At 54.8% G+C, this 110606-nt stretch overlaps 1 protein-coding gene and 1 long non-coding RNA gene across 9 annotated transcripts; both read left to right on the top strand.

The window, feature by feature from the left end:
- Positions 1–48801: 48801 nt before the first annotated feature.
- Positions 48802–109533, top strand: EPB41L1 (erythrocyte membrane protein band 4.1 like 1). Of its 8 annotated transcripts, none has more exons than XM_069871712.1 (25): positions 48802–48851; positions 77926–78124; positions 78392–78556; positions 79928–80032; positions 80110–80152; positions 81008–81083; positions 81349–81567; positions 81673–81760; positions 82032–82184; positions 83159–83256; positions 83405–83580; positions 83926–84059; positions 84562–84597; positions 86604–86795; positions 87988–88086; positions 92768–95398; positions 95955–96062; positions 97257–97655; positions 99314–99424; positions 99836–99907; positions 100075–100137; positions 100986–101081; positions 102025–102105; positions 104050–104166; positions 106400–109533. In XM_069871712.1, the coding sequence occupies exons 2-25, from the start codon at positions 77954–77956 to the stop codon at positions 106406–106408; spliced, it is 5442 nt and encodes a 1813-aa protein (XP_069727813.1). In that variant the 5' UTR covers positions 48802–48851; positions 77926–77953; the 3' UTR covers positions 106409–109533. The 8 variants fall into 8 exon arrangements, with proteins under 8 accessions (XP_069727813.1, XP_069727810.1, XP_069727814.1 ...); XM_069871709.1 differs by having other exon boundaries at positions 83911–84059; XM_069871710.1 differs by lacking the exon at positions 48802–48851 and adding an exon at positions 73631–73734 and having other exon boundaries at positions 83911–84059.
- Positions 77772–109533, top strand: LOC138728438 (uncharacterized). Its single transcript, XR_011338704.1, has 2 exons — positions 77772–77805; positions 108366–109533. It is a non-coding gene; the product is annotated as an uncharacterized lncRNA (long non-coding RNA).
- Positions 109534–110606: the final 1073 nt, after the last annotated feature.

Genomic DNA, 110606 nt, shown 5'->3' with positions numbered 1-110606 from the left:
GGAAGGGAAGGGAAGGGAAGGGAAGGGAAGGGAAGGGAAGGGAAGGGAAGGGAAGGGAAGGAAAGGAAAGGAAAGAAAGGAAAGGAAAGGAAAGGAAAGGAAAGGAAAGGAAAGGAAAGGAAAGGAAAGGAAAGGAAAGGAAAGGAAAGGAAAGGAAAGGAAAGGAAAGGAAAGGAAAGGAAAGGAAAGGAAAGAAAGGAAAGGAAGGAAGGAAAGGAAAGGAAAGGAAAGGAAAGGAAAGGAAAGAAAGGAAAGGAAAGGAAAGGAAAGGAAGGAAAGGAAAGGAAAGGAAAGGAAAGGAAAGGAAAGGAAAGGAAAGGAAAGGAAAGGAAAGGAAAGGAAAGGAAAGGAAAGGATAGCCTGAACCTCATGCAGCAGTGTGCGTGAGGCTGACTTTGCTTCTGGCAGCCTTCAGCTCCAAGGGCGGTCAGAGACAGCCCAAAAGGGGCTCAGAGGCTCTGAACACTTAGACTAACACTTAATTTCCAGGAAGTTGTTCAGAACGCTCCACAGCTGAGAGCAAGGATCATTGGCCTTGCTTTGGTATTGGCAGTATCCCCCAACCGAGGCATCGTCGGTGCTGTGCAGCTGAAGAAGGGAAGGGGTGGAGCGGGACAGACATGCAGAGCTAACATCCATCTCTGCCTCCTGTCCCTAAGACCCCTCCAGCTCTGTCTCTGCTCACGGTTCCCTGTGTCCCCCTCCCTCCCGCCTGCCTTTGCGCAGCCGCATCGGCTCATTCCCTTCCCAGCCGCCCGTCCTGGCCCTGGCGAGCTGGCAGAGCTCAGTGCTGCGCTGGCAGCGATGCTCCTGCTGTTCAAAGCAGCAGCTGGAAGATGAAGAAACAGAACCTTTGGCCCCCGATGCTGACCAAATTAACTTCAATTAAATAGTCCCAGCAGTTCTCTGTTGCCCTGTGCATGAAGACATCACAGCCAGAGGCATTTGACCTCCTGCTTTGGTGCCGTTGTGCTGAGGCAGCCTCACCAGTCTGGCTTGAAAGTCAGCAGCAGCAGAGCTGGGCTGAGGAGGGGGCTCCCCTGTCTGCTCTGGTGCACCTGGGGCTCGCACAAGCACCAGTCTCACCATCTTTCCAGGGCTGATCATCCCCATCGGGGTGAAGGCCCCAGCTGTGCCCAGCGTTTTGCCCACTGTGGTAAGTGGCTCTGGTCCAAAGGTTGATTGTGGTTCCATCTTGCACCGACTCCTGCAGCCCCGCAGTGCTCGTGGTCTCTCCAGGAGCTCCGTATCCCTCAGGCTCGTGAAGAGCTCGACTTCCACACCAAAGCAAAACATTTCTATCTGCTCCCCTCTCGTGAGACCTCACCGGGCGTCCCTGACATAAGAGGGATTTGGAACTGTTGGAATGGTTCCAGAGGAGGCCATGAAGATGATCAGAGAGCTGGAGCACCTCTGCTATGAGGACAGGCTGAGAGAGTTGGGGCTGTTCAGCCTGGAGAAAAGAAGGCTGTGTGAAGACCTTAGAGCAGCTTCCAGTCCTGAAAGGGACTCCAGGAAAGCTGGGAGGGACTTTTTACAAGGGCACGGAGTGATAGGACAAGGGGGAATGGTTTTAAATTGGAACAGGGAAGATTTGGATTAGACATTAGGAAAAAATTCTTCATGATGAGAGTGGTGAGGCCCTGGCCCAGGTTGCCCAGAGCAGTGGTGGCTGCCCCATCCCTGGAGGTGTTCCAGGCCAGGTTGGATGGGGCTTGGAGCAGGGAGGGAGGTGTCCCTGCCCATAGCAGGGGGTGGAACTGGATGGACGTTGAAGTCCCTTCCAACCCGAACCATTCTGGGTTCCTATGATTTGCCCCGTTGTATGGCAGAGCCAGGCTAATGAGAGCCCGGAGATGCTGGGGTGGTATCTGTCAGAAAAGAGGCTTTCATTAGCTGAGAAGAAAATGTGCATATTCTGACAGCCCAAACGGCATCTTCTCAGCACTCGTGGTTGATTTTGCTCCATCTCCACTTCTGCACCTCCAGGAGAGGCACTGATGCCCTGAGCCATCCTGTCCTGCGGGTGTTCAGCCGCGGCACGTTGCAAACTGGGGTGCTGGGCTCTTCTCCATGCTTGTTGAAAGCCTGGCAGACTTTGAAGAGCTTTGTCTAGCTATCAGCCTGCTGGCAGCGCTCCCAGGTAAGATGGGGACACAGTTGCCAGGGCCTGGCAGTGCTGCTGATGGGAAGCCGTTCTTCATGCAAGAAAAGTTCCCAGAGCAGCTTCCTCTCTACCCCTCTTTTTGTTGGAGGGTGCTGCAGAGATGCCCGTGCTTGCAGAAATCGTCTTGGCTGGGAGTTAACTTGAGGCCACGCTGAGCAAAGCCGCTGACAGTGCCTTGGCAGCTCTGTAATCTGGCTGCTGCTAATTACTCCAGATTGGGAGGGGAGGAAGATCGAGCAAACCTCACAACTTCATAGAATCCTAGAATGCTTTGGCTTGGAAGGGACCCCGAAGCCCATCCAGTTCCGACCTCATGACTTGGGCAGGGACACCTCCCACTGGATCCAGTTGCTCCAAGCCCCATCCAACCTGGCCTGGAACCCCTCCAGGGATGGGGCAGCCACCACTGCTCTGGGCAACCTGGGCTAGAGACTCCCCACCCTCACAGCAAAATATTTCTTGCCAGGATCACATCTCTATCTCTTTCAGCTTAAAACCATTCTTAATGACCAGGATTTGCTTATTTTCTTCTTTCCAGGACTCCCACTGTTTTCTTTCCCCCTCACCTCTGAGCAAAGGGAGCTCTAAGGCGCTGGAGCGGGCAGCGCTGCACTTGCCTGGGCTGCCTGCTCTGCTGCAGCGTGAGGAGGGCTGATGCTTTGGCATCATGATTCAAGGGAACTGCACCAGAAAAGAGATAAGAAATTAAGTGGTCTCAGTGCCCATCGAGGTCCCTGGCGGTGGGCAGCGCCGTGGCTGCGGAGCTGTGCTGGGATAATGGGAGGTGAGACAGGAGCAGAGAGCAAACCCTGCACCTCGGGACTCCTCGCACCCCTCCTGGGCAGGAGACCAGGCTGGGGGATGCCCGTTGTTTTTCCCAAGGCAATTTTTCCTGAGTGGTGCCGGCGAGGCTGTGCGGTGCTAGCGGCTCTGTGCCTGTTAATGCATCTGTGGTGCAAATTGCCTGCCAGACGCCCAGGCGGGGGGTGCAGAAATGGACGGGAGAGCAGCCTGGGGACATGAAAATGGAACGCTGATTCAACCCTACTGCCTTTTGCAGACAACCCCTTTCAACTAAGAGTGCCAGCTTCTCTGTGCTGGAGCCCATCAATCGCAGCCCTCACCAGGGAGGTGAAGGGTGCTGGCACCAGTAACAGCCCAGAAACACAATACTGATACTGGCCATCATCGGGTGCTGCAGAGGATGCTGTGGGCACCTCAGATTAGCTGATGGGGAAAATCTGCAACCAGCCTTAGTTCTCCTCTTGATCTATGACCATCACAACAGTCGGTTCCTAGAGGACAAGCACGAACACAACTGCAAATGGCAACCCCGCCACCAGGGAAAGCAGAGAAAGCAAGAACAACACTCTGCTTTTAAGAGCAATTAATCATTGAGCCATAGAATAGAATCCTAGAAGGGTTTGGGCAGGAAGGGACCTTAAAGGTCATCCAGTTCCACCCCTGCCACGGGCAGGGACACCTCCCACTGCATCCAGTTGCTCCAAGCCCCATCCAACCTGGCCTGGAACCCCTCCAGAGATGGGGCAGCCACCACTGCTCTGGGCAACCTGGGCCAGGGCCTCCCCACCCTCACAGCAAAACATTTCTTGCTAAGATATCACTTAAATCTCCCCTTTTTCAACTGCAAACTGTTCCCCTAATCCTATCCCTCCACTCCCTAATCCAGAGCCTCTCCCCAGCTTTCCTGGAGCCCCTTTCGGTACTTGAAGGTGCTATAAGAGCCTTCTCTTCTCCAGGCTGAGCAACTCCAACTCTCTCAGCCTGTCCTTGGATGGAAGGTGCTCCAGTCTTGGAATCATCTCCATGGCCTCCTCTGGACTCGCTCCAACAGCTCCATGTCCTTTCTGTGCTCAGGACTCCAGAACTGGACTCAGGGCTCCGGGTGGGGTCTCACCAGAGCAGAGCAGAGGGGCAGAATCCCCTCCCTGGCCCTGCTGGTCCCACCGCTTCGGATGCAGCCCAGGACATGGTTGGTTTCTGGGCTGCGAGCACATGTTGCTAGATCACGTGGAGCTTCTTATCCCCCAGTACCCCAAGCCCTTCTCCACAGAGCTGCTCCCAATCCATTCTCCCCCCGGGCTGGGTTTGTGCTGGGATTGCCCTGACCCAGGCGCAGGACCTTGCCCTTGGCCTTGTTGAACCCCATGAAGTTGGCTCAGCCGCACTTCCCCACCCTGCCCAGGTCCCTCTGGATCCATCCTTTCTCTCCAGCATGTTAACTGCACCACACAGCTTGATGCCATCGGCAAATTTGCTGAGGGTACGCTCAGTTAATAATTTTCAAAGACTTCAATGAACCTCTCCTCATTAATCCAGCTCTTTCAATGAGCAGTTACATTCACTGTGATTTTGCACACAGCGTTCAAATGCCAAATTTACCCCATTTCACTGTAAAACGAACATCTCAATCTTCTAGTATTTTACTCCATCTCTGATTTAGGATAGAATTTAATCAAAAAACGGCAAACTGAATCTGATTCTTCCTTCCTCTTCAACATCCTCCTCAGGGCAGATGGTGTTGGCAGCACTCAACACTGAGCACATCTGTCAAAACAGAGCTGAAATGTCCCTTGGCTGAGCATCGCCACTCTGTGCCCACAGGGTCCCTGCCCTCTGTGTGGCACTGCCAGCCTCACCCTGCAGCAGGATAAAAGCATCCCTGCACATGGATTATCACTCTTAGCACACCTTGAATTGGCCAGCTCTTGGAGAGAGATGTGGAGGGAGATACCTGTATCCTCCTGAGCTTGAGAGCACCAAAGACGCAAAACCTTTCAATTCCAGACTATCAGTTGTCGACTTCGATATTGGAGCTGTTTCTGTGCACAACACACACTCCTCTTCCACATCAAAACCCACACTGGACTGGCTGAGTGATTCACAATGTTCCATAATGGAGGCAATTAGCAAGCAAACTGTGATCTGTTATTTAGATTGATAGGATACTGTCAAAAGGAGTTAGTCTTCCAACCTGACCTTCTTGACTGCTTTGAGGAGCTCTCCTCTCTCCATGCAGCTGTGCAGGGCTCTCAGTGGCACCAGCTCTGCTCCTGGTGGCCTTGCACAGGAGGAGTGGTTTATCACCACACCACCTCTCCGAAAAAATTCTTCACAGAAAGGGTCATTGGGCACTGGAACAGGCTGCTCAGGGAGGGGGTTAAGTCACCTTCCCTGGAGGTGTTTAAGGCACGGGTGGACGAGGTGCTAAGGGACATGGGTTAGTGTTTGATAGGAATGGTTGGACTCGATGATCCGGTGGGTCTCTTTCAACCTGGTGATTCTATGATTCTATGATTCAAACACCCAGACAAGCGAGAGGCAAGAGCCATGTTTCCAGCTGATGATGTTGGTTGTTTCTGGCCAGGACGGTGTTGCCGGAATGGAGAACTTCAACTTGGGGGCTTTTCCTTAGAAAAAGCTGCTCCGGTGCTTGTGGGCTTGAACTTTCAAGGCGATTGAAAATTGAAGGCTTGGAAATGAGAAGAGGAATGAAAAAGTTTCCCAACTTCTCAGTAAGTGATCTGCTTCTACTGAACCCCCGAGCACTACAACATCACAGGCAGGCGTGTTCACAGGAGATGGAGTGACCCATGTTTGTACCAGCTCCACTGCAAAGCGTGCACAACCTTCTGCTGTGCCTCAGTTTCCCCGTGTATAAAACAGGTTGCTGTGTCACTGCTCTGTTGTTCAAATGCGGGTAAACAGATCTCATTTACACGTAAGGATTAAAACTCCTGTATTAGCAGAAGGGAGGGCAAAACAGGCCAAAGTTCTGTGGTTTTCTCATCAGTATTCCCGTTAATGACTGCAGTTAACCCCCTTTGCCCTCACTTAAGAAGGATCTGGTTTTTTGGATGTTCTTTTATAGGCCTTAATTACCTATACATTTCCTCTTCTCCCAGCTGGGAGGTCTGGCACATCTGAGCAGGCTTGGCTCTCTTTTGTTTTCCTTCACTTTCATCCACGCTGCCTGTGCAGCATCAACCCAAACCCCAGAGCTGCTCTCTGAGCCTCTCCCTGTGGTGCAGAGCTGTTCCCTGGGGCTGAGCTCTGCTTTGGCCTGGCACTCATGGAACCACAGAATCATTACGCTTGGAAAAGACCTCTAAGCTCCTCCAGTCCAACCGTCAGTCCAACTCCACCGTGCCTGCTAAGCCCTGGCCCCAAGTACCACGGCCACAAGGTTTTTGAACTCTCTGAGGGACGGGGACTCCACCACCTCCCTGGGCAGTCGGTTCCAGTGCTTGGCAATCCTTTCCATGAAGAAATTATTCCCAATATCCAATCTAAACCTCCCCCAGCACAAATGGAGGCTATTTCTTTCCATCCTATCCCTTGTTCCTTGGGAGCAGAGCCCAGCACCCACCTCCCCACAACCTCCTTTCCAGGAGCTGCAGAGAGCGATGAGGTCTCCCCTCAGCCTCCTCTTCTCCAGGCTGAACAGCCCCAGGGCCCTCAGCCGCTCCCACAACCCCTGTTCTCCAGACCCTCCCCCAGCCCTGTTCCCCTTCTCTGGATGCTCTCTAGCCCCTCAAAGTCTTTCCTGAAGCAAAGGGGTCACAACTGACCCCATATAATTCCAACCAGCTCATTATCCATCACAGGGCAGCGCTCCATGTGTTCCTACTGCTCCCTCACCCAAAGGGCAACCCTCTCTCCTTGGTTTCTTCTAGGTGAGAAGACATCAGAGGAGTCTACCGCATCTGTGGAATGAGGCAGAGATTTATGGAAAAAGTTAACGAGTATCACTAAAAAACATGGCAAAGTGCCAAGGAACAAAAAGGCCAGAGCTAACCTTCAGCCTGGCATGTCCCATGTCCGGTGTCTCCATTTGGGTGTGAATTGTGTTTCACATTGCAAAGGAATCAACTCTGGCAGCTGACGTCTGCCTTTCAGTTTCTTTTGCATCTCCCTCTGTTTTCTTTCTTTCTCTGGACTCTCATTCATGGCTGATATTTGACTCTTCCCTTGTTTTCTGACAGTTTTGATAGCTGCTCAAACAGGGCCGGATTCCAAACGCCACGTCTGCTTGAGCAATGCCTGGATTCTCCTGCCAGATTTTGCCTTCTCCAAGTGGGATGCAGCTCCATGCAGAGGAGGCTTCCAGCACCACCGCTGGGGATGTGACACTGCCCAGGGTGGCCTCCCTGGGGCACACACACCTCCTGCTTTGGGTAATTGCCCCAGGAAGAGAAAGTTCCCCTATGTTTTCCCCCCTCAGGCTACAGCCTTTGAATGCGCAATGTTTACACAGCTCAGACAAAGTGTTTTCCATTGGTATTTTAAAAGGAAGGCAGAGTTCTATCTCCTGTTAAGTTTTAGTGGTGGAGAGATGAATGTATGGATTGGGGGAGCGAATTGGCCGAACCATCACCCCATCAGGGGCTTCCAGCCCCAAGCAGACCCAATTATAACCTCATGGCATCTTGGCTTGGATCAGAAACGGCATGGCCAGCAGGTCCAGGGAGGTTCTTCTCCCTCTGGACTCAGCACTGGTGAGACCGCTCCTCGAATCCTGTGTTCAGTTCTGGGCCCCTCACCACAAGAAGGATGTTGAGGCTCTGGAGTGAGTCCAGAGAAGAGCAACAAAGCTGGTGAAGGGGCTGGAGAACAGGCCTTATGAGGAACGGCTGAGAGAGCTGGGGGTGTTTAGCCTGGAGAAGAGGAGGCTGAGGGGAGACCTCATTGCTCTCTCCAACTACCTGAAAGGAGGTTGTGGAGAGGAGGGAGCTGGGTTCTTCTCCCAAGTGACAGGGGACAGGAGGAGAGGGAATGGCCTCAAGCTCCGCCAGGGGAGGTTCAGGCTGGACATCAGAAAAAATACTTCACGGAAAGGGTCATTGGTCCCTGGCAGAGGCTGCCCAGGGAGGGGTTGAGTCACCTTCCCTGGAGGGGTTTAAGGGACAGGTGGACGAGGTGTTGAGGGACATGGTTGATTGATGGGAATGGTTGGACTCAATGATCTGGTGGGTCTTTTCCAACCTGGTGATTCTATGATTCTATGATTTTTATGATCAGTAGATGCTACAGCATGAAGACTCTTGGTTGTAACACAAGATCTTTGATCTAAGAACAAATGTAATAAAGGTGATCTGGGGACACAGACCATTCTCCTCTTATCCACGCAGACACAACTGGTGGCAGGGACCTGCACCTCCCACTCCGCCCCACTCTCCCAAGGGTTCTGCTTCCTATCAGCCTTCCAGGGCCAGATTGTGTATTTTGCTGTTTTCCTCGTGCCATCTGCGCTGCTCTCGCTTCCCTCGCTCTGCTTGCGGCACATGCTGTGGGGAATGAGGGGTGGCTGAGCAGGCTCCAGGCAAGCTCCTGGATTTTCAAAACAGGAGGGAGAGACACGGGTCCCTGCTCTGTGGGCAGAAATCCAGTCATAGAATCATAGAATTGATAGGTTGGAAAAGACCTTTGAGATCATCAAGTCAAATCATACCTGTCCACTAATAAGCTAGATCCTTGAGCACCTCATCTACCTGTTTTTTAAATACCTCCAGGGATGGGGACTCCACCACCTCTCTGAGCAGCTGCTCCAGTGCCTGAGAACCCTCTCAGTGGATTTTTTTCCTGATGTCCAATCGGAACCTGCCTGGGTGCATCTTGAGGATGTTTCCTCTCGCACCTGTCACTTGGGAGAAGAGACCAACAACCCACCTCACCACAAACTCCTTTCCAGGGCTGCAGAGAGCGATGAGGTCTCCTCTCAGCCTCCTCTTCTCCAGGCTAAACAGCCCCAGGCCCCTCAGCCACTTCCACAGCCCCTGTTCTCCAGATCCTTCCCCAGCTCTGTTCCCTTCTCTGGACGTGCTCCAGCCCCTCAAGGTCTTTCCTGGAGTGAGGGGCCCAAAACCGAACTCAGGATTCAAGGTGTGGCTTCACCAGCACTGAGCTCAGGGGGTTGATCCCTTCCCTGCTCCTGCTGGCCACCCCATGGCTGATCCAAGCCAGGAAACCAGAAAGAATTTGAGATACCTCAGGCTGCATAGTGGAGTCTGGAAAGGAGCCCAGCAGGTACCCCATGGCATCTGGGGCCCAGGGGCTGCCAAACCCTGCTCACATGCTGTTAGGACGGGGGCTCTGGGGAATGCACATATATTTGCTTGCCAAGGACACTGGGCATTTATAAACTTACCAGCACCAGCAAGGCAGGGAGTAATGGCCACACCTGTTGCTCCAAGTGGCTGTATGAGCTGGAGCTCTCATCTGGGCTTTGGGAAGGGTTGGAAGGTAGCAACCAAGTCCCTACAATTTGGAATGTGATACAGCAGCTATTTAAAGGTCTACATCACACCCTTGAAATGCTCTGCAGGGCAGTAGGCATATGGAGGACATGAGGCACAGTCCACATCCTTAGTCTAGAGCTCAGGAGCCAGGATCTGTCCCTTCCTGTGTTGCTGATGTGTGGGGTGATCTTGGGTGATCCTGTTCAGGATCCTTCTGGCAGATCCCGGTTGTGATGTCCAGCTTGTGATGCCATGACCATGCGCTGCTCATACTTTAGGATCTGCTGAGCTACGTATAAGAAATAACAATTAGAGCTGTGAGTTATGCCAAGCTCTCATTCTGCTGCTGGCATGAGGGGCAGACGAAGAGAGCAGAGTGGTCGGTGGGCTGGTGGCTCCTCTCCAACCTTGCCAGGGGCGCCTACAGCTTCTTGCAGTCAACTGACCATGTAGGGTGAGAAATCAGCCCTGGAGATGTGACCAGAATCACCTTCTGCCAGGGGCTGTGAAGGCAAAAACTGTAACCAGACGCTGGGTTGGGAGAGGGTGAGCTGAGGCTCCTGGACTGCCAGGAGCTGTATGTTGGGGCTGTCCTTCATGGCAAAGGTCACCAGCTGACAAACTGAGGGACTATGGCCACCTTGTCCCTATAAACGAGCACCCTCCAGGGACAAGAACAGGTTCAAATGACTCCTCTCCCAGGGCTGGGCTGCTGCGCACGCCAGGGACCACAGAGCAGAGCCTTCCAGCAATGCCACCCACGCTGCAGGCTGGGCAGCCCGACAGCCTGTGTGCTGCTGGCTCTCCCCTGCCTCTCTCCCTGCCCACTGGGAATATTTCCCCAGCTCACAGGAGATGGACGCAGCTTAATGAGTGCTAATGAGGTGTTCGGAGTGCCTGGCTGGCACTGCTCTGCGTGTGAGGCTGGTGACGCAGCCTGGGCACCACGGAAGCACTGTTGGAATGGGGGGTGCCCACAGCCTGCAGCTCCCATCGTGAAGGGACCACTGGACACTGTTTGGGGCTTCAGATGGCCCTTTTCAGTCCTCCTTCCTAGTGAGATGCAATAGATCATTATGCTCTCTGGGGTTTCTGCTTGAGCTTTGGTTTTCCTTAGCCCCACAGAGTTGTTCCACAGCCTTAGTCAGTGTCTTTCTCCTATCTCAGCTGAGGTTGGAGGGTCCATCCAAGGCACAGCAGAGTGAGGTCCAACCCAAAAGGAGAAAGAACTGTATGTCCCATGAAATCCGTAGGGCGATGTCAAGATGAGCTGGTTTTGGGTGTTCCTCATCTGTTGCCATCCTGATACCTTTCTTGCTTTTTCTTACTGGTCAGGGTACCTCAAACAAGTCCTTGAGCGTGCCAGAGACTTGCAGAACCTCTGTGGCTCTGGTAGGTATTAACCCAGCTTTTGCTGGACTTCACAAATGGCTCCTGCACATTTCTACCCTCACATACCTTGACATGTGCGACTCGGGGAAGCTTTAATTTCCTAAAAGCAGGCCCCACCTGTGGCTGTAGGGACCAAGGCAAGAAGAGAAGGTACAAGTAAAAAGGAGAAGTTCCTCCTTCTACAGGAGGAACTGTGGAAAGCTCCTGCACCTGGGTCTGGAAAGGGACTTAGGGGAAGGAATGGGACATGGAGAGAGCGAGGCAGATGGCCTTCAGGATGCTGGTATTTCTGGATACCTGCAGTTCCCAGTTGCTGTGGTCCAGAAAGAGCTCCTGGCTGCAGGTCCTCAGTGTCACAGTGCCCATGGGTGCTTTGCCCCTGGAGCTGAATTCCCAGCGCTGGAGTGGGGCTGGTGTTTCTGGCTGCAGCGGTGGGAGTGGGGGGACCTCGATGGCTGTGGCTTTGGAAGGACACCAGGAACCAGCATTTCCAGGGGGCATTGTGTGAGGGGGAAGGAACCAGGTTTATAAGGAAATCGCCTTTGCTTGTTCCCAGAGTTTTAGAAACACGTTCTTGGATTCAAGAACAAGGCCAGTATTTGCCTTTTTTTCCTCTGCCCTCAGCTTTTGGATCAGACCAAAACTGGTGATAGGAAAACTGAGCAACCTGATCCAGTGGGAGGTGTCTCTGCCCATGGCAGGGGGGGTGGAACTGGATGGGCTTTGAGGTCTCTTCTAATCCAAACTATTCTGTGATTCTAAAACCAGGAAACCAAGGAGGAAAGGGATGAGCAGAGGCTTGAGGCAGGAACAAGTGAACAGGCAGTGAGGAGAGAGATGCTGAACATTAAGAGGAAATTTTTCACAGAAAGGGTCACTGGGCACTGGCAGAGGCTGCCCAGGGAGGGGGTTGAGTCCCCTTCCCTGGAGGGGTTTAAGGGACAAGTGGATGAGGTGCTGAGGGACATGGGTTAGTGATTGATGGGAATGGTTGGACTTGATGATCTAGTGGGTCTCTTCCAACCTGGTTATTCTATGATTCTGTGATTCTATGGAGGATGGGAAAGCAGGAAAGCAGAATAGGAACTGAGCATGGAGGCCTCTAGCCAAGACACCCAGCGCTCCTCTCAGCCTGTCTTTCACGTATCGTAGTGTTTGGGTTTCACTAAACCTAGGAAATTCCCACGTAAAGAATGTTTTATTTTATCACCAAGACTGTGAAGTGCAACCCAAATGAAGAGACACTACATAAGAACAAATGCTTCAACATTAAACCCACAGAAATCCCAAGCAAATGCTCCATTTGTTATTTCTATACCAACCCCAGGGACTCTAGTGATGACTGGAGGTAGCAGTGGGAGAGGAACCAGCAGAAATCAAGAAGAACCTGGTATACTTGGGAGGAAGCCAGGGAGGAGCACACTGTGTGGGTACAGGACTCAGGAGAAAAGCAGAGTCAGGTTCCCATGGGCAGCATCCTACACTGCCAGAGAAACATGGTCTTGCCAGCAGTCATATAACTTGAATTCTGATTCTGCATCCCATTTACAGATCCCATTTCTATCTCGGAACAGCTTTCTCTTTTTTTCTAGCCTTAAAAGTTCAGGGTTGTTTTATCACTCATTGAGTGCTAAGTGGAACCCGCAGTACTTACTGCTTTACTCCACCATGAGCCCTGCGTTTCCTCATGAACTGCATTTAGATACATGCAATGTTGAGTTTGTACCATGGATTTCTTTTGCCAAGTGGGGAAGCATTGCTATTTGAAAGATGTCTGGGCAACTCTCATCCTGAAGGTTGGAAACCAATCTGACAGGTGCAGGCAGCTCCTGGGCTGGGCTTTGCAGGAGCTGTAAAAGCTGCCTGCCCCTTTGCAGTGTCAGCCTGGTGGGAGCAATGCAGCCTGGAAAATCTGGTCTCTCCTACACCTTGGCCATGACCTTTAAAAAAGTTTGACTCAAGGTGTCTCACCCTGAGCATTTGAACTTTGCAGCAGATAACCTTTTGGCCAGAATCTGCTGTCTTTACTCATTTTCATAGAATCATAGAATCACCAGATTGGAAAAGACCTCTTGGATCATCCAGTCCAACCATTCCTATCTGCCAGTAAACCATATCCCTGAGCACCTAGTCTACCCATATTTTAAATACCTCCAGGGCAGGTGACTCAAACACCTCCCTGCGCAGCCTGTTCCAGTGCCCGATGACCCTTTCTGTGAAAAACAACTCTTCTCTGCCCAGCAGCTGGCACAGCTCCCTGGCAAGACTCTGCTGTGCAATATCTCCCATTCCAGAGCCTACTGAGCCAGATGCGATGTGCAGCAGATGATGGATCACCAGCCGAGCCAGGCAGTCACATCTACCCGTGGGAGGGGGCTGCAGCGTCAGGGTGGGGACATGGGAGCTGGCAGCAAAGTGGGGAGGTGAAGGATGAGGGGTGACAGCAAATGGGTGAGCTGGGGCAGACTGACTGTCTCCTAGTATTTGTCACCCTGGCCATACCTGCATTGCCACCTCCTTCTGAATGTCTCAGCTGCACCAATGCCTCTCCCTGCTCGCTGTGCCCTGGATGGCACAGCTGCCCGTGGTGGATCTGGAGGGGATCCTGCACAAGGAATGACTCATCAGCCAGCCAACCGCAGAGTTAATTGCTTCCTCTCCTGACTCACACGGTGGCCGGGAAGCAGGCTGGTGCTGCACAGCTCAGGTGCACACTCAGCCTCCAGCGTCCTAAAAACTCAAGAGTTTTTAGGGATGTGCAGCCCAGGCTGGACCAGTGAGCTCTTTCCTGGCATCACTAGCCTGGTGCAGCCTTCCCGAGCACCTGATGGGGTCAGTGCCCTTTCCTGCTTCCCAGGTGAGATCTTCCCTCTCCCCCTCTTTCAGCGGCTCCACAGCTATCAGCCATCCAGCATACATCGCCAAGCTCAGCCCTCCAGGGAGCAATGAGGGATGGAACCCGCATTTTGCAGCCTGCAGGAGCCCAGCCGATGAGTGGTTCACTGGGAATGGGTTTGCTACTGCCTCATATACCCCCATCCATTTATGGGGAGCAGAAATTACATCCCACAACATTTAGGCAGCATTCCCTGCTGTGCCCAGGTGCCAGAAGGTTTGGCCATGGGAGGTCAGTGCTCAGTGCTGCATTGTTGGGCTGGTGCCATGAGCAGAGCAGCCTTTGCTTGCCTGCCTTATGAACAGCAAAGCTGCCCTGGGGCCTCACAGCCGCCTTCTCCCCCAGTTGCTGGACATTATGTGCATCGTGGTGCATCATGGAATGGTTTAGGTTGGAAGGAACCTTAAAGCCCATCCAGTTCCACCCCTGCCATGGGCAGGGACACCTCCCACTGGATCCAGTTGCTCCAAGCCCCATCCAACCTGGCCTGGAACACCTCCAGGGATGGGGCAGCCACCACTGCTCTGGGCAACCTGGGCCAGGGCCTCCCTGCCCTCACAGGGAAACATTTCTTCCTGAGATCTCACCTCAATCTCCCCTCTCTCAGCTGAAAACTGTCTCCCTTTGTCCTGTCCCTGCTCTCCCTGATCCAGAGCCCCTCCCCAGCTTTCCTGGAGCCTCTTTCAGCACTGGAAGCTGCTCTAAGATCTCCCTGGAGCCTTCTTTTCTCCAGGCTGAACAACCCCAACCCTCAGCCTGTCCCTGTACAGGAGGTGCTCCGGCCCTTTACCATCTCCATGGCCTCCTCTGGACTCACTCCAACAGCTCCATGTCCTTCCTCCAGAACTGGATGCAGGGCTCCAGGTGACTGAGGTGTCTCAACAGAACGGGCAAGCTCTGGGTATCCTGAGGGCAAGTTTGGCACCACTGGGAAGCTCCTTTGTGCTGTGTTATTCCAGGCAGGCACATGGACCATGACCTGAAGATGTCTCAGCAGGCAGATGTGGCAGCACAGCACCAGGACCAGGGCTGGCCAAGACTGCCAGGGAGCAACAAGAGGAGGAGAGAAGGACCAGGAGCTGAAAGAGCTGGAGTAACAACATAGTTGTTCCTTTGGGTGTTGAGGACAAAAGGACCTATAGAAACCTCTGCTGTGCCCTTGTGCTGGGAGCACAGAGACCTCATAGCCCAGCACAGGCTGTCATTGCGGGGTTGGGGCTGGCAGGCAGAGCGCAGTGCTTCCAGGGATTCCTCCCTAGCATTCTGCTTATCTCTGCACAGCCTAAACCCATCTGTGGTGAGGGGGTGGAGAGCCTTAAGCACAAGCAGGAAGCACTGTCAAAAAAAAGGCCTCTTCAGTGTTGTTATGCCGGTGCAATCATGTCAAAAAAACCAAAAAGGCATCGCCACCTGCAAAAGAGCAGGCGCTAACTCTGACAGCCTTGGAAATCCCACCCACATCACCAGCCCTCTGAGAGACAAGCTTGTTCCTTGGGTCCCTGCTCTCTGTGTGATCCAGTCTCAAGCCCTGTGGCTGGGTGGACCCTCCTCAGCAGACAGAGCAGCTCAGGTTCTCCACTCACCTGCCCCACAGCACTGCACGAGCTCTCCAGGACCACCAGTAGCCCAGAGCCATCAATCCATGGCCCCAGCATGAACCCATTCCTTGCACTGCCAGAGACACAGCCAGGGAGAAGAGGTGCCTCCTGCTCCATTGGCTGAGCCATGATGGGACCAAGACTCAGGCTCCAGTCCTTTCCTGTGAGACCTCCTTATAACTTCAAACCAGGCAGAGATCTGTAGCCCACAAGCAGAGTTTCTGGATGTGCCAGCTGCATCTGAAGAACATCATCACTTGATGCCACCAGCTCTCTGCCTTCCCTCCCTGTTTATCTGTACGAGCGCCTGCTGGTGCCTTGGGGAACTGAAGGGTGGTCTGGAGGAACACAATCTTGCTCCCTAACATCAGCCTGGGGGTTCTGGGGCATCCAGGGAGTACAGCGGGATACGTCCCCTCCTCTCTGCCAGACAGGTTTCAAAGCTTGTGTACAACATCACTTTGAACCTGTCTGACAGCAGCAGGAGCGATATGTGCTCCATGCACAAATCCAAAGGGATAACATTCCCTGAGGGAGAGCAAAACCCTGATGACAGCTGGCGTGGCCTGCAGGAGTGATTCCTGCCAAGCTGCTCATGTCCCCGGAGAGGATTTTCACCAGTGTTTTCTGGCAGCCCTGGCCTCGGTGTTACCTACCACAAGCTGGTGAGCTGCCTACAGATCCTGTGCTCTCGTCATTCCACTCTCCCACAGGAGTCGCCACCACATTCCTGATGGTCACAGCTAAGCTCTCTGCCTGACATTCCTGTTATATGCCTTCTGTGTCACCCACTGGACCCAGGTGATGCGGTCCAGAAGATGACTTCAGGAGTGAGGTGAGCATCCCTGGCTTCTGAACCAGGGAGGCAGCGCAGTCCCAGAGAGAAACAGAAGTGTCCATTGAACTGACCCAGATTACCTGTTTTGGCTCTGCTTACCAAACTACAACAGTGCTTTCCATGCTGATAATACTTAGAATCACAGAATTGTTTAGGTGGGAAAAGACCTTTATGAACATGAAGTCCAGCCACTCAACACTGCCAACACCACCACTAAACCATCCTCTGAGGTCAAGGCACATCCCTGCTGGGGTAGAGCCATCACTTTGGGCAAGTGGTGCAGAAAGGAGGGCTTGGTTCCCTTCACAGCAGGGATGGCCAGAGGTGGACCCTGCTTGGTGAAGAACAACAGAGCATCCAAGAACCCTGATGGACCTGTACAGTGAAGAGAGATTTATTTTATGTTTGAAAGAACTAGTAAAAAAAACAAGGGGAAGAGACAAGGAAGCTGGAGGAAAGTCTGCAGGAAGATTGGGAAGGTGTGGTGGAGCCTGAGGAGGGCTGATGGAGGGGGCACAGAGCAGACTCCTGCGATCTGCACAGGGCAGACACAATCACCAGCAGAAGGGGGACAGAATGGAAAAACTGGGGACATTCCCTGGGATCTGAACATCACAGGGATTTGGTGGGACAACAGAGGCTGGGTGTGTCAGCAGAGAAGGCAGAACGTGGGCAAAGGGAGTAGCGCCACATTGCTGTACATCAGGGGTGTATAAAGGTGGATGTAGAGGAAAACACGAATATAGAGAGACAAAATCAAGCAGACAAAGGCAGAAAATGAGTTCTGCCAAGATGTATGAGCCTAGGAAAAAAACCTGTATGTCCAGAGATGTGGTGGCTGCCCCATCCCTGGAGGTGTTCCAGGCCAGGCTGGATGGGGCTTGGAGCAACCAGATCCAGTGGGAGGTGTCCATGCCCATGGCAGGGGATTGGAACTGGGTGGGCTTAAAGTCCCTTCTGACCCAAATCATTCTGTGATTCTATGACTCAATGTCTAGAAAAGTCTAGATTAACAAGACTGGGCAGATAAGGAAATACCAGATGATATGTGAGGTGGCTGAGCTGTTTGATATCTTTTATGCTTTAAATATTTACAGAAGGGTTAACTGTGACCAGATCACTACAAGCAACAAGAGGCTAGGAACAAGAACAGAATAAAAAGGTTAAAAAATATAGCATGGGAATATTCAAATAGTTATGGTCTGATAAAATTTTAATGGAGGACATAAGGAACGAGCCACAGTAATCTCTGACCCCATCAGCAATTATCTCAGAAACCATATGGAGCACGGGTGAGGTCCTTGTGGGCTGGAGCAGGACAAAACACAGTGCGTAGCATTAGAAAGGGAGGAAGGGAAATACACTCATCAGAGCAGCTTTGATGCCTGAAAAGATACAGAGCAAAATTATTACACAATTACACAGACACTGAGGGGCTGGAGCACGTCCGGAGAAGGGAACGGAGCTGGGAAGGAAGCAACTGGATCCAGTGGGAGGTGTCCCTGCCCATGGCAGCAGGGGTGAAAAATGATGGGTTTGAGGTCCCTTCCAACTCAAATCATTCTAGGATACTATGATCAGGATTTAAAATAAAACTCATTCACTTAGAAATTAATTGATACAATGCAGTTTAATAAAGACAAATGCAAAGCAGGCAACCTGCAGTGCACAAACCTCATGTGGAAACTCTTGGGCTGGTGAGCAGTACTGGATGCCTGCTGGTGAGGCTTGTCTGCTGCTGGGAGCAAGGGAAGCTCCTGCTGGGCATTGCCACCACCAGCCAGGTGGCCCTAGTCAGGCAGGGACAGTCACAAAGCTGCTCTTCTTGGACTGGGGGGAATTTCAGCTAGAGATTTGGGCTACTTATCATAAGGAGGAGGTAGCAAACAGGAGAAGGTCCGGAGGAGATGCTTACAGGTTTGGTTAGAAGATGGAAAAACATGAGCTGCTAGAAGAGGCAGAGCAAACCAAATCTGTCTAGGTCTGGCAGGGCAAAGCCTGCACGGGGATTTGCGAAAAGCCTTCTAAAACGCTAAAAATCACTAGAAAGAGATTAGTGATCATTTATTCTCAGGTCTACCATGGATATTTTGTGCAGTAATTGGCTTAATTTGTATCTGGAGAGATTTGGGGTAGCTATTAGGATTGCAAGGAGATTTTCCTTGGGCTGTATCATGATATAGCGAAGGTTGGCTGGCATCCAACTCCATCAAGAGAACATGCAGAAGAGCAGCTCCTCGCAGTCCTGCCTGCCTTTTGGGGCTGCAAGGCACCCTGGAGGCCCCCCCACCCCGTGCCAGGAAGCCTTCTCTGGTAAATCAGGGCTGGGCAGAGCCATCTTTGAGCACCCACCACTGAGGTGAGGATGCAGGGGAGAGGGGAGGCAGTGGGGGCTCAGGAAGCTGCCTTCCTCCTTGCCATGGGAGAAGGAGGTCTTTGCCTTCTTCCACCCTTTGCAGAGGGTGGAAACTGTTTTGGTGAGCTGTGCTACTGAACAGGCAAACCAGCTTCATAACGATATCTCCAGTTCTCCCCTTTTTGAGCTGTACTTTGCCATGCCATTCTTTCCTCTCCCATCTTTCTGTGCCTCTGGTTTGCATCCCCTCCATCTTCTATTCTGCTGTACCCCTCCTGCTCTCTGTCTTTCCTATCCCTCCAGCTGCGCTCCTCCTGCTTTCTACTCTCTCCCTCTTCATTCTCATTCCTTCTCACACCAGCATTTTTCATTCAGCAGCGCGACATTTCCATTTGAATTGCTTTCCTGACTCTGTCCAGGACAGGAGCCGAGCCAGGGTGCTGCATCCTGTCCTACCCCACATTCATCAGCTTCACGAGGACGGTGCTGGCTGTCCCCAGCAGAGCCACTCTGTATGCGTGGCAGCGTGCTCCCACGCCCTCCTCTCTGCCCGCGAGCTGAGCTAAGCCTGGTTCGTAGAATCATAGAATCAGTAGGTTGGAAAAGACCTTAGAGATCATCTAGTCCAACCGTACCTATCTACGATTAAATCATGTCCCCAAGCACCTCATCTACCTGCTTTTTAAACACCCCCAGGGATGGGGACTCAACCACTTCCCTGGGCAGCAGGATTACCCTGTTTGCTGGGCTCCAGTCTGTGTGCGGAGAGGGAGGGACAGAGAGGATCACCTGGAGACAGAGTGAGTGCTCCCCACCGGCATCCTCAGAGGAGGAACAGGGCATTCTGCAGCCACCCATTTCCAGGGGATCCACTGGGTCTGCAGGTTGCTTTGCTGAGAGGGCAAGGCACACAGGACTGTGCTGTCTCTGCCCTGCACTGCAAAATTCTCTCTGATGGGCTTTGCTGCTCCCCTTTTGGGCAGCGAACCAGATGTATTTACCCCATGGGTACCAATCTCTAGGGAGACTCTCACAGATGACCATATTCTGACTTGTGGCAAACCCTGTGTTTAAGCTTGTACACATAATCCTGTAGACAAAAACCCCTGAGCAACTCTGGGACTGGAGATTGATCCAGCCGCAACTAGATGTCCTCTCTGTGGGGCATTTAGAAAGCAAGAGAGGGGTCTTTCTTGAACTGTATGACTCAACAGGGGGGTTTCTTTAGCCAACTGTAAGGAGTCCTTGTGCCTGCCTCGCTGCCTCACTGTGCATGGACCAGGCATGGAGGCCTGTCAGTCTGACCTCAGTGCCAGGGAAAGTCATGGAGCAGGTGATCTTGAGTGCGATCATGAAGCACATGCAAGAGAACTGGGTGATCAGGCCCAGTCAACATGGGTCCACAAAAGGCAGGTCTTGCCAAGCTAACCTGATCGCCTTCTTTGACAAGGTGACCCTCTTACTAGATGAGGGAAAGGCTGTGGATGGATCTTCCTGGACTTCAGTAAAGCCTTTGACACAGTTTCTCCCAGCATTCTGCTTCGGAAACTGTCACCTCTGGCCTGGACAGGAGCACACTCTCCTGGGTGGAAAACTGGTTGGCTGGAGGGCCCAGAGAGTGGTGGGAAATGGAGTTAACTCCAGCTGGAGGCCAGTGACAAGTGGTGTCCCCAGGGCTGATTCTAGTCCTGTTCAATGTCTTTATCAATGACCTGGATGAAGGCATCGAGTGCACCCTTAGCAAGTTTGCGGACGACACTAAGCTGGGTGGAAGTGTGGATCTGCTGGAGGGCAGGGAGGCTCCAAAAGGATCTGAACAGGCTGGATCCATGGGCTGAGACCAATGGGATGAGTTTTAACAAGGCCAAGTGCCGGGTCCTGCGCTAGGGGCACAACAACCCTGAGCAGCTCCAGACTAGGAGAAGTCTGGCTGGAAAGTGCTGGAGGAGAGGGACCTGGGGGTGTTGGTTGACAGCGACTGAACATGAGCCAGCAGTGGCCCAGGTGGCCAAGAAGGCCAATGGCATCTTGGCTTGGATCAGAAACGGCGTGACCAGCAGGTCCAGGGAGGTTCTTCTCCCTCTGGACTCAGCACTGGGGAGACCGCTCCTCGAATCCTGTGTTCAGTTCTGGGCCCCTCACCACAAGAAGGATGTTGAGGCTCTGGAGCGAGTCCAGAGAAGAGCAACGAAGCTGGTGAAGGGGCTGGAGAACAGGCCTTATGAGGAACGGCTGAGAGAGCTGGGGGTGTTTAGCCTGGAGAAGAGGAGGCTGAGGGGAGACCTCATTGCTCTCTATAACTGCCTGAAAGGAGGTTGTGGAGAGCAGGGAGCTGGGCTCTTCTCCCAAGTGACAGGGGACAGGACAAGAGGGAATGGCCTCAAGCTCCACCAGGGGAGGTTCAGGCTGGACATTAGGAAAAAATTCTTCACAGAAAGGGTCATTGGGCACTGGCAGAGGCTGCCCAGGGAGGTGGTTGAATCCCTGGAGGTGTTCAAGGCACGGGTGGATGAGGTGCTGAGGGACATGGTTTAGTGTTTGATAGGGATGGTTGGACTCTATGATCCGGTGGGTCTTTTCCAACCTAGTGATTCTGTGATTCTGTGATTCAGGTGCTTGCTGTGGGGCTGGGTGTGGGTGCTGGGCTCAACCCAGCATCTCTGAAGCAACCTCAGTGCAGGGACCTCCCCAGCTCTACACAGACCCTCAGATTAGCCATGGGGTCTGGCAAAGTCCATTCCTTCCCAAGAACCATCTCCATGTGTTCCTGTTCATTAAGCTGAAAGTGGGGAAACTGAGATGAGACCTTAGGACGAAATGTTTTCCTGCTGGGTGGGAGGCCCTGGCCCAGGCTGCCCAGAGCAGTGGTGGCTGCCCCATCCCTGGAGGTGTTCCAGGCCAGGCTGGATGGGGCTTGGGGCAACCAGATCCAGTCGGAAGTGTCCCTGCCCGTGGCAGAGGGTTGGAACTTCATGGGTTTCCAACCCAAACCATGGTAGGATTCTAGGTTCCATCTGCATGCTGAGGACAGTGTTTTGGGGCAAAACGGCTTTTATTTCTGCATTTCTCAAGGCCCTGTGAGCACTGTGCTGTGGTCTGTGCAAAATGTCTAAACTCCTTGTGTTTTTTCACAGCCGTTGCCTTGTCCAGGCTGAAGCAGGTGTGTTTGTTCCCCAAGGAGCATGTCACTGAGCCCCATGCTCCCAGAGCCACCCGCTGCCCTTCAGTCACCCATCGCAGCAGCTCTTTCCCTACCAGAGGCAGCAGGACAGCACAAGGGCTTTGGTGGAGCCATCCCTGCTGAAACACCTGATTGACCCTCCAGCACGCACAGGATGTGAGAGCCGCACAGGCTGGGGTTGCTCTGCTTTGCTCAGCTGTGTGCTCAGCCTCACTGGGACCCTGCAGAAGCAGAGGCAAACTGTGCCTTGTCTCTCCCAGCCTTCCCAGATCCAGGCGCTTAGGCTGAGACGTGTCCTCCTGGTTCTCAGCTGGGTGTGTGCACGTACCCCCAAATCATAGAACCATAGAATCATTGAAGTTGGAAAAGACCTCTTAGCTCCTCCAGTCCAACTGTCAGCCCAACCGCACTGTGTCTGTTAAACCATGTCCCTAAGTGCCATGGCCACATGGTTTTTGAACCCTCCAGGGATGGAGACTCCACCTGGGCAGCCAGTTCCAGTGCTTCACCTCTTCGTCCATAAAGAAATGTTCCCTAATATCCAATCCAAACCTCCCCTGGCACAACTATCTCACACACACCTGTATTCACTTCTACAGTAACACACATGAACATCCATCAGGAACCAGCCCACATCGTGCAGGAGCCATTGAACTGGGCTTGGGACCCACTGTGGCAGCTCCTCAGCCTCCCCTGCCCTCCTGGAGCCGCTGACTGAGGTCCCCTGGCTCCTTCACCTGCTGGACAGAAAGCCAGAGAATCCCTTCCTGTGGGCCACCTCTCCATGGATGTGAAAGGCCCCAAGACACAATTCTCTCCCCAGGTGCCTGTCTCCTTAGGTCCCTTGGTCTGGAAGGCAGGGTTGGGTGGGGGTCTGCAGGCTGCCCACCTCCCCCCAACTTCTCTCTTCTCTTGAGGCTTATTCGGGTGCTCAGGCTTGCAGAGCTCTGCCTCTCTCCCTTGCAATCTTGCAGTCTGCCCAGGCTGAATAAGATTTATTATCTCCCCAGAACCAGGTGGACACACCAGCAAATAGCTTCCAGCCTCACAGGCTGTTTCTTTCCTTCTCTATCAGGTGCCGGTTAATGGTTAACTTCCAGGAGTTTTCCTCCTGGCAAACAGGGAGCCCTTCAACATTTTCTTTATCCTCTTGGTTAAAGAAAAACCAAGAGCCAGCTGGTATCTGGTGAACTTCTCTCCATGCCAGGTAGAACCGGTGCCCACTTTGGAGATGCCTCTGTGCAAGTGCAAGAGCAAAAAGGCAGGACAACGTTTCTTGGCCAACATGAGCTGCGGAGCCAGCGGCGCGATACGGGAGAGGGTCCAGGGAGGGCTCCATTTGACTCAGAAGTTGTAGAAGCTTGGGCTGATGGAGGGCTAGAGATACAGCTGAGGATGTGGTGGGCTTGCAGTGACCTGGCTATTTGCCATCAGGAAAAGGGCTATGGTCCCCATTGGGGTGTAAGTAAAAATTCCGCCTGTTCTTTCTCCACAGACAGAGCGGGTGGGAGCAGGGTTGGTGCTCTGATATCCTCATGGGAGCCTCAGGCCCTTCACCAGCCAAAGCACAAAGCGCCCTCGGCATGCGGGCAGGTGGTGCTAAGGCGTGAGGCACTGGGGACTTCTCATCATGGAAGAGAAACAGAATCATAGAATCATAGGTTGGAAAAGACCTTTGAGATCATCGAGCCCAACTGTACCTGTCCACTACTAAACCAGGTCTCTGAACACCTCATCTACCCGTCTTTTAAACCCCTCCAGGGACGGGGACTCCACTACCACCCTGCGCAGCCTGTGCCAGGGTCCAAGAATCCTTTCAGTGAAGAAACTTTTCCCGATGTCCAATCTGAACTTGCCCTGGGGCAACTTGAGGCCATTCCCCCTTGTCCTATCACCTCTCACCTGGGAGAAGAGACCAACACACCAAATAAGCGCTCAGGTTTCCTCTTGCTGTCTCTAAAAGCTGAGCTGTCACCCAGAAGTTTGTATGTTTGAAAGAGGGCCAGATGCTGCCAGTAACTGTGCGGAATCAAGTATTTTGCTGCTGTGCTTGCGTTCCCCTGATGGCCGTTCACCAGCCTCCGACACGGGGTGACCTTCGCACCATACGAGCAGAGCGGCTAGGGGGGCAGCGCGGCACAACCCCTCTGCCCTTCAGTTTTGGCCGCTGTGTTAAAACAGCACTTGATTTCTGTTCTCGCTGCCATGGTGGAGAAAAACAAAGAGGCAAAGAGGTTTTGCGCTTGGGTTGTTAAATGTTCATGGCAATTTAGCAGGGCTGGTTGAGAGTTATTTTCCAGTTAATTTCAGTTCCTTCGTGTCATTCCTGGGCTGCAGGGCCCGGGCTGCAAATGTGACAGCAGGGAGCTGCTTGCTTGCCGCTCAGAGTCTTGTCATGGAAAAAAGCTGACCTGGGAAACGTTATCAGCTTTTGATAAGAGATGATAATGTTAATTTTGGTCCTAAAATCTTTCCTTAAAGAAATGATCAGCTCATTTATCCCAGCAATTACAGCTGCAAAGAACTCACACAGTTAGAGGATTTGCACCTGCAGCTGGGGGAGAGGAGAGGTTTACATGGATCATGGGAGCTAAGGCTAATGTGGCTTTTTGAAGGAAATTCTCCCTTTGGAGGATAAATCAGCATCTGGCTGTTAGAAATCAGGTCCTGTTTTCATAGAATCACAGAATGGTTTGGGTAGGAAGGAATCTTAAAGCCCATCCAGCTCCAACTCCTGCCATGGGCAGGGAACCTCCCACTGGTGCTCCAAGCTCCATCCAACCTGGCCTGGAACATCTCTGGGGATGGAGCAGCCACCACGGCTCTGGGCAGCCTGGGCCAGGGCCCCTGCACGCAGGTGTCTCACCAGTCCTTTTTATGCATCTGGCTTTTGCAGGAACCTGGAAGCAGGACCTGGCTCTGCTCCAGTGCCCAGCGAGGGCTTGTGCTCGAGGTCTGGCAATCTGAGTGGTATTTTTGAGGATGCCTGCAAGATGCTTTGGCCAGGAAGCATCCCCAGGTCTAGGTGGGCACATGGATCTCAGCCTACGCTTGATCCTTGAATCCTTCTGAAGTGCAGCTATGTGCAGCGTGACCTGCTGAGGCGGCATCATCATCATCCATGTACCAGGTCGTGATTGTTGCTTACAGTTATTGGCTGCCCACATTTCACATCTCGCATGTGTGGCCTGGAGGCTCAGCAGGACGCGAGGCAGAGCACGTACGGCTCCACAGTGGGGATGCTGGAGCTGCTGCCAGGGAGCTTGTGTGTCAGGGGCACAGGCAGAGCTGCAGAGCCTTTCCAGGGCATATTCTTACATTTTGCAGCAACGCGGAGAGAGTTTTCCAGCCACCTCCAGCCCTTGCAGCACTGCAAAGCACAGTCCTTGACTCAACACAGATCATCGAGTGCTTTCCATAGCACCAGTCATTAACCTTGCTCCTCAGCCCAAATAAATCCATGTCTGCAGGGCCTTTGGAGCTGCTGAGTGATGCCAGTGCTGGTGTGTAGACTGGGAAAGCGAGAAGCCAGGTGATGCTGAGGAGGAGAGCGTCAGCCTGGTTCATCTGAGTCTCACCCAGTTGCTGGACAGTGGGACAGAGTGCACCTTCAGCAAGTCTGCTGATGACACCAAGCTGTGTGGTGTGGTCAACATGCCAAAGGGAAGGGTGATCCAGAGGAACCTGGGCAGGCTGGAGAGGTGCGGCTGTGCCAACCTCATGGAGTTCAACAAGGCCAAGGGCAAGGTCCTGCGACTGGGTCAGGGCAATCCCAGCACAAACCCAGCCCAGGCGGAGAATGGATTGGGAGCCACCCTGAGGAGAAGGGCTTGGGGAGCTGGGGGATGAGAAGCTCCACGTGAGCCGACAATGTGCGCTCACAGCCCAGAAACCAACTGTGTCCTGGGCTGCATCCACAGCAATGGGACCAGCAGGGAAGGAGGGGATTCTGCCCCTCTGCTAGGGGATAGATCACATAAGTCTGGACCCTGCTTGTCTGAGAGACTTGCAGGATATGTCCCAAAGGAGGAGGGGACCTGCTGTTTTCCTTATGTGGCTGACTCTCCTCGAATGCTGGCCTTGAAGAGGGGATGTGCAAGGGGTGGAGGAGGTGCCCCTAAACTCAGCTGAGTGCTGGCACTGGGGGTGGCAGCCCTTCTTGTTGGGAAAGACAAGAACGTGTCCCAAAAGCACTCAGGTGGCAGCATTGGCTGGTGGTTCCCGTGACACCTGGGTGCAGCAGGAACTCTGCCGCCCAGCTGGGCTCCTCATCAGGGTCCAGCATCTCAGACCAGCGATCAGTGAGGGCCTGATCCCAGTAAGTACCAAATACCCATGTCTGTCCCTCACACTCGCTCACTGGAGACTTGCCACTGAGCCCAGCGCCTCTGCAGCCACCGCCAGCCCCTCATCCAGAGCCTTTAGGGCAGGACCAGGGATCAGGAGAGGTTCCACCTGCGCTCCTCACCTTGCCCAGCATACTCTGCACCACGGCCACGTGGTCCCTTTGCTCCTGCCAGCAGGATGCTTTGGAGGGGGACCAGCTGGTGGTGTGAAGCCTCCATGCCTCTGATCCTTCCCTGACAGCCCCCCTGCTTTCCTCCCTGAGCCTGGGCTTGGCCTCCATCCCATGGGGCTGAGGGAGCCTCGGGCAAGTCCTGCTCCATCTGTGAAGGGTCAAACAGGTCCACAGCAGCCCCGGCCAGGGAATGGAGCTGGCAGTGGGGCAAGGTGACCCACAGGGCCCTTCCGTCCTCCTCAGCTCTGGTCCCATGAATCAGCATCAGCAGAAGCTGCCAGAGAGGTCTCAGCCACACAAATAAATAGCCTGGAAAGAGGACCCCACTTTGAGGCTGAGCCTGTGCTGCTGGGAGAGGCTCCAGCCAGGTGCTGGCCACCCCTGGCAGGGGCTGGCTGCGCACAGAGCTTAATTTTCCAAATATTATTTGTTAGCCTGTATGTGATGAGCAATAATAAGGCTGGGACCTCACTGTGTGCTGCTGCCAGGGTCCCTGGGACAGGGTAATCGGCTGTGGAAGGGTTTGAAGAGCTCTCGCAGCTCTCGTGGGGGGCTGAGGCCGCAGGGAGCCTGCTCGCTGTGCCCTTGGCCATGGGGTCGGGTGCAGCTCGTGCCAGAAGCTCAGTGGAGGTTGCTCAGAGTCCAGGGAGGCAGGAATCTGCGACAAAACAGAGTTTGTTTCCCCAGCCGTGACTTCTCGCATCAACTCAGCTGCAGGCTTGTGTTCCCATGTCTCAGTGGGGTGGTGTCCTAGGAGGATGCTCCTCTTCTCCCATGGCATGTATGGGATGGAAGCCAAAGGTCCTGTGTCCTCAGTGGACCCTCAGGGTTTTCTTATTAACCTCTCCCAGGCTGCCAGATGCTTCTGGCCAGCACATCCATTGGTGAGGGCTTGCCCTCTCCACACCTTCCTGGGCATTTGGAGTGGGGTTCAGTCACTGATAACCCTCTTCTTGTGCAGCTTGTGGGACTGGGCCCCATGGGGAGAGCTCCAGGGCTGCAAAGCAGGAGAGCTCAGCAAGACCCTGGAGCATTGATCACATCCTGCAAGGGGCTGGAGTGGACAGAAACAGGGAGATGGTGAGTCGGTGCCTTTCTGGGACCAACAGCCCTAGAGGACAGGCTCAGGGGTGCCCAGAGTGGGTACAGCAGTGGGGAGGTGGTAGTGCAGGCTGTACCTGCCCCACACGTTCGGGACCCCGTGGCTCAGGGGATGCAGGAGGGTGCAGAGCTCCCTGCATGATCCTGCCCCTGGGACATCTGCAGGCAATTCGATGGTCCTGGCTGGGGGCTGGTGGACTGAGAAGGGAGCACAGTGCAGTCTCACTTGGGAAGGAGACCAGAGGTGCTCCCCAGGTTTTGGAAGCGCTGGGGCCGGGCTTGCGCTGCCCTCCTGCCCATGGGCACAGGCAGCACTGGTGGCACAGCCACAAGCCTATCACTGGGGATTTGGTCACTAATCCTCTCTGGAAGAGATAGTTGTAATCTAGCAATATTGGCTCAAGCTTTTCTTATTAACTTCTCCCACGCTGCCAGATGCTTCTGGCCAGCATATCAGACAGTGAGGGCTTGCCCTCTCCACACCTTCATGGACATTTGGAGTGGGGAAGTGGGTGTGATTCAACGAACTGCACAGCCCAGAGTAGGTGTCAGGTCAGTGAGATGATGCTGGAGTTCAATTCGCAGAAGGCTGGGCTGTTTGGGAGCAAGCCTTGTGCTCCGGAGCAGGACAGGTGAGACAGAGCCACTTAGAGAGGGCAGCGAGGAGGCAAGTACTCCCCTGGTTTGGGCGGCTGGAGAAGGCCACGGCTTCTGACTTTAAAACAGCAACACCAACCCAGCTTTTGCCCTGAATCTCTGTGGAAATTTGCTGGTGGGAGTCCCTGATGCCTGGGCAGGACACTCGTCATGCTGCGATGGGCCAGGGCTGTCGGGCTGCCCACGGGCACCACAGCAGCAGGGACAGGCAGGAGGGCACGGGGAGTGCTGCCAGGGCCAGGTGGGGCTGTGAGAACAGGAGCCTGCCCTCAACTTTTGGAGAACCATCCATGTGGGTTGAGCCAGACATCAGCAGCCACTCTGCCCACTCCTGCGGGTGTGTGGGGATGGAGGGAACAGGCAGAGCTCCTGCTTCCAACACCAGCAATTTCCCACCTGACAGTGCCAGGAAAACCTGTGTTCCAACCAGGATTGCATCCGGCTGCTTGCAGGCTCCCTTGTGTCTCTGACTCTCCTGCTGGTTGGTTATCACAGAGATGTTCTTCAGCCCCAGAAGCTGCAGAGCCCCAGCTTCCATCAGATATGGACCAAAGGCTGATATTCCTTTGGGCTGGGACAAAGCAGTAGGAACTCAGCATCTCAGTGACTGCCTGGGATCCAGTGGGGATTGAGTTGGGTGCCTGTCAAGGAGAGGTGCCTGCCCTGCCTGCCACCACCCACCTGCCCCCATAAGCCCCGGCTCATATGCACAAGACTGGGCAAAGTCAGTCTCGATCCAAATTCTTGCCTGCAGAGCGAACTAAGCCCTTTTCGTGCCTTCAACAGACCCCCTGTCAGAACAGTAAATGGCACAGGCTGGGAGTCAACAAGTGAAGGTGGCTCCAGCTGCAGCAGCCACCATCCCTCCAGCCCAAGTGGATGAGAGAGTAGGGCTTACTGCTCATCAGAATCACCTCTCCTCTCTGGTGGCAACTGCCCCAGCCACTCATTTTGGAAACACCGCTGCCTAGGGCTAGGCAGTTGCTCCCTACCTGTGAGACAGGCTGTGGACCACTAGCCCTGCTCTCCTGGACTTGGTCCACAGGGGTGGTCACACAGGGTCTTTCCTCATGAAGACTGAGAGATGCTGACTCTTCCCTGTCCCCCTAGCACATCTGTTCCTGCCCAGCTTCCCTCTGGCTATGGCCAGGACCTGTCAGCACCACCCTGCCCACCCTGTAGAATCACAGAATAATTTAGATTGGAAAAGACCTTTAAGATCATTGAGACCAATTGTAAACCTAAGACTGCCTAGTCCACCACTAAACTGTGTCCCTAAGCAGTCCAGGTTCAGGACAAGAAATTTTGTAAGAGCTGTTGGAGTGGTTAAGATAGGGGTAGGTCTATTGGAAATAAATCCCCTCCTCTTCCAAAAGAAACTTGGGCTCTAGCTGACCTCATCCCACCTCAGTAATCTTGCCATGCTGTGCCAGCCTCTGCAGCACAGGGGCTGCAAGCAGTTCAGTGCCTCTCCTGGAAAAGAAGATGAGTCTCAGCACTTCTTCATAGGGGTCAAGCAAGGCGAAAGGCCAAGAGCCCCAGTAGAATGATTGCTGGTGAGGGGCATCCTGTGCCAACAGGCTTCTGGCTGCTTTCCTAGAGCTCCTTTCAGCACTGGAAGCTGCTCTAAGGTCTCCCTGCAGCCTTTTCTTCTCCAGGCTGAACAATCCCAACTCTCTCAGCCTGTCCTTGTATGAGAAGTGCTCCAGCCCTCAGATCATCTCCATGGCCTCCTCTGGACTCGCTCCAACAGCTCCATGGCCTTCCTGTGCTCAGGACTCCAGAACTGGATGCAGAGCTCCAGGTGGGTCTCACCAGAGCAGAGCAGAGGGGCAGAATCCCCTCCCTGGCCCTGGTGGTGCCACTGAGCTGGATGCAGCCCAGGATAAGGTTGTCTATCTGGGCATGTTGCCGGCTCATGTGGAGCTTCTCATCCCCCAGCACCCCAAGTCCTTCTCCTCAGGCCTGTTCTCAATTCATTCTCTGCCCAGCCTGATTTGTGCTGGGGTCGCCCTGACCCAGGTGCAGGACATCATTGCATTTGGCCTTGTGGAGCTTCATGAGGTTCATGAACTTCGTGCTCCTTGTGGCCCACTTCCCCACAACAACTTCCCCACCTCTCTGCATCAGCTGGGAAGGGGGTCGTGCTCACCTCCTCACTAACTTCAGCCCATGTATGGAGCTCAAACTCTTGGGGCCCCTTGGTAAACCAAGTGTCATTCTTCCATCACCCATCCCAAACCCTTTCTATGCAAAACTGGGTCTTAAATGTGTCTTAAACCCACAAATATTCACTGGCATCATGCATGAAGATGGAAGAGATCCAAAGAGGGCTGAAAACACAGCCAGGGTCAGAAGAGCCTACTGGCAGCAGTAGACCAAAAAACTTCAGCTCCTTGGGTTTCTCCAGGAGAACGCCCAGAGGTGTGCGTGAGCGTAGACATCACTTTGGGGTGAGGTTTGTGCATACCAGGACACTCTGTAAACAGATTTGTGCAACAGGACCTAGTGGCCAGTAATTGGACATAATTAAATCATGACTAAGATGCTGCTTGGACAGTGGGGGTCACTAACCTCCTGTTGTCCCTCCCATGGACATATGCCTGCTCAGCCACTGGTCCTGGGACTCGTGGGGGGCTGTGGGGTGAGTTCTCCAGGCTGGATGTTTGCAAGGCACCAAGTGAGATGACTGCGGTAGTCCCACGTGGCTTGGTGCCTTTTCCACCTAAACAGATCCTTAGATCATTCTTGACTCTCTCTTGATTTGTTTTCTGCCTTTAGGTTTCACATTTTCCTGTCTTTGCCGTTCCCAGAAGGGTTAGAAGCTGAGATTTTCACTTAGCCACCTGGCTTCCCAGGCTGGGACACTGGGGGTTGTAACTGGTGATCTGAAATCCAGAACAGATGGGATTTTTTTTTCAGTCATTCCTTGTGATTCTTAATGGAAAAATCCATACAGTTGTAGAATGTTTACACTGAGAAGTAATAGCTTGGGCAGCACGAGAGCTTCTGCAGCACAAATTCAGGCTCTTGGGCAGAAATACCATTTGCTGCTGGTGCCATCCCCCAGCTCATCACTCCTGCTGCAACCCTGTAATTAACACTGCACTCTCCCCGGTGGCTCCCCAAAGCAGAGCAATCCAGGACAGACAGTGTTAAGGTTCATCCTTCCAATAAGAGCAGCAGAAGTCATGGGAGAGGATGAGATGCTTCTTTGGGGGGATGCCGTGACATCAACCTGATCTTTCCTGCTGCAGAATGGTTAGCAGAATGGGTTAAAGGAGCAAAACATCGACTGCTCACTTTGCACCTTGTTCATCTTTCCCTGTTTTGGTGCCACGGGTTTTGCTGGGGGTCTCAGCTGTTCTCAGTGGGGCAGGCGGGTGTCAGACTCCTTCTTCAATCTCTGCCCTCTTCAAGCTGGCAGTTAATTAAGCTGTCAGAGCCTTCCCTTTAATCAGAGCGTGTCAGACCTGTGCCAGGGGCTCCCCTCAGGAGAACTGTACTTTCCTGGCAGCCTCAGGATGGAAAGACACAGGATATCCCATTGCTCTGCCGGCCGCACAGTCGGGGGCAGAGCCGCAGCCTTACTACATTCCTAGACAGGATGGGACAGATGCTTTCCAGGGACTCGCAGCCATGCAGAACACCCAGCTAAGGAAGAAGCGGCTCCCACAGGGCTCTCGCCTGTGTGGGGCAGGATGTGCAGGGAGGGCTGGAGCTGCAGCTGGGAGCAGGACCTGCCTGGCCCTTCCTCCTGCCCCTCACAGCTCCCAGGACAGCAGTAATCCATTGCCAATATTGTCACTTCTCTTGGATGGTGGCTCCTAGCCCCATCAATGGCTCACTGAGGACCACAGATGCTGTGGAGGCTGTAGTATAAGTGCTTTCTGTGGTTACCCTGCAGCTGCCTACAGCTCTGCCGGGTGGAATCAGGCAACCCGCATCCTGCCCTGGGTCTCAGGTTCCCTGCCTGTACAGTGGGCAAATATTCCAACCTCTGCGTCTCCAGGGGGTGCTGCAAGGCTTTCCACTGCTATCTTCCTCCTCCCCGGGGACAAGCTGTCAAGGTGGGAGGTGTCATAACTTAGACATGGGTCATTAATGTCTTTGAGTTAAATAAAAAAATGCATTTCCTGCCCCTTTTATTCCTAGTTCTCTCCCATGTGCATAACTGAAGGTCTGCCCAGCTGTCTGAAGGTCAACAGGTATGGACAACATTTGGGTACCGGGTGCTCTTCCTTGGGAAGCAGAGGATGTAGGCAGTGGGAAGCCTGCTCATCCCCCAGGACTTCAGGGCTCCAGACATGCAGGGATAACAAGGGCTTGCTCTAATGTCCCTGATGACATGCCAGTCCCAGGGACTTCTTTGAGCTGTAGATCCCGCTCAAACAGCCTGGAGGAAGATGGAACCCAGAGCTGGAAATGTTTTCTTTGGATGGAAACATTTGCCTGGAGCTCCTGGAGGTGAAGTAGTCCGAGCTCACCACTGTGTTCCCATCAACCAAAACGTGTGAAGGGCAGAAAGCAACCAGGAGCCCCATGTGAGGAGCTGTGCTCCCCCTCCTGTGGGCTGCCCACTTCTGCGAGCCCACGGGCACCCCTATGCCTCCCTGTGGGCACAGCTTTGCCAAGGGGGAAGGAGCTGAGGAGCACACAGGGAACGTCTCACTGATCCCAGCTGGCAGCCAGCTCCCCGAGCTGCACAAAGGGCCTTTTCATGCCCTGCATAAACAAGCAAGAGGCATGAAAGGTTGTTATCGCAGAGCATCAGCACTAGCAGCAGCTCAGGCAGGGATTCCCAAAACAGCCTCTTCCCAAAACCACAGAGACATGCATCCCCCTTTTTCCATGCTGCTGGGCTTTACGGAATAAAGGAGTTGGGGGTTGAACCCTGTAGCTGGAGAGCTGGCTCGCGGGCAGGGCTTGACCCCTGGGCCTGCCAGTGACTCCTGCCAGGAAGGGCAGAGCTGGCGATGCTCCAGGATGCACGGGTGTGTGCCTCTTCCCCTGGTGCTGGAAGGGAGGGAGAATACAACCGCACTTCAGCTTTTGCTGTATCTTTGTGTTTGTAAGTCTGAAGAAGAAGTACCTGCCCATGGCAGGATGGCAGGAAGCTTGGACCTGGATGGTTTTTGAGGTCCCTTCCAATGCAAACCATTCCATGATTCTGTGATTATCTATAACTGGCGATGTGCTTCCCTGACACCAGTACCTCAGGGGCTGATTACAGTTTGCTCTGTGCTTGAAAGGTGAAGATTCAGGAGCACCAAGTTGTTCCTCCTTGGAAGAGGCTTCCTCTTCATAGCTGTTCATGTGAAGATGAACCTCTACCTGCATCCCTGTCTCATCTGTCTTCTCAAAGGAAGAGCAGGTTGCCATGCAGAAATACACTCAATGGTCCCTACCAGAGGATGTGCTGATCCTCTGCTTTCTAAACCACAAAGTCAGGCTGGAGTTGCTGCAGTCAAATTGTAAGGGGAAAACTGGCTGGAATAAAAGGGTTTGGAAGCTCTTAAGGAGATATGGGAAAAGCCTGGTGACCAAACCTGTCCTAAGACTGAACCACGAAACATCTGCAAGCTCTGGCAATTTATAGATTCATAGAGTCATTGAGGTTGGAAAAGACCTCTAAGATCATCCAGTCCAACCATCAGCCCAACAGCACTATTCCAGTCCTTACTTATTTTTATGGACATCTGTTTTTTCTTAAGTTGTTAATTCAGTTTGACTCTGCTGGACAACGGGAATCTGGCCAGGAGATCCTCACTTAGGTTGCAAAGAAGTCTTGACTCCAACAAGAGTGTTTCCCAGAGAGCTGCTGGCCTCCATTCATATCACCATGGTGGGAGGTCCAAAGGTTTCATTATGTGAGTAACAAAGTTCTCCAGTACCCAAAGGGCCAGCAGAGGGTCAGTTCCACTCAACCGTGGGCTGACCAGCACCTCATAGGTGAATATTTTGCAGATTAAGATCTTTTCCTCATTTCAGAGGTCAGGTATGCACATACATAATTTTCTGTGTCTTCAAGGCTGTTGAAGAGGTTCAGGTTGTAGCTTGGAGGTAACTGGAAGACAGTTTGCACCAAGTGTGAGAAGGTCAGTGAAGGATTCACTGATGGAATATGTTCTACACATTCTTGTTCTGTATCCTTGCCTTTGCAAGGGGAATGCTCCCTGTGGTGGGTGCTGGAGGACTATATCAAGGATGTCTGCGCTCATCTGGCCTATGCAGTCACCCACTGACTTATTTGACTCAAATTACTTAGAAGTGAATTTAATATTTTGATTTCATAGATTTTCTTTTAGAGTATGACAGAACCCAACCCACTGAGCAGAAACTGCAACTTGCTGAACATTAGGAAAAAATTTTTCATAGAAAGGGTCATTGGGCACTGGCAGAGGCTGCCCAGGGAGGGGGTTGAGTCACCTTCCCTGGAGGGGTTTAAGGCACAGGTGGACAAGGTGCTGAGGGACATGGTTTAGTGGTTGATGGGAATGGTTGGACCTGATGATCCGGTGGGTCTCTTCCAACCTGGTGATTCTATGATTCTATGAATGAATTGAGAACAGGCCTGAGAAGAAGGACCTCAGGGTGCTGGTGGGTGAAAAGCTGGACATGATCTGGCAAAATGTGCTCACAGCCCAGAAAGCCAAAGCAGTGGGACCAGTAGGGCCAGGGAGGGGATTCTGCCCCTCTGCTCTGCTCTGGTGAGACCCTACTTGGAGCCCTGAGTCCAGTTTTGGAATCCTTGGAACAGGAAGTACATGGAGCTGTTGGAGCGAGTCCAGAGGAGGCCACAGAGATGATCTGAGGGCTGGAGAACCTCCCATCTGAAGACAGGCTGAGAGAGTTTGGGTTGGTCAGCCTGGAGAACAGAAAGCTTCAGGGAGACCTTAGAGCAGCTTCCAGTACTGAAAGGGGCTCCAGGAAAGCTGGGGGGGAGGAATGGAGGGGGGAGAGAAGGGGCTCTTGATCAGGGAGTGCAGGGATAAGATGAAGGGGAAGGGTTTTCAGCTGCAAGAGGGGAGATTGAGATGAGATCTTGTGAAGAAATGTTTCCCTGTGAGGGTGGGGAGTCCCTGGCCCAGGTTGCCCAGAGCAGTGGTGGCTGCCCCATCCCTGGAGGTGTTCCAGGCCAGGTTGGATGGGGCTTGGAGCAACTGGATCCAGTGGGAGGTGTCCCTGCCCATGGCGGGGCGGGGGAGGGTGTGGAATTGGGTAGGCTTTGAGGTCCCTTACAACCCAAACCATCACATGAATCTATGAATGACCTAAAAGATGAGAACTCCTGAAAATACTGCGCAGACCTACAACTGCAACTACTTATTGTGACAGCACCATGCAACTTTTCTCCTGTATGAGTTCCCTACACTTCCAGAGCAGCATGACCCCGAAAGATGCCACTTGCGGCACAGCCATCCCTGCAGCAAGGGAAAGCACCATCACCCCTTAAGGATGGAGGGCTGGGGTGAAAACCATGCCTTCAAGGGGAACCAGAGCAGCCAGTTCAAATGTCTTGTAGTTGTAAATGAATGCCCTCCCTCAAGCTTGGTTCCGATGCTGTGGGGTTTTTTTTCCAAGAGGTTCCTGCTATTTACCCAACTTTCCAGCTGGGCTTCTCCGAGGCATAAAGAGGCAGGACCTGCCTGAGTTTGTACAGTGAGTCAACAGCTCAGCAGGGGATTAGAGCCCACAATCCCGCTGGCATCGCTGCCTTGGCTCAAACCATTGGACCATGCAGCCTCATTTTGTTCCTGGTGCTCTCTGCTGGAATGTGGTTTGTCAGGAAAAAAGCCTCAGTGTGGCTAATAAAGGAGGTACTTTATAAAGCAGTACAAAAAAAAAAGCCTGCCTCATTCCAGTGCTTCATCCTGGTCATGGGGCTGTAGGGGTCAGGCTCCCTGTGTGAGTGGGAACAGCAGGTTTCCCGAAGGCTGGTGGGGAGAAAGCTGAGGAGCAGCACCCGGAGGCAGCCAGCACAGAGCCCTGGCACCCAGTGCTGCCAGGCAGGCAACCGTGCGCTGACACACCGTGACGAGGTGCCCCAGGCCAGCCCTGGCTTGCGGAGGACAAGCAGAGAGAGCCAGGTCAGAGCTTGCCCGATGTGAGACTCCCCAGGTCTTCCCCTTGCCACTGCAGACCTGGGGTCCCACACAGAGCTGCACCCTTCAAACTGCAGGGGACCAGCACAGTAACCTATGGCAGATGCAGAGCCAAGACCCCCCCAGGGATGTCCAGGGGCACAATCTGGTTCTTGGAGCCTCATGTGATGCCGCAAGTGCCAGTGGTGGTGGGCATCAGGACCAGCCATGGGCTCTGGGAATGAGGAAGAGCCTGCACTGACCTGTGCGTGACACATCCTCTCCGGCCTCTGCTGCTCAGCATCTGTGAGGTAAAGAGGGATGAGGGCATAGTGCATCTCTAGTCTCATTCTTCCTGTTTATGTGCACCAATGTAGCTTCCAAAAAGGTTTTGACTATCGGCCAGTGCACCCACACACCCAGGGCATCCGTGCTGTGAATCCAGTGCATCCATGCATCCATGTATCCATGCATCCGTGTATTCATGCATCCAGTTCATCCATGCATCCAGTGCACCCCTGCACTCAGGGCATCCCTGCTGTGGGCCCACACATGTATGGTGGAGCAACTGTTCCTTCTTATGACCTGCATCTGCTGGAGGGAGCTTCTTGCACAGACACATTCAAAACACGAAATCCAGTCCCTTGATGCTGTGGAGCTCTCCTGGGACTGGCTTACGGTGTCCGCACAAACACTACATGCAGGGCCTGGGGCTGTGGGCAGCGCTGGATATGGCAGGAAGGGTTAGAGTTGGCAGCGTGAGGTTTGTAGTTGGACTCAATGATCTTAAAGGTATTTTCATAGAATCATAGAAACATCCGGTGGGTCTCTTCCAACCTGGTTATTCTGTGATTCTGTGATTAAGGCTGGAAAAGACCTCTAAGCTCATTCAGGCCAACCATCACCCCAACACCACTGTGCTTGCTAAACCCTGTCCGCAGGTGCCACGGCCACGTGGTTTTTTGAACCCCTCTAGGTAAGGGGACTCCACCACTGCCCTGGGCAGCCAGTTCCAGGGCTTCACCACTCTGTCTGTAAAGGAATGTTTCATAATATCCAATCTAAACCTCCCCTGGTGCAACTTGAGGATGTTTCCTCTCATCCCATCCCTTGTTAATTGTGAGAAGACACCAGCACCCACCTCACTCCAGCCTCCTTTCAGGCTGAGAGTGATGAGGTCTCCCCTCAGCCTCCTCTTCTCCAATCTATACCATTCCATGATTTCACCCAATGTCCCAGTGGGTGAAGCTCCTTCCCTGATGAAGGAAACCTCCATCTGGAACTGTGGTTCTGGGTGAAAGGGGGCTTCGCAGGAATGGGAAGAAAGCTGGGATAGGATGAGGGGGAACACTGTGAAGCTGGAAGAGGGGAGATTGAGAGGAGGTCTTAGGGAGAAATATTTTGCTGTGAGGGTGGGGAGGCCCTCGCCCAGGTTGCCCAGAGCAGTGGTGGCTGCCCCATCCCTGGAGGTGTTCCAGGCCAGGTTGGATGGGGCTTAGAATCATAGAATCACCAAGTTGGAAGAGACCCACTGGATCATCGAGTCCAACCATTCCCATCAATCACTAAACCACGTCCCTCAGCACCTCATCCACCCATCTCTTAAACACCTCCAGGGAAGGTGCTTGGAGCAACTGGATCCAGTGAGAGGCTTCCCTGCCCATGGCAGGGGTGGAACTGGGTGGGCATTAAGGTCCCTTCCAACCCAATCTATTGTATGAGTCTATGATTCTATGAAAACAGCTACTTGGCAGCTGGGAAAGGAGGTTGTGGAGAGCAGGGAGCTGGCCTCTTCTCCCAAGGGACAGGGGACAGGACGAGAGGGAATGGCCTCCAGCTCTGCCAGGGGGGGTTCAGGCTGGACATTAGGAAAAAAAATTTCATGGAAAGGGTCATTGGGCACTGGCAGAGGCTGCCCAGGGAGGGGGTTGAGTCACCTTCCCTGGAGGGGTTTAAGGCACGGGTGGACGAGGCGCTGAGGGACATGGGTTAGTGTTTGATAGGAACGGTTGGACTCGATGATCCGGTGGGTCTCTTCCAACCTGGTGATTCTGTGATTCTATGATGTTTTCTCCACCGTCCCCAGCACAGCCCGGGCTCCCCGGGGCTGAGGAGGAGCGGCAGCCCCCCCCGCCCCCCTCACCCCTCAGCGCCGTGAGGCGGGCCCAGGCCGGGGCGGGGCCGCGGGCGGGCGGGGGGCGGGGCGGTTGGCGCTCGGGGCCGCCCCGGCAGAGCGGGAGCAGCGGCGGGGGCCGCGCCCGAGCGGCGGAGCCGGGGAGCCGAGCGGGCCGGGTGAGCGGAGCGGGGGCGCGGCCGGGGCCGGGGGGCGGCGGGCAGCGCCCAGACCCACTGACCAAGGCGGCGGCGGGGCGGACCGGGCCGGGGGGCGAGGCAGCGTATCCCACCCCATCGCATCCCACCCCATCCTACCCCATCGAATCCCGCCCCATCGCATCCCACCCCACCGCATCGCATCCCATCTCATCTCATCTCATCTCATCCCATCCCATCCCATCCCATCCCATCCCATCCCATCCCACCCCACCCCATCCCATCCCATCCCACCCCATCCCATCCCACTCCATATGCCCCCATCCCAACCCGTCCCACCCCATCTCATGCTGTCTCATTCCATTTCATCCCAATTCACCCCATTCCAACACATCCCAGTCCACCCCACTTCACCCCATCTCACTCTATTCCACCCTACCCCATCTCATCCTGCTTCACCCCGCCCCAATCCACCCCATTCCAACACATCCCAATCCACCCCACCTCACCTTGTCTCACTCTATTCTACTCTACCCCATCTCATCCTACCTCATCTCATCCCATACCGCTTCACTCCACCTCATCTCATCCCACTTCACCCCATCCCATCTCATCCCCCTTCCCCCGACACTAACCCATCCTAGTCCACCCCATTCCAACACATCCCAATCCACCCCACCTCACCCCATCCCACTCTATTCCACCCTACCCCATCCCATCCCATGTCATCTGGCTTCACCCCATCCCATCTCATCCCAATTCACCCCATCTCATCCCACCCCATCCCATCTCATGCCATCTCATCCCACCCCACTCCACCCCATCCCACCCTACTCCGCATCGCCTCCTACCTCCCCGTGGGATGCTGCGGTCAGGGTGCAGCTCCCCACAGGGGTCCAGCCTGGAGAATGGGGTGGGGACCACGCTTCCCACTCGTGAAGCGCAAGGAAGGAGCAGCTCGAGTTGGCTTCTGGCACCAGGCTGAGCCAAACCCCAGGGATCCGTAGCCCCGAGTTGCGGGTTGCTGTAATAGCGTTTAACTGCCGGGCTGTGATTTCAGGGAGACGATTTACATTAGAGGGAGAATGTGGAGAGAGCCAGAAACAACTTGGAATGGATCCGCGCATATTTCTGTGGTTATTTTTGGAGCATCGTCATATGGCAGGAGGTGGGCTCTGGAGGTATCCTTGAGCTCAGCGTTTTCTCCATAGGCTGGTTACCCGGGAGATCGTACGAGAGGACCTGCCTGGCCCTTTTCTCTCTCCATGGTTTCTCCTGCATTTTCTGCGGAGGTATTGTTTCCCTCCGGCATGCCCAGCCTTCAGCATGTTATGATGGGGACCTTTCTGTGGACAAACAATGGTCTGGGTATGCGCGGTTGAGAATTCACAATGTGTTGCAGGAGCAGGCAATGGAAAAACTGTGTTTCAGCTGTAGATGGTGTGAGGTGACTCCTGATCAGCCCCGTCTCCGCTGCCATGGATGAGGTGTGGCTTCTCCAGCATCCCTGGAGAGACCAGCCCATGCATCAGGCTCCTTCCTGCACTTAGCAGTCACTTTCCCTTCAGATTTCTCATGCTAGACTTGTCCAAAGGGATTTTTTACTTCCAAACCCCTTGAGATCAGGGAAGCGCATTGTTACCGAGATCTGCTCCGATCACAGTGTCCTTTGCTGGAGGACTCTGCATCCATCAGATCGCTTTGACCGTGGCTGCGCAGGCTGGAGAGCCTTTGGGGTGAGCATCAGTTGCGTGCCCATGTTGCCATCAAGCACATTTGGAGCTGAGGGGAGGCTGGGTTTGGGTGATGGTCCTTGCAAAAGGGAATTACTCTTTAATTCTGTTGTTTTCAGAGGCTGGTTTGGTAGGCATGGAGCCTGTCTGTGAGGGCCTCCCCAGGGTTCCTGGAGCCGTGCTCGCGATGAGGACCTCGCTTCTTGCTGTGTGCAGAGATGCAGGGCGTGTTCTGGGACCTGTGGCTGTTGTAGCGTATGGCACATCCACAACCACCCTCTTTCTCCCACCTTATGCAGGGTGTAACTCTGTGTTCAGTGTCAAAGGACCACGATGTACCCGATGTACCCATCCCTCGGGGGCTGTAAGCCACCTCCCAGCCTGCAGCAGAGAATTCCTCTCCTCTTTGTGCCATCCTTGTGCTGTGCCGATTGCTTAGCACCATCTTCAGATGGTAACGCAGGAATTAAACCACACATCCCCGTAAAGAACAGAGCCCCGGGTCGGGGTGCAGCATGTCTGGGAGGATGCGATGCAGCTCAGGGTTGGCTGCAGAGCCCGTGTTTGTGCTGGCAGCGGGCTGGCTTTGGCTGCAGGTGATGAATTCTTCCCCTGCTGTTTTGGTTGCTTGTCAATGTTGTAGCTAGAACTGTCCAGAATTTTTATTTTTACCAATAGTTGAGAAATCAGCATTTTCCAAAACTCTCTGGGGAAGCGTTTCATTTTGGTGAAAGCTTCTAAAAAGGGGTTTTGAAGTCCAGTGTAGTATTTCTGGTCAAAGAGCATGAGTGGAAGAGAGCCTGTGTTCGTGGTGGGTGAAGCTCTTGGGACCTTTCCTGTTTGGGGCAGGCATTGGAGCTTGCTAGACCTCCTTTCCTGGGCTGCTGCCATGGTTTCCACCACCACAACAACCTTCCAGGGTATCTTCTGGCATGTGTTTTATGCGCAGCCAGGAGGAGTGGCTGGGTCAGCTGGAGAAGTCACTGCAGTGTAGAATGGGGAAAAGCTTAAAAATCGATGTTCTCCCTGCAGGCAGTTGAGCTCTGCGCTAAGCTCTGGGTGATGACCTTGGTCCTGGTGAGGAGCTGGCTCTCTCATTGATTCACAGAATAACCTTCCACGCTTTGTGCTGGTGGTGCTGAGCCCTCATCCCATGCGTAACTCCAGCGTCACTCCGTGTTGCCTGTGTTCCTCTCACACTGCTGATGGCTTTGGCATTACTGTAGGAGCTTTTCAGAGACAGACAGACTGACCAGCCAGGTGCCTGATTAATTTTGTCCCTAAGAAAAGAAACCTTTCCTGAAGCTAACTAGGATGTCTAGATTAGGAAGTCACAGAGAGAACGACCTGTCGGTTAAAGGGCACGGGGTGGGCTTGGCTGTTCTTTGCTCTGAGTTTCCTGCCCTGTCTTGCAAACATCACTCAAGTGTCCTTTGCCTTAATTTTCCTTGGCTATGGACTGGGAATACTTCCATGCCGCCTTGGGGACAGTGCTCTGGCGCCCGAGTGACAGCTGGGATCCCGATGGGGAAGCGAGCGTGTGCAAGGAGATGGGCTGAGTACGGGCTCAGCGTTGGAGCAGATCAGCGTGGGTGTCTGTAAGGCCTGTGTTTAGCTGTATAGTAGACTTTCATGTGGTGCCTGTAACTTGGAGGTCTGAGCTGAGTCTGAAGCTCTGTTTTAAGCAAAGATGCCGAAGAAGAAACACAAAGTGGCAGAGGTTCCTGGGTCCCCGGTTTCTGGAAACTCCTGTGCAGAAAGACTTGTGCAGCTACAAATACGTGACTCTCATACGGCATCTAAAAATGTGCTTGTGCTGAGGCTGTGACAGTGATGGCTGCGTGGCTTATTGTTCTCATTAGAGCAGTCGGGTGGCTCTGAGTCAGCAGGTTTGGATTTGTCACAGCCGGGGCGATCGCGCCGGGGAGGCCTTTGAGGTTCTGTGGTGCCTGGGCTGGCCCAGGCTGTCCACTTCTGCCTGGGGACCTTGGGGTTTGAGCTGGACTCAGCATTCCCTGTTGGCTTGTTGCTGTCACTTGAGCCTGGAAGGAGGTGTGTGTAGCTGTGGGAGCTGGAGGACAGTCTCCTGTGGGAGCTCCTTTCCCTGTGCTGTTTGGGTCTCTACAGGTGAGCATCACTGCTGCCAGCGAGGCAGCTTGCTGAGTGGACCAGTCTTTCTCATACACGTCACCTTGTCTTGATTACAGGAGATGGGAAGCGTGGTGGGAGGAGACCGTCTTTGATGGGGACGTGTTGCAGTATTTCCATGTGGCTGCAGATCCAGCTTTTCCCTCCTCCCAGCCCTTGGGTGGAAGCCTGTGGCTTGTCCAGGACCTAATAGTGCCCTAAAGGGAAGAGGAGGAGAGCTGAGCAGCCACATCTTTCACCATGGAAGCAGGGGCTGCTTTCTGCAGCAGCTCTCCTGTGCACACGGCGTGCTCCTCGTACCGAGTGGGATGTTGGGTCCAAGTTGGTGTCCCTTGCCTCAGATAATAGTTGCTCCCTGTGCCCTGCCTTGTCCCAAGGAGGTGAACTGTTTGGGTGTGCATGGAGGCATCTGAACCAAGAGCTTTTTGGCTGGGCTTTTGTTTAACTGGGACAGGAGACAAGGTTTGCTCACTGTGTGCTAGGCAGGGAGCTGTGTGGAAAGGGACAGTCGTCTCAGAGCCCTAGGTGGGTGTTTTGGTACAGATACTTCATGTCTGCATGTCCCAGTCCACAGCAGAGTGTGCTCTGAATTGATGCCAAGGATTAGTCCTGCCCTCCCTGTAGTGTGTGCGTGCTGTGCGGGTTTGCTGTCTGGGAGGGTGGGAGTAGCAGACAGAGCCTTAAAATCTGGATGGCAGTGCTCTGGAAGAGGAATCTTTCCATCTTCTCCTGGTGGTCTGTATTTTGCCCTCTGGAGGGCAATACTGACTCTTCTGGAGTGCCCCGGGCAGGAGCTGCTGTGTCCAGGAGTAGCCCGGTCCAAGTAAGCAGCATCCCGGGTCCAGTGTGATCACAGCACAGCGGAGAGACTGGGCTGACCCTATTGTGCTCAAAACACACAACAAATGAGGCTGAAGCTGCAGATCTGCCATTGGCAACCCAGCAGGTCAGCGGTTTTGCTCGGGCACTTGGCCTCTTTGTGGAGATGAAGTGTTGGTAGCAGTTTAGTGTCTGCTCCGTCCCCCTTTCAGAAACCAGCCCTCTGCCCACTGGCAATACCTGCACCCCGTGGCCATCTCGCAGGGCTTTGCTGTCCCTGCCTCTTGCTCCATCCCAATGACTGATGCTCCTTTGCAAGGTACTGGCCATGAAGTGGAAGCCAGGACCAGGTGCTGCGCTGGTGTAAATCCCATCGTGCGTTCGAGGCGATGCTGAATGAGAATTCACAGCGCAGCCCTGCTGCCAGGTTCCACCCACCGTCTCCTTATTCCCTCTGCTCCTACTAACCCACTGCCGGGGCCCCGCGCGCTGCCTGGCAGCAAGTGGAGATGTGTGCTGGTATCCGTCCCTGAGTATCAGATGGAGAGGAAAACACAGGGTGGAGTCACCTCTCACACAAAGGAAATGTTGAGGTATCATTTCTGCCTTCGGTGGATTTTTTAGGTGGCTGGGGAGAGATTAAACAGGATCTTAACACATTCACAGCCCCCTTCCCACCTCATTTTCCTGTGAATCTGTTGCTGTCGTGGTATCTTTCAGAAGATATTTTTAGCTTTGCCTTTTCTGCTCCCCCCCCCCCCCCCCCATATCAGGCTGTTGAAGGGAACCACGTTTCTATGGCAGAGGAGAATGAACCATTTCATGAGACATTTTGTTATGGGCAGAAGGGCCGGGAAATATGATTGTGTGTTTGAAATTCCACGTTCCCCTTTGTAACCACCTAATTGTATTGGGGTGAGGGTGTATTGGGTGTGACCAGGCTGTGGGGTGAAAGGAGATGGACCAGCCCTCCTTATCCTCCTCCTGCCCATCCACACAGGAGCATCACCCACACGTGAAAGGCTGCAGTGCTGGGAGGGGTCCTGCAGGGTTTAGTCCTTAATGATTCTGTTGGGGAAGCGGTGCCCCTGTGAACAGGAGAAGCAATTAAATGTTGTAATTAGGTGTGCTATTGATCTAGTGGTTCTGCTGATAGGAGCTCCTGCTGAGCCTGAGGTGGCACCTGACAAAGCTTTGGGGCTCTGCTTTATCCGTGGGAAGAAGTACATGATGGTCTCAACATGGGAGAGTGGTGCTGTCTTAAGGCCTAAGGGGTGGTCATGAAGCTGCATCTCCTGCCTGCTATGGGAAGGTGCAATTTTTTACAAGGAGACCAACCCAATGCTAAGGATGAACTTTGGGGTGGAGAACTTCCAGCCTGAATTCTCAGCAGCGTTACCTTTTAGGAAACTTAACGCAAGTCTTGATGGATAAAAGTCCTGCAGAGTGAACTGGCCAGAGCAAAAGAAACCTCCTTTAAGGTCTGATATGGCTTTTGCATGACTATTTGAGGCAAGGGCCATTACCTCTGCGTTACCTGCAGTGGCCCAGGTGGCCAAGAAGGCCAACAGCCTCATGGTTTGGATCAGCCATGATGGGGCCAGAAGGAGCAGGGAAGGGATCGTGTCCCTACACTTAGTGCTGGTGAGGCCGCACCTCGAATCTTGGTGTCAGTTTTGGGCCCCTCACTCTAGGAAAGACCTTGAGGGGCTGGAGCGCGTCCAGAGAAGGGAATGGAGCTGGGGAAGGGTCTGGAGAACAGGGGTTGTGGGAGCAGCTGAGCACCCTGGGGCTGTTTAGCCTGGAGAAGAGGAGACTGAGGGGAGACCTCATCACTCTCTGCAGCTCCTGGAAGGAGGTTGTAGCAAGGTGGGTGCTCTGCTCCCACGTAACAAGGGGTAGGGTCAAATGCCTCAAGTTGTGCCAAGGGAGGCTTAGACTGGATAGCAGGAAAAATTTCTTCACTGGCAGAGTGGTGAAGCCCTGGCAGATGCTGCTCAGGGCAGTGGTGGGGTCTCCGTCCCTGGAGGGGTTCAAAAACCATGTGGCTGTGACACTTGGGAACGTGGTTTAGAAGGCACGGTGGGGTTGGGCTGATGGTTGGCCTGGATGAGCTGAGAGGTCTTTTTCCAACTTAATGAATCTATTCTATCATTCTGTAACTATTACAGGATGTAGAGAAAATGCAACTGGCCTTGCTGTCTTTTGGTGGCCACTTCCACTGCAAACCCACCTGGCCACTTCTGTGTTGCTGCAAGAGTTCTCAGGCTCCGTCCCGCCCCAGCGCGGTGCTGCCGGCTGCTGTGTGGGCAGCGGCTCATGGTGTTGTGGTCCATGTTCATCTCCTGCTGGGTGCAGGCTGGGCTCTTCCTTCTCGGCTCACCAGAGCTGATGTGATCCCAGTGCAGAGTGGAGCTGTGCACAGCCGGACCTCTCTTCAGTCGTGCTGCCCTGCCCTGTTTATGTTCCTGCTCTGGTGGGCATGGGAAGGGACGGGATGACTCCAGGCCTTATGAGGAGCGGCTGAGAGAGCTGGGGGTGTTTAGCCTGGAGAAGAGGAGGCTGAGGGGAGACCTCATTGCTCTCTACAACTACCTGAAAGGAGGTTGTGGAGAGGAGGGAGCTGGGCTCTTCTCCCAAGTGACAGGGGACAGGACGAGAGGGAATGGCCTCAAGCTCCGCCAGGGGAGGTTTAGGCTTGACATTAGGAAAAAAAAATTCACGGAAAAGGTCATTGGGCACTGGCAGAGGCTGCCCAGGGAGGTGGTTGATTCACCTTCCCTGGAGGGGTTTAAGGGATGGGTGGACGAGGCGCTGAGGGACATAGTTTAGTGATTAATGGGAATGGTTGGACTGGATGATCCGGTGGGTCTTTTCCAACCTGGTGATTCTATGATTCTATGATTCATGGCCACTTCCTTGCCCTTCGCTGGACCCATCAGCATTTTTGCAATGTGCTGGGTTAGATGTGAGTGAGCTGGCTGAGCATATGGCTCCCTCCGAGCGCAGTTGGCCAGCGGCACTGGCCGGGCTCTGCCCTTTGCGTGGCCCATAGCCTTCGTCTGGCTGCTGGTGGTGTCCCCGCGCCGGCTGCCACAGCCAGCACTCCCGCTCACCCCATCAGGGTCAGGCTGGATGATTGCGATGACGAGATTGTGACAATGTGGGTCACTGTGGGATGTTTTCCAGCCCGGGGCACTGTCTGTGGCTGAGATGGTATACGCACCAGCCCAGCGCCGGGGAGAGCTGCGTGGCAGGAGATCGTGATGCAGTCTAGCATGGATTTTTGCTAGCAGGAGCGTTGTGGGGAGCTGCTGGTTTGCAGGCAGAAGTGAGCAGGGTTGGGGGAGGGTCTCACTCCCGCTGCCTGTATTCTCAGAACACCTCGTTAATATGATACTAATTGATGCGGTAGCTCGGAGCCCAAAATGTCTGTATCTCTGAGCCTGCTGCGGTGCAGGTGGTGAATGCTGCTTCACGCTGCAGAATACGGGAAGAAGGGACAGTCGGTGTCTGATGGAGAGCGCAGGGGCTTTGTTTGGCAGTGTTAACACTGCCCTGCCTCTGGTGAGTGCATCCTCCATCCTCCCTCGCAGGAGGAACTCGGTGCAGCCCTGGTGAGTGCCAGGTGCTGGGGCTGCTGGCGCGATACCTGTTCTTCTGGGCCTTCCGAAGGCTGGTGGCTCTTGAACCTGGCTGTGTGTCTGCCTGCCCGTCTGCTGCAAATCTCTTGACTTGCCCTTGAGCTGGGGTGGAAGAAAGCTGAGCCTACAAACCTGGGAGCAGCGTGGGGCGCCTACAAAAATTACTGGGCTTGGCAGAATGGGAGGAGAGAGAGCCCTGCACATCCCCACGGCTTTGTGCAACCATCTGCAGGAGCTGCTAGTATTGGGGTCTATTCCCTGGATCGGCTTGGCCTGTTGGGACACCCATGTGTCCTGCCACTGGGGGAGGACAGAGCTCTTTTGGTGGGGCTCTTTCTCTCCTTCGACTCCTTATCCTTTGGGAAGTGGTGTCTGCACGTGAAGGGCAAGCAGTGAAGCAGAGAGGATTGTCATGGGCTCTGGGATCAAAGGATGTGAGCATGTAGGTGATGATGTGGGACAGTGGCCTCCACATGCCAGTGATGTCCCTTGGCCTGTGGGCAGTGCAGGCTCTGTGCGTCATGGCGAGCGGGTCTGGAAAATGCTGTTTCTAGGTCTGAAAGAAGAAGAAGGTGTGCATGGGGACATGCATTCAGCTCCTATGCTGGGCACTGGTATGACATCAGCCTCGCAGTGCGTGTGAGTGGGGGGGATCTGGGGCTGTGGGTGCAGCTGGCTGCGAGGGTGCCCTGCTCCCCATCTCAGCCCCGCTCCCCACACAGTGAGACAGCCGAGCGAGTAAAACCAGTCTGTGTGGTGGCTGCAGATGAGTCTGTCCTGGCTGGGCTGGCATGTACGAGACCATGCCCAGCACCAGCACATGGTGGCATCCTGCTTGTGTTTCCCTTCATGTGACAGCAGCAGAGGGCTGGGACAGGGCAAGGCACGCGGTGCTGGCTGCAGCTCCCTCCTTTTTCCCCTATCTCTCATGCAAATCATTTGGGGGTGCATTTTGTCCCTGCTTAAAGGTGATTTTGTTTCTTTGGAGGTGCCAAAGTTCCTGACCTTATTGCTTCGGGTTTGCTGCCCAGGGGGAGAGCAGTGAGTGCTGCCCTTGTCCCAGAGGGAATGGCCAGAGCCCCACACAGTGGCAACCCAGCCATGGATCAGTTGCTGTGTGTCACCTGCTTGGGGACTGTCCAAATGGAAAGTGGAGCAGCTTTTGTGCCCCAGGCGAGCTCTAGGGAAAGCTGCTGTGGATCCGTGTTGCTCAGGGCAGGCTGTGTTGGGCTCTGCAAGCTGATGCTGGCTTGCAGAGTGAAAGGGTTTTGCTGGTTGCATGGCAGCGGTGGGTGCTTTGCATAGGCAGGTCATCCTGCCTGCTTTGCTTCTGGTAGGATGGTTGGTCCTCCTTGCCTGTTGAAGGTATGTTTGAAAATTAACCCTCGGACAAGCAGAGGGTATCCTCGCTGTGCTGTGAGGCTGTGCTTCCTCCTTTTTGTCACTGTAATGCCTGCTGGGCAGTTTTCCCTCCCTTGTTAGACACCGTTGTCATCTAAAAAGTGGCACTGAAAATGCTGTTGCAGGTTTGGGCTGTTCCTGTTAGAACTGCTGACGTTACTTTTGGTGTGCTGGTCACTCCACGGATGTGTGAGCAGGGTTGGCTCCTGTGGGTCCTGCATCTCTGACCTGCATCCTAACCCAGGGTAAGTCTTGCCGACCAGATGTTGCCCTCGGTGTTGCCGCAGGGGCCGCACTGGTGACCTGGCAGGACGGGTGACAATGGGATGGCACAGATGGCCCTGAAAGGAGAACTTGGGTGGCGCCCAGCGGTGTGAGCCAGGAGGGTATCTGTTTCACCTCCCGGAGCTGGGTTGGTTCTGCAGCACTGCCTGTAAGAAATACTTGCTTTTATCACTCAAATGAGCAGAGCTGGCTGGCAGCGCAGCAGGCGGACTGGCTGTGGGAGAGGGGGCTGTTTGCACATCAGTCTTTTTGAGAGTAAAGCGGCATCTAACGTAATCTGGAGCTTGCATTCTCCAGCAAGGAGATTTGTGCGGAGTCTAAACACAGGGCTTGAGCCGTGCGGGCACCATCTTGTGCTGAAGTGCCTCGCTAACGTCTGTCCCTGTGCTCGCCATCATCTCTGCAAAGGGTTTGTTGCTTTTCTTTAACCAAATGTGATTTCCTCTTTGCAGGTTCTGAATTGTGCCCAAGCAGAGTGTGGTGAGCAGCCCCTGGAAGCAGCGTGAGTTGATCCTGAAAGCTTTTCTTCTCCTTTCTAGATCCCACATAATGCTGAGTGGGTTTTGTAGCGTAGAAGGGGTTGCTCAGTATGGAGCTGGTGTTGCAGGGAGATTCATCTGCCAGAAGCCCCAAGCAGGTCTGCAGATCTGGCCTGCTACCACCAAAGCACAAAACGGCCGGGCTTGGGCTTGTCCTGGCTTTCTTTATGTGTTGGGATTTTTCCTGGTTTAGTTAGGAGTTGGGCAACAGCTCCTTTGCCAACAGAAAGGCTCCACCAGAAAGGCTGCCGGAGTCTTTGCCTGCTGAGGGAGCGGCTGTGGGACGTCACGCTTAGTGCTGTTTCCCTGCTCTCTTTTGTGTGGTGGATTTGAGGAGGGCGGTGTGTTTGCAAACCAGCTATTCTGTTTTATTGGGTGAGGATCTGAGCCCGGGCGCAGGTCCCTGGACTTGTGGGGGCTGGGCATGGCTGGCCTGTGGTATGTCCCGGGGAGGCTGGCATTGCCTCAGAGCTTGGGAGAGGACGGTGATAGGTCTGAGCTGCAGAATTAAACTGCTGGGATGCCTGAAAGAGTTAAGGGGTTGTGGTCCAGGCCTTCCTGAAGACCCTCACTGTCCATCCAGCTGGGTGGGCTGCTCTGCTCTAGGGTCCTGGTGAATCTGCACAGTGCTGTCCCTGAGAAACAAGTTGTGAGCTGCTTCTATGTGTCCTGCAGATGGTGTGTGGCCAAGGGTAGCTATAAGGATGAGGTCTTGCTCTTGCTTTTGCTCCCTGACCAGCAAGGAAGCAACACAGCAATGCTCTTGCTCTGGGTTCAAGATGGGAGGAATGTGTCATGGTCTGAAAACTGGAGATGGGGAGCTCCAGGGCTGCACCCCGCCACCCTGGCTCTTTCCTGGGTGACAGTAGCGCGGAGCTTGCTGTATCCCTGGAATCCTGCTGCCCGCTGGGCTTGCTCCTGCCTGCACGAGTCAAAGGGTGCAGAAGCTGCACCTCCCTGTATGCAGGCAAGGTACACCACATCCTTGCTAAGGCCTGTGATGGGCTGCTCTGAAGTGCTCCTCAGGGCTAGAGGTGTCTCTGGCTCTGAACAGGGCAGCTTGTTGCTTTTTTATGAGTGGTGTCTCACCAGTGGTGCTACAGGATTAATGGATTGGGAGCAGCCCTGAGGAGAAGGACTTGGGGTGCTGGGGGCTGAGAAGCTCAATGTGAGCTGGCAATGTGTGCTCACAGCCTGGGGAGCACCTCTGATCCAAGGATAGGCTGAGAGAGTTGGGGTTGTTCAGTCTGGAGAGGAGAAGTCTGTGGGGAGACCTTAGAGCAGCTTCCAGTCCTGAAAGGAGCCCCAGGAAAGCTGGGGGAGGGGCTCTTGATCGAGGAGTGCAGGGATGGGATGAGAGGGAATGGTTTTCAGCTGAAAGAGTGGGGATGGAGATGAGATCTTAGGAGGAAATGTTTTGCCATGAGGGTGGGGAGGCCCTGGCCCAGGTTGCCCAGAGCAGTGGTGGCTGCCCCATCCCTGGAGGTGTTCCAGGCCAGGTTGGATGGGGCTTGGAGCAACCAGATCCAGTGGGAGGTGTCTCTGCCCATGGCAGGGGGTTGGAACTGGATGATCTTTAAGGTCCCTTCCAACCCAACCCAACACATTCTATGATTCTATGCTGATTCTATCAGATCATCCCTCCAGGAGGACTCTTTGCAGCTCTGGTGCGATACCAGTTCATCCTCTATCTGTAGGGAAAGCAAGGAGAATGACTGGGTTTCTCGTCTCATCTCTGCACACTAAAGAGTTAGAGTGCTGGAAAACCAATATTAGAATTGATGGGGGTAGAGATGCAGGCCCAGCTTCAGTATTGGATTGCATGGGACTGCATCGCGTATGCCTCAGTTTCTCACCAGCATGAGGTAGGGTGCCTGAGGGCTTTCACACTGGGTCTCGGCGTAGGGAAGGCTGCTTGTGAGGCTGGACACTGGCCTCCCCCAACGTAAGAACATTTGGCTCCTGGGTGATGCCCGATAAGAAGCTCTGCCACTCATGTGAGTCCCTGTTGGGGTTCCTGGCACTGAGGCAGCATGGGGAGCAGGACACAAACCACGTCCATGGTGACCCCTCATACCCAGCCAACCCCTTGCTTTTGCTGGTGGCCTTGGTGTCCTGAGTGTAGCTAGGGGTCAGTGGCCCAGATCTGGATGTCTTTGGTTTTGTGTTTCCCTCTTTTGGATTCATCTCCTGAGCAAACATTGAGGGTTTGGGGAACATGTCCCCAGCGGGGCTGTTTCGTGCACTCTGGGAGGTCTCACCGAGCCATGTGCTGGTCGCCTGCGGGTCCCAGCTCCCTGGCAAGTCCAGGCAAGCAAAGCCTTGCAGGCACAGCCCAGGCCAGGTGCTGCTTTGTGCTGAGGGAGGTGTCCTTCTGCTTCTGGAAGGACTGGCGATGGTCCCATCACAGCCGTGTGATCGTACTGGCGATGAGCTTCTCATTTCTTTGTATTTCTACAGCTCACTCACAGCTGATGTATCTAGAATAATGGAATGGTTTGAGTTGAATGAGACCTCAAAGCCCATGCAGTTCCACCCCCCTGCCATGGGGAACAGCATATGTGCTTGCAGCCTAGAAAGCTGAACTGTGTCCTGCATCTGGTTGGGCTGCATCTGAAGCAGTGGGACCAGGGAGGGGATTCTGCCCCTCTGCTCCACTCTGGTGAGACCCCACCTGGAGCTCTGTGTCCAGTTCTGGAGTCCTGAGCACAGGAAGGACATGGAGCTGTTGGAGCAAGTCCAGAGGAAGCGACGGAGATGATGTGAGGGCTGGAGAATCTCCCGTACCAGTACAGACTGAGGGAGTTGGGACTGTTCAGCCTGAAGAAGAGAAGGCTCTGGGGAGACCTTAAAGCAGCTTCCAGTCCTGAAAGGGGCTCCAGGAAAACTGAGGAGGGGCTCTTGATCAGGGAGTGTAGGGATAGGATGAGGGGAATGGTTTTCAGCGGAGAGAGGGGAGATTGAGATGAGATCTTAGGGAGAAATGTTTTGCTGTGAGGGTGGGGAGTCCCTGGCCCAGGTTGCCCAGAGCAGTGGTGGCTGCCCCATCCCTGGAGGTGTTGATTTTGCCTTAGAAATTATGTTGGTCTGGTTTATGGAGCAGTTTGGAATATAAGAGTGTTCTCTCCTCCCTGCCCTTCACCCCGTGCAGTGCTGAGACCCTGTCTGGGCAGGCAGTGCTGCCACCCCTGTACTTGCTCTCCCTACCACGGCTCGGTGCTGCTGCCGCACTTTCCTCTAGATTTGGGGCCTCTCGCTGGGAGATGTGCGTTGGTCAATGGAGCTTGCTCTGTGCCATCCCAGATGCGTTGGCCTTGGCTGAGCAAACAGGTTTGCGGTATGTGGCAATGCGTGCCCTGAAGGCTGGTGAGAGCTGCCAGCTCCCTCAAACTCAGCTTGGGGAAGGCTGGCTTCTGGCCAGACACTCTGCTTGCTTTGGCTGATGATTTTAACCTCTTCTGCATCACCTCCATTAGGAGCTGGACTTCCCCCATGCTGGGATGAACTGGGGTGCACACCCGTCTCTGACCCCTCTGCCTGGTTGGTGAGAGCTTCTCTGCCTGAGAGCTGTGACCTTGCCCCACTTTTGACCCGTGGCGATTGGGTGGCGTAAGATGGGCCTTTCCTTGGAAGATGCACCTTTGCTGCTCTACGGCCACGCACTCACCCAGGACCTTGGAAGGTCTCAGAATCACAGAATCCCCTGAGTTGGAAGGGACCTACAAGGATCATCGAGTCCAGCTCCTGTCCCTGCACAGGACAACCCCAACATTCACACCTTGGGTCTGAGGACGTTGGCCAAACGCTTCTGTAATGTTGTCAGCGTGGGGCTATGACTGCTTTCCTTCCAGTGCTCCACCAACCTCTGGGGGAAGAACCTTTTCCTAATGTCCAACATAACCCTCCCCTGGTGCATCTTCCTGCCACTCACTCTGGTCCTGTCCTTGGTCACCAGAGAGAAGAGATCAGCGCCTCCTCCTTCCCTTGTGAGGAAGCTGTAAATTGCTATGAGGTCTCCCCTCAGTCTCCTCTTCTCCAGGCTGAACAGACCAAGTGACTTCAGCTGCTCCTTGTACAACTTCTGTTCTAGACCCCTCACCAACTCCATGCCCTCCTCTGGACGGACACTCTCCAGTAGCTTGAGATCCTTTTTGCACGGTGGCTTCTCACTGTGGTGGAGAGCTCTGTTCCCATGGGATGTACCACCCTTACCACTGGTTTTGGACAAGGTTTGGGACAGGCTCTTGCCTTTCCATACTGGCGATCCTAGCGGGGCTGGGTGGATAGAGCGAGGTGTCCATTCTCAGGTCCCTGCGGAGAAGGACTTGCAGCCTGGGACTGGTGTTTCAGCAACGTTTTTGGCACAGCAGGACCCAAGGGATGTGAAGCTGAAGGCAGCACCTGAGCAGGTGCAGCATGGGGATCTCCAGGACTTGCTCTCTGTGGTGGGTGTGGAGGCTGGACCATGTGCAGCAGACACCTGGACCTGGTCTGGGCATGCTCTGGGGCATCCTCTACCAACAAACGAGTGCTGGTGGTGGCATCTCTCTGGGCTTTTTCCAGCCTCACTCTCTGCTGCCCTTTCTGCTCTCTCACTTATTCTAAGGCAGAGGCTTTTGATTTTCCTTTCTTGGCTTTCCTCCCTGCTGCTGAAGGGGTTAAACAGTGTTAGAGCCACTTCCCATCCTCAGCAACTACCAAGAGCAGGTGCTGAGAGCTGCTGGGTGGGAGCCCAGCAGGTTCTGTGGGGCATGATCTGCTCTCTTCATTGCAGCTTGCTGGGTTCGGCCGCATCCAGACTGCAGGTCTGGGGTGCTGGGGTTCCCCTGCCTCCCCAGGAGATGGTCCTTCACGGTGGCTGGGTAGTTGTCATGCCTCTGTGGACAGCATCCTGGCCTGCTGAGAAAGTCCTCAGCATAGCTGGTAGGTTCTCTACTGTGCATTGCTCAGGGACCTCTGGAAAGGGCCAGTTCTTCATGGAGCCGTGAGCTGACCTGGGAGTCAGGTCTAGGCTTGTGTCCTTCCCCACCTGCCAAGAGGGAAGTTGGTGGGGCACTGGAGGGAGCCTTTCCCTGCAGTGAGGAGCTTTCAGAGCCTCTGAAGCCACCAGGCATGCTGGATAGGGAGTGAGGTTGGGCCTCCTTGCCACTGGTGTCACCTGGAGGATGCTGGTCCGGCTCCCCTGTGCAGGCAGTGGCCCAGGCCGTTTGAGGTAGCTGGCACTGAGATGGTGTTTGTGGCTCCACAGGTGGCTGCTGCAGAGGTCCTGCTTCCCTCTAGCCCGAAGCCCAGCGCAGCCCAGTAATGGTTGTGGTGGTTGGAGGGGTGAGCAGAGCGCTGCCACTCCCATGGCTCTGGTGTGATTCTTCTTGTTCCTCACCACAAGGTTATGTTCTAATTATGAATTTTGGATGGAAAGAGCAGGAGGGTGAGGGAAGGAGAGGGCTGCTGTAATCCTGCTACTCGTTCAGTGTGGCTTTTGCTGCACAAGACCACTCAGCTGCAAGTGAGAAGGCGCTGGTACCCAGGTTGCCGGGGAGACGGAGACGTGCAGCCACTGGGGAGATGTGGCAGATGCTGCGGCCGTGCAGGGCGGATCGCTGTCCCACCCCTTCACTGCCGCCTCTGACAACCCCAGTGGTGTCCTGATGCTGTTGCGGGGGATGCAGCACATCCCAAGAGGCACTGGTGGTGGGGCCCCCACGCCAGTGGCTCCTGGTGGCTGTGGCCGCACCAGTGCCCTGGATGGATGACCTGAAGTCAGAGCAGGCTGGGGAGAGCTTCTGGCATGGATCAGGGACTTGTGTTCCAGAGCCATCTCCAAGCACCCTGATGGGGTGATACTGGTGGGGCTGAGAGGCTGTCTGGGGTGGGGGACAGGTGACCTTACCACTGTTCAGCTCATCCACCTGGTGGCCTACACTTCTCTCCTCTTCTAAAAGGCCACCTTCAGGTCCCTGATCAGGGACCGCGGTGTCAGCTGGGTGTGGGTGCAGTGTGTTTGTGCTCTACTACAGCTCTGCCTGCATCTCCACGTGGCCATCACGCATCCAACCCCTCTTCCAGGCCAGTTCATTGTGCCTTCTGCCTGCATGCCCAGCCCTGGGCAGCTTCATGCAGCTGCATGCGCTGTTCCCCCCACGTCCCCTCCTCCTGGCTGTGGGATGTGTGTCCTGGAGCGAAGCCATTGAGGATAAGAGATAGAAGAAGCTTCACTGTCCTGTTTCCCTCGTCCTGTAGTGAGAGCATGGGAAGCCCACACTCATGATAGCCGTGATGCATGGTAGTTCTGCTGCCAGGCTGAGCTGTGTGAGGCAGAGGAGTCAGGGGTCAGGAAAACATTTCTTCCTAAGATCTCATCCCAATCTCCCCTCTCTCGGCTGAAAACTATCCCCCCTCATCCTATCCCTGCACTCTCTGATCCAGAGCCCCTCCCCAGCATTCCTGGAGTCCCTTTCAGTACTGGAAGCTGCTCTAAGGACTCCCTGGAGCCTTCTCTTCTCCAAGCTGAACAACTCCCGACTCTCTCAGCCTGTCCTCATAGCAGAGGTGCTCTTGGTTTTGTGCCCAGGGTGCTGTGCTGTGGATTAGGACCTTCCTTTCTGAGCACGAGGCACTGGTGGTCTCCCCCTTGGGGCTCTGCCCTTGGGTGAGGTAGGAGGAGAAGCTCCCTTCAGGTTTGCCTCTTTTTTTTTTTTTTTTTTTTTTTACCATTTATTTAGTTGGTTTTAAACTTCTCTAGCCCTTCCTTCTGCTGTCATTTCATTGTCCAATTTCCCTGAACATCCGTCAGTCACCTGCCTGGGGGTAGAATTTGAGATACATCAAAGCTCAGTGAACTTCTGGAGGCGGTAAGCGTACATCCTCTGGGAGCTGGATAGAGATTAAGCAGCCGAGAAAAACAACTGCTCAGGATTGTCCGAGAGGTAAAATAGAAAGGTTGGGGGAGAGCGAGGGAAAACCAGCAAACTTGGTGTCATACCTGGACTGGATTCCTGCTGGGGGTGGTGGGGGCCGCGGGCAGAGGCGAGGCCAAGCAGTAGGAGCGGACCTGCATCCACCCAGCAGCTGAACGGTAAATCCGACTGCAACTTCCAGGGGAAAGGAGGGTGTGACAAAGGGATTTTAAGCTTTGTCATATTTGGAAATAATACCAAAAGTGTTGGATGGGGCTTGGAGCAACCAGATGCAGTGTGAGGTGTCCCTACCCATGCCTGGGGGGTGGAACTGGATTGGCTTTGTGGTTCTTTCCAACCTAAACCATAGGATCCTATGTGCTTGTGGTCACATTGATTTCTTGCAGCACTGATGATTAATCAGATTTTCAGGTGCTAAGTCGAGGGAAAAGCTTGATTTGCTCTCTAGCTCTGACCCATGAGGGGTCAGACCTCTGCTAGAGACACTGGTGATGGGGACAGTTTAAGGAAGCCCCAGAAGGTCTGTTTTCTAGTCTTGATTTTCCATGGTTAACACAGCAATTTCCTGCTCCTCTTCCCAGCCAGCTGATCTGTCTTCACTCATAAGTGAGATGAACAGCAGCATAAGCTGCAGGCAGTGTCCAAAAAGATGTTTGCAAGAACAATTCTCTTCCTTGAGCTCCAGCCTGGCTGTTCCACATGTTGGTCTGCCCTGAACTTGTAGCATTTTCTTGCCTGCAGAGGAATTTTGAGATGATTCTGTGTTTGGAGGGGTTTTCTGAAGTATGCTGGCCTCTATCAGTTGGGAAGCAACAGTGATGCTGAGGCTTGTGATGTGCCCTTTGCAGCCTGGGAACTTGCTTGAGGGATGATGCTGACCAGAGCATAAGGAGGGCTCAGGTGCATCGGTTTCATAGAATCATAGAAGCATAGAATGGTTTGGTTTGAAAGGAACCTCAAAGCCCATCCAGATGCAACCCCCTGCCATGAGCAGGGATGCCTTCCCTGGTGCTTGAAGCCCCATCCAGCCTGGCCTTGAACACCTTCAGGGATGGGGCATCTCCCCATCTCCCACTCTCTATTTCTCATCTCTCGGTTCTCCCTGCCAATGGCAGGGGGTTGGAACTGGGTAATCTTTATGGTCCCTTCCAACACAAACCATTCTAGGATCTATGACTTCTCCGGGTGTCCCTGGGAAAGCAGGTTGTGTGGTGCTGCGGGAGATGTTCATTCCCTGTCAGCCAGGCTGGCTGCTTGAGGCGAGATCAGACAGCGTGAAGTGGTTTCCATTTGTCCTTCTCCTCCCCCTATCTAGCATTTATCAGCTTCTGAAGGCAGCATCTGGATTTGGAATGCAAGGTCTGTCTCTACAAGCATTGCTCCCTTTCCTCTAGGCCTTGGGTCTGAGGCAAGGCTGAGGGATGGGGTGTGGGGGCTGATGGGGTGTGGGGGCTGATGGGGTGCAGGGAGAATTGGAACACATGTCTGGCACAGCCAGACCCTGGGATTCAGCGGTAAGAGGGAAGCTGATGGATACCAGGTGGAGGTTTCTGGTCTCACCTTTGCTGCCAGCGCCGTTGCGGCAGAGCTGGCGCTGCTGGCAGGGACCTGGGGGTGAGGTGGTTCCTGCTGGATGCTGGTCGCTAAGCAACTAGCAGAGGTGGAGCTTTCTGGGTACCATCCCCCCTGGTGCTGCTGCCTGTCTGCTCCAGCACTGACTGCATCCTTTCCAGGCAGCAAGACAGGAGGTCCTGCTGGCCACTCGCACTGTCCTGGGGCTGGAGGACACCCCAGGGCGTCTCCGGGTATCACTGAGCCCTGATGTGGAGCTCCTCTGCCCAAGATTGCTGACACCCTCACTTTGGGGAGGGAAGGTGTCTTGAAGCTCTGTTGACCATTTCGTTTGGGGCTTCTCCGTCAGTGCTGCTTCCCTGCCTGGTTCTACTGTTTTGCATGGAAACAGGGCAACAGGTGGGAAGCCCCAAGGCTCCTGCAGCCTGTGCAGCCCCTTGGCTGGGGGGGGGGGCTGTGTGTGCAGGGTGGGCTGGCTGTGAAAAGCGGAGGGAACGTTTTTCCCCTGGGAGAGTTGAGCTAGGGGAGTCTGGATACGTTCAGTCTCTTAGATGGTGGGTGTGTCAAGATCATAGAATCATCACTGAGTTGGAAAAGACCTTTGAGATCATCAACTCCAACTGTACCTGTCCACTACTAAGTCATATTCCTTAGCACTCCATCTACTCATCTTTTAAACATCTCCAGAGACAGGGGCTCAACCACCTCCCTGGGCAGCTGTTTCAGTGCTTGAGAACCCTTTCAGTGAAGTTTTTCCTTACGTCCAATCTAAACTTCCCCTGATACAGCTTGAGGCCATTTCCTCTCACCTGTCACTTGGGTGAAGAGATGAACGCTCACTTCTCCACAACCTCCTTTCAGGCAGCTGTAGACAGTGATAAGGTCTCCCCTTAGCCTCCTCTTCTCCAGACTAAACAACCCCAGTTCCTTCAGCCACTCCTTGTTCTCCAGCCCCTTCACCAGCTTCATTGCTCTTCTCTTTGCATGCTCCAGGACCTAACTGTCTTCCTTGTAGTGAGGGACCCAAAACTGAAGGCAGGATTTGATGTACGGCCTCACCAGTGCTGAGATGGGGTGGTCTGGATGCTACGGGAAGGCTGGGTGGTGCTGCAGGGGTTGGGGAGGTGTTGGTGGCTCCATTGCTCCAGTGTCCCTCCTCTGGGCTGTCCCTCAAGGTGACTGCAGCCCTGCCCGGCTAAGCTGTGGCCTTGGGTCCTTCTTCTTTATGACCTTCCCAAGGCTGGGTGTTTGTACGGCACTTGGAAGATCTGTGGATCAAATGACATACTGCAGCACGGGAAGGAGTCGTGTCGATGACTACTTGGGGCTGGAGGATGGAAGGTAGCTCTGGGTGGTGCCTGAAACTCTCCAGTGTGTCTGCAGGGCTGGTTGCTGTGTGCCATCACGTTGGACAATGTTGTGTTAAGCAACCTGCTTTCTCCCCTGCTGTCTCCCATAATATTCCTGCCCACCGCCAGTGCTTCTTGCTGGACCTTAGCTGAAAGAGCTGAATGCCCTGGGTGCACCATCCTATCATAAATCTCCTGTCTCCCTGCTCCTAGTGTGCTCTGAACTCTGCTGACAGTGCAAGTGAGCCTTCTAAAAGGTATGCGTTTGCCTGGAAGAGGCACATTCCTGGCTTGACAGGGGCAAGCCAGGCAGCCTTCGGTTTTGCAAGAAGCCTTAATGAACTTTCACACTGCCCCAGGCGCTCCTGGAGCAGCAGGCAGGGGGGCCAGGGGAAGGGGTGGGTTCTACCGGTCCCCATGTGGTTTCTGGCACAGGGGCTGCCCGGTTTGCCACTGGATTCTGGTGCAAGGATCTGTCCTTGCTGCACCCTTTGCTCCTGAGTGGACAAGCTGCCAGACTGCAGGTCATGGAGTAGAATTGTGGAGTCATTAAGGTTGAAAAAGATGCCTAAGCTCATCCAGGCCAACTGTCAGCCCAGCCCCACCGTGCCTGCTAAACCCTGTCCCCAAGTGCCACAGCCATACGATGTTTGAACCCCTCCAGGGATGGGGACTCCAATGCTGCCCTGGGCAACCAGTTCCAGGACTTCACCATTCTGTCAGTAAAGACACTTTTCCTAATATCCAATCTAAACCTCCCCTGGTACAACTTGAGGTCATTCCCTCTCATCCCATCCCTTGTTCCTTGGGAGCAGAGCCCAGCACCTGCATCCCCACAACCTCCTTCCAGGAGCTGCAGAGAGCGATGAGGTCTCCCCTCAGCCTCCTCTTCTCCAGGCTAAACAGCCCCAGGGTGCTCAGCTGCTCCCACAACCCCTGCTCTCCAGACCCTTCCCCAGCTCCGTTCCCTTCTCTGGATGTGCTCCAGCTCCTCAAGGTCTTTCCTAGAGTGAGGGGCCCAAAACTGAACTCAGGATTTGAGACCAAGCCAAGGGGGACAATTGCTTCTCTGCTCCTGCTGGCCACCCCATGGCTGATCCAATCCATGAGGCTGGTGGCTCACAGGTGGGAGCCTGTGCTCTGTGCTGGCTCAGCTTTGGGGTCCCTGCAAGCCTGCAGGCTGGTGTGGCTGCACTGGCTCAAGGTGCTGGGTGGCAGTGGGGCTCTTCCTTGGTCAAGAAGGGGACCAGTGAGCCATTCCCCGTAGAGCCATGCCCTGACAGCCTGTGAAGGGGCTGGTTCTATGCAGCCTTGCCACCAGGCTCTCTTCCAGAGGAGGCAACGAGGTGGCCATCACCGCCTGCCTGCATCTACCTGCTGAGAGGGTGGGTGGCTGGCAGCAAGGATGGCTCATGAGGAGCAGCAGCAGTGTCTGCCTGGGAGCAGGGGATGGATTTTAGCCATCTGGTGACAGGCATTTCTGCTTGTGTTCCCAAGTGGGTCTGATCAGAGGGAGGGAGTTGAAGTGTGAGGGAATTGAGCTGAAACCAGAGAGCTCTGGAATAGCATTGGCCCTTTGGCATCTCCAAAGCCTATGGCACTGCGGAGATGCTGCCCTGCTGGGGCTGGACAGGGACGTGGCATAGCTGAGGGCATCAGTTGACCTCGGATTTTGGAAGGGAAAATGGGTGCAGGAGACTGGAGGGATCAGCCCTCTGTGGAGGGGTCCCATGGAGGGGTGACAGTGGCCTGGGAGTGACTGGAGCGATCTGTGAGGGCCAAGGAAAGCAGAGAGAAACCTGAGAGCAGGTCACGATCTGCTGAAATGATGATGCTGTGATGTCCGGGCTCAGTGCTGTCATGCAGCGTCCCATGGCTGGTGCTGCTGGTCCCTTCCCACGAGCTCCCTGTGGCCTCTGGGAGCAGGGAAAGCAAACCAGGAGATGATGGGTGGCTGCTGGTCCCTTCCCACGAGCTCCCTGTGGCCTCTGGGAGCAGGGAAAGCAAACCAGGAGATGATGGGTGGCTGCTGGTCCCTTCCCACGAGCTCACTGTGGCCTCTAGGAGCATGGAGAGCAAACCAGGAGATGATGGGTGGCTGCTGGTCCCTTCCCACGAGCTCACTGTGGCCTCTAGGAGCATGGAGAGCAAACCAGGAGATGATGGGTGGCTCGGGGTTGCAGTCTGCACCGGCTCTTTCATCTTGCTGATGGGTGGCGTCTGAGCTGCACTTTCATCTGAAATCTGGGGTGTTTATGCAAGGGCTGAATCACCACTCTCCTGACCCATGGTTTGAGAGATCTTTGTTTTCATGTTAATGAAGATGTGTGGAAGGTGTTTCCTGGCTTCCCAAGCTGTCTGGTGCCTGGTCACAACAACTTATGCCTGACCTTATTTATTCAGCTGGGAGATGTCACTAGAAAGGAGTGAAACCCTGTTTAAAATGGCCCCAGAATTTCCCAGGTCTTGCAAAACGACCGTGTGTCGTGGTGGGAACAGCAGGGAGGATGTGCTGCTTTTGTAGCCTGGCAGGCTTGGAGGAGGAGGCGCCTCATTCCCGTTCCCCTGTGCTGGGGTGCAGCAAGGGTCACGATCCTCTTCCCTGGATTTTGCTGGTGCCAAAAGGGCTGGAGCAACACATGGAGAGAGCAATCTGGCAGGAGGGTTGAGTCTCTCAGGACGGAGTCTGCCCCTACTACTCTGGCCGCTGGCAGCTGAGCCAGGGAGGTGCTGAGTTGCCATTGCTGCTTGACTCAAGGCTGACTTGGGGGACAGCCCTGCCCTCTTCCTCTGAACTCCGTGGCTTCTTAACTTTGCTTGCTTCTTTTCCCCCCCTGTAACTTTCTTATGATTTATTTCTGACCCATGGCATGATGCCTTTGGAGCCGTGGGGGAGCTGAGCCTGGCTTCGGAAATGTAGTTTGATGAAACAAGCTCAGGCTGCTCTATTAACCCGAGCGCAGGGGGATGCCACCGTGGGCAGCAGGTCACTGCCCAGCTCCCAACTGCGATGCCAGGGGAGATTTGTCATGGGGGAGGCACTTCTCTGGCTGTCAGCTGTGTTTGCTAAAGCCCAGCATCCTGCTCTGGGGTCAAATGTCTCCGTGCTGCCTGGCTCACGCATGATGAGCGAGCAGATGTCCGGGCTCTTGGCAACTACTGACATAATATAAATACATAATTGCCTAAACACAGATTTCAACATGTGTAAATTAAGTCTGAGCTTGCTGCAGGAGAGCGGCATTGCGAGCCATGTTCAGAGAGGTGGGAGAGCCCCACGCCCTGGGCTCCTTCCATGTGGTGGATCCCAAAGCTTGTGGAGCTGTTACATGGATCACTGCTCTCACAGAAGGGTGTTGCTGCAGAAGCATCTCATCCTTGCAGCCATTACTGTCATATTTTCCCCCACTTAGAATCACAGAATCCTAGAATGGTTTGGGTTGGAAGGGACCTCAAAGCCTATCCAGTTCCATCCCCTGCCATGGACAGGGACAACTCCCTCTGGATCCAGTTGCTCCAAGCCCCGTCCAATCTGACCTGGAACACCTCCAGGGATGGGGCAGCTCTGGGAAACGTGGGTCTCCCCACCCTCACAGCAAAACATTTCTCCCTGAGATCTCATCTCCATCTCCCCTCTCTCAGCTGAAAACTGTTCCCCTCGCCCTATCCCTGCACTCCCTGATCGTGAGCCCCTCCACAGCTTTCCTGTAGGCAATTCCTGACCCAATTCATCACTTGGCATCTCCAGCCTGACCAGTGTGCACCCTGTTGGTGAAGAGCCACCATCTACTTCTCATAGTGGTGCTCAGCAGCTGCTTCAACTCTGGGTTTGGCTCATTTTCCCCAGCTCAGTATCCCTCAGGAACTCCAGGTCAGGTCCGTGGTTGCAGAGCATGCCAACTCAACAGCCCAAGGTCACCAGGCTTGCTTGGGGCAGGAAAGCAACCACCTCTCCTGAAAAAGGTGTCTGAAGTAGCCATCAAAGCCTTATGCTGATTTAAGGCACCCTTGTAGGGCAGGCTTGGGCCTGTCTTCAGGAAGGGGCTGGTCCAGACAGCCTTGATGAGACCTTCCTGCCCTCCATTGCCAGCCGGGCTCTGGGCTAGACCTGTCATCTCTGCTGGAGGGACAGGAGCTGACGTGTCCCTGCAGTTCCACTGGTAGCAGCCTCCTGAGGTTAGTTGGTGGTGATCTCTTCCACCAGCAGCAGCCTCCTGAGGTTAGTTGGTGGTGATCTCTTCCACCAGCAGCTTCAAATCTCATTGCTCTTCCCTACCTAAAGGCAGGAGCTGTGGCAGGTCTGGGTCCTCCTGATGCTGTGCTGTTGTGTGGTGGGTCTGGTTAGCAGGACAAGGGAGCAGGGCTCGGTCGGGACAGTGCGAGGTCTGCTCAAAGGCTGGTGAGAAAGGCGACTGAGGTGAAGAGGGAATGCTCGTGCTATTCTTTGTGTTCCTAGCGTGACCTACTTGAGCTCACCCCATCCTGCTGGGCAGGAGAACATCATGCTGTGTCGGTCTGACGTCTTTCCAAATGCTCTTGGCACAGTGAGTGGGAGGGAGAAAGCTTGGAGGTGATGGGAGAGGGGTGAGTGCTGGGCAACGCGGCTGTGAGACTACATGTGTATGTGGTGACGCAGATGGATGTGTGGAGCTAAGCTCATGGGTGGATAGAGGAATGATGCCTGCATACACCTCGTGGTTGCAGGGGGGACTGGATGAGGTAGACAGTAGTGGCAGGGGTGAACAGAAAAGCTTCTCCAAGCACCCTGATGCCCTGCTGGCTTCTGCAGTACTTGAGTCCTGTTGCCCAGGTGCCGGGGGCTGCAGGGCCTGGGATCTTGGGCTTTAGTCCTGCTTGTTGTGTACACATTTCATAGAATCCTAGACTCACAGGGCAGTTTGGGTTGGAACGGACCTCAAAGCCCATCCAGTTCCACCCCTGCCGTGAGCAGGGACACCTCCCACTGGATCCGGTTGCTCCAAGCCCCATCCAGCCTGGCCTGGAACCCCTCCAGGGATGGGGCAGCCACCACTGCTCTGGGCAACCAGGGCTAGAGACTCGTCACCCTTACAGGAAAACATTTCTTTGTAAGATCTCATCTCACTCTCCCCTGTTTCCGCTTAACATTTTAATTTCTTCCTGGGCAGAGGAGGCAGATCCCCGGGAACAGGAGGATGCCTTTGGTGTGAGGCGAAGGGGGAACTGCTTTATAGTAAACAGAGAACATCAGAACGGGTTGTGATTGTCTGGAAAAAAGACTTGGATGCTAAAGCACCCATCTGTGTGACTGATCTAAGGAACAGAGAGAAAATAGCAGGACAGGAGGAGTGAACGTGGAGAGGGGGCTTGAAACAGGTGTGTGGGCATGAGGGGTCTTAGAAAGCTGTGGTTACGCGCCAGACGGCGAATCTCAGTGCTGTGATTGCAGAGTATTGCTGCCCTGGCTAGCGGGGATCTGCATGAGGCTGGCAGAGACTGGTGAACCTGGTGGTCCCTCTGGCTACAGGCAGCGGGGGTGCGTGAACTAGACCCTCATGGCACAACCGAGGTCCTGATGGCAGGAGGAGGAATGGAATGCGCTCAGTTTGGAGCCAGCAGAGCTGTGTGCCCAGCTACCCATGGCTCTGCTGACTGCTTTCTGCTCTGTAAGAGTGGAGTGGAGAGAAGCTGCTGGGGCTGGTCCCGCCGGGACCTCCCTAGGCAGCCGTGTTTGCCTTAGTTCAGTGGATTTGTAGACCTGCTGCTCTCTGAGGGCCTCTGCGTCGCCTCTGGGAAGGACCGAGGGAAGGGGAGGGACCTGAGAAGGCACTTTCCCATCAGGGTGGTGCAGTTGCCACACCAGAAGGATGGGATGTCATCCAGAGGGACCTGGTCAGGCTGGAGAAGTGGGGATGTGCAAGCCTCATGAGGTTCAACAAGGCCAAGGGCAAGGTCCTACACCTGGCTTGGGGCAGTCCCTAATTTCAATACAGGATGGGGGATGATGTGACTGAGAGCAGCCCTGCTCTCAGCCCCAAGTCCAAGAAAGACTTGGGGTGCTGGTTGATGAGAAGCTCAACATGAGCCAGCAATGTGCGCCCACAGCCCAGAAGGCCAAGCATGTCCTGGGCTGCATCAAAATCAGCGTGGCCAGCAGGGTGAGGGAGGTGATTCTGCCCCTCTATTCCTCTCTTGTAAGACCTCACCTGGAGTCCTGTGTCCAGTTCTGGGATCCTCAGCATAAGAAGGATATGGAGCTGTTGGAACGGGTCCAGAGGAGGCTACAAAGATGATCAGAGGCCTGGAGCACCTCCCGTATGAGGACAGGCTGAGAGAGTTGGGGCTGTTCTGCCTGGAGAAGAGAAGGCTCTGAGGAGATCTTATAGCGACCTTCCAGCACCTGAAAGGGCTCCAGGAAAGCTGGGGAGGGACTGTTCACAAAGGCTTGTGATGACAGGACAAGGGGTAATGGTTATAACCTGGAGAGGGGCAGATTTAGACTAGACATAAGGAAGAATTTCTTCACCATGAGGGTGGTGAGGCCCTGGCACAGGTTGCCCAGGGAAATTGTGGTTGTCCCAGCCCTGGAGGTGTTCAAAGCCAGGTTGGATGGGCCTTGGGCAGCCTGATCTAGTGGGATGTCCCTGATGTCCCTGCCCATGGCAGGGGGGTTGGAACTGGATGATCTTTAAGGTTCCTTCCAACCCAGAATACTGTGATTCTATGATACAGTTCTTGCTGGTTGAATGGTGGCCACAGGTTTTCTGCCCTGGGTCGAGGGAGCTGCCATGGTTGTTGCTCCCTCCTCTATGCAGGGCTGAGTGGACACCAGCACCAGCTCCCTGTGGAAGAATCCCCTGGAGGGGTCACAGTGGCCTGGGGATGGTGGGGAGCTGCAGAGCTTGAAAGAGTGGAAAGGCAGAAGGAGCTGTGCCCTGGCTCCTCGGGACAGGGACAACCACAGCCCACAACTACAGGGAAGGAGGTTTGCTGAGATGCCAGAGAATCCCTCTCTGATGTGATGAGGATAAAGCCATAAAGCACTGGTGTAGGCGGCGGTGCAGGGAGAGGTTTCCACCACAGCAGGCTATTAGCAGTGTGTCAGGCTGGTATGGATGGAGCTGCTCCCTGTGTTGAGCTGAGGAGGATTAAAAGCTCTCTTGAAGCACCGTCTTCAAGAGGAACCACTGCTGCAGCCTCCCTGGGGCTGGCAGAGGTGGGATGGGAACCTGGAGGAGGATTATTGAGGGCAAGCGCACAAGAGGCAGTGGGGACCAGGGCTCCCACGTCAGCTGCATCCGGAGCCTCACCTCTGTGAGTCAGCATTTTGCTGCCGATGATTCACAGCGGCGCTGCAAGACAGCCACGGGCTGGCGCAGGGCTGAAATTAATTGTCTGGAAGGAGAGCGGCGCAAGAGGAGGGAAGAGAAGATGTTTTCCCTCATCTTATCAGCATTTCCCAAGCCTGGCTGTGAGCTATGCCAGCACTGAGCGGGAGAGGGATATGCTTTGCCTGCAAAGGGAGCTCCACCTTTCGGTCCTTTCTCTGGCAGTGGCTGGGGTGCAGGAGTTGGTGCCGTGGCACCTTGGTGACCTGGTGGCTGCATCCAGCCATCATTGTCTTAAGTTGAGAGTACAGTCTCCTGCTTGGCCGGACCTCCTGGTGCACTGTTTCGGTCACAGACAGCTCCGTTCCTGCTGTGATCTGATGGGGAGGGTGAAACAACCTCCCTCCACCCTGTGTGCACATGGGGAGACAGCTGTGGTCCCTGCAAACCACACTGCAGGGCTCTGTGCTGAGCACGTGTTTCTGGAATTCAGATTAAAAGTGGGGATCACCCACCACCCACCAGAAAAAGGGAGGTGGGTGACCCCCCAGCACATCTGGCACAGCTGTAAATCCATTGAGCAGTCCTGAACCAGCTTGAGCATGAATCATAGAATCATAGAATCACAGAATCACTAGGTTGGAAAAGACCCACCAGATCATTGAGTCCAACCATTCCCATCAATCACTAAACTATGTCCCTCAGCACCTCATCCACCCAACTTTTAAACCCCTCCAGGGAAGGGGACTCAACCCCCTCCCTGGGCAGCCTCTGCCAGTGCCCAATGACACTTACCGTGAAAATTTTTTTCCTGATGTCCAGCCTGAACCTCACCTGGCAGAACTCAAGGCCATTCCCTCTCATCCTGTCCCCGTCACTTGGGAGAAGAGCCCAGATCCCTGCTCTCCACAACCTCCTTTCAGGCAGTTATAGAGAGCAATGAGGTCTCCCCTCAGCCTCCTCTTCTCCAGGCTAAACACTCCCAGCTCTCTCAGCCGTTCCTCATAAGGCCTGTTCTCCAGCCCCTTCACCAGCTTCGTTGCTCTTCTCTGGACTCGCTCCAGAGCCTCAACATGCTTCTTGTGGGGAGGGGCCCAGAACTGAACACAGGATTCGAGGAGCGGTCTCCCCAGTGCCGAGTCCAGAGGGAGAAGAACCTCCCTGGCCCTGCTGGTCACGCCGTTTCTGATCCAAGCCAAGATGCCATTGGCCTTCTTGGCCACCTGGGCCACTGCTGGCTCATGTTCAGTCGCTGTCAACCAACACCCCCAGGTCCCTCTCCTCCAGGCAGCTTTCCATCCAGACTTCTCCTAGTCTGTAGCTGCTCAGGGTTGTTGTGCCCCAAGTGCAGGACCCGGCATTTGGCCTTGTTAAACCTCATCCCATTGGTCTCAGCCCAGTGGTCCAGCCTGTTCAGATCCCTTTGGAGCCTCCCTGCCCTCCAACAGATCTTAGTGTCATCTGCAAACTTGCTAAGGGTGCACTCAATGCTTTCATCCAGGTCATTGATAAAGACATTGAACAGGGCTTGAAGTTGAGGGTCAAGTACTATCGTTATGCTTCAAGAGTATTATTTGGGCTCAGATGCCCTCAACCAGAGATGTAAACAGTCAGAACTGCCCAAAGGTTTAAGCTTGTTGGGGACTGGGTCCCATCCTTGATGCTGTAGCTCAGGTCAGAGGCTGAAGTCATGCACTGGAACCGGCTGCCCAGGGCAGTGATGGAGTCTCCATCCCTGGAGGGGTTCAGAAGCCATGTGGCCGTGGCACTTTGGATTTAGCAGGCACGGTGGGGTTGGGTTGATTGTTGCACTGGATGATCTTGGAGGTCCTTTCCAGCCTTAATGATTCTGTAATTCTAAGTGTTGTGTCCTCAGTGCACAAGTTGGTGCTTTCCAGCCTCTGATTTCCTTCTCCTGCAGTACTTTTGCAGAACAGGTGCCCTGCGGTGGGTTTCTTTGGTTACATTTTGCAAGTCATTGAGGCGTTCTCCGTCTGTCCTTAGTTTATACATCCATCATGTCCGGGCACTCGGATGTCAAAGGGGAGCTTCTCCCCAGCTCTGCGAGGAGACAAATAATGTTGCTTGCAAATATGTATTGAAATGAGGCTGGTGAAGTATTTTCTTTGCAAAGCAGAGTCAGAGCCAGGTAGGAAAGGTTATTCAAGGCCATCATCCTCTTGCCATCCATCTCCGCCGAGGCAATCGTTCGAAGGTTGGTCTCTGCTGCGGGGCAGCCTGATGGGGAGGTGTCCGGCCGTAGCCCGGGCTCCTGGTTGCTATTTCTGGCTCCTGCTCAGCCCTGTGACTTTTTCAAGCTCCTTTGACACCTTCTTGGTCCTTTTGTGTATCTGTGAAATGCTTCAGAGCATGGAAATTTCCAAGTTACAGTTTTTCCCGCAGCAGCTGGAATTTAGCTATGCCGCACATATATTTTAGAACTTGGGCGTAGGAGCGGGCACTGCAGTGCCGGTCGCTGCAGGCGCGGCTGGGGACGGGCGTCACGGTGCCTTTAGGACTCGGACCTTCTGAAGTGATGGTGCACAGTGTGTTTGCCTGTGCGGTGATGATGCTGCATTAATGTATATAATATATACATTATAGATACATCCAGAATATAAAACAGGCAGGGAAAGCAGCCCGGGCAGAGCTAATTGCTGCTGAAAGACAAACAGGGGACACATGAATAGAAAGCAGAAGGGAACTGAAGGAAATCCGTTCCCAAGTACTGGCTGTGTGTGGGAACCCCTGTGCCGCAGCAAAGTCAGGACAGAGCTGGGGGGAGATGGCATCTCAGCATCTTGGGGCTGTGACCTGGTGGGGAGCTGATGAGAGGGGAGCCGGGAGCATGTGGGGCTCTTGAAGAAGGGTGTGGGGCAGCACAGGGGCTGGGGCAGCTCCACTCCTGCTCCTCCAGGCTTGGTGGCACGGCCTGTCCTCTCCCTGTCTCTACCCAGGGAGGTGGTTGAGTCCCAATCCCTGAAGGTAAAAGACAGGTGGATGAGGTGCGCAGGAATATGATTTAGTAGTGGACAGGTACGGTTGGACTCAATGATCTCAAAGGTCTTTTCCAACCAAGTGATTGTTTGATTCTGTGATTCTGTGGTGTGTGGGAAGGGCTGGGGGCCCCTTTCCTCCTTGCCCTTTAGGCTTGCCCTGTGCATCCAGTCCAGTGAAGGCGTGTGCTCCCCGCAGTGGGTGCCGGCCAGAGCCCTGGATCCAGCCAACACATCTCCTGGTGACCTTTGCATGGGGTCTGGGGGTAACCAGAGGGGTCTTTGGGGTCCCCAGCCACTGGGGCACTGTCCCAGACAAACTGGAAGACATGAGGCTAGGCAGGGGCTTCCCCAACAAGTAGGGCACCACATGGTTATCCCTCTTCCATCCCTCTGGCTTTTAAAAGATTTGTCTCTTATCATGGCGCAGCATGGACCCGCTGGCCGCACAAGGGGATCCAGGCTGGGTTGGAGAGCGCCCTGCAGTGCGGTTGCAGCTTTGGGGCAGGACGGAGGTACCCGCCCCTTGGCACCATTTGTTTTTCTCTGCATTTGTTTTTCTCTGTTTTTCTCCACGTGGTCCCCATCCCCACAGTGGCCCGTGGTGTCCTCTGTGCAAGGTCATAGCCTGTGGAGGAAGCCCATGGGCTGCTCTCCCCCTTCATGGCAGCTCTGAGCTGACTTGCTTTTTCTTCTCCCCACCCTCTGTTATCCCTCTTCCATCCCTTCTAGGCTTTTAAAAGATTTGTCTCTTATCTTTGATAATTGTCTGCAAGCCTGGAACATCTCTGAGGGTTCAGAGCTGTCCTTGACTTGGAAAAAAACTTAAAAGCTCTTTTCTCCTCTGCCTGGGTGCATGCAGAGGGTACGTGTCCTCCTCTGTGTCAGTCTGGGAAGCTGCTGCACCATGGGGACGAGGGATGGGATATTTCAGTGCGTAGGACAAGGTTCTTCCTCCTCTGCCTGCCCTCTCCTCATTGGAGCTCTTCACCAGCAGATGGGCTGCTCCTTGGTTTGCTCCTGGCCTCATCCGGTGGGTCGGTGTCCCCGAACCAGCTTGTTAGTGGGATGTTGAACCCTGAGATGAGCAGGGGGAACCGTGCTGAGTGTGCTGTTGTTATTAATCATAGAATCACAGAATGCCAGGTTGGAAGGGACCTCAAGGATCATCTGGTCCAACCTTCTTAGGCGATATGTAGTTTAAATGAGATGGCGCAGCACCTCCCTGTCCAGCTGAGCCTTCTCAGTGTCCAGTGTAGATGTTCAGTGACTTTTCAGGGTCCTGATCCTGCTTCAGTCTGTTGTCGCTGGTGGAGATGTGGTCCATGGCTGCACAGCCACAGTGGGGCCACTGCTCTTCTCTCCCAGATGAATGTTCCTCGTGGTTGGCAGAGGGTCAGATGGGAAGGAACCAGAGCGAAGCCTGTGCTGGTGTCTTTAGGCATTCAGGAACTATGAGCCAGGCATCCTGAAAGCAGGGCAATGGAGTTAAAACCCACAAATATTCTAGTAACAGCCCCTCCAGTGCTTGTTTCTCCCTGTGTGGACCTCAAGGTGGGTACTGAGCTCTTTTTTGCTAATGTGAGGACAGAGCTGACCAGATGGTGACAGGGATAAGCAGTTCAAGTGTGGTATTTTGGGAAAAGACTGTTTCAGCATGGAACAGGAATGCCGTGCTGCAGCCCCTGGCTCCCCTAGATCCTCACTCCTGTACCTAGGTGCCAGCAGGACTCCACGTGAAACCTATTGTGGTTCAGGTCTCTCCAATGCCTTGTGCACCCTGTGGGTGTCACCAGTGGCAGATTGCAGAGCTGGGGAGAAGAGCTTTTCCACAGGCAGCTCCATCCCTGTTAGTGGACAGTGGGGACAATCACAGAATCCTTAGGTTGGAAAAGACCTTTGAGATCATCAAGCCCAACTGTACCTGTCCACTAGTAAACCAGATCCCTAGCACCTTGTCTACCCGTCTTTTCAACCTCTCCAGGGATGGGGACTCCACCACCTCCCTGGGCAGCCTCTGCCAGTGCCTGAGAACCCTTTTGAGGAAGAAATTTTTCCTGATGTCCAATCTGAACCTGCCCTGGCACAGTTTGAGGCCATTCCGATGGGTCCCTTTCAGCCTGTCACCCTGGTGCCTGAACACCTCAGGCTGGGTGAATTGTTGCTTCTTGCCTGGGATGGAGGGAAGGTCCTTTCTGCCCTTGTTTTCCCTAGTCTACCTTGTGGAGCCAGCATAGGGGTGTTTCATGGAGTTGAGTGCTCATCAGAGAGGGAGGATGACCAAGGCCATCACCAGCCTCTCCAGGCTGGTTTGCTGGCTCCTGCTGCCTCCTTCCTGCTTTGGGCAGCTCCTCAGGGCCGGGGCATTTGGCTGAGCCGGGGGATTGTGCATGACATGAAAAATCACGTCTTTCCCATCACGCGTCAGGTCCAATCTGAGGCCTGGCTTGGGTCTCAGGGTCTTTGTCTGCCACCGTATTCCCCTCCCTCTCCTGCCTGTGCTTCATCTCCTCTTTTGGCTCTGGGCTGTCTCTTCCCTCCACTTTCTTCATCTCCTCTTCCTTGTTCCCACAGCAGCTCCAAACAAGGAGGTTTTACAGTCGTGGGTGCTCAGAAATGGGTGACGCCAGCCTTGACCAGAGCAGCAGGGGTGCAGGGCAGCCAGGAACTTGCGGCCCCTGACCCCAAATCCCTGCAACTGCAGCCCACAGGGGTGAGGTGAGGTTCAAGGCTGGAGATGCCACTGAGGATGCTGGATGCCCAGGCTGCGGTCCCACTTGCATGTGGGGTGCTGGAATGCTGCTCCGGTGGGAGCTGCTTCCCTGCCAGGAGCCAGGGAAGCTGGAAGCCTGACGGGTCCCTGACCTGGCTACACTTGTGGGGATTGTGGTGCCGAGGTTGAGGTGCCCTGCTATGAGGACAGGCTGAGAGAGTTTGGGTTGTTCAGCCTGGAGAAGAGAGGGCTCCAGGGAGACCTTAGGGCAGTTTCCAATCCTGAAAGGGGCTCCAGGAAAGCTGGGGAGGGGCTCTGGATCAGGGAGTGCAGGGATGGGATGAGGGGCAACGGTTTTTCAGCTACAGGAGGGGAGATTGAGATGAGATCTTGGGAAGAAATGTTTCCCTGTGAGGGTGGGGAGGCCCTGGCCCAGGTTGCCCAGAGCAGTGGTGGCTGCCCCATCCCTGGAGGTGTTCCAGGCCAGGTTGGATGGGGCTTGGAGCAACTGGATCCAGTGGGAGGTGACCCTGCCCATGGCAGGGGATTGGAACTGGATGGGCTTTGAGGTCCTTTCCAATCCAAGCCATTCTAGGATTCTGGCTGTTTGGAAGAGGGAAGGCTTGCTGGGAGGTGTAGGAAGACAGGTGCTTGAGCACCCCCCAGGCTGTCCACTCCAGCATTTTGAGTGCCCGTGCGAGGCTAAGCTTGCCACCTACCAGCACAGCACACACCAGCCTGGCTGAGCGGTGCCTGGCTGCGCAGGGGGCTCATCGGCTGGAACCCGGTTCCTGCGCTGTCTCCTCCAGTGCAGATGCTCTGTGAACATCCCTGCCCATGGCACCACTTAAAGAACTCGTACTGATGAGCAACTGGGCAGCTGGAGCTTAGCAGGGTTTCCTCCCTCTGCGCCCAGCACTGTCAGGCTCCGTGTGGCTGGACCACGTGTGTGGTGCCAGCACCCTGATAGCAGCAGGGATAGGAGCCTGCCAGCCAGCTGCTGGGCTGCCGGCTAGTGCTTCTTTTTTTGGGGCTGCTGATGGCTCGGCGTGCTCTGGAGTTGCCATCAGCATGTGTCCAAACTGGTGGGTGCTGCTTAAGTGCTGCCAGACTTGGGTCTTGGGCACTGATGAGCACCTACTGCCACCCTGCAGCTCTGCCTCTGCTCCAGGGATTCCCCATCGCTCACTGAAGGTAGAATCTGTCCCTCTGCTGCGTTGGTGTCAGCACTGTGCTTTACAGGCCCTTCGTGCTGCTGTGTTACAGGGGTACGAGACACCCCTGCGGTGCGGCACCCAGCCCCGGTGTTTGCTCTGTGGTGGTGTCCCTCGCAGGGGACAAGGAGGGGACAAGGAGCCACGTGTGGACAGGGATGTGCTGGGTGTCACGCTCTGCACTTTGCTGTGGACAGGGGTGATGAAAGAGCTTCTGTTCAGCTATGGCTGCTGGCACATCTCCAAGCTGACTCGTGCAAGTGGGGTGCTTGGGTACGTGTTTTGGCAGCGGCGCAGAGATTGCTGCCCTAGGACCCTCTACGAGATGGGAGGGGGTGATGGAGGGAAGTACCAGATTAACTCGGGATGGAGATGTAGTGGGTCTGAGCAGCCAGTGCAGGAGCTGAGTTCTCCCTGCCGGTGCACACACTGGGAAGGATGCTGGCAGGATCGCAGCCTGTGGGCTCTCCAGTGCTGGCTCAGGATTAGTCAGGTCTTTGCAGGCAAGGGAGTGGACAGGGCTAAGCGGCAGCATCCAGGCGGGATCCTCCAGCCACAGCAAGGGGCTCCGGTGTGGGCACAGAGTCATGGAGGAGCCCGGCACTGGGATGGGAAGGCAGCCCAGTTCCCAGCTGGGCTGCGGCTGCGGTACACATCAATCACTGTGCGGGGGTGTTGGGGTTGGGGAAGAGGCGGCTCTGCAGAAAGCGCTGCCTCGGACGCGGTGGCAGCCTGGCAGTGATGAGCTGTGCTGGAGACATGGGGAGCTGGCACCAAGGTAGGGCTGACCCCGCTGTGGAGAAGGCAACTAGATGGGATGCTCTGCAGTGCTGCTGGCTGCCCACAGGATGCTCAGGGCTTTAGCTGCCAGCAAGTGGAGCACCAGCCTGGGTGGGATGTGGGTCCTGGAGCCTGGCTCAGGGGGATGGGGTACTTTTCCAGCTGGGAAAACATTCGGAGCCATGCAGATCTCTGACTTGGCAGCCCTGCACAAGGAGCGGTGATTAGTCTCCAGAAGCTGGGGACACCCCACGTGTCTGATCCCCCCCCTTCATAAACAGGGCAGTTCTTAGGATTTTTTGGCCTCCGGGCTGGCTCTGGGCTGTGTGGGGTTTGCATGTCCCCCAGTGCCAGGGTGTGGGCGAGGGCTGGGTGACAGCGGGTCTCGGGGGTGCCGCATGCTGCTGGGGCTTTGGGAACTGCTTTCCTTGATCACTTTTATGTGTCTGTGGAGGATCCCCAGGACTCCCCGGTGTCCTCTCGTGTTTCCAAGGTGTCTGCAAGGCTCTGCCTGTGCTCCCACCCTGCCTGTTCCCTGTGGCAGAGGCGCTGGGCGCTGCAGCCCTGGTGAGCTTCTCCGTTGTTCTTGGGGGCTGACAAGTACCTGGACCCCCTGCCTGGTGTTGTGCCCCATCTGGGGCACTCTCCATGCCCAGCTTGCTCCCCGTCTCTGCCTGTCCCACAGCAGCTGGGTGTCCCCATGGCTTTGGGCTTTGCCACCAGGATCTGCCCCACAGGACCCTTGGCAGCTGCTGAATGCAGGGGTGAGGGAGAAGAGCACTTGGTTGTTATCCAGCCCTGTGCACCCCAGCAGCGCTGGAGCCTGCAGAGATGCATTTGGGTGCTCATCTTGGGGCTTTGCAGAGCGACTTGTGCCTGTCTGGTCTGTGATGCTTCAAGAATGAAGCAGCATGGATGGGCAGGGTCCTCAGCAGGGAGCGAGGCAGGGAATGCAGAGCTCAGGAGCAGAGGATTCTCAGCCTTGAAACCCAGCCCAGCAGCAGGGGGTGAATGGGAAAGTGGGCTTGGGAGAACCCCCGCTGGGATGCGGAGGCTGGAGCCAGGATGTGCCGGGGAAGTGTGGGGGCAGAGCGTCTGGGAAAGCCGTGAATCCACACTTCAGCTTGAAGAGGAGGAAGAGGAAAACACCATGGGAAGGAGGAGCAGGCAGGGAGATGATGGGAGGAGATTATAGGCATGACAAGCAGGTTCACCTCTGATCCTGCCAGGGCTTTCTTTGCAGTCCCCATTCCCACATGCCTGGCTTGGTAGCCTGGAGCGTGGTTCTGGCCATTTCACCCTTTGTTTGCCCTGAGGAGAATATCCCACAGCCTGTTTTGGGTCCAGCTGCAGCACAAGTGAGCCAGCCCTGAAAACCGGGGGTGTGCTTGGCAGGAGGAGTCCTTCAGCCAGCGCCCTGCACGGAGGACGGGTCTGAGGAGATGGTACCCGCTGTCTCCTTTCTCTGCCAGCTGCTGCTGGGACAGCTGCCAGCCTCAGCGCTGGAGCTGCTCCGACCCTGGCTTCGCTCCCAAGGGAACGTGCATGAGCTGGGCTGAGTGCTGGGAAGGGCTGGGGCAGCCTGGGTGGGACGGGGTCCTGCTCCTCCTGCGGATAAAAAAGGCTCTGCTGCTGTGATGCGCCTGTCTCCTGCTCTCACCTGCTTGCTTTGGAAGTTAGGATCCGTGGATCATTCATGCCTATTAATGATTTGAACTGGAGCTTCATATGCAAAGTAGGGCTGGCTGGGAGTAATGGGATGGATTCCCAGCCTGCCACCCTTGAACAACTCCCTTAATTTCCTCAGGGATGAGTGCAGGGAAAAAAACAGTTTGGGGGAAAGTTTAGAAACCTCAAGTGCAAAACTCAGTGTTTTTGGCCCAGGGCACTGGTTGTCATTGTAGAGATTTCACATGGATTAGAGAATTCACACACTGAGGACCAGACAGAAGCGGTCGGGAATGATCCATAGAGGGACTGGAGCTGAGAACATGCAACTACTTGAATCTACAGTGGGAAAAAAAAAAACATCTCTGCTTCCTCTGCAGAAAAAATAAACCAGTGGTGACCTTTGAAATCTTCCCGTGCCCTCGGCAGAGCACTGGGGTCTGTTAGAAGCCGAGCTGATGTTTCTCAGGGCTTGTCTGCCTGTTCTGACTAGGAGGGTGTAGCCCTGGGGCAGTGGGATGAAATCCTGGCTCTTTTGGTGTGAAGCAAGTCCCTTCTTTTGCCTTCTCTCTGTCCCCTGCTCCACCCTGCAACCAGTTTTAGCAGTTTTTCTGGGTAAGATTTCACATCTCTCCATTGTGCTGAGGACACACGAAGGTGGGACATGAGCGGTGGTGTGAGTTGTGTTTACTTTGTAAAAGAAAAAAAGTCAGCAAGTTTGTGAAGGCCACCAAGTGCTGCAGCTGATGGAGAGAGGGAAGGGGCAGCATCCAGAGGGACTGGGGCAGGCTGGAGGGGTGGCCCTGGGGGAACCTCGTGAGGTTCAAGCAGGGCAAGTGCAAAGCCCTGCACCTGGGTTGAAGCAACCTCCAGTACCAGCTCAGGCTGGGTGATGGATGGGCTGGGAGCAGCCCTGCAGGGGACCCGGGGACACCGGTGGGTGGCAAATTGGATGTGAGCCTGCATTGCGCACTTGCAGCCCAGAAAGCCAAGAGAATCCTGGGTGGCATCCAAAGCAGTGGGGTCAGCAGGGTGAGGAAGGGGATTCTGCACCTCTGCTCTGTAGTGGTGAAACCCGAGCTGGAATCCTGCACCCAGCTGTGGAGTGCTTAGTGCGGGATGGACATGGACTTGTTGGAGCGAGACCAGAGGAGGCTATGGAAACACACAGAGGGCTGGAGCACTTTTGTCCAAGGACAGGCTGAGAGGGTTGGGGTTGTTCAGCTTGGAGAAAAGATGGCTTCAGGGAGACCTTAGAGCAGTTTCCAATACGTAAAGGGGCCAGCGGAAAGCTGGGGAGGGGCTCTTGATCAGGGAGAACAGGGACAGAACAAGGGGGGAATGGTTTTTAGCTGCAAGAGGGGAGATTGAGATGAGATCTTAGGGTGAAATGTTTTGCTGTGAGGGTGGGGAGGCCCTGGCCCAGGTTGCCCAGAGCAGGGGTGGCTGCCCCATCCCTGGAGGGGTTCCAGGCCAGGCTGGATGGGGCTTGGAGCAACCGGATCCAGTGGGAGGTGTCCCTGCCCATGGCAAGGAAGATGGAACTGGATGGGCTTTGAGGTCCCTTCCTACCCAAAGCATTCTAGGATTCTACAGTGCTTGGTGACCTGTGTGTGTGTAGACTGTCCCAGGAACCCACCAGCCCTGTGCTGCATTTACTTAAAGGTTTTAAATACATAAAGGTTTAAAAACCATAAAGTTTGCAAAAAAAACATGTTGCTGAGCACCCCAGCATGGAAAATGCCTCCCTCTGCCCTTTTTCTCGTCCCGAGTTTGTTTTGCCATCATCTTGTGGGGCTGGAGGCAGTATTGCCCTGCTGCCACCCTGGGTCCAGTTGCGCCTGCCATGGGAACCCAGCGCGCTGCTGCTGCTGGGAAAGTCCAGTGGGGAAAAATCTAGCCACGCCGGATGCAATATTTGGAGTTGTCCATGTCTGTAATTTCCTGTGTCAGTGCCGCCTTTAACTTGACTCACTGCCTGGTTTTTCCTCCTCAAATAAACCCTTCCACCCCTAAAAAATAATAGTGAAGGTACTGAAGGCCCCAGGACTGGGGAGAGCAGGGGGTTGTGGCCAGTCCTGCTCCCTGCTGTGTGTGCAGGGATGGGGTGGGAGCCCTGTGCTCTGCTCGCCATGGGTTCCTGCCGCCTGCGTCCTTTCCGTGCTGCTGGCTCTTCTCTGACTCAATCCTGATGTCTTGTGCTGGTGCCACCGGCCCTTTTCGAAGTCCCCCTGGCACGGTCAGCAGATCTGTGAGTGCGGGCAGCAGGGCAGAGATGGGCAACTCTGGAGCATGCCCAGAGCAGGGGTGGCTGCCCCATCCCTGGAGGTGTTCCAAGCCAGGTTGGATGGGGCTTGGAGCAACTGGATCCAGTGGGAGGTGTCCCTGCCCATGGCAGGGGGTTTGGAATTAGGTGATCTTTAAAGTCACTTCTAGCTCAAACCACTCTATGCTTCTATGATCTGGCTGCCCAGCCAGCATCCTTCAGCCCTGGTGACACCTCCTGTCTCTCCTCGGGCAGTGGTGGCAGGGCAGGCTGACCAGCGGTCATGACGACAGAGACAGAGCCTGGTTCAGAGGTAAAGAACACGCAGGAGGAAGCTCCACAGCAGCAGCAAGAGGCAGCCGCGCACGGCCCCGCAGCCGCCAACCCCACCGGCCGGGACACTGAGGCCAATGAGAAGCCCGGGGCCCAGTCTGAAGCCCGAAATATGGACCCGGTGAGTGGGGGACGCACGGCCGAGTGCCATGAGATGCAGGAGAGAGGAGGGCGCAGCGGAGGGAGGGGATGCTGCCCATCGCCGTGTCCTTGCTGCCAGGAGCCTGGTGGGCACCTCTGTGTGCTGTTAGACCCTTGTGCTGGTGGGTTGGGGGAACTAGGCTTGGCTGTGGACCTCCCAGAGGTCATCTGCTCTTGGAGGGCTTTCCCTGTCTGCCTGTCATCCTGGCAGTGGTGCTGGGTAACCTTGTACATCTCCCTGCTCCAGGGCACAGAGATGGAGGAGAAGGACTACAGCGAGACCGACGGGCTCTCTGACAAAACCACCCCCAGCAAGACCCAGAAGTCACCCCAGAAAACCACCAAGAAAGTTAAGAGTGCCCTCTGCAGAGTGACCCTGCTCGACGCCTCTGAGTACGAATGCGAGGTGGAGGTGAGTCCCAGCTTGCACCAAGGGGGGGACTCATCTCAGGCTGGGGACCCTGCCCAGCACAGCGAGTCCCCAGTGTGGAGGGATTACGGGTGGATGAGGTGCTGAGGGACATGGTTTAATGACTGATAGGAATGGTTGGACTTGACAATCCAATGGGTCCTTTCCAACCTAGTGATTCTGGGTTTCTATGATTCTAATGTCAGGGCGGTTCCCATGTCAGTTTTATAGTGCAAAGCTCCTAGTGAAAAGCATCCACAGAAATAGCCGTTTGAGTTAAAGTTTCAAAATAAGGAAAAAATCTGGAAAGACAGAGCCTAGCAGGGAATTTCATACAAATTTGGCAGCTACTCATGATAGAAAACAGTGCTGAAAAAGCAGAAGCTTCTTAGATGGGGGATTGAGCTCTGCCTGGCAATATGTGCATGACACAGCCATGTGCCAGCCTGTCTGCCAACACCTCAAGAGCACAGCGTGTTGGCCACCCCGTGAAGGTGAAGGATGTGTGTGCAGGCTTTGGTATGAAGGGCCTGACACCCGGGAACCCTCAGACGGGTTTGCATTCATCCTTTCTGTGTTCATCTTCTCATCCCTTGCTGTCCCTCCCCATAAAGCTCCACAAGGCTGAGGGCAAGGTCCTGCACCTGGCTCAGGGCAATCCCAGCATGAACTCAGGCTGGGCTGAGAATGGGTTGGGAGCTGCCCTGAGAAGGGTTTGGGGAGCTGGGGGATGAAAAGCTCCATGTGAGCCGGCAACTTGCACTCGCAGCCCAGAGACCAACCATGTCCTGGGCTGCATCCGCAGCTGTGGGACCAGCGGGGACGGAGAGGACTCTGCCCCTCTGCTCTGCTCTGGTGAGACCCACCTGGAGCCCTGAGTCCAGTTCTGGAGCCCTCAGCACGGGAAGGTCAAGGAGCTGTTGGAGCAAGCAGGTCACCACTGCCACCCCTGCCACAGGGAAGGAGCTTGTCCCACAGGCAGCAACAGCCACCCGGAGCTGTGGGATGCCTTTGTCCCAGCTTGCTGATCTGGAGTGGAGGTGCCTGGGCTGGCTGGAGCCCACTCTGGTTTGGCATCTCTCCTGGTGGCATGAACTGATGGGCACCAGGTTCCCCTGGCCCATGGGACCTGCTGCCTGCACCATGCTGGCTGGGCTCAACCCTGCCCTGTCCCTGTGGCCCCAGGACCTCCTGGGTGGCCCCAGAGCAGGGCTGCTGGGTGAAAGAGCTGCTCTCAAAGGCAGCATAGCACCTTCTTCTGGTCAACTTGATGGCCATGGCTACCCTGACCCTTCCCAGTGCTGCCCGTACCTGCTGGGTCTCCAGGAGCACAAGGTAGCTGGTTCACCATCGGCCTCTCCATGTCTCCAACAGAAACATGCCCGAGGCCAGGTCCTCTTCGACATGGTGTGTGAGCACCTCAATCTCTTGGAGAAGGACTACTTCGGCCTCACCTTCTGCGACTCAGACAGCCAGAAGGTGAGCACAGCGCGTCCCTCTGCGGCCGTCCCCTCTGTGATGCAGGGCCCCTCTGACCTGCTGTCTCCTTGTTGCAGAACTGGTTGGACCCCTCCAAGGAGATCAAGAAGCAGATCCGCAGTAAGTGCCCCAGGAGGGTCCATCCTCCCCAGTCCTGGGGTGTCCTGTAGGGCTCCCAAATTGCTCGGCGGTGGCTGACCTCCAGCAGGTCCCCTCAGATGCCTTGGCCGTGTCTGTCCTCCAGGGTCCCCTTGGATGGCTTGGCCATGGCTGTCCTCCAGGGTCCCCTCAGACAGCTTGGCCATGGCTGTCTTGCAGCAGGCCCCCTTGGATGGCTTGGCCATGGCTGTCCTCCAGTAGGTGCCCTCAGATGGCTCGGCCATGCCCGTCCTCCAGCAGGTTCCCTCCCCGTCCATCCTGGAGAGGGCCTTTGGCAGGGATGCTGTTGCTCATTGGGCTGCCTGTTACCCATCTCTCCTCTTACTCGTGACAGGGTTGGGGATAAAAGACCCCATCAATGCCACCAGAGAGTTGACTGAGACCTTGTCCCTCTCTGGGCACCATCCCTGCCTACCCCAAGCAGGGAGAACAGGGGTGAGCAGAGGAGTGGGGGGCTTGCTGGGCCAGGTCCTGGGGTGCCTTTGCCCTTGACATTGCCTTGCTGGGGCAGCAGGAAGGCTGTTGCTGAAGGTGTTACCTCCTGGGACATGTGAGGCTTTAGCTGTGGTGTCAGTAGTCATGCTGAGCTGATGGCTCCTGAAGCTGTGATGCTTTTCTCTCCCCAGCCTTTTGGGGAGGGTGAACCAACTCGTGCTGGTGTCCTGATGGCCACTTTCCTGACAGCTTCTGGAGCTCCCTTATCCCAGCCTGTTCCAGGCCTGGGGGAAGTGGTGGGACCCTTAATGGGTGGGTGTTTGGATGCTCCTGCACACAGGCAGCGTGTGTGCTGCACTTACTGCTCTCTCCCCTCCCTAGACGGGCCCTGGAATTTTGCCTTCACTGTGAAGTTTTACCCTCCAGACCCTGCCCAGCTCACGGAGGACATCACAAGGTGAGGAACACCCCTCCATGGGCACGGGTGCTGGGGAGGTTCCCATGGGACCAGCTGGGAGTGTGGGGAAGGGCTCAGCGAGGATGTGGGCAGCCCAGGGATGTCTTGGGGCTTGCTGCCCCCTCCCCTGCGTGTGGTATGTCTGAAGGACGCCTTCCAGGGCCAGGAAGGTGGCCGTGGGAGGTGGCAGTCCCCATGGAGAGCAGTGCAAGGTGAGGTGTCCAGGAAGCCCCAACCTTCTCTCACCCTCTGTCCCCTCCTGCAGATACTACCTGTGCCTGCAGCTCCGGGCAGACATCATCACAGGGCGCCTGCCCTGCTCCTTCGTCACCCACGCCCTGCTGGGCTCCTATGCCGTGCAGGCTGAGCTTGGTGACTACGATGCTGAGGAGCATGTGGGCAACTACGTCAACGAGCTCCGCTTCGCCCCCAACCAGACACGGGAGCTGGAGGAGCGCATCATGGAGCTGCACAAGACCTACCGGTGAGAACCAGGAGAGGATGGGCTGGTGGTGAGGGAGGCACCAGGCAGCTGGCCCACAGCTGGTGGGGCACCTGGCCACGTGTCCTCCTCTCTGTCTCCCTGCAGGGGAATGACTCCTGGGGAAGCGGAGATCCATTTCCTGGAGAACGCCAAGAAGCTCTCCATGTATGGGGTGGATCTGCACCACGCCAAGGTACGGGGCCCTGGGGCTGCCAGGGCGATGGCCACAGCCATCCCATCCTGTCCTCCTGCCTGCCCGTCCCCTTCGTCCCACGACAAAGGTTCAACAAGTTCGTGGGCAGCCAGCTCTGCGTAGCTCCGGAGATCCAACCTCAACCAGTCTGTGATGCAGTAAACCACCCTGTCAGCTGGTCCCCCAGCAGGAGGGAGCATGGCGCTGCTGGCTGGACTCGTTCTTACTGGGCAGCTTAGCGGTCCTCTCCTGTCCCTCTTGCCTCCTCCAGGACTCAGAGGGCATCGACATCATGCTGGGCGTCTGCGCCAACGGCCTCCTCATCTACAGGGATCGCCTGAGGATCAACCGCTTTGCCTGGCCCAAGATCCTCAAGATTTCCTACAAGAGAAGCAACTTCTACATCAAGATCCGCCCGGGTGAGGTGGGTGCCGTGTGCCAGTGCGGCCCCGGGGCACAGCACGGTGCCTGCTCGGCTGGACTGGGAGGTCCATGCCTGGCTCCAGCTTCTGCCCCGAGGATCCTGGGTTATTGACCACACAGGCCAAGGTGGCACAAGATCTGTGGCCTTAGGAGGCTTCCAGCGAGTGCTTTCTTGTCCATGTACTTGTTTCTTCACTGGCAACAGTGAAGAACAGAAAGTGAAGAGTTGGGCACTGGCAGAGGCTGCCCAGGGAGGGGGTTCAGTCCCCATCCCTGGAGGTGTTTAAAAGACAGGTGGATGGGGTGCTGAGGGACATGGTTTAGTGGTTGATAGGAATGGTTGGACTCCATGAACCTGGAGGTCTTTTCCAACCTGGTGATTCTGTGATTCTGTAAAGTGTTGTCAGCAGGCTGGGGGCACCCCAGGCTCCCTTCCCCACCCCCCATACGCTGGGACCCCCCAGGCGTAGGGAGGTCACCCAAGAAGAGGGGTTGAGGGCCGTTTTTGAGGTGTCTTCCATGCTTCACAAAAAACATCAGGAGGTCTTTTCTTGTTCCTTTTCCGACTCTATTTTGACTCTTTTCACTTCTCCATGCACTGAATGAGAGAATGTGTTTCCACGTCTGTTTTCCAGCAGGCAGGAGGTCAGGGGCAGTGCATCTAAAAAGGGGGGGGATGTCCTCTCACCAAAACAAGCTGTAAAAGGGTTTTGTTTCTTGAGGGATTTTATCTTACACTGAAAAGCCGTTTGCAGTTGGGGAAAGTGTTTAGGCCAAAAGCATCAAGGGTGTGATCCCACCACCCCATGGGGCTGGGCATGGACCTTCCAGCACTGCTTTGGAGATTTCTTTTAGCAGGGTCATGGCTCCTGTCAGGGGAACCTGAGGGCCTTGGCAAGGCAGGGCCTGGCCCACCATGTCTTCTAGGGCAGGATCTGCCTGTAACGGCAGATCTCTCTGTCTGTCTCCCCCAAGTATGAGCAGTTTGAGAGCACCATTGGCTTCAAGCTGCCCAACCATCGCTCTGCCAAGCGTCTCTGGAAGGTCTGCATAGAGCATCATACCTTCTTCAGGTGAGGTGACCTTCTCCAGACCTTCTCCAGGCCTCCCTTCTTGGAGGCAGGCATGCTCCTGCCTCTGCCGCAGTGGGTACACGTTGTGGGCAGCACCGGGGGTCACAGCTGGGGCTTGCTGACGCCACTCCACCTCTGTCACTCCTAGACTGGTGTCCCCAGAGCCACCTCCCAAGGGCTTCCTGGTGATGGGCTCCAAGTTTCGCTACAGCGGGCGGACGCAGGCGCAGACACGACAGGCCAGCGCCCTCATCGACCGCCCAGCTCCCTTTTTTGAGCGCTCCTCCAGCAAACGGTACACCATGTCTCGCAGCCTTGACGGAGGTATGCCCCAAACTGGGGAGGGGGAGGGAGATTTTTCAGCTGGTGGGAGAAAGGGGATGCTCTTTGGGTCGTCTCTGCCAGCCACTCAGCTCATTTGGCCATTGGGCTTCCTTCTGGAGGACATCCCCCACCCGCACCCCCATGGCAGAGGGTCTGTCCCCATCCTAAGTGACACCATGGGCTGTGAGCAGGGGGACGTGGCAGGGCAGGGGTGGGACAGGTTGGGGTCCCCAGGTCTGAGCTGTCAGGGAGAGGGGCAGGGGCTGGGGGATGCGGGGAGGGGCTGGGGGTGGCAGGTTGGGGGTGACCTGAGCTCTCCCTCACGGGCAGAGTTCTCGCGCCCAGCCTCTGTCAGTGAGAACCACGACGCCGGGGCAGAGGGCGAGAAGCGGGCCGAGGACGGTGAGTTTGGAAGCAGGAGACGGTCCGAGGCAGAAGATGAGGAGGTGACCACCCCAACGAAAATCAAGGAGCTGAAGGTACAGATGAGGCAGAGGAGGGTGGAGGTGGATACTGGTTCACACCGGGAAGGGGCCCCAGGGCACAGGCAGCAGGGTCACCTTGGCACACGGTCCCCTGCAGCCCTTCCTCTGCCAGCTCTGCCCCAAGCTGGTGGGACCCTTGGGACGTGGCTCTCGGCCTCACTGGTGGAAATGGGGCTGTCACAGGGCCATGGCTCAACTCCCCATCGCACTCTGGGCTGCCTCACACCTCATCTCCAGGTGTGGCTGGACCTGGGAGCAGCCCAGGACAGGGATGGGGACAGGCCAGGCACACCGGTGCCCACGTGTGCTGCTTCCTGGGCCCAGCCCACCCGCTCCCTGCCCCGGGGACACCCCAGCCCATTCCAGCCCCACGCTGCAAGGGGAGGGGGGTCTGGTTCTTCTGCGCCCTACCAGCCCATCAACTTAACTATGGTATTTGTGACAAATTCCCTCGACTTACCCTGCTGGTTACTTTTAACCCTCTCTTTGCTGCCAGCCGGAGCACGAAACAACCCCCAGGCACAAGCAGGAGGTATTCTGTCTCTGGAGTATCTTAGTCGTCATCGGTGCATCATATTGTCCATCCTTTCCAAAGCAACACTGTGTGTCACCCTATTTACTGGAATACAAGATGCACCAGGGCAGGGGGTTGGATGCTAGAGAATCCCGATGAGCAGAGAGCTGGGGATCTGCCCCAGCACACACACGGCATCTTCTATCCCACTAAGTAAGGTGGTCCTAATTGTACATGTGAGCAAGAGCCCTCCCAAGGCACAACGGCCGAGTCCTTGGCCCGTTGGGAAGACCTGGCTTCTGCTCGTGTTACTGACTCCTCCATGTCCTCGCCTTGTGTCTCCTCTCCGCCCGGCACCGCGGCCCCTGCTCTCCCGTGGAGGCTGGTCCCATCGCTCCCACTGGTACCCCGACCCGCGCTCCGCTTTTGCTTGACTTGAGCTGCCTCTGTCATCTTGCCCTGCCTGGTGGCTCTGCTCTCCCGCAGCCCCCCAACTTCCACCATGTGGCTCCCCTCCACGGAGAGCTGGGCTGGAGCTCCTTGCGGTGCTGCGGCTGACGTCCCACCCTGCTGGGGAGCAAATGGGTCTCTGAGCTGCATTCGGTGCCCATCAGGCACCGGCACCCACCCCTGTGCCCAGCCTGAGGGTGGGCTGTCATGGAATCATAGAATCATGGAACCACTAAGGTTGGAAAGGACCTCAAAGATCATCCAGCCCAACTATCCCCAACAGCTCTGTGGCAGAGAAGATGGAACTCTGCCCTCCTCTGCACCAACTCCTGTGTCCGTGGTGGCCCCATATCAGGAATGATTCATCCCAGCCTAAAATCCGTGGCTGCTCCACAGATTCTCCCCTCGGCTCGCAGTGGGATGTAGATCCTTGCTGGAGCTGTTGCTGAGGCCATTCGCAGCCAGGCGATGGGGTTTGCCGTGCTGGCACCGCTCAGCCCAAGCCGTCCTGCTCAGCACCGCAGGGCAGAGCCCGCCAGGGCGGTGGGCACCGGTCCCTCCCCTGCCCGCCTCATTGCTTCCCCCGCTGCATGTGCATGTGCTGCTCCCTGGCACACCCCGAGCCCAGAGGTGGGCAAACCGTGAAGCGCTTTTCCTCGGCTCAGACACACGGGTCCACAGGAGAGTTTCTTCACGCTGAGCCTTCAGGATCTGGAAAGTTTGGTAGGGTTTTTTATGGGACTCTTGGGTCTCTGGGCTGTTGCCAAGGAGAAATTCCAGGGAGGTATTTTAGGTGACTCCTTTCGAACCTCAAAAGAGGTTTGATTTTGAAGCAGAAGCCAGGGTTCTTGCTCTTGCTGGTCCTTGCTCTGAGCCAGTTTGCCCACCTCTGCGGCAGGACGAGGGGAGCCACCCTGGTGCCTGTAACCGTCACAAAATGATGCTCTAACACCTAAACCCCCCTTTGCACCTGAGCGCTCTGAGCTGTCCTCTCTCCGCAGCAGGCCAGTCTCCACCCCAGGCTGCCGTTGGGGCCAGGCTGGTCCATGGTGATCCAGGCTTGGATCCACACTGGACATCTCTGACCAGCCCTTGACCTCCTGCCCTTTGGCAGAAGCCCACGTCTAAGGAGCTCAGTTGGAAATGCCAGTTCCCTGCCCTCCTACAACAGATGCTCGGGTTCCTGTTGTGCCTGGCACGAGAGGGCAGTACAGGATGGGGCTGGTATATCCAGTAGCACCTCCTCCATTGCTGATTCTAAGGGCGAGCCCACTCTTCCTCCGGGTGGCTTAACTTGTCCTTGCCAGCCATGCTGGAGATGCCAAAGGGGCATGCTGTGCCCTTCATGGAGGGCAGCCCACCACATACGTTCAGCCTCCTGTTGCCTTTTTGCCTCTCCCTGCAGTGGTCTCAGTGAGAACTGCAGACCAGGATGCTCTGACGCGCTCTTCATTTGGCTCTTGAGACCCTAAATTCAAGCCCAGTGTGAAGCAAACCCTCCCAGTGCCCCTGCTCATCTCTTTTGCTTTGGATGGTGCCTTAATCATAGTTATCTTCCTCTCTCCTTCCCCAAGTTTTTAGACAAGCCAGAAGATGTTTTGCTGAAGCATCAGGCCAGCATCAACGAGCTGAAACGAACCCTGAAGGAGCCCAACAGCAAGCTGGTTCACAGGGACCGGGACAGGAGGCTGCCTTCCTCACCAGCTTCTTCCTCACCCAAGCATGAAGATGAAACACCAAAGGGAACCCCAGAAAAGGCCAGCGAGGTTTGTTCTGCTTGTCTTACAGGGGGATCAGGTTGTTTGCGAGGAGGTGTTCCCAAGCTGTTGGGCTCCGGTTTTCTGCCTCCTGTGTTGCCTTGAGATGTGTGGTGGAAGTTACGTGGTGGGGACACAAGGTGGACAGAGGGGACCTTGTCTCTACATTTTGTAACCATTTCACACCGCTGACAGAGATCTCCCCTTGAGCCCATGCGCTGCATGAGGTGGAACTTCTCAGCATTCTCTGCAGGGCTGTGTTTTGGGGTCACCTGAAAGTTGGGTTGTGGCTTTGTTAGCCCATGAGATGGGGCTTTCCTGAGCCCTCATATCATCCGGGCTGCCGCGTTGCAGTGCCTGGTGGAGCTCATGCCCGAGGGGTGTCCTCAGCTGAGCAGCACCAGATGCCTGCGCAGAGGTGCCGTTCCACATGCGTGTCCTCCTCTCCTGGCATTTTGCCCCCTGGTTTTGCAGTGAGACCGCGAGTGTGAATGAAAGGCACCCGGGGAGCTGGAACTGGGGGTGCCAGGACAGGCAGAGCCCCTGGTGGAGCGGGAGGGGCATGGATGTGGTGCAGCCGGATGCTCTGTGGCGTTGGGTCCCTGCTTGGCTCAGTACAGGCAGTGTGTGGTGAGGGCACCCCGCTGCCAGCCTGGATGCCCTCCCCCTGCCAGGGACCCCCTTTGTTTGCTCCCCCCACTATGGTTCTGGAACCAGTCTTGCACCTGCATGGGTGGGCAGGGGTCCAGGCAGGGGCAGTCCCAGCTGTGGGACCCGCTTTGCCCTCTCTCTCTCTCGGGACAGTCTTGGGGTGGCTGGGCTGGGGCATTCGTGAGCTGTACGTGTGCCTGCTGGTCTCCAGCACCAAGTGGAGAGCTGGGGCTCCAGGGTGACCTGGGCAGAGGTGAGCTCACGGCCCCTCGTCGAACCGGGGAGAGGAAGAGGGGGTTCAGCCCGCATCTTTTTTATATACGAATATGTTGTGCTGAGATGGAGCATCTAGAGCTGGCACAGCTGTGACCTCTGTTCATCCATCTATTTATCCATTCATCACCCACCCACCCACCTACCCACCGTTTGTTCCTTCATTCCTGCTCATGTGCGCTCTTCTCTCTCTTTCTCTGTCTCTGTCTCTCTCTTTCTGTCTGTCTGTCTCTCTCTCTCTTTCCCCGTGGGTGCTGGGGTTTCCGTGCTGGCACAGACGATGGAAGAGGACACCCTAGACGATTTTGCATCTGAGCACGGAGCTTCTCTAAGCATGGAGTCTTTCACGCAGAAAAGCCTTGTCTCCTCTCCTGAGGTTGTCACCATCCTCCTCCCCTCCTTACCCCTTGCTATCACAGTTTGCCCACACTGGGTCCCTGCCGAGGTGACTCCTGCCCTCAGAGCAGACCTTGAGCCGTTTGCTGGCCCCTCTGGCTGGGTCCCCTCTCCCGTGACGGGCAGAATTCCTCACCTCGTGGTGAAATCTGCTCCCTGACTGGTTTTTTTTCTGAGCTGTGGGGCAGGGTTTGGGGAGAGACCTTCCAGTGCAGTGCACGCCCCATGCTGGCCGTGCTCTGGGTGCTGGTGGCCAGTGCTGGGGTCCCGAGGCTGCACTGGCCCTTTGGCTCTGGCACTGTGTGGGTGTCTGCTCCAGGTCTTCAGCAATCCCTTGTGCCTCCCTTTTGCTTTGGCTGCAGTTACAGCTCCCCAGACACCCTGGAACAGGGCATTTCTGGAGGCACCAGGAGTGTTGGAAGCCTGTGCAGAGCAGGGTCATGCTGCCTTTGATGTCCTCACATGGTGCCTGTGGGCTCACACGGTGAATGTGAGCTCAGCACTGCTTGCCTGCAGGGTTTATCTCACATGATGGTGGTTGGTGCCAAAAACAGCCAAGAAAGCCCTCCCAGAGCAGAGGAAAACTGCTCTTCTCGACTTGGTTCTGGCACAGTTGGACCCCAGCAGTGCTGGGGTGGACATCCTGCCTGAGTGCTCCCAGGGAAGGCAGCGGAGCAAGAGCAGCCTCAGGCAGGGGTGCAGACAAGGCAGGGGCAAGGCTGGTCCCACGCTTACTCCTTGTCATCTCTCTCAGTCTGTGCAGAAGTTGACAGTGATGGCAGGCTGTGCCCTGCCAGCAGAGCTGGAGCCTAGGCTGGCTGGAGGAGGTGAGGCTGTATGGGTGGGAGCGAGGGCTGGGGCAGTGTTGGGCTTCACCAAGGATACAGGCACTTTTGGGGAAGCTTAGGCTCACAACAGCATCTCCTAGTCCATGGTGGTAACCTCTACGTGCTGGTATTCAGGAGCTGGTGGACGGAAAAAGCAGAAATGAAGTGTGCACACATCTCTTGTGTTAGTGAGTCTGCCCCTCTGGAGGCTCTCAGGGTGCCAGGGCTGCGCTGGGGTGCACATGCCGAGGTGGCCTCACCAGTGGTTTCTCTCCAAGCTTTAGTGGCTGAGACTCAGCAGTTCATATGTGAGAACTTGTCCTCTCCTGGCCTGCGGTCACCGTGAGGGATTCGTGGCCCTGAGAGGGTGATGACTTGAGGATTGCTTGGAGCTCTCATCATGCTCAACCAGAAAGTCCCTTGGTGCCTGTGGGCTTCAGACCTGCTGAGGTTGGGTTATCCATCATCTCCACCCTCCCCTCCTTTTCTCAGTCCTCGCTCCTGCTGGAGGACCAGACTGCTGGGCTGGGAGGTGCCAGAAGCCTCCTCATCCTTAGGTGACAAAGTAGCCCAAGGTCTCAGATTCCTTCATTGTCCTCTCTTTGTCATGAGGCTTGTGCTGTGCACTCAGGCGAACTGAGTCTCACTGAGAGGCATAGAAAGATGGCAGGGACATTGAAGGATGTCAAAGAGAGAAGCCTCCTGCCTGACCTGGGCTCTGCTGAGGTTATGGACCTTGTTGACAGGGGCAGGGGGCTCTCTCTGCTCCGTGCTGCCATTGTTTTCCTTTCTACCAGCTTGTTCTGTTGTGATGTGCAGATCACAGTGAGAATGGTCTTCACAAATGCTCCTGTTCCTAGAGCAGACATGCTGGGGGAGGAGGGAGAAGTGTGAGAGTAAATTATCCCTTGGGAAGTCAGGGTTGCTCTAGGGACAGACGCTTCCCAGAATCATCACTTCATAGACTAGCTCTTGCCTTGGCTCATGCTCTGTCCTGCCAGTCTACGGATCGCCAAAGCTCCAGAAGTTCTCTTCTTTCCTGGAGGATGTACCTAAGTATCGAGATATTTGTTCCAAACATCCCCAAGAGTTCTCAAGCTCTGGAGACACAAGGGCTGCCATGAGCTGTGGAACCAGAGCTGTGGCCAGAGCTGGCGTTGTGCCTTCCAGAGCAGAGTTCAGATCACACCATGGAGGGGTTGGCCATTCCTTTGGGGAGGGCTGTGCTCTTCCCAACAAAGTTTGAGGAGAAGGAAGCTACTTTGGAGCTTTTGAGTTTTCCTTACTGGTTAAGAGGTCCTGCCATGGACGAACACGTTATTCTAGGCTTCAGAAGACTTGTCTTAAGGCTTCTTGTATCTCAAGCTTTAATTCAGAGAAGAAGCCTGAAGAAACTCATCATCTTTGTCCAGGAAAGGTCTCCTCCAAAGGACTGTGGTTTGCAGCCAGAGAAGAGCGGCAAGAGGGCTTCACTGAAGAGGTTTGTACATGTGGTCACAACCTGTCCATCCTTGCCTTGGCTGCAGAAAGGGTTCAGCAATGAGACCATGGTGCTGGAGCTCAGAAAAGCTGCTGTACCCTCAGGGAAGTAAGCAGTCTTCTAGGTGAATCACCCATGAACATCGCTCCTGAGCAGGGACACTGGTATTGAGGGAAAGCTGGAGACCAGCCAGGGCTTCCCTCAGCGCAGTCGCTGAGTTAGTGGTAATGTTACTTGGATGTGTCAAACCCAACTGTGAAAGACCTAGATGCTACCTATTGCTCCTGGCAGTCACCGACTGCCTCTGTTGCCAGATCCGTGGACTAGGAAAAAATAAAACCTGCACTGGAGGAATGGGCTTGGAGAGCAGGCAGTGCTTGAGAATGCAGGGTAAAGAGGTATCAGAAGGGCTCGTGTGAGCGATGCTGTAGGGAGCTGGCGTGGGACAGGTCTCCTGAGGACCTTGCTCCTCCAGCACGGGTATGCAGGGCTGTGGCAGGGCACGGGTGTCCCTGGCAAGGATCTTCCATCCGTGGAGGAGAAGCGCCCTTACTGCCACATGTGTGGCATGGCTTGGGATGCACGTTTGTCATCGCAGTGGGTGTCTCAGCAGTGGGAAGAGCCTGCACCCACCTCTGCCCTCGGGAGGCTCTGCGTCCTCACAGGGATCCAGTGGCTGGCAGTGTCCACGCTCAGTCCCATGGTGCCTCCCACGCAGGGACAGCCCTGCCACTTGCCAGGGTTGTGGGGGAGCAGGCGGGAGGGCTGCTGCTTGTCCGGCTGCTGCTGGACCTTAGCTCAGCTGGTAAAGAAGGCAGGAGGTGACATTTTTCTCCCTGGGGCTTTCACCAATTTCCAGTTCCCCGCCTTGTGGAAGCTCTTCTGCTGTAATGTTTTTTTCTCCTTTCTCTCTCTGATTTCATCTTCTTTTCCCTTCCCTCTTGCTTTGCTTCCTCCCTGCCTCCCTGTTTCCCCTTATTCAATACCAGTTGTTAGGTTTCCAGTTGGGTTGCAACTGCTCCAAACATTCACCCAACTCCCCTGCGTGGGGTGTGGCTCAAGTCTTCATGGATTTTTTTTTCCTACTTTGAGTGGGGAGTGGGCATCAAACCCCCTTCTCACTGGGGCCAGAGAGTGTCCTGGTCCTGCAGCGGGTCAGGCGGTCCCAGCCCGCAGAAGTGACACTGGCTGGTGCCCCGGCAGCCTGTATCATGGGCAGATTCAAGCCCTGGGGGGGACAGTGCAGGATCGTGCCTGCAGCATCACCTTTCACACTCGTGCTGCACATTAGGGTGGCTGGGGAGGCTGCTGGGCTTCCTCATCCATGCAAATGTTCTTCTGCTGCTGTCTTCTTGTGGGTTATTTTCTCCCTTCTGTTCCAGAAGAGGTTGAATTTTAGCAGTGCTTTGTTCTTGGCACTTGTGAAGGCTTCATCTGTCTTGTGTGACACACATGTGAGTGTACAAAGAGTAGGTAGTAACAAGGACTCAGCCTCCTCCCAGGTGAACTGGGTGGTGGATCAACTGGGTGGTTGATCCACAACCTTTCCTTGGTCCTTGCTGCAGTACCCATAGGTGTTTCAGCTGCCAAGGGGTCTTCGGCTGCCTGGGGTCTTCTACGTTTCACAGGTAACCTGTTACAGGTTACATTTTCTGAGCCACTTTTTGCTAGAAACCTCTGCTAAGTAATTGCTTCTGACGAGATTTCCCTGGAGAGCTTGATAGGAAGGAGGGACTTCAGAGTGAATTTGAGCTGCAGTGTCTGGTATGAAAGAGAAAGGTCCTTTATGGTGCCTAAAGATGTTGTCTCTTCTTGCTTATGCTCCTGGCAATCTGACATAGTCTTAGGGCACATGGATGAAGCTGAGAGTGAAGATACTCAAAATGCAGACCGTTGCCTACAATGGAGTCCCACCCTTTGCTCATGGAGATTGCTTGAGCCGGCTGGAAACAGGAGTCAGATAGGGAGTCCCAGTTGAGTTTAACCAGCTGGATTCCCCGAGAGATGCCATGACAGCTGTTCATGTGTTTGCTGGGAGCATTGCTCCCACTTCTGTACTTCCAGCAAAGCTGCTGATATTGCAGGTATGTCAGCAAGCCACCACCCAGAGCCGAACACGGTCCTTGGAGAGGGCAGAGGGGCTCAGGCCCTGTCACAGCATCAGCCCCCTTATTTTCAGTCCCTCTTTTCCATCAGTGAGTTGCCAGGCTCTGTAGAGACCCTGCCTCAACTCTTGCATGAATGACAATAGTGATGTAGGCAGCGCTGTTGGAGGCTGCTCCGCTCTCCATTCCTCGGGACAGTTGGGTAAAGTATGTTTGATGCTAACTCTTCTTGCTCCAATTGCAATGCAGGGCTCGGAGCACTGGGTATTTATAGAGAGAGAAACTCCTAGGCTGGAAACAGTAGCTCTAAAGAAAACTCTGGCAGTCAAGAAGGAAGATGCAGGGACCTCAGAGGTGAAAATGACTGCGAGTGTATCGAAAGTGGAGATGGCAATAGGGAAAGCCAAGGAAGTGGCAGGCCAGGAAGAGCCCGCCGACACAGCCCTGGATACCCGGACGAGAGCAAAAATGATCGCTAGTCCAGAGGATTTTGAGTCTGTCTGGGAGGATGAGATCTATGAGAAGGACATCAAAGGGGAGCCCAGCCAGCAGGCAGAGCACCTGCCAGCAGAGAGCACAGAGAAGGAGCCCCAGGAGCAGGGTGAGGAAGCAACCACCAGCCAACCAGGTCTGCCTAAGCCATGTCAGCAGCCTGGAGAGAGGCAAAGGGCCAAGATTTTGGGGGCAGAGTCTTCTGAAGGAGAAAGCGAAGCAGTCTCCAAGGAGCGTGCTTCTGCAGCCTCCAGGAAGCAGGAGGCCAGAGTGCCAGTCACAGCCACAGAACTCCTTAAAATTAAAGTGAAGGCTAGTGATGACACCTCGGAGCCTTCTGCGACACAGAGGATCATCTACTTAGGAGATCCAGAGGGAGAGGAGAAGGAGAGTAAACCACACCTGCTCTTGGAGACTGGCAGGTGGCTTGGCTTGGAGGAGAGACCAGAAGCCACTGTGAACACATCCGAGGAGGGATCTGGGCATGTGGCACCTGCAGCAGAAGGGTTTGAACCACCTTCCTCAGCAAGTTGGCAACACACAGCCATATCTGGGAAACCTGCTGAAGCACCAGAGCAGCCCAGGACGGGCTATGATGGGACCACCTTGGAGCAGAAGGACGGGCTGCCCCTACTGCAAGAGAAAGCATCTGCTAGGCTGACTGGCTGTGAAGCACCCGAGAGAGGTGAAGTCCTACCATGTTCCCGAGAGGTGGGACAAGAACAGGTGGATCTGGGAGGGGTGAAGCCATGTGGCCTGGCAGCAAATGGCACTGAGGAGCACAGAGGGAGCCCAGGACAGACCCCAGACATCTCCACAGCAGCAGACGAGCTCTCAGGAAGGATTGAAGCAGACGATGACAAGGAAGAAGGTGCCAGAGTGGTTCTTCAGATGGAAGAGATAGAGACCAAGTCACCTCTGTCAGCTGTGCCTCGGCAGGACCACCCTCACTTCACCACGGGGTTGAAGGGGGATGAACCCAGCACTCCTGCCCCTACGCCCTTTCCCCAGCAATCCAGCCCTGACTCTGCGGCACCAGCTCCAGGTGCTGGGCCTGAGGGCAGAGACCTGTGCCAGGCCAGCAGCCCAGTCGGAGGTGTGGGCACCCCCAGCGGTGTGGACTCCTCATCAGAGGTGACACACAAGGAGGTGAGCACTGTAGCAGGCAAAGGAGCTCCCAGGAAAGAGAGCCCTGTGGCAGAGGTGGCCATTGACAGGGGTGCCCATCCTGAATCTGAGGAACGACCCCGAGACATGGACGTTGCTACACGGGAATCACACCGAAGCGTGAGTCCTGTTGCAGGAGGATCCCCTCAAAGCACAGATGCTGCAGCAGAGCCAATCCAGGTCAGAGACCCAGCCACAGGGGAGGTCACGTGGGACGTGGAACCCATCACAGTGAGGGCAGCCCAGGGCAATGTCCCCACCACAGAAGAGCAACTGGAGGAGAAGCCCATGATTAAAGAGCTCTCCCAAGGCACAGGGCTCACATCAGGGAAGCTGGCCAGAGATGAAGGCTGTGGGATGGAACAGTTGTCCCATGACAAAAGCCCTTGTGTAGAAGAGCTGCCTCCCACGGCAGAAGAACCAAAACGACAGAATGAGGCCATAGTAAGAGACTTGCCCCAAGAAGCTCCTGTGGCTGGAGAGCTGCTCCACACTGCAGAGCCCAAAGCACAAGAGCCACTCTGGGACTTGGAGTTTAATGTGGGGCAAGATCTGCAGGGCAGGAGCCCTGTGGTCAGAGAAACTGCTAGGGACAGTGACCTTGCTCTGGAGCAGCAATCTCAGGCTAAGTCTCCTCCCAAAGAAGCTGTTGATGTTCCACAATCCCCTGTAGCAGGATTGTGTCAAGGAAGCAAGACATACCATCTCTCTACCTTGACTTATGGAGGTGGGGGAGAGCTGCCAGCAAGCAGTAGGACACATCAAACAGAGTCTGGGTCGGTGGTGTGTGTGACTGGGAGGACAGGAGCTGTGTCCCTGGAGCATGGAGATGACACCGTGGCCCTAGGCAGCTTGCAGGACAGTGATTGCTACAGGAAAACCTCAGTGGCCTCTAAGATAAAGATGTTTGAGCAAAGCGGAGCGGAGCAAAGAGCAGCCCAGGAGGTCCAGGAGTACGTGCCTGAAGCGGAGACATCAGCAAAAGCCAAGGGGAAGACGGGCCTGGCGCAGGACATGCCGTTGAACACAGGCCTCACCTCACCACCAGCAGGACCTCTGAGGGGCTCCTTGGCCCTTGGGCAAGGGACTGGTTCAGGAGATGCCTCCCAGCCTCTCTCTCTGAAAGAAGATGTTTCTGTTGACCTGGAACACGAAGGAGAAGACAGTGCTGAGCTGGCCTCCCCCGACTCTGGCTGCGAACTCACACTGGCAGAAGCCGTGGTAACTCTTCAATGAACTGTCCGGACGGAAAGTTCATGCGCATGTTGTGTGGCTCTTTATTATCATGTCCAGTGGCTCCTCACACATCCATTGACTGACGGCAGTCGCTTTGCATCCCTTGTCCTTTTATGTATGTGTGTGTGGTCAGGCTTCTTTGCTGAATGCAGACCCGCTGGCCGGTCAGTTCATCAGCTTTTGTTTTGTGACCTCCCCCGACATTTTGGCTCCCTGGAGAATGCCGCTCGCTAAAGCCAAGAGCGGGCAGCCAAGCTTCATATCAAGGAGCAAGAAAGGGAGACGGGGGGTGGCTGAAGGAGCTGCGACTGTCACGGACGCGCACACACACCTAGCAGCACCGTGCCCACGCTTCCAGCTTCACCCTTGCATTTCTTACGTTGGTTATCCCTTCTTGCTTAGCTCGCCGGCCTCACCCACCCTCCTCTGTATTCGGCAAGCTGGTGGCTGGGTGATGAAACAGCTTTCTTCGCTCTCGTAAGCGCTAGATCAGTTCCTTTCGAGTTCATTGCCTTACAACTAACCGTTTTCTCTAATCCAGAGCAAATCTCAGGAACCAAGTGGGGAAGAAAAGGATTTATCTGACCCGTCAGTAAAATCCAGCCTGAAAGAAGAGAATTTAAAGACTGCTGTGCCAGTGGTCTTCCAGGTCTCAGTGCTGTTTTACTAACTGCTTCTTATCGTAGTATGAAAGCTCAGCGTAACCACCTGAGGGCTGTGTGCTTCCAGCTCCTTTCCCCATTGCAGAGCTGTTATGTATATATTTATACATACATACACACATGAAAACATGTATGCAGGCGTGTTCCTCTTGGGTTTGTTGGACACCCTGTTTCTCATACCTCTCAACCTCCCAGCAGCACCAAGGGAAGGTTGTGCCCGTTGAGGGGATGGCTCTGACTGCAAACGCTTGGACCAGAGTCCAGGAGTCGGGCTTCCTCTGGCATCAATGGGCTTAGAGCTGTTCTGGAGGGAGGACTGCCTGAAGTGAGAAGCAAAGTCCAGTATGGGTCTAGATTTCTAAGTTCAGTATGGGTCTAGAATTCCCATGGTTCCATGACAAAACGTGGTGAGGGGAACTGTACCCTCTGATGGTGGAGTTGAGAGGTATGTCCATGTCTGGAGAAGGGCTAACGGAGGGAGGTCACCCCTTGGCTCTGACCATGCTGTCAATTACACTGACCAAACACTCAAGCAGGTCGTCCCTACAACTCGCCCCCGGCTGGGTGAGACCCCTGGGTGGGGAGTGTTGTGCTGCTGGGGCACATTCACCCCCGGCAGGGTTGGTCTTCCTCCTGCTGGGGTGATGCTCCACAGGGTCCACGCTGCTGCTCAGTGGAATTGGCACACTCCTTCGCTTCTCCTTCCCCATGTCTGGCTGATGGGGCCCTTTTCTTTCCAACTCTTTTCTCTCCTTCCTTTCATTTGTTTTCCTTTGAGTGCCCAGCCTTACTGACATACTATAGTGCTGGTGTCTGAGCTGTTTCCTAATGTCTCTTACCAGACCTGTTGTTTTGCATACATCTGCTTCCACTGGGTGCCTCCAAGCTGGCCAAGCTTTTCTGTGTGACTGACCCTTTTTTGAGGTGATTCATCACCAACAGACTTTTGGCAAAATCAGATTGAAATAACCCTTCTTCCCTCCCCCAACCCCTGCAAAGTCGCTGCTGTCAGAAAGGTTTCAGTCTCCATGCTTGAGTTCTGTTTGACTCTACTCTGTGATGTTTGCTGCAGCCTTCTTCCTCCTCCTCCTCCTCCCCTCTCTGCCGTTGGCACTGGCAGTGCTGCCCCGCCACGCGGTGCTCACTGTCTCCGTCTCTTTCCGCAATTGTGTCTCATTCAGAGAGCGGGCTTGAGGGAGGGCACCGAGGAGAGAGCTAAGCCGCCTCGGCACAGGGCTCCCGAGAGTGACACCGGCGATGAGGAGCAAGACCAGGAGAAGGACTCGGTCTTTCTGAAGGACAACCACCTGGCCATCGAGCGCAAGTGCTCCAGCATCACGGTCAGTTCAACCTCCAGCCTGGAAGCAGAGGTGGACTTCACAGTGATTGGTGACTTCCACGGCACAGCCTTTGAGGACATCTCCCGGAGCCTGCCTGAGCTGGACAAGGACAAGAGTGAAACGGAAGATGAAGGCTTCGTTTCCTTCCAGCACACTGACAAAGTAGTTCCCGGACTGGAAGAGGATGGCAAAGTAGGGGAGAAGGTCTCCCAACCCAGCTCAGATGTTTCCCAGCTAGAGGTATACAGGGACACCATTCCACCAAGACTGTCTCAGTGCCATCACGCCTCCGTGTTCCTTGTCTTGGTGCCCAATATTGCCTGGCTCGTGTGCATTCCCACGTTGGTTTGGAAGAGCATGCTAGCGTTCAAACCCCTCCAGGCTCCTGCCCGGTGTAGCTGTTTTCCCCTGTCTGTGTCGCATGGCTCTGTCATTGTGTTTTGTGCATCTGCTAACCAGGAAAAGTCATCGTCGTGTCTTAATCCCCGACCCCGTCCCTCGCATGGCGGCAGCCGGGAAGGGCTCGTGTCGCTAACCACGGTTCTGTCCTCGTGTTTTGCATGGAGTCAGTGACCACTTTGTGTAGTGAAGAACGTCTTACCAACTAACCTCTCTGGTCGTGCTGGGGCCGGGAGGGTTCCCAAAGCGGCTCCAAAGCTTGTGGAGGGTCAGTCCCATGGCAGGAGTGATTATAAGGGGCTAAGAAAAATGCATGCGGCATGTGTGTGGAAATTGAGTGTACGGCACAGGGAGAGGACGGTAGAGCCAGCCCCAGCTCGGACAAAACTTGCTCTGTGCCGGACAGGGCCATCTCCTGCCCGGTCAGCACCAGGGCAGCCCTCCAGCCCTGGCAGGTAAGTCCCAGTGCTGCCTGGTGCTGCCAGGGTGAATCCAGACCTGGAGCCAAAAAGGTGCAGAATTGCAAGGTCTTCAGGGGGACCTTAGAGCAGCTTCCAGGACAGAAAGGGGCGCCAGGAAAGCTGGGAAAGGGCTGTTTACAAAAGGCACGGAGTGGTAGGACGAGGAGGGATGGCTTTACATTGGAAGGGGGAAGATTTAGATTAGCCATTAGGAAGAAATTCTTCACGATGAGGGTGGGGAGGCCCTGGCCCAGGTTGCCCAGAGCAGTGGTGGCTGCCCCATCCCTGGAGGGGTTCCAGGCCAGGCTGGATGGTGCTTGGAGCAACTGATCCAGTGGGAGGTGTCCCTGCCCATGGCAAGGGTGGGACTGGATGGGCTTTGAGGTCCTTTCCAATCCAAACCATTCTAGAATTCTATGATGCTATGAACTGGAGGGAGCTTTTTCTGAGCTAGCCTGGAAACCCACATCGCCATGGTCTCCAGGGTCACAGAGGGGCTGTGGGCATGGGTGATCAGCTCCGTGGTGCCCCATGCCCAGCGCTGGGGAGGCTGTTGGCTCAGGAATGCTGAGTGCTGTGCAGGAACCCTTGGCAGCTCCAGTTCCCCGTAGCGGGGAAGTGCTGGAAACCAGTTTCCATTCCCGTGGTGTTCTGGAGGCCTCAGCACAACCACAGCTGCTGGGAGCTGGTGCAGATCATAAACGTGCTGCGGCACCTGAGGATAATACATTTGGTGGGTCTCATCCACTTTTGGAAGGTCAGTTTGCCCTGATATATATCCAAAAAAATGCCAGAAAACCCCAAATGTGGAGCATCAGGTCTGCTTTGGGGCATGCTGGTCGCACAGGGCACTGTGCACGGTGACGTCTGCCCAGGGCAGCAGCCCAGACTCTGCTCTTTGCCGATGCAGGGCTCGGCGTGACACTCGCAGGACATCATATGTGTGTGACATGCAGCTCTGCTCATGGGGGCTGGTGTCCAAGGAGCACTCAGGGCATCGTGTCCCAGTGCCTGACTTGCTTGTTGTTTCTTCTGCAGTCATCGGTCCCAAAAACGGATGCTGTGACAGTCGCTCCGGGGCCAGGTGTAAAGAAGCCTGAAGCAGATGGCTCTGCTCCCCAGCGGGTTGGCACCACAGACATGGCCCAGGTGACGTGGTGGTTCCATCCTCCTCTGGTCCTGTTCCCCGATGGCTCTGCCAACCTCAGTCCCACCAAACCTGTTCCCAGGCAGGAGTGCTGGGAGGGCAGGTGGCTGAGCGGGGCAGTTGGGGGCCTCTGCTCCCCCTTACCTTGCTGGAGTCCCCAGAACGTCAACCCAAAGCCCACCCAGATGTGTTCTGTGTGTGTCCCTGGCCCCATCGGCCACGCCATTGGGCAGTGCTGGTGCATGGTGACATCTCCAGAGGGTGACGGCCACCATGTGTGTTGCACTACACGCGTCTGTGCCCTCGTGGCCCTTCCTGGCTTCCTCTAGCAGCAAGGACAGCCACACCATCCCAGCGAGTGTCACCCCCTCCCTGGCGCCTTGAGGCTCACCAGCTTTCCTTTGCCCCGGCAGGTGGAAGGAGGCAGCAGGGACGCCGCAGCCGCTGCTCACGCTGGCACCGCGGAGACAGCACCGGCGACCTCAGTAAGCAGGGCTGGTCCCTTGAGAGGTGGAGCAGCCGCTCTCCCCTACGGTCCCTCTGCTCTGGCAGGGGTGGGAGGGGACCCTGCCCCACCAGGGGCAGAGGGAGACCTACTGTGTTTGCCCCCACGTTGGGTCCAAGCCAACACGTCTGTCTGCTCTTCTTTCAGGATCACAGCACCAAGGCCGGGAAAGGGGTCATTCCCACGACAGACCTTCGCTCCCTCTCACCGGTGAGGGATGGATCGGGTGCCACCAGCCAGGACACGGGGTCAGGGGGAGGAAGAAGGAGAGAGGGTGACCCCCAGGGCTGGGGTTGCCCACAGGGCCTCCTACTCTCTTCCCAGCACTGGCCCCCTTGGCTGGTGTGACAGTACTGGGAAGAGCAGAAGGACGTTCAGAAGGTTGGGGAGTGAGATGGCAGGGGACTCCTCTTTCCTCTGTGCCAGATGCACCTTCAGTGTTCCTGAAAAACAGCCCAGTCCTTGGTGAAGTCTCCTAGCAGGCTGAGGTACCTTGAGTGTTCTGCCTGGCCACCCAAGACCGCGCGCAGTCCCCTGACTTCCAGTGGGGGTGAAGGCTACCCACAGTCCTGCCCAGCAGCTTTCCTGGGTGGAGTCCTACTCAATTGCCCCATTTTGATGGAGTTAAGACTGACCAAAGGCCGTGTGCTTCCCGAGGCTCCTCGCTTTGTGCAGCAGGGTGGGCGTCCACAGCTCTGTGTGGCTGGGGCACCAGCGCAACCTTCCAGCCAGCCCCATGCAGAGCGTCGTAGGTAGCCTGAGCGCTCTGCACTTAGGGTGGCCCTGAGGATGGATGAGGAAGAGTGAAACACAGCCCTGAAATCATCTCCCTGCTGCAGAGACCCTTCCCTGCAGCTCTGTGCTTTAGAGCTGGAAACCTCTCCCTGCGCCCCCAAAGCCCTGGATCCAGCTTGAAGACCACACAGTGTCTTTTTTCCCCTTGTTGCTCTTTCCCGTCCCGTGCTTGGCTGAGTAGGTGCATCCCAGGGGAATGTCCAAGCTCCTGGGGAACCTGCACTGGGGGATCCCTGCTGATTCCACCGCTCTCTGTCCTGCAGATCACCAGCGGCTCCGCTGGGAAGGAAATGCTCACCAGCATATTCAGTGCCACTGCAGAAACCCTCTCCACTTCCACCACTACCCATGTTACCAAGGTAAGAGAAGCTCCAGAGGGGGCAGCTGGGGGGTTCCTGTTGCAAACCACTGGAACTGGAGGATGGGGAGATTTACATTGTGGTTGATACAGCAGAAACTGCCCCTTTCCTCTCCCTCCAAGCCGAAGAAGTGCGCACTGTCCCATGGGGGATGGTGTTTTGTGCATGTGCCAGCCCAGCACCCACCCAGCTCACCCTGCGGTGCTATCTGTCCCAGGACAGCCCGGCGCTGGGGACTCTGAGCCACCCTCGGGGACTGCAAACATGTCCTGTGCCCACCTCAAGAGTGGGAGGGCTGGGAGCTTTTGGGGTGAGAAGGGAGGGCAGCACACAGTGTCGCTGGCTTCCTGAAGGCAACTGTAGGGATGGAAGGGGCTCTGAATTTGGCTGCCAGCAGCATGTCTGCGAGTCCTTGCCTGTGCGGCTGGGTTGAGTGCTCCCAGATGTACCTACAGCCACAACCCAGGTCCTCCTGGCCCCAGAAGCCCACAGCACCAGTGCTGGAGCATCCCACCCTGTGTCAGCTGTGGGAGCTGTGTTAACGTGGGGTGTGTTGGGTTTATTAGAGCTGGAGTGGTGCTGGCAAGGAGGGACAATGGTAAGGAACGAAGAGATGAGGCTGCATCAGAAAAACTCACCCATGGCTATTTTGTTCCCAAATTAAGAGCACAAATGAAAGCAGAAGCTTGGTGAGAGACCTAAGCAGGACAGAGGGGTGCTCGGTACCTGCCACGCATCCATTTCCCCTTCCTCCTTCCTCTGGCCAGCTGTGTCTTGCCAGTTCTTACCATGCACCAAGTCAAGGTGGTGGGAGATATGCTAAATTATGGGGAAACCTCCTAAGGTGGTGCTGGTGCTGTCCCTCCTCCTGTGGGCAGAGCTACATCTGCCAGGAGCTGGTGGTCAGGCAGCTGGCGGTGAGTGCTTTCCTTCTCATTGGCAGACTGTGAAAGGAGGGTTTTCTGAAACCCGAATAGAGAAGCGCATCATCATCACAGGAGATGAAGACGTGGACCAGGACCAGGTAAGAGCAGGACGCCCTGGCTTTGCCCTCTCTGGCTGCAGCACCGCATGCTTTTGGTTCTGGCTTGTACCTGTTGACTCTTTCTCTCTACAACAAATCCCTGAGTCCAATAACTTAGCAGCTCTGTTTGGCCATCCCAAAGGTGAGATCACCTTTGTATTTTCTTAAAGCATATTTCCAGTTGCCCTTTCTCTGTTAAATACTCCAAAGCAACCCAGGTTCTTCCTCTCTTTTCAGTACAGTCTCACTACAGCTTGTCTTAATCCAAGTGATGATGTTTTGCATCTGCCTCCACAATAAAAGAACAAGAATTGACAAGCTCGTATGATGAAATAACAGAGATTGTCACAACTCCCTAAGGCCTCGGGGTCATTTTCCTGTGGCCTAATGCTTTGGGATTTGCTGCTTAAGAAGAAAAACTAAAGAGCTTAAGTATTGCTGCCTGGAGGAGAAAAACACTGGGGTGTCGATTGATAGTAGGCTGAACATGAGCCAGCAGTGGCCAATAAGGCCACCAGCCTCCTGGCTTGGATCAGCCATGGGGTGGCCAGCAGGAGCAGGGAAGGTGCTAGTGAGGCCACACCTCGAATGTTGAGTTCAGGTTTGAGCCCCTTACTCCAGGAAAGACCTTGAGGGGGTGGAACGCATCTGGAGAAGGGAATGGAGCTGGGAAGGGTCTGGAGAACAGGGGTTATGGGAGCGGCTGAGGGCCCTGGGGCTGTTTAGCCTGGAGAAGAGGTGGCTGAGGGGAGACCTTTTCGCTCTCTGCAGCTCCTGGAAGGAGGTTACAGCAAGGTGAGAATTGGTCTCTTTTCTGCAGTAGTGAGTGACAGGACATGGGGAAATGGCCAAATGATACTCGGGGGGAGGTTTGGGTTGGATATTGGGAGCAATTTCTTTACTGAAAGGGTTGTCAAGCACAGGCAAGGGCTGCCCAGGGAGGTGGTGGAGTCCCCATCCCTGGAGGGGTTTGAAAGATGAGTAGATGTCGTATTTGGGGTCTTGGTCTGGTGGCAGACTTAGCAGGGCTGCATCAGTGGTTGGACTTGATGATCTTAAAGGTCTTTTCCAACTGAAAACATTCTGTGTGGTTCTGTGACTGAAAGGCTCTAAAATAATTTCAGTAGGAAGCCTGGGTTGCAGCACATCTCTGCAGATAAAAACAGCAAGAGAAATGTAATGCAGGAGGCATCCCAGTGGTGTAGGGATCCCAGTGTGGCCAGCAGGAGCAGGGAAGTGATTGTGGCCCTACACTCAATGCTTGTGATGCCACAGCTCGAATCCTGGGGTCAGTTTTGGGCCTCTCACTACAAGAAAGACATTGAGGAGCTGGAGCACGTTCAGAGAAGAGAACAGAGCTGGGGAAGGGTCTCGAGATAGAATCTTATGAGAGGTGGCTGTGGGACCTGAGGCTGTTTAGCCTGGAGAAGAGAAGGCTGAGGAGAGACCTCATCACTTGTGTACAACTGCCTGAAAGGAGGTTGGAGTGAGGTGGGTGCTGGTCTCTGCTTCCAAGTGACAGGATGAGAGGAAATAGCCTCAAGTTGCACCAGGGCAGGTTCAGGTTGGCCATAAGGAAAGATTTCTTCACCAAAAGGGTTCTTAGGCCCTGGCAGAGGCTGCCCAGAGAGGTGGGGGAGTCCCCATCCCTGTAGGGGTTTAAAAGATGGGTAGATGAGATGCCCGGGGTCTGGTTTAGTAGTGGACTGGTACGGTTGTACTCAATGATCTCAAAGATCTTTTCCAACCAAGTGATTCTATGATTCTGTGATCAGTGGTGGGCTCCAGCCTCTTCTGCCCGGGTCCTGTGGGTCGGCTTTGAACATCTGCATCCATGTCCCCCTGGAATCCCACTCAGCTGCAGCCTCACGCTGTCTGCTGATTTTGCCTGGTACTAGATTCCAGGGAAGGAACAATAAATGCTTTCATCCTTCTGGTTTCTAGGCATTGGCTTTAGCAATCAAAGAGGCAAAACTACAGCATCCCGACATGCTGGTAACCAAAGCTGTGGTGTACAGAGAAACAGAACCTTCTCCAGAGGAAAGGGACAAGAAACCTCAGGTGAGTGCAGAAGTCAGAGGGTTTGCTTTGTGCCTTCTGGGTAAAGGGTGGATGGAACCGGGCCGGTGTCTTTGATCCCCGTCAGCTGCTGGTGCTGGCAGGTGTTGCTGCTCCTCGGCACTGAGCCTGGCAGCTCTTGGCCAGTCATTCCAGGGAGATGGTGGCTCTGGGCACAGGCAACTGGCTGTGATTAGAAAGCTGATGTCACCAAATGCAGTTCTGCAGATGTTACCTTGCTGTCCTGCTCAGCAGAGGGGGCAGAGTCATTTCTATGTTAAGAAGAAGGGATCTGCTTGACTCCAGAGGCAGGGAGGTAATGAGGTGATACCAGTTTTGTGAATGGGCTGAGCAACTTGGCTACAGGTTCTGCAAAAACAGACCAAAGTATCAGACCAGTGTTTGAAAAAAATCCCCTATGATGACAGACTGAGAGAGTTGAGGTTGTTCAACCTGGAGAAGAGAAGGGTGTGGAGAGACCTTAGAGCAGCTTCCAGTCCTGAAAGGGGCTCCAGGAAGGTTGGGAACAGACTTTGATCCAGGAGTGCAGCGATAGGGCAAGGGGGAATGGTTTTCAGCTGAAAGAGGGAAGATTGAGATCAGATCTTAGGGAGAAATGTTTCCCTGTGAGGGTGGGGAGGCCCTGGCCCAGGTTGCCAAGGGAAGTTGTGGCTGCCCCATCCCTGGAGGTGTTCCAGGCCAGGCTGGATGGGGCTTGGAGCAACTGGATCCAGTGGGAGGTGTCCCTGCCCAGGGCAGGGGGTGGTACTGGAGATGCTTTGAGGTCCCCTCCAACCCAAACCATTCTGTGATTCTATGACTCTTAATCCCATTCGGATCCCCAGGTTGTCTTTTTATGCACACAGAGGTGCAGGCAGCAGCACGCAAGGTTTGCAACTTCCCATACTGCCTCAGACATTTTTCTTCAGGGCAGAGCTGGCCTGAGTTGTCCTGCCCAGCTCCAGACCCTCGCTCTGACCCAGCTCTCCAGCAGCTGGGTTGCTGCTCTTCAGCACTGACTCAGCCCAGCACAGCTCTGTGTCACGGCGGCTGAGGGGCAGCACGGTGGAAAGGAGAGGGGGAGCTTCAGAGGGCAGCTCTACTGCTGAAAGATGCATCAAGAGCTCGGTCAGCAGCCAGGCTGTGGGTGCATTTTGAGAGGAAATGGGAGTTTGTATTCTTTATCATATGAAGATTTTGACAGGGGGCTTTTAAGCCTGGAAAAGTGACCAACTCTGCTGCAGCTTGGAAGGGCAGAAGAGGTTCTTGCATCTGCCTCATCCTACCTCCTATTGCACAGTACAAACAAGCAAGCCCAGACACTTCTGCATCAAATAGGGAGCTCCCAGTTTTAATCAAAGGGCAGAAAGGGCCCTGGGGGTTGCTGGGAGACAGTGGCTGGACATGCGCCAGCAGTGGCCCAGGTGGGCAAGGAGGCTACCAGCCTCCTGGCTTGGATCAGCCATGGGGTGGCCAGCAGGAGCAGGGAAGGTATCCTCCCCCTGGGCTCAGTGCTGGTGAGGCTGCACCTTGAATTCTGGGTTCAGTTTTGGGCTTCTCACTCCGAGAAAGACCTTGAGGGGCTGGAGCTTGTCCAGAGAAGGGAACGGAGCTGGAGAAGGGTCTGGAGAACAGGGGTTGTGGGAGCAGCTGAGGGCCCTGGGGCTGTTTAGCCTGGAGAAGAGGAGGCTGAGGGGAGACCTCATCGCTCTCTGCAGCTCCCAGAAAGGTGGTTGTGGGGAGGTGGGTGCTGGGCTCTGCTCCCAGGAACAAGGGATGGGATGAGAGGAAATGGCCTCAAGTTGTGCCCAGGGAGATTTGGACTGGATATCAGGAAAAATTTCTCCTTGTGAGTGAGCGGCGAAGCACTGGAACTGGCTGCCCAGGGCAGAGGTGGAGTCCTCACCCCTGGAGGGGTTCAAAAACATTGTGGCCGTGGCACCTGGGAACAGGGTTTAGCAGGCATGGTGGGGTTGGGCTGAGGGTTGGACTGGAGGAGCTCAAAAGTCTTTTCCAACATCAGTGATTTTGTGACAGCAAGGGAGAAATGACTCACCATTCCCTCTCTATACACCAATGCCAGCCCAGTCAATTAAGAGTTCCTGGTAATTAAGTACAAACTGTGGCCCCAGGTTTTTGCAATTTTACTGTTCCATATCCTCATACGAAGAGGAGCCCTTCTGCAGCAGAAAGAATTTGCACCCCATGACTGCTCATTTCCCTCTACCTCGTACAGGAATCTTGACCATCATGTTCATGGAAGTCGGCATCTATATTCAAACCTGGAGAACAGCGGAGAAGGAGCCTTCATGCTGGATTTGTCAGCAAGACATAGACATCCTGGGTGCAATGTTCATGGCGAGAGACATTTTTGCAAGAGGAAGAGCAAATATATTATATATATATATACATACATACATATATATATATATATAAACAGGAAACAAAACGCATCCTTGCACTGCTGCTAATATGCTGGAAATGAATAGCAAACACCACCAACAACAAACAAAGCCAACCTTCTGCAGACAAATTGAAGAATTTACGGGATTGGTGATGAAATGAAATTTTAAAAGTCCTCATGATAACAATAATCTTGTTAACAATATGATAAGCCACCATCCTGCATGTTACATTCAAGGAAACACAATCATGCATTCATTTGTTGCACACTGAATGGAAAGGAAAACTGCTTTGCAACAAAGCAAGAAATAAGCAAACTGAAATAAAAACAAACCCACAAGCAGAAGCAAAAGCATTCCCCACCTCTGGAAAGAAAAGAGAAAACCATTGAATTGATCACCTTAGACTTCTTTTCTGATTCGCAAGTGTCATTTTGCCCTTCTCCTCATCCCATGCTGGTTCTGTTGCATCTTTTGGGGTTCTGTTCACTCTTCCCCTTCCGTTCCTTTATCTTCTTCTCTGTGCATTTGTCCAACCTCTTGTTCTCTGAAGGTATTTAAGAATGGATTCCATTTCAAACAAGACAAATGCTATGTATATGGGTTTTCACTGATAACAAAGCAGCCTGTAGGGATTTCATATGGATGTGCATTTCAGTTCTGTATATTATTATATATAACGAGGGGGGAGGGAGGGAACGATGCTGAGATAATTCACAGTTCTGGTAAATACGATGACGGCATTTTTAAATTATTAACTCTTTGATTGGCCGTGGTTGGTGTATTTTGAGACTCTTGGCTCTCACGTGGGACTCTCAGTCCTGCAAGAAGAGAACGGGGAAGGTTTTAGCCATTGCTGGTTTTGAGGGGAAAAGAAAAGGACAAGAGACAGGCAATGTCCCATTGGCTGGTCCGCAGCTTGTGGTGATTGGGTTTGGAGCATCAGTGGTGGTTTGGAGGGGCAGGGAAAGAGGCTGAGGCTGTGGCTTGCGCAGGTGTAGGCAGGATCATCTCCCTGGCCCCCACCCAGCGCCACAGAAGTCAGCCAGGAGCAAGGTGGCAGCGACAGGACTGTGTCCATCACTCCTCTCCAGACTGTGGAGCCGTGCTGGTGGTTGAGGTGGTTTTGCTTTGTTTCTGGATCCCAGTAATGAAGTTACTTGAGCTTTGCGGTAGGGTCAAAGACAGAGGTGGTGCCCGGGTGTGATGGCCAGGGCTGGTGGCAATGGCAGCAGGGCGATGGCAGTAGGGCGATGGCAGTCCTTCCTCACCCTGCCCAGGGATGAGCAGTGTGTCTCTATCGCTGCGGAGCATCCCCAGCACCCCAGGCTGGACAAGAAGGCCCCAGCTCTCTGCGCAAGAGGACTGTGGAGGAGATATCGGTGGCACTGTCTTCCCCCAAAACATCCCAGCTCAGCCTTCTGCCACAGGCTTCCTCTACGGCTGCCTTTGGAAGGGGATCATGGGCCAAGCCTGTGCCTCATACACTGTGAACCAGGCAGTTAGGGTAGACTTGGAACCAAAATCAGAAAGGAAAGGAAATAAACAGGTTTCCTTCTTGGAATCGTCTCTAGCTCCTGTGGAAACAGAAGGGCCCACGATTCTGCACCATTTTGCCTTTAGTCTCCTACCCGTCACGCAGACTGTGCCCAGAAATAGGTGTGTTTGGCCAGGTCCTTCAGTGGCTCGGAGGGTAACAGTGAGCAGGAAAGTCTGCGCTCTGAGGATAACCGAGGCCAGGTTGGATGGGGCTTTGAGCACCCTGATCCAGTGGGAGTTGTCCCTGCCCACGGCAGAGAGGTGGAACTGGATGGGTTTTAAGGTCCCTTCCAACCCAAACCATTCCATGATCCTTTGATGTGGACAGACCCCGCTCACTGCCTTTGCTCTCTGAGGAGAGAGCCTGCTCTCTGGCAGCCACAGTTGGACAGTTGCTTGCTAGTGTGTCCTGGTGAAGTCTGTTCTTCTGGGCAGAGAGGTTTCTCTGCAAGCATGAAAGGCCTGAGCACAGGCTGCTTGGGAAGTGAGCAGAGCTGCCGGCTGCCGCCAGTGCTGCTAGGTTATGAGGGTCTCTCCAGCTTCTATCCGAACGCCTTCAGAGACCACACCCCGCCCCCCCCCCAAAAAAAAGAGTTAAGGCAGTTGCTAAGAGGCTGCTTTTCTCTCTTTTCCTTTTTCAATCCACCCAAACCAGCTGTAATCAGCACTTTCAGAGAGAGGCGGGGTGGCGGAGGACCTGCACTCCACACACTGTGTGGTTCATGCTCAGAGGAGCCCACCTGGCTTTGACACCTTTACAACCCACTAGAGCCTACTGTGAAACTAGAGACTTGCTTTTGATGTTGTGTACAGTTATAAAATTGAAGGTTACTGCTAAAATTAGTGGCCTTGCAGTTAGACATGATGTGCGCTTGGACTGAAATGAGTTAGGTTTGGAGTGAGCAGACCCAGTCCCTGGTTTCCGCAGCGTGTTTAATGGGTGGCAGTGTTTAAAGAGTTCTTAAAAATAAAGAAAAAAAATAGAAGGAAAGAAATCAGCTGACCGCTTGTTTGCCTGGCGAAGGGTGGGTTTCTGCTGCTCAGCAACAACTGCACCCGCAGGCTCAGCTCCCCCAGCCTGCCCATCGCCAATCACTGCTTGGTTTCTTCCAGGGACCTTTCTGTCGAAAGGGGTGGGAGACACGAGTGCCTGTTTTTACCTGATCCCACAAATTCATTCCGAACCTGGCCTGCGATTGCATGAGTAATAACAACAGTAACAATAACACTACTATTTATTTTTATTTGAGAAGCACCTTACCAACCAACTGCAACGCTCTTGTTCCTTCACTAACTCTCCTTCGCTCTTCCCTTGTTCTCCCTCTCCCCCTTCAGTCGGACTCCTTTTCAGTGCTCGGTGGTGTATGCGTGTGTGCTCACTGTTCTTGTACTCAATAAAAGTGAAATAAATGTGTTTGATGCTAAATCAGCCTGAAGCCTCAGTGGACTCTTTCCTACCAAGAGGACAGAGAATTGAAGGCGGGACCTCCCAGCCAAGGTCTCGGTACATGGAGATACTGGGCTCTGCTCTGTCGAAAGAGAAGATGTCGCCAAGTTGGGCATCGTGGGTGGTGGAGCTGGGGTGGCTTCATGCAATGAAGGGGCACATGGGTGGGGTGGAGGCCACGGAGATGATCGGAGGGCTGGAGCGAGGACAGGCTGAGAGAGTTGGGGTTCACAGAATCATAGAATCATAGAATAACCAGGTTGGAAGAGACCCACCGGATCATCGAGTCCAACCATTCCTATCGAACACTAAACCATGCCCCTTAGCACCTCGTCAACCCATGCCTTAAACACCTCCAGGGAAGGTGACTCAACCCCCTCCCTGGGCAGCCTGTTCCAGTGCCCAATGACCCTTTCTGTGAAGAATTTTTTCCTAATGTCCAGGTTGTTCAGTGATTCAAACGATGGAGTTTCCAAACCCCCTTGCTTTCTAGCAATCTTCACCGAAGTGGGAGGTGAGGTGCAGCTGGGCCAGAATTCCGATATAATAACTCAATAACAACTAGATAGTTGTTATTAAGCAGCTATTCTTTATTAGCAGCACTGGATGCGTGGGGGAATCAATCCTCCAAAAACACGCATACCAAGCAAGAAACTGTGCGTCTTTTATAGCACAGATCTATGCATTTTTCATCACCCCACCTCCAAAAACGGTATTTGGAAGAGTCATTAACATATCTCCACACCGTGTTTATATGCGCAGAGTCCGTTGGGCGGTCTGAGGACCCCCTCTTGAGGCCCAAAGATGAAGACTAGAAGTAAGGGGGGTGCGCTGCTGTGGTAGTGTGGATTTCAGGCTTCCTTATCTTGCAGGATGCCTGGGATGCCTGTTCCTTTCACAGCTGGCCCACCTTTAGATAAACCTCCCTCCAGACACATATCGCTATGGGATATACAAGCTTAGGCAATTGTTATAGATCAAGACACAAATTCAAACATTTGCTATTCATCATTTGCCAGTCTACATGGGCTCACAACAGGCAGGTCTTGCCAAAC

The sequence above is a fragment of the Phaenicophaeus curvirostris genome, chromosome 18 (assembly GCF_032191515.1).
Source record: "Phaenicophaeus curvirostris isolate KB17595 chromosome 18, BPBGC_Pcur_1.0, whole genome shotgun sequence".
Taxonomy (NCBI): Eukaryota; Metazoa; Chordata; class Aves; order Cuculiformes; family Cuculidae; genus Phaenicophaeus; species Phaenicophaeus curvirostris.
The sequence above is the reverse complement of the archived record's forward strand: the minus strand, read 5'-3'. Positions and strand labels throughout refer to the sequence as shown.

Coding starts and splice junctions, on each gene's coding strand:
- EPB41L1 (XM_069871709.1), top strand. CDS start 77,954: ATGACGACAGAGACAGAGCCTGGTTCAGAGGTAAAGAACACGCAGGAG. Junction 84,060..84,561: donor CGAAAATCAAGGAGCTGAAG/GTACAGATGAGG, acceptor CTTTGCTGCCAG/CCGGAGCACGAAACAACCCC. Junction 96,063..97,256: donor CTGTGCCAGTGGTCTTCCAG/GTCTCAGTGCTG, acceptor TGTCTCATTCAG/AGAGCGGGCTTGAGGGAGGG.